The sequence below is a fragment of the Branchiostoma belcheri genome, unplaced genomic scaffold (genome assembly GCF_001625305.1).
Source record: "Branchiostoma belcheri isolate BF01 breed outbred unplaced genomic scaffold, Haploidv18h27 scaffold54, whole genome shotgun sequence".
Lineage (NCBI taxonomy): Eukaryota > Metazoa > Chordata > Leptocardii > Amphioxiformes > Branchiostomatidae > Branchiostoma > Branchiostoma belcheri.
The window spans coordinates 2,092,584-2,225,957 of record NW_017804176.1 but is presented as its reverse complement, the minus strand read 5'-3'; the positions used below and the strand labels follow the sequence as shown (position 1 = coordinate 2,225,957).

Below are 133,374 nucleotides of genomic sequence, written 5' to 3'. Positions count from 1 at the left end.
CCTGACATTGCGAGCTCACTTAACAACTTGGGTGTCACTTGGGATGACCTTGGTGATTACAGAAAGGCGATCAGCTACTATGAACAGTCACTACAGATGGAGAGGAGTATCTATGGTGAGGAACATCCTGGTATTGCCAATACACTCAGCAACCTGGGTACCGCCTGGAGCAACCTTGGTGATCACAGAAAGGCGATCAGCTACTTTGAACAGTCAAAACGGATGATGCAGTCTATCTATGGTGAGGACACTGCACATCCTGACATTGCCGATATGTATAACAACCTATGCGTTGCATGGAGAGAACTTGGCGATTATGGAAAAGCTATCATTTATTCTGAACTCGAAAATGAGATGAGGGAAAACCTGAGTAATTAGAACCAGGACCCACAATATTAGCTGTATGCGCCAGAGGAAATAATCTCTTTAGCTTAACACATCATTTGTGATATCTGATGACTGCATAGAGGCAATCAGCTACCATGAACGGTCACCAAATATGAAGCGAAGTATCTATGGTGAGGGTACAGCGCATTGTGACATTGTGACTCACGTAACAACTTGGGTACTGCATGGAGTGATCTTTATGACTACAGAAAGGAGATCACTTATATTTGTATTATGAACTATACTCACTACAGATGAAGCAGAGGTCCATAGTTTGGCTCTATATATAGAATATGGAATATACGTTTTTAGTTTTATTTCATTGGAACTTGCTTGCTGTACAGGATAATGCCATTGTAAGTGACCTGTGTTTATCTTCCAAGCTGGGCTATATGGACGATAATTTCGCTTCAAGGTTGCAGTATGTGTCTTTCATTTCTAAAATCAAATCAACACAATAACAAGTTATCATGTTATAAGTCAATAGCAAAGGTCCCAGTACTTTTGGACTAAGCTAAATTGTCATACACTTATTTAGTGATGGTTTGAAATTTTGTAGAAAGCAGTTGTAATACATGTATTTTGTAAACTACATCATTTATTTACATGACCTTCCATACCTCCAGTGAACAACAAAAAACTTTTTCAATAAAATAAACTGATTTCTTACTACTAATCTGAATGTAATCATTTCTTAACAATGTTATTAATACAACATGTTCAGTAAGTTTCATATATACACAGCAAAATTCATCTATACCATATTGGTGTAACGCTATGTGCAAAGAGCCTCTCAGTAACATTTGTGGTAGGCAGAATTGTTACCTATGTCAGCACACTTCTGTCCATTTCATGACTTTACATTAAAACCCACTATGTAATGTTTCTTTAAAAATGTGCTAGCCTTTAATTTGTGGACATATTCCAAAGAAATTCCTTACTTGTAAATTCATCATGGAATTAAATGTTAGCTTGTTATTAAAAATCTGCCTTGTATTTCATTTTACTATTCATTGTATAGCATTTCTGTCTACTCGTTCTTGAAGCTGTCTGACAACAGTGGGGTTAATGTCTGACAGGGCGATGACCTTAGGTTTGACCAGGGTGGGGCTGACCTCCACCTCCATCAGACAGGAGAGGTCAATCAACTTCCTCTGGCACCCTTCAAGACCCTGAAGGGAGAGGGGGTTAACAAAAGGTTAGCAAATAAGTTGATGATGTATGACAAAGATCATGAGGAGATTGGCTAGGAATGGACATGCATGAAACAATGATTTTTAAACATCTGTTCCTGGTGTTGAACGACATTCACACTTTTCATCCCTGTCCTTGGTGCTGAATGACATTCACCCTGATTTTTCATCCCTGTCCTTGGTGCTGAATGACATTCACCCTGATTTTTCATCCCTGTCCTTGGTGCTGAATGACATTCACCCTGATTTTTCATCCCTGTTCTTGGTGCTGAATGACATTCACCCTGATTTTGTCATCCCTTTTCCTGGTGCTGAATGACATTCAAACTGATTTTTACAACTAGGAAGTACAATCAAATCATTTGCTAATAACCTTATACAGCTTGCACTAGATCTGTTCTATACTGTATTAAAGACTTCACACAAAACTGGTTTTTAGTGCAAATATCCAGAGACAGTACCTCTTTGATCCTCTTCTTGATGGCTGGATCTGTCTTGGATCTGACAACTAAGTTCTGTCATCACAAAGAAATATTATGCAGATTAATTGACTGCAATTTTGAGAGAACAAGTTTACAGTGAGAGGTCATTGCACTCGAAATGCTAAATAGAATGCAAATATCTAAAAATCTACAGTAAAGAGAAGCATGGATACCATACCTTCAGCTCTGGTACTGTGAATCCAATCAACTTGGCCAGAACCTTAAGGCAAAAAGCAAATCCTGTGTCAAATACTATCTCTTACTTACACTAATGTTAAAGTGCTTATGCCACCAATGACAATAAAATACCACATTCAACCATAATAACTATAATTCAGAAGATATACCTTTGTACAAAATTTGTACCCTTCTTATGTTACCTTCCCACCTTACAAATCATACTTCTAGTCCTTAATTTCTGGTGGCGGTTAATCTAATTAAATTTGCTGAATTTGAACAACTGAAGTACTGTTAAATCATCATGGTAACCACCTCATCTCCCAAGTCCACTTCCACGCAGGTCGAGCCATCGTTGATCATGGCTGACATCTTCCACTCACTCGTTTTCTCCAGCTTGGACGTCAGGGTGAGGATGAAAGCCTAAGAGGGAACAAAAAGATCAACTAGAAAGCAAATGTTTACCTTCGCATATGGTCTGCTCTGTTATTTCTTACTCCAACACTTTAATATTATATGGTGACAGGAGTCTAAATCCCTCCTGCTCTGAAATTGCAACATGATGTAACCCAACACTAGTTGCTATGGCGACAGACGCCTGGTTTAGGTCATTGACCTTATTTGTTTGGAACAGAAGAAGAAGACAATATGTTTTCCTTTGGTAAACATAACAAGAAATCTTTTGCATCTGGGAACTGGGAAGTGTTTTTGGTTTTCATGAAGTTTACAAGAATATATCAGAACTCTACATGTGATAATAAATGGCATTTACCTTAACCGTGACCACAGTCCTGTTGCTGACAGGAAGAGTAGACAGCACCTTGGACAGGTAAGTAAAGGGCGGGGTGTCCAAGTCCACACCTGAGGGAGAAACAGCACACATGTAAGTATCACAACCTAACTAAAGGTCTTAATAGGATAAAAAGTAATTTGTCTAAAATTTTGGTCTTCACAAAAGGTGAATGTCAGCTATACATACAATGTACATGTACATGTCATCATCATCATATCTGGGCTTTGATAACGCTACAAATTGACAAGCTACAAATCAATTCTTCTTAAACTATTACATATGTTTAAATGCTGATCTTTATTTCACCTGTATCAAGCCTCCTTTTCTTCATCTCTGAGGGCTGTTCCCTGCTGAAAGGTGTTACTGTCTGCACAAGCTTCTGTGTGGACAAGCCCCCTCTTGCTCCTGGGAAAGGAACTGCAGCGTCACTCATACCGTGCAAGTTTGAAGCTTGGTTGATGTTAGGCTCTCTTTTTACCTTGATGTCTTGACTTTCGCTCTTCTGCTGGACAGTTGGAGGCCTCAAACTTGGCTTCACAGTTGGTAAAGAGATCTCTACAGACTGAACTGGTTTACTTCTGTCTTCAAAAGATGCTTTGTTTTCAAAGGGCCCTCTCTTTGGCACTGTGAAATCCCTCCTTTCTTCCACTTTTCCTGCATCTTTACTTGTCCCTTGTTGCACCATATGCTGATCTCCCTCCTCATCAAATGGATCATCCCATACATCATTGTCGATGGCGCTCATGTTGCCTGCCATCCCCTCCATCAGTAATGGATCGTCCCAGTCAGGTTCATCATCAATTTGGAACACGGCGGATCGGTTCAATGTACTAGAGGTGGAGTTCTCTTGTTTAACTTGTCTGGAACTGGTGTCAAGTCTTTCTTTTCTTTCTTCACTCTCTTCAACCCCCTCTATATCAAATGGTTCATCCCATTCTGGTTCATATTTGAACTCGTCTCTACCTCCCTGATGGTTGTGACCACTTTGTGCAGCAGGGGGGTTCCTGGTAGAAAAATTGTCACTGCTCCTCTGCATCACCCCTCTTTCAAAAGGATCGGTTTGCTCTGTTTTCACAGCTTTTGGAAAACTTATTGCATTGTTTTGTTGAAGACTTCTTGCATTGTTTTGTTGTTTATTCATATTTTGCCTCTGCTGCACGACTGGTGGATTCTGCAGTGTTTTTGGTGGTTTTGTTTCTTGCATTTCCTGATTTTCCAACATGTCCAGTTCCCCAAGGTCCATATTGTCCAAGAAGTCATCATCTTCAAAATCATCTGGATGATAAAAAAAAGTATCCTAATTTTCAAAGTAACCAGCAAACTTTATGCGACAAAGAGGAAAGTATACCAAGCTTTCTGGCACCTTGTGTGTAATTATGTGGTACACTTATATGTGTATTCCAGTAGAAATTATGTTTATTATTTCAAGACAGTAGCTGGAAGCTACAGGGAACAATAGACAACCTGGAATCTACCCAGGTTGTGCATTGGGCTGTAAAACTGCTTTATATAATCTTCTGTAGAGAACATGTTGCACAAAACTGACCTGTGAATGTCACTGGTGGCTGTGTGGTCTTCTTGTTAGCTTTTGTTTCTGTACTATTGCCCTGTCCAAAATCTGCATTTCCTGCAAATAACCAAGCCAGTCATATCAATCCATGTAGCATTCTTAAAACTCTGTTGGGAAAATACAGATATGAAACCTGCGTTATTAAACATACCCCTACCTTGCCATCCAGGCTGCCTGCCTTGGTTGTTCTGTTGCCTGCCTTGATTGTTCTGTTGCCTGCCTTGGTTGTTCTGTTGCCTGGTACTTGCTGTATTTCTAGTGTTGTTGGCTGTTGACTGTCTGTACTCCTGTTGTATCTGCTGCTGTTGCTGCACTAGTGTTGGGTCTGCAGCACCTTGTTCAGAACTAAAACAATATGATATTTGACATTTTCCTGCTGTGTCAGTTATTTCTTAATATTTAAAACTTGCAGTTTGAAATGAAGCTGCTAGGGGGTCATACCATCATTTCTTGCCTGTTGTTGACATTTTCTCATTTAGATATAGTTTGCATTCAGTGAAGAGTTTAATGATTTTTTTCTGGACTTACACAGCTTTGAGTAAGACATTCTCCATCCTATTCTCCTCGGCCAATTCCTCCACCTCTCCTCCCAAGACTTTTACATTCCTTCCATCCAGCAGCAGAACTCCCAGCCTGCACTGCACTGGACCAGACACTAATATCTGACATTAAAAAAAATCATACATGTATTTTGTATACTATACAGACATTTTGGGGTGTGAATGATGCTCTGGTGATCACTTTACAACCTGAAAATCTGATTGGTACCAATTAACTTTTATAATGGCTGCTGATTGGCTGATCTTGTCCAAAGTATTCTGATTGGCTGTCACATTTGCACAACAACACATGTCCACAGTCAGCTTCTTCATTGGCTGTTACTGGCTTGGTTCTATGCAAATTTCGAGGCACTGATTGGCTGGTACTGACCTTTGTGCCAGGTGCCATGTCCACTGCTAGATCTCTGATTGGCTGATACTCCATGCCCTGCAGGTTTTGCTGTCCATCAGTGAGCTGCAACATCAGCATACGGGTCGGCTTCTGCTCCCATGGCTGCAAAATCCAATTTTAAGAAATCACAAAACAGCAACTGTGTTAGGAAATACAGCTACAACAGGGCTTAAACAACCTACATGTGCATTGGATTGGCAATTAACACTCAAAGTAGCAAGATGACATGGAACTTTATGAAATATTTTGTGAAAAAAATTGACAACTTTCTCAGATAAATTGATTTCAATTTCATAGGATACAAAAGAAAAATCTGTGGAGAAGCAATTTTAATTCATTTTTAATTTAAAAATGAATAAAAGCAAGTGACATATGAGTTATTATGACAGAAGGGGCAATCCTTTATGTTTTGCCATTAAAATTTAGCCTTTTAACTAAGAATCTTATTCATCCCAAGTCTAACCTTACCTTTTGAGTTGCCTGTGTCTCTGCAGTTACAGCGTCGTTGGCGTTCTCCCTTCCTCTCAGCTTCTGTAACTGTGTGTAGGCTGGAACACTCACGTCTATCATGGAGTTTATCTAGCAGAGGAGGTATTAAAAGAAGGAAAATAAGTAGCTAAACTAAAGATTAATTGTTGGTCCCCAAAGGTTAAAATACATTTGTACATGTACTAAAAACAATGTAATAACAATACTGTTTGTTTCTTGTGCATTCTTGCTTGAGTTACTGGATCCCAGGAAGATCATATCCAGTTTGTGCTGCCTATCTTACTTACCTGCAGAGCAAATTTGCCATTCAGGACAGTTTTCTGCTCCTGTGCAATGCCTTGTGGGAGGCAGCCGGGGGCAACGACCTGTAGGTCAGCCTGAAGCCACTGTTCATACACCATCTGGTTCAGCTGGGCTCGGGGCAGGTTAGCGCCCTGGAAAATCATAATATTCACAAATTACGAAAAATACAACTTTCTGGTTTGGGATTTTTTGTTGCAAAGTTATAAGTATGACAACACTGACCATTCTTAAGGATTTAACAATATTTTCTATGAATGACTGTCACAAGACAGATGAATTTTGTACAACAGTTACAGCTGTCCCAAGAATGCAATTCTTATAATGACTGTAGTGTTACAGGGCCTCCTGGTATATAACAGATTCAGATGAGGAATACCTGGTTTTCCTGGTGTATCCAATCCAGACAGGCCTCCAGCCACTCCTGACTGACCAGCACATGTTGGGACTGGAGCCAGCTGTTCACCTGTCCAACCTCCTGCATCTAATAAATTTACATACATGTAAATTACATTGTAATTATGCCACACATCCAAGTAAGTCACAATTGCAAACACATATTCCACATATTCCATGACACTGATAATGTGCACGTATTTTTAAGTTCACGGTGCGTTTCCCATTGAATTACTTCTTTTGTTCCAACTGTTAACTCGAATTCTATGGCACCGCAAAGTTATTGAATCTACAATATAATTTTGACATTGCCCCCCTCCCCCTAAGTTATACTTCCATAATTTTGCACTCCACCAAAACTGCAAACAACGCCACAGATTATCAAATCCATACATGCAAGTACACATGTAACCTAAAGTATATCTAAGATGTACAGACGACCTACCTTGAGGTGCTGTCACGGCCGTCTAACGGATAAATGTCGTCTGATTCGAGCTGACCTAAAAATATAATTTTGAACCCTCGCGCGGGAACTTTAGCCGAACAACAAACAAAGGTCAACTATTTCTATCTCCGCCGAGAACAAGAAACGCCGAGGTCAGAGTCTAAAATGCAAACCAAAGAGTTAGTCTTACATAAAGCGGATACAAAAACGTTACAATAAAAAATTGTTATAAAATGCAACTGTTTATAGCTTCAATACTGATGTTTTAGAATGATACAATGACTGTTCGTGTACAAATCAATGCGCAATGTGAGTAGACATACTGCCAAGATGGCGGCGGCTGGAAATTTTTGTTTCCCTTTCCACAGACCTGTTTGAGAAAAAGACCTACTGAACGCTGACATTAGCCTGACGTGACAAGTACGATATTGTAAAAGGTATAGGATAGTATTCATATGCTTTGTGGTTTGTTTCTGTACGATTTAGTGATTCCAAGCGTTCACATTCTAAGTTGAAAGCGACGTATAATTTGTGGGAGGGGGGCAGTTGTTTCATGTGCATATGTGTGATGTGCGACTTGACGTAGTTGTCGAGATTTTTGTCAATGCAAAACGTGCTTAATTTACAAACATTGAAGAATATAATGAAACTATTCAATTTTCCGAAAAATCAATGATAATTGTTGCATACTGTATGGAATTTTAACTATCTTTCTCCTTGCTTTCATCAAGGAGGTTATATTTTATATGCCTCATAGTCATAACACTTCTGTACTTTCATTTTCCTTCAAGAGTTGTAACTTACCAATTCTATTCTCATTGCCTCCAGGATAGGCACATTTACTAGATAGCTCAACACTTGACATCACTGAAACATCATCATCATGCCATTCGGACAAGTGGTCATCGGTCCGCCTGGTTCGGGAAAGACAACCTACTGCCGGGCCATGCACGAGTTTCTGACCGGTCTCGGGCGCAAAGTCACCATCGTCAACCTGGACCCCGCCAACGACACTTTACCGTACGAATGCACCGTAAACATGCAGAGTCTCATAACCCTGGAAGACGTGATGGAAAAACTGAGACTAGGACCAAACGGCGGTTTGATATACTGTATGGAGTTTTTGGAGAAGAATTTGGACTGGCTGCAGGACTTGTTAGAGAAACAGAAGGATCGGTACTTCCTGTTTGACTGTCCAGGACAGGTGGAGCTGTACACACACCACAACTCTGTCAGGAACATTGTGGCACAACTACAGAAGTGGGACTTTAGGGTGGGTACTTAACTCAAACATGTACTTAACCTTTAGTAGAGATCCATGTACTAATTGTCCTAAGATCTCGTCATCATCATCATCACTGCATGTCAATGTAGAAAATGAAGGCCTAAGGCCCTTCAATTATAATCTTATACAAAATAACATTCGCCACTCAAAAACAGATTACTATGCAAATTGCAAAGGGATTTAGTATACTTTGCATTTACCGTTACTAGTAACTGTGAGTGCATCTACTAAGCTTTTCTGTTGTCTTCAAATTTTTAACAAAAAGATGTGTTTTCTCCCTCCCACAGTTAGTGTCTGTCCATCTGGTGGACTCTCACTACTGCAGTGACCCGTCCAAGTTTGTGTCCATCCTGCTGACCAGTCTGGCCACCATGGTCCAGATGGAGTTGCCACACGTCAATGTGCTGTCCAAAATTGACCTGGTGGAAAAGTTCGGCAAACTAGGTGAGAGCAGTGTTAAGTAATATATTCCATGGATCCAGTAAGACATCTGTATAGTCTGCAAAGAAATAGCTGTACATGTGTTTCACAAAACATGCTATAATGATACTGTTGAAATACAGTGGTTTGATTTTTGCAAGTTGTGCAGCGCCTCTCTACTGTGAAATCCTGACACTGGGAATAAATGTGCTTTTGTGCTACAGTTTTGTTTCGAACTCAAAACACTCAGAACCTCCTTTGCACTTCTACCAGGAAATTAAATCCACACCAAAAAAAAAAACAAATCTACAATATCTTCTCATGTGCTTGCTATGTCATTGTCATGGTATATAGAACATGTATTTCTTGATCTTGAATTTGTGTTTGTCTTTGTTCTGTAGATTTTAACCTTGACTTCTACACTGATGTTTTGGACCTGCAGTACCTGTTTGGACACCTAGAGGGTGATCCATTTCTGGCCAAATACAAGAAGTTGAATGAGGCTATTGTAGGTGTTGTAGAAGACTACAGCCTGGTGTCATTCGTTCCATTGAATGTTGAGGTGTGTATATAGTATGAAGCCCAGACAACACTGACATTGTTGAATAACATATAAAAAGCAATTTTTTCACACTTACTACATTTATACAATATACTACTAATTCTAACTTATTACCAATGTACAACATAGTCCTGTAGCTTGATTTCTTTGAAAGGTTAAGCACTGAATTGATTCGCAATACTTACTAAGTGGTGGATTATTTTTCTTATCCATGGACCATGTCAGTGGAATCTACCTTAACATCCCCCTTCTCCCTAAGCCTTCTCCCTGTGCCCAAAACTACCGTAGCAGGCTGAAGGTTAACACATGCTTTCTTCACACAGGATAAGGACAGTATGAGAGAAATGATGAAGGCAGCGGATCGTGCCATTGGCTACCACTGGGGGGAGGGGGAGGACCGCACCTTACAGGCCATGATGTCATCAGCTATGGGAGCAGACTATGAGTACTTCAAATATCCTTTTTTCTTGTTTCATTCTTTGTTTGGGCTTCGAACCCAGAACCTTTAGATTGTAAATCAAGAACCCAGACCATAAGACCACCTTGTCACCTGTTTGTGTGTACTTGCTGTGTTTTTAAGATGGTCCTTAACACTGCCACATCAGCTCAGGTACAGGAAAGATACATGAAGGAGGATGGACAAGAAGAGCAGGAGGAAGAAAAGATGGATATTTTCCCTGGCAAATTGTGACAGAACATCAAGATTGTGCATTTTTTTTTAACAATAGAAGACCAGGGTCTTTTCAGTCCACTGTACCATACTTGGTATTATAGGTTGTAATGCAACATGTTTAGAAAAAGTTGCTGTATATTTTTAGCATCCATCTATCAATATTTTTGTGGTTCAACATAATCTAAGACTTAAAATTCATTAGAACTGTGACTGTACAGTTCATATCATGCTTGATGTTATGATATATTATTATAATATTGGTACCATGTCTTTTATGGATATTGTCAATCTAGTAGGGAACTTTGAGTACTGTATATGACAATTCCAAGAAGAACAGTCTGTAATACGTTGTACATGAATCTATTTTGTTATGAGCATTGCTATCATATAAAAGGATCCTTATGTTTCCACATATACGTTACATGAATGATGAAATAAACATGTAATTCTGCATGTCTCTAGTGTCCATGATCAGTACATGTACATTAATGAGGAGTATTTATGGTATTTGCAAATAATTCACAGGTGCCATACTGGTTCCATCATCGGCCATATATTTATACAGTTATACATTATACATGGCATGTGTTAACAGAAACATTAAGAATTGTCAGGCAGTTTCCTGGTTTGGGTGTCAAACATGACGAAAGATAATCATATCATAGAGTGTGAAGAAAATACAGGGCGTTAGAATGAGCAGGTGAGTTGAAACTGTTTAAACGCACAAACGATATTACACGAAACCAGTCCAGACCGGGTTTTGGGATGGAACAGTTTCTATAACGTGTATGTCAGCATTTACGGTAATAAAAAAAACATTCCATCTCTGCCTAGACTGATTTTTGGGCATGAAGTTGAAGGTCTGTTTTTCCTCGGTTGAACAGTTACGTGCACTGTGGCACGTACGCTAATCAGAAAACCAATCCACAAAAGGTTCCAACACCTTTTACTCAGACTGATTTTGAGCGTCACGTTGAAGTTCGATGACGTCAAAGGTCGCTTTTCCAACGCACTATCCTCGTATAAGCGTCTGGGACATTGCCTCCTTCTAATTGAGTGAGTGAGTTTCAGCTGGAACAGTTATTGCATTGCAGCACGTACGGTAATCAGAAAAGCAATCCCCAAAGTTCTTGTTTTCTTCACTACTGCTCAGACTGATTTCCGTCTGATCTCATATTCATTCATGAGTTGGTATCAAAACGGCGACTTACAATGTATGTGAGTAGGTCGCGAAACTAACGTGCCATATTTTCACTTCAAACGATATTACACGAAACCAGTCCAGACCGGTTTTTGGGATGGAACAGTTTCTATAACGTGTATTTCAGCATTTACGGTAATAAAAAACCGATCCATCTCTGCCTAAAAAGATTTGTGAACATGAAATTGTTTTTTCTTCGGTTGAACAGTTAGGTGCACTGTGGCACGTACGCTAATCAGAAAACCAATCCACAAAAGGTTCCAACACCTTTTACTCAGACTGATTTTGAGCGTCACGCTGAAGTTCGATGACGTCAAAGGTCGCTTTTCCAACGTACTATCCTCGTATATGCGTCTGGGACATTGCCTCCTTCTAATGGACTGAACCTTAGTGTAAAACAAATGGGACAAGCTTAGCTTGCTTTCTTTTGATTTCCAGTGAAATTTAATTTTGAACATGTAGTATATTAGGATCGTGATAACAGAAGAATAGCATGGATGGTGAAATTCAATAGTCAAAACAAATAGTTATTCAACGGTAAATGTTATTGAAACCCCATGTCGTAGGTCTACGTTATAAGACATGTATCTGTGTTGCATATGTATTAATTCCACGTTTCTCGCGACAAGAGAAATGTATTTATGTATGAATCCTCTGTTGAATAAAAATACAACAACAGAGTTTATGTTTCAGAGCAGTCGGGGGATCGGCAGGAGCAGGGTCCACAGCTATAGTTGCATACCGTGGCACCACAGCGCTCCTGAGCCATAATACATGGGGTTTTGGTGGAAGGTTGGTTGGACATGGTTTATCAATAGTGTACGTACACTCGTGAACTTTCAGACACTGAAGACGGTTGTGGCATCGCGATTTCTCTTTCAATACCGCTTGCCAGAGAGGGATAAACATGAATGTAAGTGGACTGATTTTGCTTATTATCTTCGGATTTCATTGGCCAGTATCTTACGGCCTGCCATCCAATTGTTCAGTTAAAATCTTGACCAGCCTACGGTACAAGTCAGTATTTTGTCATTATATGGGTCTTACGGCGTTACCCACTGACATACCGTGGAACGCCGCGGGCCGACTCAGTTTTGCTTACAATTTCATCAGAAGCGTAAAGGACTTGCCTATGTTGCCCAAAGTGGAAGTCTTGGACCTGAGTAGGAACTCTATAAGTTCCATGTCCTGGATGTCTTTAAGAAATCTGCCGTCTTTAACAACGCTCCTTTTGTCGATGAATCGGATTCAACACGTGAAGCTGGACGCTGTGATCGACCATCTTCCTAAGCTGAAGTTCGTAGATTTGTCCTCTAACCCACTCACATCGTTTTCTCCATACGAAGTGGGGTGGCCACAGGTGACGAAGGTGCTCCTCTACGGACTTGCCTATCACTGTGACTGTGACATGTACTGGCTTATTGCCAAGATAAAGTGTTTAGAAGCGTGTGCGGGAGGGTGGGAGACTTGCTGTTCGTCGTGTTCTGCCTGCTTTCTCGTTGCCAACGAAGAAAGGTCAAAGCTCTATTGCACCACTCCAAATCTGCCGGGAATTCAAAATGCCTTCTTTTCAGAAGTGGCTAGCAAGCTGACGGATTGTGAAACTACAACTAGAGCTCCCAACCTTACAACAGCTGCTTCAATAACTACCGTGACAACGGATGACGCGAGAAACCAAGGCTCTGAAAATGACGTTTCTATTGTCACATATGGAATGAACGTAAACGCAGAGAATAAAAACAACCTAACAATGACGATAACCGGGACTATACAAACCAGCACAGACAATAGTACTCTTCCTTCCATCGAGATTAGAAGCCCACAAGTTTCAGCAGTCATCATCAGTGTAGTCAGCCTGCTCATAACTGTTGCGTTCATCGCCTTCCTGGTCCGACTCGAACTGAAGTACAAGTTGTGCCGAAACCGTTGCCTGGCCGACAGCATGGTCATGGATCATCACTGGGTTATTTCGCCGCCGACAGTGAACGCCGCATGTGGGAAACAACAAACTATCCATCCACTTACACCGCCCATAGTCAACACATTTTATCACAGCACCGCTTCAGGGGGTTTGGGTCATGAACAGCCAGCTGTCCATCAGTTTACACCGCCAATAGTGAACACGTCATATAACAGCACCGCTTCGGGGGGTTGGGTCATGAATAGCTGGCTGTCCGTCAATTTACACCACCGATAGTGAACACGTCATATAACAGCAGTAACAGCAGTACTTCAGGGGGTTTAGGTCATGAACAGCTGGCTGTCCGTCAGTTTACACCGCCAATAGTGAACACGTCATATAACAGCAGTAACAGCAGTACTTCAGGGGGGTTTAGGTCATGAACAGCCAGCTGTCCATTCACTTACACCACCAATAGTGAACACGTCATATAACAGCTCCATGTCAGGGGGTCGGGTCGCGAACAGCCAACTGTCGGTCAAGTCATACCACCAATGATAGTCAACACGTTTTATCACAGCTAGCACCTGACTTCAGGGGGGCCGAATCACGAATAGCCAGCTGCCCTTCAAATTGCACCACCACCACTAGGAACAGTCAGAATATAGCCCGTTGCACCACCATCATGAATAGTCAGCTACCCAATCATGAACAGCGAGCTATTCATCACAACTGCGGCACCACAGTTCATTTCACAGCACAGCGTGAGGAAGATTGAATCAGTCAGTTATCCAATCCGTGAACAGCAAACTATCCATAAATCCATGACATCAATAGTAAACAAACATGTCAGATTACATCACCACTTCTTTGATCACAAACAACGTAACTATGGCCACGAATGTATCTTCTTTGATAAATGTAATGAAGAACAATTATACTGGTGGTGTATATAAAGCCCAGCTACAATGTACATCTCTTTTCTAGCAGCTGTTCTTCCGGTCAGACCCCAGAAGCTTAGCTTGCCCTAAACAGGCATAGCTTACATTTGATGTGTCTTCAACATCAAATTATTACAAGTAAATGAAATACATCACAAAGATGGTAGAATCAACGAGGTTAGAATTTAACCTCCTTGGCAGAATGTAACAATATGATCTTGAAGAAATTCATCTTATTTCACTTGTAAATACTTTTAACAATGGGAATAAATGTAATTATCATTAACTACTGATGACACTTTTTGTTTTCCTTGCTATACTTGTATGTTGATTGTTTTACTGCCATATTTCTACTATTAATAGCTTGTAAACTGAAGTTTTCGCGGTGTTTTACAAGGTGGCCGTTGAAAAATTCTAATAGTACAGTAGTGCGTTGGAAACGCATATTTGAAGTGTCATGAGTCCGCGGAAGAATGAATAAAACCGAGAATAAAACCATGAAAATTTGAACATTTAGAAGGTCAGCTTTAACTTGTTATAGTTAAAACAAACACATTTTCTGGTCAGTGAAATGGGACATTCCATCCAAGAAAACAATTCTCTATTCTAATATCTACATGGTGGTTGGAGTAGTCAGAAAATGAGAAAATATTACGACTTTCTTCCCCAACATCTGATTTCATTGGAGATACGTGTTTGAATGGCCCGCGCTGAGAAGTGACGTCATACGTTGGGAAATTCCAAAGTACGGTTCAAAATTATAATCTTCTATCAAAATGAATGCAATCAAAATAGATTAAAAATTCAATTTCTTTGTAGTATAAAAGCCGTATTCTCGATTGTAGTTTGTTCCCTAATAGTAATACCGTGCAAAAACTATATTTATTATCAAATTGTGCCACCCCTATTTGTCGAGTGTAATATTCTGAGTTGAAAGGTCACACTAACAAGTAGAAACACGCCCGCGCGCCTTTTATCAAAAGTCGATTCTCGCTAGAAATATTACTCACTACGTCGTACAAGCTTGCAGGACAGTGGTGTTTAGCGGTGTACAGAACTCATGGACAGACTTCAGAGCAAGATCAACCGGCTGAATGACCAGGATACCGGGTTCACAGCCGTGACTGCGGTGGAGTTGGAAAATTCGGGACTCAAAGGTGAGAACTACCGGTATCATGAAAAGTTCAGAATCACACACTTGTTATGATGTTTATAAAACCAAGGCCCTAGCCGCTGCGACTGTTGCAAGGCTTCTCTTGCTTGCAGTCTTTTACATTAATGTAAAAGACTGCAAGCAAGAGAAGCCCTGCAACAGTCGCCGCGGCTACCAAGGGCCTTCAGATTGATAGTGGTGTCAGAAAGCAGGTTTAGAAATAGCCTGATCATTTCGAATCATCCGTACAGTCCAAAATGTGCACGATGATGAGTATCCTGCTTGGAATGACAGTGAGCATCTACATGGAACTTTTTTGCCATATGTGATCATATTTGATGATGGTGTTTTTTTCAGACATCACTCTCCGTCCATATCAGTTAGATGGGGTGAACTGGCTTATCGAGCGTTACCATAGAAACCATGGCTGTATCCTAGGAGACGAGATGGGCCTTGGGAAGACTTGTCAGGTGGGACCTTCTATCTCAGATAATCTCCAAGCAGATATTGGAAGGCAAAAATAGATAGTAGCAATGTTTTTTTGGACAGTCGAGTATTTCCTTACACCCTACTTCTCAGAAAAAACTCTAAACTGTTGAAAAATTTCTTAAAACCTCCCAACTTCTGCTTGGAGATTTTTTTATCCATTCTATTCATGTATCTGTGAGACATTGCATTGGAGATCTCTTTGGATGCATTTTCTTAGGATGGTGGATACAGATGTCTGTGACCTAGCAGAATATGTTTTCCCTTTTTATCTCCCCAGACCATTGCCTTCCTGACATTTCTCCATGGAAGTCTGGATGTGAGCGGTCCATTCCTGATCCTCTGTCCCCTCTCAGTTCTCAGGAACTGGCAAGAAGAACTCAAGAGGTACTGAAGTTATGTAGTTAAGTCTTTAAGAAGATATGTTTGAAAATTGCTATGAACAAGTACAGGCTTTATATTTGGAAATGGCATGTGTTGGTCCACTTCCTCTTTGCTTCCTGTGACTCTAGTGTGCACAAATAACTATGGACACACACACAAACATACTCAAGAACAAAATCCTTGTACATCCACTTTTATGGTCAGTAACTGATAATATGACTATATTTCTCAGGTTTTCTCCAGGTTTGGAAGTAGTAGTGTATGTGGGACACAAGGAAAAGAGAGAGGAGGTTCGACACTCTCTCCGTAGACACAGGGACTTCCATGTCATGCTGTCTACGTATGAGGTAAAATGAATGATTTGATGTTTTTGTTATGAATGGAATATGCATTTTTCTTAAGTTTATGTTGTTTTAGTTTGTCAAAGTTGTAAATCTAGGACCCAATTATAGATCAAGTGATTCAGAAACTTTTGGCTGTCTTTCCAAATTCCAGATTTGCCTGAAGGATGAATCATTTCTCAGAAGGTAAGTGCTCACCATACTGTACATTTTTTGTACTTGAAAAAAAGCTCATGTCTAAATCATTTGTGTGTGGTGTGTGTTTATGTGTGAGTGAGTGTGTGTTTGTGTGTGTGTGTATAAATTGTGTGTTATACTTAGTTTGTCATTAGAAATACTTGCAATGCATGTTGTGTGTCCAAAAGGCTTAGCTTCGTAAGGAAGTCAGAGTTAAAACAAATTGGCTGTGATGAAATATATAATTATGATGATATACCATGATGATTGTAGTGTCAGGAACATTCATCCCACCCATTCTTGTTGTTTTGTAGGTTTGAGTGGCAGGCTCTTGTAGTGGACGAGGCTCACAGACTGAAAAATCAGAACTCTCTTCTTCATCAGACTCTCAAGGAGGTAAGACAACACTTGGTTAACCATCTCTCTGCTAACTTAGAAAGTTTTTTCCACAACATTTGTATTAGTCATAGGATAATTGGCAGAGTGTTAATACTATAGAAAACATAGCAGATTATTCTGTCATGCAACTCGAAACAAACAACACATTTAGCAGATCACTGAAAATCACAGAAAAAAAAATTCTGCCGAAACTACATTATTTTCTGTAAAACAACAGCAGATTATTCAGTCCTATATCATAGATTAAGGCTTAGAAAACTTCTGTCAAGCAACATCATGTAAAAAAAATAGTTTAACAACATTTAACAAAATGCAGCAGATTATTCTCTCCAACAACATTAACGTTACACCCTGTCCAGTTCACCATCCACTACCATCTGTTGCTGACTGGAACTCCGGTTCAGAACAACATGGAGGAGCTCTTCTCACTTCTACATTTTGTGGCCCCCTCCCTCTTCAAGCAACATTACGGGGAAGACTTTGTAGACAGATACAGTGCAGTGGACAATGACAGCTCTAGTAAGTGGTCAAATGTTGTCTGAATTTTTCTCCACTTTTAGGTGTTAATTTCTTCCAAGTGTTTGTTACTGTATGTTACAATGGCTGTCTCTTACCAGAGTTTGATATTATGATCTGAAACACAGGTGTGAGACAGGAGCTCCATACACTGCTGCAGCCATTCTTACTGAGGAGGGTCAAGTCAGAGGTCATCAAGGACCTGCCAAAGAAGTCAGAGGTCAGTTCGTGTTAGCTTGACCTGTCATCCTTGTTGTGTCATAGATAAATATGTGTACATTATAAGTCTTTCCTTTAGAACTCTAGGCATTTTGCATGTCATCATGTACTTCTAGATATCAACTCTTCAAGTTTGTGAAAAAGTGTGTGTGCTATGTCCAGTCACTTGTCTGGTAGAGACAAGTCAATACATTTCCCTCCTCCTTCTCTTAAAAGTAGGAGCTAGGCTCATGAAGGATGTCTCATTGTTGTTGTCCTCAAAGGAAGGCAATGTTTCTTTGTGTCCTTCATGTTTTTATTTAGAATTCATTGCCAAAATGTTCATCTACAGTATTTTGCCCTGCTATTTTTCACAGGTGGTCCTGTACCATGGCCTGACAAGTCTGCAGAAGAAGTACTACAAGGCTATCCTAATGAAGGACTTAGGTACTGGAAATTTGATTATTTTTGTGGGGACTTAATTTTGTTGTAAATGGGGAAAGGAGGCTGTCACAGTGTAGTTTGTAGTGTCATGAATTTGTGGTGGAGCATTCACTAACAAAGTTGCAAAAGTAAGGCCCCTCAAACATTTCAATATTTAAAAAGTCTGACTCAATAAAATTGTTTTGTCTTGTGTGTAGAATCCAAAAGAGGGGCTATTATTTTTCTGATAAAAGCTTACAAATATCTACCATTGCATAATTGAATTTAAAACATTTACATGAATGTGTCTATTTGAAGCTTAAGTGTAATTTTTTTGTATTTCTTTTTTCAGACGCCTTTCAGACGGTTGGTCCAGGTCCTACCAAAACTCGCCTGATGAATATCTTGATGCAGTTAAGAAAGTGTGTCAACCACCCCTACCTGTTTGATGGTACGGTCTGCCATTTATGCACATTGTGTTCCTTATCTGTATTCCGAAATACATCAACTTACAGAAATGAGTTGATAACTTCAAAACAAAGAGTAATAACTTGATTTTAATTTAAGATAAGGTGGCCCATTTTACAAGCCTTCATCACTATTTTTTAATAACATCTAAATATGTTACATAAATGAGTTGACTTTTAGTGATTTTGCATTTCAGGTGTTGAACCAGAACCATATGTACTAGGAGAACACCTGATTGAAGCGAGTGGGAAACTCTTTCTGCTAGACCAGCTCCTCTCCTACCTCAAGAAAAAGTAAAGACACTGTTACTACCATAGTAAATGTTTTAGTACATGTAGTTAAATGTTCATTTGGTATGAAAAATATTGATTTTAAATGATGCTGAGGAGACAGAAAAACATTTTAGCTACATTATATTGTTTCTTGAAAGCAATTTATACATTACAACAGCATTGTTATTTGCCAGGATGGCATTTCAGCACTATGGACAACACCATCTGGACACTCTAGCATAAAACATGCGTGTATTTTCCTATTCCAGAAGCCACAAAGTGTTGGTGTTCTCCCAGATGACAAGAGTTCTGGACATCCTTCAGGACTATCTTGGCTTCAGAGGTAAAAATTACTTTAGTCCTCCTATATGTACATTCTGCCAAACCCCATAGCTAATAGAGAGTCGACCTGACTTCATGATTATGCAGAATTAACTTCTTTAGTAATCAGCAATATTTTGTTCCCACCACCAGGTTACAGCTATGAGAGACTGGATGGGTCTGTGAGAGGGGAGGAGAGATATCTCGCCATACAGAACTTCAACCAACAAGACGATGTGTTTGTATTTCTCCTCAGCACAAGGGCAGGTAGGAAGAGTGATGCTCATTCTTTACAATGCTTACAGAAATACATATACTTGGTAGATACTGGTCACCACAAAAACTGCAAGACCACCATGAACATTATTTCATCGACAAGATTTGTGGTATTTTTAGCCTTTGTAATGTATGTATTGTGACACTACTATGTACTCATAATGAATAAAAAAACTTTAAGTTTTTGTTTGTCAAGATGCAGCTTTTTTGAGGCTTTTATGTGTTACAACTGCCCTTCCTTAGGTGGACAGGGGTTAAACCTGGCCTCAGCCGACACTGTCATCTTCATGGACAGTGACTTCAACCCACAGAACGACTTACAGGCTGCTGCTAGGGCTCACAGGATTGGTCAGACCAGGTCAGGTGACAGTTGTCTTCTTTTTCAGAAGTACGTGACATTATATTTTGTAATTCATCATTAGTAAACCCAATTACACTCTTCTTATTCATGTTTTTGTTCAAACTATTGTTCTGTATTTCTTTGCAGGCCTGTGAAGATCATACGCCTGATTGGTGGCAGCACAGTAGAAGAGATCATTCTGAAGAGGGCAGAGGCCAAGTTGAAGTTGACAAACAGTGTGATCGAGGGAGGCCAGCTCTCCGGCTTGAACTCTATAGCAGACAGTGGTGCACAGGTAAACATCTTAGTGTACTACATAGATGTATTCAAATTTTCCTCCCTGCCCTCTGTTTTACAATGTCAGCTTGCTATACTTTCAACCAAGGATCCGAAATAAATGGGTGTGGCCTGATTATTGTTCTCCTGCTTCAGCTTTCTGACATCCTGAAGTTTGGACTGGATAAACTGTTTGAGACTGATGAGAGCCTGGAGAGTCTGGATAATGCAGACCTGGAGGCCATGCTGGGAGCCAGTCACCGTGGTAACTGGGTTGAGGAAGTCACTCCTGCATCACAGGACCAGGAGGAGGAGGGGGATCCAGAAGAGGAGGAAACTGGTAATTTATGACCAAACATTTTTTACCTCCTTTTTTTTTACCTCTGTGTATTTGTTTATTTTCTTAACTCAAAATTCAACAAGAATTCATCAATGAAAGGCAGTTTTAATGGCTTTTTGTGTGTTAGCTTGCTTGTGTGTTTGTAGTTATTTGAATGGCAATGAATGCAGTAGTATCACAGGAGGTGAGGGGAAACCACAGACTGACAGGAAGGACAATTGGAGGTCAAAATGGTCTGGTTGTGGGATATGCAGAGAATCAGTGAGAATTCTCAACTCAAAATACAACATGGAGGTCTGAAATCTTGATTCTGTTCCAAAAATTCCCCTGCCAATGCAGTGTTTGACAATGGCAGGGAGACAATCACTGACTGTTGGATGCTGTCAGTAGTGGAAACACAACTGCTTACCTTGTGTCAATTTTCTGCCCACAGCCAACAACATGTATGTGTTTGAAGGAAAGGACTACTCCAAGGAACCAAGTGCTGACGATCTAAAGGCGTTTGAGACTCTTATAGCAGGTATGATCATCGGCACTGTAACTTTTCTTTGCCCTTTCATTGTCAAAGTCCTCGAAATACTTCTATACTATTCAGTTTATCGTCTGTTGTTCCCATCTTGCAAGTGTTTAAGTTTTGTGTTGTTTCCTCAACAGTGGAGGCTTCTATAGAGGAGGACACACTGTCAGATGAAAGAAGGCTCAGAAAGAAAAAGGTAACTATAATTTGGTTGGATGATATTGTTCTTAAAATATTTACAACAGTTTTACTTTGTGGCGACCTTTCCACCACAACATCAGGTGTCTTTTAAAACTAATTTTCTTAAATCATATTAGTAGTTTTCAAATTTACATGTACTTGATGTGTTATTTCCTTGTAATATCCAGGCTCCCTTGGTCAGTCTGGCTGACCTCCCCACACGGAAGAGGAAACAGCTGACCCCAGAGGAGCTGGAGGAACGGAAGAAAAAGGTAGGACTGACAGGAAGGTCAAGTTGGAGGTCAAAATGGTCTCCCCTAGGTTGGGAGGAAGCAAGGTCAAATTTGAGGTCATATTGGTCTCCCTGCAGGCTGGGAGGAAGAGACACAGAAAATTGCTCAGAATCAGTGAGAAATTCTCAATAATTAATAAAACAAAAATTTCACAACAAGAGGTGTGAAATCTTTGATTTGTTGTTCTTGTTTTCCTTTGGAGATATATTTGATTTATTTCTGTATCATTTGGATGTCCTGTTCCCACCAGAGACAGGAAACAGCTGCCAAGAGAGCCAAGCTAAAGGAGGAAGAAGATGTGAGACGAGCACAAAAGCAGAAAGAGAGAAGGTGGGGCTACATTCAGTTTTGTACTTGGCATTACCATTGATTTGAAAAGGCAACTGCAGCTTTGATGGCTTTAGGTGTTACTGTTGACATTTCTTAACTGTTGACTCACTAGTACTCCCATTTATAACAGAGAAGCAAAGTGGAAGTCACATGGCTACACCACCTGCAATATCGCCATGGAAACAGACGAGGAGGAGAGTGATGATGAGGTTACCATGATAACAGATGATGATGATGAAGAGGAGGATGTTGACAGGAGGGCCATTAACTACGTGATGGGAGACGTCACCCATCCTCAGTGTACAGGGGACCAGGACGCCATCATTGTGCACTGTGTTGGTCAGTTTCTTCAGCTGAAATCTTACCAAATCAAGTCTTCATGTTCTTTTGCGAATAATACACATGCAGTTATTTACTTGGCATGTTGGGGACACTGACAGGAAGTTATGTCAAAGGTCCCAGAAAAGGTTATCTCACTTCCTGTCAGGAATTCAATTTCCTACTACACGTATATGCACGTCAGTTGCGTTATGAAAACAAGTGGGAAAATGCATAAGGATACAATGGAATCAGCGAGAAACAAACAAATCTACATATGTTAATTATGGAGTGAACTTAGGGCTTGATTTCTTGTTGTTGTTGATGTATCATGTTTGTTTACAGATGACTCCGGGTCGTGGGGCCAGGGCGGTCTGTTCTCTGCCCTGTCAGCCAGGTCCTCCCAGCCTGAGATGCAGTACCAGTTAGCTGGAAAAATGAAAGGTGTGTGAAACAACAACTACAGTTACTACAGATTCTGAAACGTTTATAGATTTCTTGTGGTTGGGGGATTATTCACTCGAAATCTAAAGGTTCTAGGTTCGAATCCCGAGCATACCCCAGTGTTGTGGCCTTGGGAAAGGCACTTACATTTGTACATCCACACTCAGCTCAGGTGAAAATGAGTTGTGCAAAGTATGGAATGTAACTGGCTATAAAGATAAAACAGTTTGTGACTTTCCTTCATGACAGATCTTGCTCTTGGAGATGCCCACCTGATTGCTGTGGATGACAGAGAAAGTAGAACCAAGGGCAGTGACATGGTAAGTTCTTCTTTTTCTGCAGTTTTGTCAACTTTTGAACTTGGTACAATGAAGAATTCAACACAATGCAAATATTGAAATATTTGCAGTGAGTGATTTCATTTTCATGATTTTCACAGTGACAGCAAAGTCACGATGACACCTCAGATATACCGGGGTACATTTTGTCTCCTGATTTCTGTACTTAACTGTTTTGTTTCTACTGCAAATTTAGGCACTGCAAAAACATAATTTTCCCTCCTGCGAAATTAAGTCCCCGCTAAAATGAATGATTTTTACTGTGACATTTTGATCTCTTCACTATTTTGTCTGTGTTTAAATGTGATCTAACGTGTGTGTGTTGTCCTTGTGTTTTGTTTGGGACACAGGTAGCCCTGATAGTGGCCCAGGACCGGGACAGAAACAACAAGCTCTCAGGGATCAAACTGTCAGCCCTGAATCAGGGACTGGTCAGGATCTGCACAGCAGCAAGGAGAATGAAAGGTCCGTCTCTTGAACAGTTAGAGGAAATCTTGCTTTCGTTGTGTCTGTCTCAGGCCTGACCAGCGACTTACAATGTACATGACCATCATCATAAACCACCTTGTTCACTTTGCATGGTCAGTAGTTTATGTTACCATGAACACCTCAAGGCAGGTAATCTAATTGCTACAGCACATTTTTTCAAAATTTAAATGTTGTAACTAAAATGAAGTCATAACTTTTATACAGTATGGATAGCCACAATAGCCACTCCTCTTAGAAGGTACAATGTGTTTCTTTGGGGGATTGAGTACATGCACATGGGGATACCTTAATCCAATCTTTCTTCTCATCCTAATCCTAGCCTGTGTTTCATTGTATAACAACATAGAGGCAAACTTTGTTTTTTCTCCGTGTATTTCCATGTAGCCAGTGTCCACCTGCCCAGAATAGGGTACAACACCCCTGGGTTCAACTGGTACGGCACAGAGAGACTGATCAGGAAACACCTCTCCTCCAGGGGGATACCCACATACATGTATCTTTTGTGTTCACCATATGAAGTAAAGGTGAATGTGAAGCCATTTTTAAGCTGTAGGGTTAGTGGGTTGTTAATCCACTATGTGTCTAGCCTGAACGTAAAAAGGCTAAGGGATAAGAGAAGGCACTTCACTACATTGACTGTAAGTGCCCTCTGACTGAACATGCAGAAAATGCAGGGCAGTACCAGATAGGTGGTTAGCAAAAATCTTTTCAATTTTTTGCTGTGAAAAGCTGAACAGATAAGTAACCCAAGGCTTGCACTGTGAAGGGACGGGCTTGTCTACGGGTAAAATGTTGTTTTTGTTTAGTTTTTATAACACTTGAGTAATACATGTATACCTGCCTGTACATTATAACCTTGACCTTGGTGTAGCTACTACTACCCTCGGAAGAACAAGAAGCAAGCTGTGGCCAAGACTACTGGAGCCAGTGCCTCCACCTCTCAACAGACTACAAGTACTCCTGTGTCCCATACCACTGCAGGGAACTCACTGCCAAATTTTATGCAGGGTGTGGTGGTGTTCTTACATGATGTCACCGATGAACAAAGGAAGAAGTACACAAGATACCTTGTGGCATATCCTTTTGTGTGAAATGTAAGAATTACATGTAACACTTCTGAACAGGGACATAAGAGGATGTCAACATGGGAGACAGTGGGTTCTTCTTCTCCACTCGTCCCATGTTTCTGAACCCAGCATCCCGCTTCAGGTTGTTCTTAACTACAATCATCACAAAAAGTTTGAAAATTCAAATTTGATGAGTCATCTCATTGGAAAGATTATCAAGTACCTGATACCCTTAAAAATGCCAAATTTCCCCTGCCATCAGTGTCTAACATTGGCCAAATTTTTGACAACCCACCCACAAAATGAGGATGTTTGAATTACAGTATAATAATAAAGAGCTAGTTCCCATTTTTGTATCCTTAACCATTGTCACTTATGACGGAGATGTTTGTGAGTACCCTACAGAAGAGACAACCCATGTGGTGGTAGGTTCATGGAGCAGTGATGATCAGGTGGGAACCTGTGCACTACATATATGTAAAACAATGCAGAATTTCAGTAATTTAAAAACTAGTAATTTAGACTTACTTTCAACCTTTAGTACTGACTGAAAAGTTGGGTTAGGATTAGGGACAGGACTATAAAGGAGGCCCATTACAGTTGAATGTCATGTGCAGTAATATCACATCAAAAATATAAGGACACAGCACCATACGATTTTCTTCAGCTTCCAACACACACATTTATTACTTGATGCCCAAACAATTCCTGCAGAGGCGTACATCTTTGAAAAATGTGGCTTCTTGATTTCAAGTTGTGTTCCTTATGTTTCACTGCTGCACCGTGTCTATTCTGACAGCTGCCGAATTCATTATCATCCCTAAACAGGTGCTGCAGCAGGTGGCGGCCGACTGTACAGAGGCAGCTGTTGTGAGCACCAGGTGGCTTGACGAGTGCCTGTCACGTGGACGGAAAGTTCCGGAAGACCCGCACAAAATAGCATTGAAATGAGACTCTTGCACATACTTGTATCGTGTCATTTGGGTATTTTTGCCCTGCAGTGGGATTTGGTATGTTTGGAAGTTACACATACATGTATGTGGATACTCTATTGTTGTGAAAGATTTTAACAAAGAAACCATTTAACAAAAATTCCAAGAGTGCTGTTGTCAGATGTATCATGCATACATGTATACATGTATAATCATGAGATTATAGTCAACATTATTATCAAGAAAACGTGGCAAACACAACAATAAAGGTAGAAAAAAATATATATATACAAATGTATACATGGCATTTGTACACACTTAAAGACTATCAGTCAAAAATAAAGAAAGGAACAGAAATTCAATATATTTGCTGTTTCATGTTGCACAACCAATCACCAATGAACACAAAAAAACATGATGCATACAGTCATAACTATGCATTGTTAAGTACATACACCCAGATTTCTGCCATTACTTATTTTACACACACCATTACCTTAAATTGCTATCGGTATTTCTAACCTAATGTTTTCATTTTTGAAGGCGAACACAAAGCAATCCTTAGAAATAGCAAGCTAGGAAATAGCAAGCGAGATCTGTTTTTTTGTCTTCTTTGTTCAATCTAAATGATGTGGGAATAAATCTCTATTCCATCATGTGCATACTTACATGGCTAACTCTGCAGAGAGGTTAGAACATGAACCCACACTGAAAAAAAATAGCATACACAGGATGTGCTACACTCAGGCACTTGGTGACATGTGGTCGAAACAAACCAAATCAATACCTATCTTTGGTGACAAAAACAAAGGTGGCAGAGCACACAGAAACTTAATTCTTGGAGAGGCAAATAAGCCAGTTCACAGTGTGAACTGTACATGCGCAGTGTGATGAACTTTGGGTAATATGTCAAAATTAAAGGCCCCTAAGACATAAACCATGTCTGGACATGTATCAAGCACAGTCCAGACAAAAACTGTTTACAAGTTAGGGGCCTGCTTATTATCAGTTAGCTTTGGAAGGGTGGGGTGCTGCAGTTCATGTAACTGTAACTATTATGAGAAGGGTTAAGGTAGTTTCGCTGCCTGTCGTCTTCTGACGTCCCAGTTGAAAACTCTGGCCATGTCTGGGTGGGTGGTTGGTTAAGGCACAAACCTAAATTGTTGGCAAGACAAAAACCATACACACGGCAGCAGACCAAAGTATTCTGAAACAAATAATATAAATAGTACATGTAATACAACAATTTCTGGTAATGCATGCTACATTTCCCAGTGACATACCTGTACCTTAAGCAAAATGCAAGCAGATCTTTTATCTTTTTCGTTAAAAGGATACTGACTTCTGTGGTAGTCAACTGGTTCCTTAAGAACTCCAAGTCTTTCTCCACTTGAGTCATACTTGAGGTGGCTGCGCTGTGGTTTTTGGCCAGCAGAGCAGCAGCATCATCCACGCTGTACTCCAACATGACATTGGCCTGTGGATGGTAACATCATACATTGTAGATTTGAATCTGCATCCATATAGTATATAATATAGCTGTAAGTTGTAACACACCAGCTTCACAGGTGTATGATGTGGCAGCAGATAGTTAAAATATATATTACACTTAACAACATGTTACCCCTACAAATGTATCAGCTGTGTGGAGTTGCAATTCATGTGTCCTTATAAGGTGATACCAAGATGACCAAATATGGTACGTACCCCCAGCCAAAGGCAGACCTTGTCTGTTGGAGGGACGGTTGCCTTTGCATACAGATTGTCTGACATCATAAAACTGGTCTCCATTGGCTCACTGGAACCCTGCACAGCACCATTGGATAAACATTTTCAAAATCAGTGAGACAAAGCAAAGTAACTAAAATTGACATTTATTGCATTTTTTTATACCATGTGTCTTCACTTTTTTCAGAAAGACATTGGTATGCCAAAAAGCAGTTACTCAAGCAACTGGATATGATTTTGAAAACGTCAGACTCTGAAACGTCAGAAACTCTGATAATCACATACCTTTCTGCTTTGCATGTGCTGAATTATATCTAATGTTGTCTTAATTTCTGGGATTTGCCCCTTCAACCTGCAAAAGAATGGTATAACAAAAATCAGGGAAAAACAATCTGGATGCCTAAAAAAGGAAAAGGACATTGTTATTTTTTCTCTTCTCTCTTCTTTTTTTTTCTATACGTCATTCCAAAAATATTTTTAATGTGTAATAATTTTTTTTTATAATTTTGAACTTGCATTAATTACCTGTTCTTCTTCTGCTGTAAGTTGAACTCCATGAACTTGTATTTCTGATACTGCTCATCCAGCTTACGGAGGACTTTCTCTGCATTTTCATGCTCCGGTTCCTTCATGTAAGCATCCACATCTTCCTGTATATACGGCAACAAGAATTGGAGATTTCAGACTTCTGCAAAGTGTTTGGGGTTTTCGTTAATGCATTGGAACTGTGGAGGGGATTGTATAATGTAATGTAATCATGTAACCACTTCCTGAATTCCTCCATATACTGCCCACTCTGGTGCATGATGGGTCATCTTCCTGTCAATCCACTGTCAAAAGCATCATGGTTCAAACAACCATATTTGTTATAACTTATAGTGTGATGTGTGTCACTGTGTGTTTGTGTACTGCACTATGTAAAAACTGCTGCCACAATCCACTGCAAGTTTTTTTTTTTACAATTTACAACTTTCAAACCCTCCACATTACCATGTTCATAATTTTTCTTCTACCCACAGTTGTAACGTTACAGATCCACTAAGTGTTCAGAATTCAATTCTGATAGAACATGTCATTTGTTTTAGTTGGAAGCTTCCACTTTTCCAACACGTACCAAAAGAGCTACAGAATCAACGTCATTTCAGTCTCTTGACACCAAACCAAAGCACAAGAGTGTATGATACAACATGTATACACGCTTTTACATGCATGTCACACATTGTCAGGCAGAAGTTGAGAGAGAGACAGGGGTGGGGTGCGAAAAGCTCACTTTAACTGCACGCAGCAACTTAACTAAGGCAAACAGTCCACAAAATCGTACATCAAAATTTTCCTAGAGTTTGTCCTGAGAATTCCAGACGCTACATTGTTGGAAGAAACGCGCAAACTCACCACAAATCGCATTTGAGGGATCCCTCCATGTGCTTTCTGGTCCTCTGCCGCCATTTTGGAAGGAAAATGTAGTGAAGGCACATGACCATATCCAAATCTCGTTGATCAAAAACATGAGTAAACTTCACCTAATATGTAGCTCATATGGTCTTAAATGTCACATATATTTCATTTGCTGCCATGTTTACTAAATCAATGATTAAAAGGTTGAAAATCGCAGAAAATGTTGAAAATGCTGTAATCTCGCAATTCACGAGACTTGCCGAGGCCACAAATTCAAGATGGCGGCGCCAATGTTGAAGGTAAATTTAGCACAGCTCAAATATTTCTGACATTTTTGTCTACTCACTGCTCGTTTCTTCTAAAGTTTTGTTAACTGATCAGCCACAATTTTCAGGAAAACGTATCGTTTCAGATGTTGTCCCTCTAGTTTTCTCTTACGACCAACGATTGCTGTTTTTCTGGTGAAAGTATCTTGGGGTACCGCATATGCTGTGATTTTTTCGAGTGATTTCCCCATACTTCATTTATGTCTGACGCAGATACTAGAGTGAAAAGTATATATAATGTAATGTAATCATATATAATCTCAAATCTTACAAAGCCACGGCAAAATTTATGAAATCATGTCATTTTGAAAGAAGATAACATAATTTTGCAGATAAAAAAGAACTGGCGATCGATCTTTCAATTTCTTCAGCCATGATAACGCAACTTGCTCGAAAGTATGAAATTGTTGTGTCGTAATAAAAACAGTCCAATCTCTTTCCCAAACTTTAAATTTTCAGTCATGTTTCACCAAAAGTGCTTCACTATGACAAATGATTATATTGTCATTTTTCTGCGCATTTTATGAAAGCCATTAATGCTAAATTATTTTTGTTCTCATAAAAAAGATAGGTAGATAACGTAATTACATACAAAACATTTAACGTTAACAATATTGAAATTGAATCAGTCCATCATATGTGTGTGACAAATACACTTACAATGTTATCTTGGAAATATGAACTAAATTATGTTTAGAACCTACCCATGTGAAGAAAAAGGTAGATGAACAAATTGTATACATTTTCTATTGGCCATGTGCCAGGTATGTGCTTCTAGTCTAGATGTTTGTAGTAGGAGATTGGCAAGCCTTGCCCTGTAAACTAAACACACTGTTACTCACAGCATTGTTTACAGTAACAGGAGAAGAGGGAATTCTAGACTCATGCTTAAGCTTTGAACCGTACATGGGAGTTTAAAAGTTGATCTTGTATCTGGAATGGAAACAATAACCATTTGTTTAGAAAAGGGAAATGATCAAAGAAACAAGGGAAAAAAATAGTTAAAAATTAAATATGTCCAACATGATGTTTTTAAAGCATAGTCACCATGAAAATGCATAAATTGTGCACTGTATCAACTGCAAAACAGAGACCACTGCGAAAATTTCAACATATATGGTGTAGCTCTGCCCATCCATAGCTATGGAACTGCAAGACAAAGACCTGGAAATGGATGAATATGATGGGCATGCAGCTACTCTCTTATTGGTTGAATTATTAATCATGATTGACAGCCAGGATCAGCTTCAACTGCCACTAACCAACCTTCTGCTCTGGAGAAGAAAATATATAAATCTAACATTGTCATCATGGTGTTCTTCAGGATAAAGGCAGCCTTCAGTTTGAAGACAAGTGGGACAGCATGCGGCCCACTGTGCTGAAGCTGTTACGTCAGGAGCCAGTCACCAGGGCTGAGTGGCAGGACTTGTTCTGGTGCAGACATCACTTTATATTAACCCTCAACTTAGTCTATACCTGTTTAACTGTTAGTGTATGGGTCATCTTTATTCTTTAGATTAATGTTTTGTGTTGGAAATAAGTGGCAGAACTCGTTTCTTAGCATGTAAAAGGTTGACATGATTGGTAACAAAAGATTTTTGAAAGTTCAGTCGTCAGTTGTAATGCCTTAACAACTTGGATTAGAGAACTGGAAGAATTACTGTATTGTTTTTAATCACTATAAATTGCTTGAGGAATGATGACATTATACATTAAAGAGGAACATATACATTTTTTGTGATGTTATGAGACGTGTTTGATTATTTGTTTGTTTGTTTTTGTTTGTCCAGGGATGTACACTCAGTGTGTCTGTGGGATGACAAGGGACCAGGGAAGGTTCACAAGGCCCTACAGGACGACATCCTGGAGTTCATCAAACAAGCGCAGCAGGTGGGCGTGGTAGGGGTGTGGCCGGGGTGTGGTCAGGGAGGGATACCATAGAATCGGGGTCCTGATCTTGGATATCTTGTTGTGGTGTTAAGAAAGACTAGAGAAAAATAACATTTGGTTAGACATAAATATTTCAAGACAATGTACAGTTTCAAAAGTTAAATCACAGCTCTAAATTTTCCCCTAAGAAACATGAATATTCTCTTTTTTTTTTGCAATATCATGGTAGATGGTTATATATAAGTAATGTGTTGAACACATTACAGTCTAATATGAACTTCATATTTACATTATAGCTAGACTGTTACCTTGAGAATTTGCTGGTGGTATTGTAAACAAGATCTGAAGGGATCATAACACACTTTACAAATACATGTACTTACATTTGTAGATATTTACCATTCTTCAAGACAACAAAAAGTGTTCATCTATTATATTAGTGTAATATTCTAGTCCCATTTTTCCAGTTGTTCAGAACTATAAGCCATGGTTTCATGAATTTTTGTTCTTTTTTTCCAGCGCACTTTGACCCATCAGGACGACACAGCCTTGCTGAAGGCGTACATAGCGGAGTGGAGGAAGTTCTTCACGCAGTGTTCGTACCTCCCCAAGCCGTTCGGCCAGCTGGAGACCTCCCTTGCTGGCAAGACCGTCAGTAGTGTGCAGAAAAAGAACAGCCCGGAGGACAGTATTGTTAGGAAGGTCTGTAAAACTAAACAAATTTATGACACTGCAAATACACATGTATATGTGAAATTTGTTAGTCAGTCCCACATCATATCCAATATGACTGTTTTACTTTTAGGACGTTCTTGTTACTTTCTGTGTCCATAGTTAGGCATTTTGTTTAGCGTTGCTTGAGTTTTCTTTTTTGTATGTAAGTTGATGTTTTTCTACATACAAGTGTACAAATCAGTGCAATTCAGCTTGTTGTATATGTATCTCATGCTGTGAGGCTGATTTTCTTAATAAAACCGTAAACTGTATCATGTAGTGTATATGTCAGTACCCATCTCTATTTCTATAGCCACACAGTTGTGCAAGCATTACAAAAAGCTACAGGATGCCAAATGTTTATTACCAGATACAAAATGACATACAAGTAGCAAAACTATCCACTTTGTTTTGTTTACTGGGGAAACATTGTTGACATGTTGTTGTTTACCACAGCTTATGTTGGACAGCTGGAATCAGAGCATCTTCTCGAACATCAAACAGCGACTCCAGGACAGCGCAATGAAGCTGGTACACTCGGAGAGGATGGGCGAGGCCTTCGACTCACAACTGGTCATCGGGGTTAGGGAATCATATGGTAGGTGCACGGGGAAAGGGGTTAGCAAAGGGGTGGGGTCCTTTTCACTGTAGAAATTACTGTACTGTGTATCTTGTAATATTTGTGGTAGTTTTACTTTTGCAGTGCTTCTTCACTGCGAAATCATAACACTAAAAATATCGCTTCTGCGTATGATAAGTTCCAAAATTTTTACCAAGACTTTACGATCTTTTGTTTTCTGTATTTTCAGTGAACCTATGCTCAGATCCTGAGGACAAGCTAAAGATATACAAGGAAAACTTCGAGGCAGCCTACATAGAGGCAACGGAGGCCTTCTACAAGGCACAGGCACCACAGTACCTGGCTGACAACGGGGTCCAGAACTACATGAAATATGTACGTTTCTTTCTTCTTTCTTTGTCCTGAACTTAAATCATACAATACTGATTTACTGATGATTTTATGAAAATTGTAGTTGATATTTGACAGAATTTCTGTTTTCATCCTTAAGGCTGATATGAAACTAAAGGAGGAAGAACAACGAGCCATGAGATACCTGGAAACCAGGAAAGGGTGTGACTCTGTGCAAAAGGTATGCAAATGCATAAATTAGCATAGCTAATGAATCCTTCTGAGCTGCATCTGGTTAGAAACCAGGTAAGATTTGTGGAAAAAAACTCCCTTTTTTTTGTTAACCTCTTCAAGAATTGTTGAAACAAATTGTTCACACCAATTTGGAAGTGTACAAATTAGTGACTAATGATACTAACAACTGATTAAGTAGTAACAGAGGTATGGTTGATCAAATTTAAGTTTCTGAAGTTTTTTGTTTTGTAGGTAGACTTGTCTAAATGTAAACATGTCTATATACATATACATGTAACATCCCAAATGCATTACCCTTACTAACCCTGTCACTTGTGTTCATTGTTGAATGTCTTAACAAGTTAAAACCCAACCTCTTTTTTACCTTCCCTCCCACCCCCACCAGCCTTGCAACATGGTACGACCTTCCATATGCATTTGCTTGTTGCTACACAGCCTAAATGTTTTAACAACTTGACGAGAAATGCTCGTCAATCAGATGAGCTTTCAGAGAAGCTGTCTTGTCTGCATGAAATGAAATTGCTGGCACAGTGCTTGAGTGAGAGCTTTTTCAGTTGCATGGTTTTATATTTCAGAAAAGCCTCCATATAGGACAGGTAGCAAGCCAGCAGTTTCAGGTCAGTTCTTTAGGGGCGAGTGGCTTAAACAGGGGATCCGTAAGGCCTTTTTGCATGTAGACGCTGTCTGACGCACATACATGTAGCTCACGTTTTGTTTTCACGCCCCTAATCGCAAACTCACCATAATAATCAATGCATCACGGAAATCTGTCCTTAAATGTTTGTGCCGTTACTTGACGTATGAAATATGTGATATGTCACTTTTCTGCAAAAACAAAACAACTGCTCCAGCATAAAGATAATTGCAATTTTTCCTTTACAATAATTTGTCCCATATGAATTATAAGGGACCCTGTCACAAATGACACCTACCACTTTCATTACAAACTGCAGGTGAGCAGGTCATAGCACTCAAGAAAAAAACGGAGAATGTTTATACTTGGAAATGTAGCTTTATCTGAAGCATAAGAACAGTTTCCTGTATTTTCAAAATTACTAGTATATCATTGGTGGAGTAAAGAATATGATACATTGTATTTCAGAAATGTCTGTTTGTATGCAACTTCATTTTTGATTACATTTTAAGGAGTAGTTGAGTGCTTTTGCAGTAAGGTGACCTATGGAATTCTAAATGCGTCATGACTGTTCATGTCTTGTTGTGTTCTCTCCCCCCCCCCCAGCTTACAGAGTGCTGTGTTCACGTACTAGTAACTGCCTTCAAGGAAACCATCCTTGCCGAGTGCTCAGTTATGATCAAGAGAAATGAAACAGACAGTGAGTACCAAAAAATATAGTAATCTTCAAATATTTGCAATGGTTTTATGTTGTGTACATGTCTGCATTGTTGATCATTATTTATCATTAGCTGAATGCATATTTTTAGTATCAATTCTTAAGTTAGAAAGAAAGCATCCAAAAGCAGTCACTAGTTGAGTATGTGATTGATGTTTCATTTCAAAATTTCAAAATGTACTGTTGACCAATCAGATTGGCTTATCTGACGATGACCTTTGCCCTGCCTGTGCAGAGCTGCTGCTAATGTTCCAGCTGTTAGACCGGGTGCCAGACGGCATCAACCCCATGTTGAGGGACCTGGAGGAGCATATCAAGAACCAGGGCCTGGCCGACATGGTGGCTGCTGCAGAGACTATCACTTCTGTAAGTACCAGGTAGAACTTGTAGGGACACATTTGGGAGCAAACGCAGCATATTTCACTCCATTCCCTTTCCCATGCAAATATGAACTGTTTCAATTATCACCTTGTTGAGAATTTTTATAAGATTATCTTTAAAAGTTTCTTTGTGTCTTTATTTTACAGGATTCTGAGAAGTATGTTGAACAGCTGCTGTCGCTGTTTAACATCTTTAGTATGCTAGTCAAGAAAGCCTTCAGCGACGACCCTAGATTCCTTACATCCAGGGACAAGGTGAGCAGATTTTACAGTAAAGAAATAGGGGTTACCTTTGGCTTTTTTTTTTGACGGGTCTGTTTGTATGTTTGCTTGTGATTCGGTCCATTTCCATATGCTGGGCACTTTAGGGAGTACATGTACTTGACAGGAAGTTAGGTCAAAGGTTCTAGAAAAGGTCATTTCATTTTCTGTCCTCAGTTTACTGCTACCAGTATATGCTTGTCAGTTTTCGTAGGAGAGCCAGAGATCAGCTAGGAATGTACGATATGCTTAATAGTTGATCTTTGAACAATTTTTTTGTTCCTGATCTGTATTTTGCAGGCTTACAAGCATGTAGTGAACGACACAACTGTATTTAGGTTAGAGCTTCCTTCTAAACAAAAGGGGTAAGTGGAATTCATTACAGATTAAACATAAAATGTTATAGTTAGCCTGGTATTTTTCTGATTCTGTTCGATCTACAGTCTGCAACTCCGATCACTTTCTTGCCAAATAATCTGGCATCTGTCGATAGAGCATGGATTGGCATTAAATTTGAATATTTGCTTAGAATATATAAAAGAAGTAAGATACTGAAATATCAACTTGCATGGTGTTCTGATCCCCACAGTGTAGCAAAGACTCAGCCAGAATCCAAATGTCCGGAGTTGTTAGCCAACTACTGCGACATGCTGCTGAGAAAGACTCCTCTCAGCAAGAAACTCACATCTGATGAAATAGATGCCAGACTTAAAGATGTGGTAAGTAATCTGGTATAATCAAGTTGTCTTTCATACAATTTATCTGTTCTGAAATATTAATTTTACTTCATAAGTGATGATTATTTGAGGAATGAGTGATGTACAGTATCTCATGCAGTTTTCCTATGAATTACTAGGTGGTGTACATATCCAAAAGAAAAGCATGATGGAAACCAACCTCAGTGAATTTTTCTCCCCAGAATTTAATCCATCAGTTCAGAAATCTTAATTATATCTTGATTACCGCTGTGGTATGATATGAATGTTTGATTGACATGATTTTGTTCGTGACGTTTTGTTTTGTTTGCATTGTAGTTACTAGTGCTGAAGTACGTGCAGAACAAGGATGTGTTTATGAGGTACCACAAGGCCCACCTGACCCGCAGGCTCATCCTAGACAGTTCCGCTGACAGCGAGAAGGAAGAAAACATGGTGGAGTGGCTCAGGGTGAGGCTCATTTACATATCGCTATGGCAACTGGGTGTGGCTATGTCTTAGTATTGAGTTTTGTTGTTTTTGCTGTTGATATTCCAAATCATTTAGTGTATTCTCAAGTCATATTAGGATTTAAAAAAGTCTCAGCATCACTGAATATTTTGTGTTTACCTGTTTACAGGAAGTAGGCATGCCGGCTGACTATGTCAACAAACTGGCCAGGATGTTCCAAGACATCAAAGTCAGCGAAGACCTGAACAGTCAGTTTAAGGAAGCCATTCGGGACAAGGGGCATGGTTCTATAGCAGGTATGTCGCATGATACATGGTAAACTGTTACTAATTTGGTGATGCCTCAGGGGCAGAGCTGACAATTGAAAGTGAAGTCTTTTGGTCACAACATTTAGGGAAGTTTTACATGTTGTTACTTGTATTTTGAATTTGAGCTCAAATTCAATTTGGAAAGGAACTATCCTATTTTGTGCACTTAATGTCATGGTCTTTTGAGACTGACAAAGAGAGAGATGTTGTCATCAGTCATGTTTTGTCGTTTCCTTCCCCAGATTGTGTAAATATCAAGGTACTAAACGCGGGTGCCTGGGCGCGTAGTTCGGAGCGAGTATTTGTGTCGCTGCCCATGGAGCTGGAGGACTACATCCCGGAGGTGGAGGAGTACTACAGGAAGACTCACAGCGGCAGGAAACTGCAGTGGCATCATCTCATGTCCAACGGCATTGTGGGTAACCTTTACTGTGATGCACACAAGTCGTAACCTCTGTTGTTCTCTCGTTTTTACTTGTACAAATTTTACACCTTTGCCATTCTTATTGATTAGCCAGCATGTATCCCTTGAATTGAGAAGCAGTGAAGGCTGTACAGTTTTCAAGGTTAAATAAAGGTTAAAAAAAGAAATACCCATGATGCTACATATTCCAATGCAGTGCTCTGTACTATTCAAATCATTCAGTTACTTTGACCTTTTTTTCCTCAGATAACCTTCAAAAACAAAGTGGGTCAGTACGACCTGGAGGTCACGACCTTCCAGATGGCGGTGTTGTTTTCGTGGAACCAGAGGCCTAACGAGAGAATACCGCTGGAGAACCTGAGGTTAGCCACGGAGCTTCCCGATACAGAGCTCAGGAGAACTCTATGGGTGAGTGCTAGAACCACCTTACATTCCTGTAGGTTTCGGACCACATTGTAGGTACTGTAACTGCGTATATACTTTAAGCCGGGACACCTGTGCTGTGCAATGTGAACCAGTTAGAATTGCACGGAGGAAGGTGACAGATGGTTACTGAAATGTCGGCTTGATAAAACACTTGGCATGCGTATAAAAGAGATTTCTATTCAGCAACTTTTAAGTACAAGTACCCTAAACCTCTGTACCAGTACTTGATGTTATGTTTAATGCATGTACATGTATGTCTGATGTTGAATACTTCATGAACTGTTTTCATTGTTTTTCCAGTCTTTAGTGGCCTTCCCCAAGATTAAGAGACAGGTCCTGGTGTATGAACCTGAGGCTCAGTCACCCAAGGACTTCCAGGAAGGGACAGTCTTCTGGGTCAACCAGGAGTTTGGCCTCATGTAAATATACATTTTCATAATGTACTACACTTTGTAGTTGCTAAGTTTGCTCTATTTACTTCTGGGTATGGAAGTACTGTTTTATAAGGGTTCATGTACATGTAGGTTTGTGTGTATGTTTATCTGGACAGTTTGGTTGAAAGCATGTGAGAGGAAGATTGACAGGCAGAATAACAGGTCAAAAGGTCAGACACTTTCGTAGTTTAACATATCTTTGTCTTGAGTCATGCACGTGTATGTACTTTTACATAATATTTTGTTTGATCACAGTAAAAATGGCAAACTCCAGAAGAGAGGAAAGATCAACCTGATTGGCAGACTGCAGCTGTCCACTGAGAGAACACGGGAGGAAGACAATGAAGGCATCATACAGCTCAGGATACTCAGGACACAGGTAAGGGGCACATGTGCACATACAGCTCTTCTCTGTAGCGGACACAGTGGTCTTGCTACCTCCGTGGATGGAGGTTTTGTTTCCAATGTGTCAGTGTGTTTGCCTGTGTTTCTGTAGTTATTTCCACATGCTTGAACATCAAGGACACTGACAGGAAGTTAGGTCAAAGGTCCCATAATAGGTTATCAAAGGTTATCCCCTTCCCTGTGCACAATTTCTACTTCCTCCCTTCCGTTGTTTTTGTTACATTCCTGAGCAGAAAGTTTTAGAAAAAAATTGGCTGACCTTCTTATCTGTGACTTTTTTTCTTCCACAGGAGGCTATAGTGAAGATCATGAAGATGAGAAAGCGTATCTCCAACGCCCAGCTGCAGACAGAGCTAGTGGAGATCCTTAAGAACATGTTCATCCCCTCCAAGAAGATGATTAAGGAACAGATTGAGTGGCTGATCGAACACAAATACATGAGGAGAGACGAAGACAACATCAACATGTTTATCTACATGGCATAGGCTGGGAAAGCTGCAACAACATATCTGGAAGTCATAGACTTCAGCCAACTCCCCTCCCCTGCAACATGGACCCTCCCAGAACCACAATCTAAGTATTCTTTATCTGCAGGTCATACCATTCAGATGAACTTCGGAGGTAGATCTGGTAAAAGCTAAAAGCTGCAAATTAGGAAGATGCTTATTTTTCCGTATGTTCCCATTTTCCTGGTTTCTTGGGACTCGCCAAAACAAGTTTTTATGGAAAAAAATTTATTTATGGCCACAATCATCAGATGTCATGCCAACTTTTTGTACATATGATTCAGTATTTGCAGATCACACAAACATGCGAATAGACATGTGTAGACAGTAAGAGCTGGACAATTTGCAGTACAAATTGCTTCTTAAGCTTTTGTATTTTGATGTCTATGTGTACATTTGTACTGTCCATGGTAAACAAATAGGAACCCATAGAAAGAAAAAAGGGTAATAATTTCTACATGCTAGGAAAATCTGTTATTAAATGGAGGTAAAAAAAAGCATTTTATGTTAGCCCCCACCACATTATATTGTGCAATGACTTATGTTTATTATTTGGCTCATGATAGGCTTCGGTTTGGTTGGCTCATGATAGGCTTCGGTTTGGTTGGTCCAAGGTTGGATAGTTTTCACCCACCTGTGCAAAATCTATTTTGATAGCAAATACTAGTATTCTGGTTAGTTCCACTAAAGTGCGGTGACACTATAAATGACTGAAAGACATGAGTGCCTTGGTGAAATGGTTTTTACTTGTTTTAAACACAAGTGAGTAGTAAGAGAGTGGGCTACTTGCGTTTCTATACACAATTTGAACCAGAATCAACCAATCAAATATTAGTACCTCTATAGTAGTGCAGTTATATGTATGCATAGGTGATGCATGTATCAATTGTAAACCTAGGGGGCAAGAGATGTGAGGGGTTTCTTTGTATGAAGAGTGCTTCAGTCAATGTAACACCTACCCATGCTTGCAGCAGTTAACATTCTTGGGTTTTATACTGATCGATGCATCATCATTCCAATGTCGTAATTTTTCTTCTGGAGATTTTTAGACAGTGTCATAATGTTACATGCATTTAACATATGTGCAGAATCCACTCAGCATAAAACAGTGTTATGAATATGTATTGTATGTATTGAATATGGGAGTGTTCATTGTGGTTTATAGCTGTTGTCAACCAAACAAAATGAATATAGTCCACAGCATATGCCATAAGTGTTTGTAAATATATTCTTTGATAATCTGTGGGAGGTTGCCAAGTTAAGTTGGGGAGGGGATGTGATACAAGTAGTCGTACGGCAAGTGAGAAATATTAAGTATAAGCTTCACATGTACATTACGTGCTTGCCAAGAATTTTGTATCTGTGTTTCCAAATCCCTGTAACAGCTGGCAAGAGAAAAGAAAAAAAGGTGTTTATATTAAACTAGATTTTCCATATCTCGGAATATGCAGAACAACTGAGCAAGAACAGCATCCAAGTAGAGCAATGGTAATAGAAACAAAGAACAGTAGATGTCACTTCAGCGCTCTGTTAGCTTAGTTCTTCCTCTTGCAAGCTGTTGCAGGGTGGTATGTAATAAGATGTCCTAGAGTAACAAAATTTACTGGAACAGCGCTATATTAATGTACAATGTAGATGTGTATACATGTATGAAAATGGTTGGGAAATTATGCGCCCCTGTACATGTACGTGTGTACATTTTGGAATTGCAAAAGTTGAAAATAAATAAATAAAGGATACCACAAATCTTGCATAGTGTGTTTGTTAAATACTGTGTAGCAAAGATCATTTTTGTTTAATGCTGGTGCTAGAATATAAGCCCACTTTCAAGAGGTATGAAAAATAATACCAATGGTAGTAATTCCTATTTTTCAACTACATTTTTCTGTTACTGTTTCCATTTTCAAGGCCAAGTCTGTATATAAGAACGATGTTGCCAGTCCCAATTCACTACCTGTCCTGTCCTTGGTGCTGAACACCACATTCCCTAGTTCTTAACGCCCTTTCAACAAACCCATGGTTTGCCGTGTCCATATTTAACTAAAACAATATATGAAACGGATCTACTAGTACGTAGATCCCCTGAAAATTATGCCCCCCCCCCATAAGGCATGTCTTCAGCTGGACAAAGGACTCCTTCGCTAGACTAATTCCATCTTTCATAAAGAACAGAATGAAATCAGCTAGTATCTTGTTCCTTTTTTTCCACACTGGTATAGTCTACAATTAACAGTGGTTGACATGAGATACCCCAGTATTACTGTCTGATATAGAACCGCCATTCAGTGCTGATAATATAAGATCATAGATAGAATTACCAGGTTTAGCATATCACCATTACGTCACCGACTCGTCACCCCCTCCTGAAGTGAATGGTTTAGTCTAACCCTTTCTCAATGCACAAAGGCTAGGTAGTGTACTACCAGTTGTGAGTCTTGTAGCTAGAGCACTAAGGGGAGTTCTTAAGCCATGGAAGATAATTTCATATGGCTGTTCATGAGATTTGTCATCATTTTGGTTTTCCTGGCGACAGTCACCAAGTCAGGTAAGTACACACGTTCATGTATTACAACATGTATGTGTCAGCATAGTTTGACTTACTACTTATAGCAGAAGTCTTTGTACGTGTTGTTTTCTGACGCGACTCATGCGTGTCTGTCAAGGTGACACTAAAGCCTTCTTAAATTTTGCATACAGAAAAGTTTTTAACGTTTGTCTTGCTGCAGGTAAGGAGGTTAACTATTAAATCTTCAACCTCTCCTTGCTACACACATTGCCTTTTCCACATTGATAACAGTGTTATGACAGTAGTAGCAGGTATAATAGTAGAAATGGTGGCATTGTATTGTATTGTTCAGTTTCCTTCTAGATTTAGCTGACTTAGCGTTAGGATATTTTTTGTTCAAATATACGACTGTATAAGGTGGATCTAAACGCAAACGTCCCTACTCCATTTGACACAATAGAACCCTATTTTTGCGGACGCGCATCATTGATTCAAATAGGACTTCACGGCGCATTTAAACAATCACGTACCGTGCTGTGTTACGGGGTAAGGTGTCAGGTTCTCTGCGGCTTTGTTTTGTCTGTTAGACCTTGTCACCAAGTCTGTGGCTCGAGTGACTCTCAGGACGACGCGCTTACTTTTTTCCACGAGGATAAGGGGGTTGAAAAAGAGGACGGTACATATGGGATACGTATTGTGTTGTGGCGACAGGATACAGAGCAGTGCTCCTTTGTTTTGTGTTTTTTTCCTGGCCTTCGCGGGCTTTTTTGGCCAACTACAACGTGACGTCACACTCTGGCGGAGCTTACCGAATACCGTGTCGTGTATTTTCGGCTTGCTAGGTAGTGATGGTGTGCCATGATATGATACGGTCAATGACGAAAAGTATTTTAGCACTGTTTATTTGTTTGGAAAGGTTTGAACTTTGAAGCTGACAGCAACGATGGATTAAAAGTTGATCTATATCTGATAAAGTTGATAAACATTTAACTCTTCTCATGTAAAATCATATCTTCTGCGACCTTAACATACCGTAGACGCGAGAAACCATACAAACAAAACAGTACAGGACAAGGTGTTCAAACGTTCACAGAAAATACACACGCAGTAAATGACGTTTTCAGTTTACTCAGTATTTTTAATGAGTTGGTTTAACCTCCTCGACATCTTTTGAACACCAAATTTTTTTCTCAAAGTCTTGCAAAGGATTAGTCCACAGACGTGTAACCAACACTTCGTCCTTGTCCTCGCTCTCCGGTAAGCCCAGTCAGCCCTGTCGGGTTTGTTGACATTTCAGCAGAGCGTTCACAACAGTACAACTCTTCAACCCTACTCTACTCACGCTTACACACACTCTCTCATAAGGACGTAACTAAAGAAGGGACAAGAGTGTAAGGAAGAGTGGAAACACGTATTTAGATATATTTTGAGAAAAATATGAAGTAAAAACAACAACTTGAAGATATTTCGTGTCCGTAAATATGGTTCATATGCGGGTATTTTGGTTTGAGGCGGGGTTGTATCAATTCTCTCCTTTAACATGTTTTTAAAGTTTATGCTCATCGTGTACGGACGACATTAAAACACGCGTCGTTCCCCCAAAATATGACTTTGTGTTTTGTCGATTTATCCTTCTCACATTAACCCTGCCCACATTAACCCTGCCTGTTTCCATGTTGCAGCTGTCATCCCCTGTAGAGTCCATGTTGAACCAGTGTCGTCTGCAGCCGTCAGACTAGACTGGACCCTGCCGGAAACACTAACACAGGAGGTAGGGACGATTACACTACATACACCATGTCCATGAGCATGTCATACTACTATTTACAAGTATTACTTGCCTGTGTGGAAGTATTGTTTTAATTGGGTGACTGAACTCTGGGTTTGGTTATCTGTTTGCCCAGATGTCGACAGTGTAGGTTGATAGCACGAGGGTGGGTGATAGATCGACGGGCAGGATGACGAATGAACAGAAGGCCAGACTCAGTAGATGGATAGAACGCAAAGGCCAACAGGAAATACACTGTAGTAAAATTGATATGGAGATATTTGAAGCCAAGGATTGCAACATATTCTTATGATTGCTATGGACTTTTGGTATGTAGTGAAGAAATCATATCTTTCTATATATTTTATCTTTTCATATAGGAAATACGATCCTACGTCATCTACTATAAGCCATCAAGTCTAGCGGGAGAAGAGACGAGAGTTGTGATTGGATCCCGGGAACAACAGTACACAGTGACCGGGCTGGAACCGTTCACAGAGTACACTTTCTGGGTGGCTGTTCTCAGCGATGTGCAGGAGTTCAACAGGAGCGACCCCGTGCGGACAAGAACAAGAGAAGCAGGTGAAATCAGTATACTAGCTATATATAGTATCTGATGTGAAACAAATGTAGTAAATCAAGTAAAAGAAAGGTATATGAGTATACTCAACTTGCAGCGCAACCCTTAACTTGACTTTCAATAAAAATATTTTGGGAAGGCATTGTGCTGGACCTGGGATTCCGTTGGAATATTTTATTTGACAAAAAGTTATGCTATCATCATTTATGGAGAATTGTTGCTAATTATAAAATCTTTTCAGACCCACTTCCTCCTACAAACGTCATAATATGGACGATGTCTTCCCGACAACTGCGCCTGACCTGGGAGGGGCCCGCTAGATGGAACGGCCCAGTGGGTGGTTACGTCATCACCTTGAAGCAAGTCGTCATCACAGGAGAGATGACGTCATTGGCTACCCTTAGGGTACCAAACCACGCCCACAACAGTCACGTGTTCGGAAACCTCCAACCAAATACAAGATACGAGATATATGTAAGTGATGAGTTTACAATATTGTTTGAATGGGGAATTCAACGTGCATTGTAGTAATTGTAATTAATGATATTTTTCTAGCACACCAAGACAACATAAATTTATACTTATATTTATCTATTCAAATAAAAAATCATACTTTAACGATGCTTTAACGCTATGCGATATTTCAGATCAGGTCTCATAACGGAGTTCACTACAGCAATGCTGTTAATGTCAGGGCGTCGACATTAAATTCAGGTGAGTGTTAAACATTATAACAATCTATTGTTTGATGTTATTTTGGTCATTTTCAGCCTTACTATAACTAGTGTTTTATGTGTCTACCAAAAAGATATACAACACTATAGGTAAAATGCCACATACTATTGTGACATAGTTTTCTATCACCTCTTACAGAAAATGCTGACATAAAAAGACTATATGGTCCAATGAGATACTCTCTATCGGAAGGGGACGGGTTTGGAGCAGATAAAGTCGCCATATTGGTTCTTCTGCCGACTGCAGCTTTGTTCACCCTCAGCATAGTATTCCTGGCATATTACAGGTATGGGGAGAGGGGAATAAAACAGCTGAATTTTCGAGGACACCGTAACTATTACAAGAATGCCCATATAGTTTACGATTATACAATATATGTGGCCGGACCCTTGGTGAGAAAACAGATTACAAATAATGTGCTTGCTAACGACAAAAGAAAATTATCAACGTTCGATACTTTTTCTTCTTGCCTTTGTCTGTATCACGTTTGTTACTTCTGTTGATCTTTGGATGACGTCATGCACTGTCTTCACTCGCAGGAACAAACAACAACAAGAGAACACAACTGAAGTGGCGTGCTGACAAGATGTAATACAAGGCACCAGTAGCTGATATAGAATTTTAAGAACTTTTCAATATCTGAAATGGAACCCTATTCTCAGGACAGTGTTTATTTTGGTAAAATTACTTTTCATGCGTTACACACTTTTACGTTAAAAACAAAAGGACATCTATCTTTTTATAGGATTTATAAACACTGTGAAAACAAAGCATGGTACAGATTATTTGTACTCGGAAGTGTGCACTAGTCCCTCGGGATGAATTTGACCTTGATGCCGTTGACTGCTCTGGTCACAAGCTCCACTACTGGAGCCACGTGGTGATCGGGAACGAGCTCGACCTTGAACCTGATGAGGTAGGTGGAGTGATAGAGAACAAATATTCATTGTTTCTCAGTCCAAAAAAGTGAATCAATCAAAATGTACAGCAGTCTCAAAAGGCAATAGTATGATGATGTATACCGACATACTTGTGTAATATCCTGGCAATCACCACTTTCTCTTCATTCAGGGCGAAGTTCTGGCCGATACAGTTCCTGTAAAATTCAGTAGAGGTGCCATGAAGAATGAAGCAATTATTGCATGTTTGAGTGTCGATTTTCTACAATAGAGCATTAAGCCAATTTTTGGAAGCATTTATGGAGTTAAAAATCAGAATCAATTACAAATTGTTTCATAAAGGCATAATCAAAGCTATTGTAACACCAATGACACTTGACTACATAACACGTTGTTGGGATCATAATCAATTTAAAGACTAACCTGGGTCCAGCTGAGAACGGTATGAAGGCATAGGGATCCATGTTCTTCATGTTCTCGGATAAAAACCTATCCGGTTTGTAGTCCTGCAACAAACAAGTGGGTGTGAAGCCGATTATCTTCAACACGTCAACACGTGTTTGACTAATACCGTTAGATAATATCATTTCTATTATATATATAAATTACTCTTTTCTTATTTCCAAGTGCGTGTAGTTCAGTGTTCCGCTTAGTACTTAGTACAAGTATTTAAATCGAGATAGGCCACAACCGGGCTCTGAAGTCAGGTATGGCTTGCTACAGTCAATTTCCCAACCAATGCCCTAATGGGGGGTTTACCGGCATTTTTGTTCAATTGGCCCCTGATTGGTTTTGATTCGAACTACCAATCGGCCTGGGTCTCGGATGTGAAGGAAACATAATCCCGTAAGCTACCCGGTATGCATTGAATTGCAACGTTTGAGGCATAAGGCTTACAGCAAAATTGGTTCTGTGAAACGTAGTTTCCGTGGTTTTACTTCTTGTAAAGCTTCAGTGTGCTGCTCTCACCATGAAGTCCTCGCCCCACACAGCCGGATTGTGGTGCAGACACCACACGTTCACGTTCAGTTCAGCTCCTGCCGGCAGCCGATGTCCCATGAACGCGAACTCTCGCGTGATCTTGCGTCCCACGATAGGAACAGGAGGGTACAGACGCATGGCTTCCTTGATGCACATCGTCAAGTACTTCAGTTTGGAGATGTCTTGCCTGGGGTCAAAGAATACGGCAGGACATCACATTTTTCTTATGTCTACACCAATAGAAAAATTTTAACTAGATTTTGCATATAAACTTTTTTCTAAAGTCCTTCCAGCAAATCCTAAACAATTGCTAACAAATACTACACCAGTAATTTCATTACCATGTCAGTTCGTCTTTTCCCGCCATAACCGCGTCCACCTCCTCTCTCACACGCTCTTGGTGTTCCGGATGTTTAGCCAGACAATACAGACTCCAAGAAATGCCGCTGGCTGTCGTGTCATGGCCTTCAAGGAAATAAATGTATCATAAATACACCATGCATGTCTGTGACACATTTCCGAAAGAAAGAAACCTGTGGGCTTAAAACAGCTAGCGGTAGTATAATATTGAAAGATCAATCAATTTATAATGACCCGCCTCTACGTGTTTACGGTGACATAACGCCTGGCTAGTGAACTATAGCCACGGAATAAGCCACCGAGTGAGCGAAGCGTTACCACCGTACACCGTAGGCCATTAACATTGGTATCATATAGCATTATAGTGTTTCAATGTACCATGTTTACCTTCGAACAGGAAAGTGTCCACCTCTGCCCTGATTTCGTCATCTGTCAGCCCTTCTCCATCCGGGTCCCGTGCAGTCAGTAGGATGTCCAAAAAATCCAGATAGCGAGACCCCCGACCTATCTTTTCTCTTCCCTCTTTGTCCTATGTACGTAAACAACAGTTGTACATCTTCTTTACCACAACATAAAGTGAGTGAAGTTAAGCGCTTTTATTGTACCTTTCTATTGTCTGCCTCTATAACTATCTCTCTACGAATCTGCCTCATATTCTTTCTCTGTCTCTCTCTGCCAAACTGTGTATCTGTTTCTCTCTTTAATCGTCTCTCTCTCTCTCTCTCTCTCTCCCTCTGTCTCCTTGTCTTTCCCTCTGTCTCGCTGAGTCTGTCTGTTTCTGTCATGGAAAATGATAAACATAAACCGTCACTTCTGCATATCACCTACCAGAACTTCTCTTCTTGCTTTGATGATGTCCCCAGCCTGTTGGTGGACAAGGTTGTACAGTTTAACGAACTCCCGACCTTCGGGTGTCAGTCGATACATCGGCCATAGGTGCATCCATGGGCTCCTATGAAATATAAAGACAATGAATTAATTTCACGATAGAATATTCAAGTAAATTTTAAGAAATTAATCGTTTCTGCAATGTTTACAAGTTCTAGTGGCCCTAACAGTGGAAGGGCTGCTATATTGAATGAGTCAGGCTACACCTTTGTGAAGTAAGTAAGCTTTATTACCTTGCACGTAACATGAGCAGTTGTGACATGGCGTACACTGCAGCGACGTACGGATTCTTGTCCCTGAAAAACATCCATTTGTTCAACACCTTTGGAAACACTGCTGAAGAGAGATGGAATACTTAAAAGAAGATGTAGACACACATAGAAAAGCAGATACACAGACAAGTCAACAACAATATTTCATTCCTTTGTAATGAGGCAGAAACAAGGTGATTTGTACCCAACACGCTGACACTCGATGTTGTGGGAGAACGCACACTGAAGGATGATGTCCAATGTCAGCAAACTCAGGTGTTTGGTGATCTCCACTGCTTCATCTTTCATGGCGAAACTTGACATCTTTTCCTAGGGGAGGAATGTACATGTATAATCATCAGTATATCATCCAACCTAGTATATTGGAAACATGACAAAATTCACATCAGTTCTAAATGGCTAGTGCATTGTACATAAAATAGCCACATGTTACCATGAACACATCCGTTGCTTGGTTATATATTTTGACGTAGGGCCGCAGGATTTCAAAGTGGAATGCCGGAGTCAGCAGTCGTCGGTTCCGCCTCCATTTCTCATCTCTACTGAGGAGCAGGCCGTCACCTGTCGTGGGGGAGGGGTGGGGGGAGGAGGACAATTATATTACATGTTATTTTGAGATGTATGTAGAACAAGCTATTGTTGTACATGTACAGTAGTGAGAATAATTTGGACGAGTCTTTAGACATATAATGCGTCCATACATTGCCGTGAACCATGGCCATTAACAAGTCACAATATCACGCGATCGTTCAATTTATGTAACTCAATCGCTAATGATCCTTACCCCGTCCAACGTAGGTATAGCACCTCGAAGAATGATTTGACCTCGTACCATAAGACTGATTGGCCAGAATACGTCACTTCCGGAAGTGTTCGTGATGTGAGCGCTAGTGGTTGGAAGTTGGTATCGCCACCCTTCAAATTAATTCAAATCCTTCTGACAATGTTATCTAGTAACGTCATTAACTGTGGCAACACAGATGAACCTCTTAGGTCTACTTACCTAGCCATGGTCGAAGGTACTCGTACACCCGGCCTTTCGGCTCTATTGTCTTCAGAACCTCTTTGGCAACTTCCGGATGGACTATCATCAGCACCCCCCGAAACGGTCCTATCCACTGTTGGAAACATTTCGGGAAGCGCTGAGTCTGTTCAGTCATGAACTCCAGGACGTACTCTGGATGCCTCGTGATCTGAGGGAGAGAAGAGGTCGGCTATTGTGAGTGGAGAAAATCAATAAGCAGCAATCTACATGCAACTTATTCGCGACTTTATCGAGGCCACGGGAGTACTCTGTTTGGTATGTCAAGCTGTCGGTGTTCAATACAGCAAAGGCGTACTAAATGTTGCGTACTAAATGTTGCAACAACACTAAAAAGGTGATCCATATCCTTACATTGCTTGAATGTTAGGTAACTATGTACGGACTGTGTACTTAACTTACCCTCTTTAAGTCCATTGTTCCCTGTAGCCAGTGTCTCTCCGGACACGGGAAGGGGGCCAAAGCCTTCTCCTGGAAGCGGGTTTCCTTCCAGAGATAAACCGCTGCTATAGCTAAAGTAATGAAAATAAGAAGGGCCATGGCAGCCAACAAATTTGTGAGGGTAAAACCCAGAACATTTTCAAAGACGTTTAACGCCGCCATTGCTGTTACAGGTTAATGTTCAAGCGAACTTTGACCGACATTCAGCCGAGGCACCTGTTCTAAAGCACGGCGTCATGGCTGACCTTTGACCACACTAAGTGTTTTTTGTTTGTTTGTTTCGCATATATAACCGGTAAACCGCCTTTAGGCGTAACACACCAGTTTTGTACATGTAAGTACAGGCTGTGAAAGACCGGACTGTAAGGTTTGAACCACTCACACCGGGAAGGTTCTCTAGTCTTTTCGATAAGTGCGGTGGGTTCTTTAACGTGCGTGTGGGTACGGTGGCTCTCCCCAAACACGGGACCTCCATTTAACGTCCTATCCGGGGGACGTCCCTAACGGAAGCTAGGTACTCATTTCCACCTGAGTGAACTGAGGAAAGTCGTGTTAAGTGCCTTTTCCAAGGGCACAAGATCGGTAACATGGGTAGGGTTCGAACCCGGGACCTCTTGGTCCTAAGCCGAACACGCTACCGCTACGCCACACGACCCCACTACTTTTGCTTTACGTTTGAATCTCGATCGCCGGCTGTAATTTGTGTCGGGCGTTGCACATACCAACATACCATGAATCTTTTTTTTTTATATAGTCTACCCTTTAAGCTCTTTCCTTATAACGTCGATGAAAATCGGCACACGCAGACTGATTTGAGGTTCTCATGAATAAAGAAAATGGTTCAAACAAAAATATGACTGACGTTTGCTAACGTGACGATAATGTGATGAATAAAATCATGTAATTTTAGATAAGGTACCACTCAGACAATTAGAGTGGGCGGAAGACTTTCGGAAGAAATATAGAAGCGAGGAATACGTTTCATTGGAAGACAAACCACTTGTCTTTAGTGCGAGTGAGAACAAAGACGGGAATTGTTGTCATGGCTGAAAATATATACAGCGAGGCCTGCCCGGTCACCCCCTTGGGATTAGCGGTTAGTAAGACCGCCTCGGTTCTGAACGGCGATACGGTACCGCCAACGGTGGTAAACCTGTCTGTAGAAAATACAGGACAAACAGGTAGGGTATATTTTACATGCTAAAAACAACTGAGAGATGATAGTAGCTTTGAGTCTGTCAGTCATTATCAAAAGACTATATCACACACACACACACACACACACACACACACACACACACACACACACACACACACACACACACACACACACACACACACACACACACACACACACACACACACACAGTGTCTACATGTTATACAGAAATGTCACGTAATTTGGTCTCAGGCACACCTAAGAAGAACAAAATCCTCACCATGAAAATAGTACCAGTATCTTTTTTAGTTCTGCATGTAACAACAAATCTAAGTTCTCTGTCTTCGCACCTGCATTGTCTACAGAAGCCTCTACCGATGACGCTACCACTGGTTACACTCCAGGGGTCGGCATGAGAAACCCCGGTCAGTCCCGAGTCTGGACCAGCGCCGTGAAGAAGACCATCCCCGTGCTGTCCCTAGTGCTGAACTGCTGTCTGCTCGGGGTGGTTATCTTTCTGGGTGAGCGCTGCGATTGTACTCTCCTAGGGTGATGCTCTCTTAGCAAGGAGATTGTATACAAATCTTCTTACTCCTTTGTAGTCTACGCTATATTGTAGACCTAAAGTTTCACCATCCTGTTTTTGTGGCGCCTCAGGAGCAGGGGCCAAATTCTGTTGCATCATTTATAATTTCGTTTTGTTATCTATAACATGATGTTGAATCGTTTTGATACAGTGGTGACAGTGTTGGGCCTGAAGCTGTCAGTCAGCCAGTTAGAGGAGAAGACAGCTCCTAACATGTCCGGCATAAAACTGTCAAGCGGCCAACTGAAGGACCTGAAGCTGGAGCCAAGCGACAAGAATCTACACGAGAAACCAGACGCCATACTTGCTGACGCTGCTTTAAAACGTAAGCATGTAATCATCGGGACAATCGTGATATCAGTATCTGTAGTCTGTAGCAGTAGTCAGTGCTTGAATATCGGGATCTGTCAATGTTTTACTTTTTTTTTCTCAAACAGCTCGTAAGAAGTGGCGCAATGATTTACAGTGTGGACTTGGCGTCCATGCGGAAGGCGCCTACCCGGCTGAATGCAACCCCGACAGCAGTCACCCATGCTGCTCGCCCCACAACTGGTGTGACAAGACCCCGGAACACTGTGACTGTCCGGGCTGTATTGACTACAGGAAACGCCCGTAAGGGTCTTGTCACAGATGTAGGGACGAATTCGATGTGGGGGCGAAATCTCTGTCCGCTGTCACAAAAACGGGGCCGCCGGTCAAAAAACGTGACGAGTTTCTCACCAAAGCTTTAATTATTGGCTGGACCAATAGAAATGCTTCATACACCAGTATGATTTGTCTCACGTATGTAGCCGTTAAAGAGTAAACCGGAAAAAAGATTGCACGTAGCCAGAACCGTTACCTCTGCTCTGATATGAATAATGTAAAACGTCTGCCAAAATGGTAGTCACGGTACAAAAATCATTATCATGTTTTGTGAATTTGTTGTAGCATGAAGTTCGATCTCTCTCTCTCGATCTCTCACATTGCACTGCACTTTGAACCGGTTTAGAATTGCCCTGGGGAAGGTGACAGGCGGTCACCGAAACGTCGGCTGAATAAAAGACTTGGTTGTGTAGAAAGAGTCTCTTAACTCATTGATCCAAATAGCTTATTCAAGGTAGCTCTACCTTTCTTGTATTACAGTCGTCCGTTTATGGCGCGTTTAGGAAACAGCCATTCAATGAACGTGTCCTCATATATATTTACATTTCACGCTGCCTGACTTCCCTCTTAGATCGCCAGACATAGGTTCTGAGTAATTTTTAACTAAGAAAACACAGTTGATGATACAGATGATAATACCCATGTGTATATTAAACTCTACTACTGGACAAAATGCAAAATTTACTTTCGGACGTTTCGCGATCGAGTGTGACATCTATCACTCTGCTTCAGCGGCACTGGAAGGAAGTTGCCAGAAGTAGTCAACATTATGTATACGGAATTGGAATAAAATATGGTTAAACATGACAAAGTCGCTGAGTCATAACATCGCTAAATCCGTTTTAGTTGACACAATACAATGTTTATTGGAAGTCTGGGAGTCTGAACGTTTAGAACGTTATGTGTTGTTAGTCTCCACCAGACTCATTTGCAGGCTGAATAGAAAGTAGAAAGCGGCCAGAAAGATTTTCCCAAGGGTTTCCAGGGATTTCATTAAGTATATAGCTATAGACTGTGGGCATAGATCGATGTGTGTCAGCAAGATCACAGAGCTGTGAGACATTCCTGTAGACATTCCATACCTGTGGATGAAATTCCTGTAGAATTCCTAGAATTCTCGCAAACTGCACACACTACTGTACCACTAGGCTCCCCCTGAGGTGTCGCCAAAATATTTAAGGCCCCCAGTAGCTGCTACAGGCTAATGTTCACGGTCTAGCGAGCTTTGACCGATATTCACCCGAGGCACGTGCTCTAAAACACGGCGTCATGGCTAACCTTTAACCACACTCAGTCTTTGGCTTTACGTTTGAAACTCGATCGCAGGCTGAAATATGTGTCGGGTGTGCACGCACATACAAGAAATCCGAGATTTGGTACCTCTTGGAAGTATGCAATCCTCGGCTATACCTGCCAGATACTGAGACGCTTGTGATGGTTTCTTAGAACGATGTACTTTGTTGTCATACTGAGAGCCAACTTCCTCTATAACCAACGTATTGAAAGTTACACTTTGTCCATATGCCATTGCTTCTCTCCCGTTTGAAAAGCTTTGAATTTCTTTATCAAATGTTTAAAATGTTTTCAAGCTAGAAATTTATCTTTTTCAATAGTTTGTCTGCCCTTTATCTCTTTCCTCATCATGTCAATGAAAAGCAGCACGCACAGACTGATTTGAGGTTCTCATGACGATAAAAAGAATAAAATAATGTTACCTCTCAGACAATTAAAGTGGACGTCAGAAAGAAAACATATAGAAACAGTCTATCAGCGAGGAATACGTTTCATTCGAAGACAAACCACCTTGGTGCGAGTGAGAACGAAGACGGGAATTGTTGTTATGGCTGAAAATACATACAGCGAGGCCTGCCCGGTCACCCCCTCGGGGTTAGCGGCCACTAAGACCGCCTCAGTTGCGAACAACGATACGGCAACACCGGGGGTGGTGAACTTGACTGTGGAAAATCCAGAACAAGCAGGTAGGGTACATTTTGCATGCTAAAAACAACTGAGAGATGATAGTAGCTTTGAATGACATTTCACTAACATACTAGTACTAGTATCACACTATATCATTCCGATAAAACCTATACAGAGATGTCACGTAATTTAGCCTCAGGCACACCTTAGAAGAACAAAATCCAGTTTAGCGTTTTCTCACCACGAAAAGAATACCAGTATCTGCATGTTATAGTTTTGCATGTAACAACAAATCTACGGTCTCTGGCTTCGCACCTGCATTGTCCACAGAAGCCTCTACCGATGACGCTGCCACAGGCTACATCCCAGGGGTCGGCATGAGAAACCCCGGTCAGTCCCGAGTCTGGACCAGCGCCGTGAAGAAGACCATCCCCGTGCTGTCCCTGGTGCTGAACTGCTGTCTGCTCGGGGTGGTTATCTTTCTGGGTGAGTGCTTCGATTCTGCCATAGATGAATTTCTTAGTATGCTCATCATCTTTTTTGGTGACGTTTCAGGTATAGAGTCAAAGACAAACCCAACTCAAGTACTGGATATCAGTTCTTCATTTAGTGACACTCGAAGCGTCTGGAAGTAATCTATCTGTATCGCTATGTCCAATCATCCAGTACTAGTAAGGCCACACCGATTTAATTTTATGGATGACATCCTCTGAAGACCCCCAAACTAGTGCGCGCGGGCGAAAAAATAAAAATCCGGCCAAAAATAAAAATGCTACAAAACCACAGGAATACAAACCTGGTATTGTGAATTTGGCGCATTACATAGCGACGTATACGACAGGCCGACACATGCTGGATTTTTGCGGAATATATGAATCGACACTGCTGTACGTATACGTATGTACATGAGTTCTTGAGTCTTGGAGCTTCGGTAGCCTGGCTGCCGTCAACCAGAGTTATCACCACCATGCACTACCCAGGCCTAAAGCCAGGCCAGAGCCTCGGAATACGTGATCTTTTTTTTTTTTTGAGATCGGGCGAAAATCAATGCGCGCGCGGATGTCATCCATAAAATTAAATCGGTGTGGCCTAATAGAGTTTGAAATGTTCGAATATTGTTGACTTTAATGTCTAACCTCCATTAACGCAGGACAGAGTCGTTTGTGTAGTCGTAGATTTTCTTTGTAAAGTATAAAATGATGGGATGTTGAATTGTTTTGATACAGTGGTGACAGTGTTGGGCCTGAAGCTGTCAGTCAACCAGTTAGAGGAGGAACCAGCTGCTAACATGTCCAGCATAAAGCTGTCAGTCAGCCAGTTGGAGGAGAAGACAGCTGCTAAGCTGTCCGACATAAAGCTGTCAGTCAGCCAGTTGGAGGAGAAGACAGCATCTAAGCTGTCCGACATAAAGCTGTCAGTCAGCCAGTCAGAGGAGAAGACAGCTGCTAAGCTGTCCGACATAAAGCTGTCAATCAGTCAACTGAATTCGGAGCACCTGAAGCTGGACTCAAGCGTCAAGATCCTGCAAGGCAAATCAGACGCCCTGTTTGCTGCTTTAAAACGTAAGGAAATACTAGTATATGATTCTTGGGACAATCGTTATATCAGTATCTGCATTCTGTAACTGTTATCAGTAGTCCGTGCTTGAATGTAGGGATCTGTCAATGTTTTACGTCTTTGTTTTTTCTCAAACAGCTCGTAAGAAGTGGCGCGATGACTTGCAGTGTGGACCTGGCTTCCTCACGAAGGATGGCAACCCGGCTGAATGCAACCCCGACAGCAGTCACCCATGCTGCTCGCCCCACAACTGGTGTGATAGGACCACAAATCACTGTGACTGTCGGGGCTGTATCGACTACAGGAAACGCCCGTGAGGGCCCGGTCACAGACGTAGGGACGAATTGGCTGTGGGGGCGAAATCTCTGTGTCAGAAAATTGGGACAGTCGGTCAAAAAAACATGACGAGTTTCTCTCCGAAGCTCCGATGAATGGTTTGGCCTCGTCCAATGGAATGCTTCATGCAACAACATAAATTGTCTCATGTATGACGTAGCCGTTAACGGGTTAACCGTTACATTAGAAAAAAAAAAAGATTGAACGTAGTCAGAACCTTTCTTGTATTACAGTCCGTATATGGCACCTTTTGTTGTTTACTGACTGGAGTTTTCCCATTTGAATGTCATGAATTGTCTCAAGAAGCTCCTTGGTGTCATGTAATGTTTATGACTTGTGATTTGTAATAATTTTCCGGAGGAAAACAGCCGCTCAATGTAATAGTGCCGTAATTTACATTGCACGCTGTCTTAGTACCTTCTTAGATTGCCAGGCATAGGAAGAAAACACACAGGATGCATAGACCCATGCATAGACAAAGTTTAATCTCTACTACTGGACAGAATACAAAGGCTATTTCTGGATGTTTCGTGATCGAGTGACATCTATCACTCTTCTTCAGCGAAATCAGCGGCATTAGAAAGAAGTTGCCAGAACTAGTCAAACTATGTAGAAGGAATTGGAATAAACGGTTAAACATGACAAAGCCACTGAGTCATAACATTGTTAAACACAATCAAGGACATTCTTTTTGAAGTCTGGGAGTATGAAAGTTTATAACCCTACGTCAAGGACATGGTTAACGTTATATGTGTTGTAAATAACGTTAATTTTCTTGTTTATGATATAACGTTACTACACATGTAGTTAACTGATCCACTTCACACAACACATACTAAGTATGAAGTGTTGCGCGACGTGTTATAAAAACATAAAGTGTTATAAAACAATTTGCCATGAAAAAAAACGTGTTGTCGTAACCCTTTTTTAAACGACACCACAGCACACAGGGTCCGCCACAGTTAGAATTTTCAAGGCCAAATGCAGGAACCACCTCTCATCAGATTACTAACTTTTAAACAACCTTTTAACTTTTCTGACTTTCCAACCGTTCCATCTTTCCTTTCCACTTTTGATTATAGATATTATTATGATTACTTTATTAATTTGATGATGTTGTGTCTTTGATATTGTATAATGCATTGATATGTTTTGCTATTTTGATATTCGTAACTTGTTGTTAGGTCCTGTATATTGTACTGACTTGTCCTGTGTTGTGTTGTATGTACCAGTGGCAGCCGCCACCAGCCTTTGGCTGCCTGGCTCCCACTTGTAATGCGTTGTTTGGCATCACCAATAAATGAAATGAAATGAAATGAACTTCTCAATAACATCCCAATTGCAACCCCGACTTTTCTGGGACGGTCCCCGGGGCCATATTTCACCTCTATAGAGCTAAATCAAATAGCCCCGCTCGGATTGGACAGGTGAATAGAGGACTAAATGGGGGTTCTCGTGTTACTTATTTAACATTTATACGAGACAAACTGACCCATTATATACACAATGAACAGTAATTGTTATATATCTCCTACTTGTCATCACTTCAGTTGCCTATTAATTACTTAAAATGGAAGATATCCAGTAGCAGTTGGCCATATAAGGTGTTTTAGAAACCTACAGTAGACCCCTTAGGGAGCCCCCGGTTGTTCATGACAACCCAAACAAAATGGCGGCCTCCTTCAAAGTTCTTGACGCGAAGATGTGAAGTTTAGACAAGTTTTCCCCTCCCTTCCCGCCCGTCCACCACAGATCACCATGGACGAGAGGCACTGGTGGATCGCTACGAAGATCCAGGAAAGTTTCCACATCGGTGGCTTCGACAATCCCACCCTACTGGAGGATTTTCTTTGCGAACCTCGAACTCTGGAACTCATCAACCAGTTCCTAAACCCAAATGGCCCGGCCAAGATATTCTGCTGTTGCGACAAACCACAACAAGGGACGCTGTCTACTCGCGATTTATTCATCACGACTTCTCTGGCTAATCTAAAGGTCAGTGTAGAAAACACCCTGATCTTGTACTTCCTTCGACTGAACACCAACAAAGAAGTTGACCCCGTACGGATGGAGAGAGATATTTTCTGCGGGGAGTTGAAGCAAAGCGCGGCGGAAAATTTGACTCTTCTGTTGTCCCACGTCTTCTTGCCGGTTTTGCGGGCTCAGAAAGACTGGGGACAGTGTAGCGACGAGCAGGCGTCACAGTGTGTCCACAACTTGGAGAAATATCTCGGGGTTTTGTCTGAATACGGAGCCTCAACTTCAGCGACGCAACAGGTAACGTTCTTTTTTTGTTGTTGGTTAGAATGCCCCCCTCCCCACGGTTTTACTGAAAAGAACAACAAAACAACAAGAGCGTGCCACAAAAATAAACACCTGTTACATTGCGGTTATTTATCAAGTTTAACTGTAACATCTTGGTATGCAAGGTTTGAATTATTGCTTTGTATTGACTTATATTTGATATTGCTGTGATTATTATTTTTTTGGAAAAAAAAAGAAAGAAAATAGGCTAAAAAAGTTTAAACTTTACTTTAATATTCATTTTATTTAGGCTCCACCTACATGTAGATAACATATATCACTGCACAACATAGGGAGCTGTAAATAACAGTCTTAAATTACTTTTCAGTTGTTGAAGAAACCTGAGATCTTGGTGAGCAGCGACTTCAAGCAGTATCGAGCCGCTGCGTTTGACGAGACGATCGTGGGAGAGTACGAGACCCTGGTGTCTGACTGGATCCTGACCATAGACAGTATCCTGGCAGACGGGACTGCTGAGGAGAGGTATGATACACTGATGTTAAAATGATGAACAGCAGATACAATATATTTTTATAATATATATATAATTAGTAAAAATTCAATGGTCCCCGGTAACGCTCAAAAACGCCCAATTTTGGACCACGTTTTGGTCAATATTTTTCCCAAATATTAACCAATTTTCAAAATTCTTTTTTTGTTGTGTTCCATCTTGCACCAGCTCTTTGGAAATAAAAGTCTAAAACAGTAATAAGTTATGTAGATTTTGCTATCCTCTGGTAACATGCTGGAAAAAAATGGGTACACCTGATTGTGAAATAGCCGATAAAAAAAATAATAACTGAAGATTTGGTTCAAACATTTCCACAGGGAATAATCATAAAGTTTGCAATTTATATTTCTGTTCCAAAATTTAATCCAACTACTGAAAAAGCCACAAAAGAGGCTTTAGACTAAATGTTCAATGATACATGTATTAGATATAGCAACATTCTGTGCATGTACAATGTAAGTGTCATCAAAGCTAAAAGAATTCAAAATTCAAGCATATATAAGCATATTTGGTTTGATATTGCTTGCGATAGTACCTAAGGACTAGTACTGTGCTGTATTTTCTTTGTAAGTTGATGGGTGGTGTACATGTACAAAGACATTTAATATTTTGGGTTTGTTGACAAATTTCTCTCTGTGGTCTGTTCCCACAGATTGATGGATATGAACGCAGGTCCACTGACGGAGTTGGAAAGATGGCGTAGGCGACAAAGGACGCTGAACAACATCACGGAACAACTCAAGAGCAAAGACTGCAAAAACGTCATCGGCATCCTTATCACAGCCAAGTCCAAGCTGCTCAAGAAGTGGAAGACCATCGACGCATGGTCAGTTTTAAGGATTACTGTTACAGTTACACATTCTATGGCAAATAGACCCTTTTATCCAGTACTTGTAAAAAAAAACCACTGTACATCTTTTGGTGTTTTAAAATTTGATATTTTAGCTAACTTGCTTACTTCATTTGTTGATTGACTTTTATCTATTAAACAATATCTAATATTTGTTTGTATCACAATAATCTTACAGTCCAATCTGCTTCTAAACTCTAGAAATGTATTCATTTACTAAATAGACTTTTTGCTTAATGGCTAAACAATGCATTAAACCAAACTCTTCTTGTCCCCAGTATCACTGACGCAGCGAATGAAACCAAAGACAAGGTGAAGTATCTGGAGTCTGTCCGTAAGCACCTGGAGCAGCTGTACCATGACAGCACACCTGTTACTGTCCTGAACGTGGCGCTGCCCGGGCTGACCAGCAGTGTGAGACAGATGGACTCCATCTCCAGGTTCTACGCACGCAGTGGGTACCTGGGACTGCTCTTCAGTAAGGTCAGTACAGACCTGTGATATTACGCTTCATTGGATTTTTCTTACTGTATTGGAATTGTGACATGTGGGACAGGCAGCTATTTAAAATTCTGGTGGCATATCACACATGAATCATTAAATAACATGTAATAAGACCTGTGTATTGTATAAACCTGGACCCTATTGTATAGACCCAAACACGTTCTTAACTTAGAAAGAGATTTCACTTCAGAGTAATACAATATAATATATATTTTGTATTCAATATATGCAGTCTGCTTACAGGTACATGTATATGCAATTTGCATGGAGTATATGCACTTTGCATTTACATATGCAAGCTCCATTCATTGTATACAATCTGCATTCAATACCTGCAACTTGCATTCAGTGTATGCAATCTGCATTTCCTATATGCAGTCTCCATATCTCTCTGTATATATATACACATAATTTCAGGGAATGAATATGGTTAGAGGCTAGTTTTCCTCCCAGCCCTGTATTTTCGTCGTGACCTCTTATTTCGTATTTACCTTAGTTTATGAATATTGTAACCTATGAAATAAATCATTGTGGCCTTACTATGTGTGAATTTATTCCTCAGGTGACAAACCAGCTGGTGCATGTGTGTAAGGATTACATCCGAGCAGAGGCCCAGCCACATGAACATGAGGACCTGTTGTGGGAGAAAGTACACACAGAAGTACAGGAGGGGCCAGGCCATATCACTTCTCCTCATGGTACGGTCTTAAAGTTAAACACCAAATCTCCAAGCTGTATCCAATACACCACTCTATATGATGTATTGGATACTCTCTGGCAAATGGATACTGCCTGGACAACTTGATACTGCTTTTGCAGCCACCAGAAGATCTGCTTTGAGATTATTGAACATCTGAATTCGATTTTGATTTGTGCCACTTTAGACCATATAGATTGACTTGAAACTCTTTCTAAATGGGAGACCATCCTATAGCTAACACATTCCTAGTCAGCATTCTGATCACAATCTTTGTCAATAGAGTTATCAGCATTTCTGCCAGATGGCAATATCTACCCTGACATACAAAATATTAAAACAACATCTGTCTGCTGTTGTTTTCAGGAGGTGCAAAGAAGAAGAAAGGAGCCAAAGACTCGGGGCTGATTGTACCTGATGATGAGAAGCTGTGTGAGAGACTGAACGTGTGTCTGACCCTGTACTCTCACTACAAGGACTCGCTCAGAAGTATCAGGTACAGATTGTTAGTTAGTTAGTTTTTTGCTTAATGCACAAGAAAATGATTTCTATGAGAAGAATGGCAAAAATCTGGTTACTAATCCAATTGTGTCACAATGGGGTCATTTCTACCTGATGAAGTTGATTGTAAACTTTGGTGTGAAACCTTTCTTTTACTAGAATTGCAAACGTTGGTGTGAAACCTTCTCTTTGCTGGATATAGGGATTTTCTTATGCACAATCAGGGATTCGGATCTTTCTATACTTTGCTCATGCTTTTTGTTTCTTTCCAAAATGCGGTTGGACACGGCAACAGACTGTATATTTAATAATACCAACTTCTTGTTTGTTCCTAACACAGAGATGGCCTGGGAGGAACCCACGCCCTGTCACACTTTCCGTCCATGAGTTCGCTGCACTCTCACCGCTCCCACTCCCAGGTGGGCCGCCGCTCCATCGGGGGTCCGTCTCGCAGCCGCATGTCCAACCTGCAGCCCAGCGTCTCCTCCAAGAAGGCACCATCAGTTACATCCAGCTCCGGTAAGGGCACATATCCCCAAATAACATAAATATTAGATACAGGAGTTTTCTTTTACACAACCAAGATAGTTTACCTTGCTGACGCTTCGGTGTCTATCAGACACCTTCCTCAGAGCTTCTGACTGAAGTTCTGCTTCTTGATGTTACAAATGTATATGTAGCCAATGGCAAATACATTATTATTAGGTCTTTAGACTTGGTCTCAGTTACTGATGGAAGATAGTGGAAGTTATCTGAAACATTTAACTCTTCGGAGAATTTTGCATCCAGTTACTTGATTTATTTTGTATTAAGTTAAATGTTCCTGAATGTCTAACCTTCTAAGCTACTACTATCTAGTCCAAAAAACACACAACACATAATAATTAGATCAACATGAAGTTTCTGTTTTACTTCTTCCCCTGTGTTTAGATGAGGGCCCCCATGGGATCTCCTTCACTGATGAAGACACCATCCTTCAGCACCTGGACACATTCTGCCAGAGGCTCAGACAGTTTCTGGAAGTCATCGATACTCTCAAACAGTTCCACAGGTCAGGCAACTGTGTCTGTTTGTAACCTTAGCATGATTTACCAGTACCAGTGTAGCAGGCAGGAATATACCCCTGGTCAGAATAGTACCTGGGTTTGCAAGAAACACGCTAAAAAACATATAATGGTTGAGGAAAGTAGTTTCTTTGAAATTATTTCACTGTTTGCGTCACAAGGTGCATTTATAACAACTCAGTGACAAAAACCTGTTTTGTTTGTATTTTCTTACAGTTGTCATGAGTTATGTTGTTTTTTTTTTAGTCTGAAGGAGAAGTGTCGTGGCCTGCCACGTCCAAGAAGAGAAGACCTGATAGGGGAAGATGAAGATGACAGAGAGAGCAATGCAGATGCTATATCAGTAGCAAAACCCCCTCCAGACCCCATGGGTGAGCCTAAGCTAGACACAAAAATGCAAAATAATAAGCTGGTGCATCTATGAAAAGTATCCATGAAAAGTATTTACTTTCAGTTCATTTGGGAATAATGTATCCTTTGATATGTGCAAGTCACAACACAGACCCTCCTTTGCAAATGAAAATAATTTGAATGTTGAAGCAGTTACAAACGTCTAAAAATCCATATCCTTACATCCCAGGACCCCCTGAGAACCCTCCATCCCCCATGAAGACCCTCATGGTGCCCAGCGCCCATGGGATGATGCCTGTGTTGGAGGAGGAAGAGCCAATGAGCATGCCCGGCTCCAGAATGGCGCTGAATAACGTGGACTCCCCCGGGCACGGACACGAGGCTAGTGAGGCCATGTCTCTCAACGCTGCTGACGAGATCCATGAACTAAACACACAGTCTAGAGCTGTGTCTAAACAAGCCGCTCATCATCTGGGTAAGAAATACTCCATACAGGAAAATATTATATAAAGTTTATTTGATTTGCATTTATACATTTAACATCTGTGTCAATAATATCACCAGGGTCCATAATATCGCCACGTTGAGAAACAGTGTGCTTAAAGATATTTTTACTGCAACATATTTTTGGTATGCACTCCTTCACACCTCAAATGTACATGCCTAGGGTATGTTGCAGTAAAAATATCTTTAAGCACACTTTTTCTCAAGGTGGCGATATTATGGACCCTGGTGATATTATGGACACAGATGTTATATTGTTTATTCATAAGATAATATCATTTAGTCTCCTTGAATAGTTCTGTATTTCTTTCATTCAAAATCATTCCTATTATTACCTACTATGCAGATCTTTTGTAATCTGCTAGGGGTACACACAATCATCTAAATTTACAGTAAATGCTTTGGTCTTGATGGAATACTGAACTACCCACACTTGTTATGTGACCAAACAGAAAATGACATTGGCAGTGACTACTTCTTTCGAAGTGTTTGTGTATACTGAGAAAATTTGAAACCTTTGTCAGGAATACTGACCCATGAACCTTTGTCACGTGACCAAACTGAAGACAATAGTCACTAGGACTTAATGTGCCTGTAGTTGCCAGGACTTATTTATGACCTTTCCGTGCAGCTCGTCTCTATGCTCGACACGAGGGAGAGGAGGATGGACCCAGCATCTCACACATCATACAGATGTACCTGGAGCAGATGACAGACAACTTCGCTCAGGTGGTCAGCACTGGAGTTCTACTGGACGTGGAGGGCAAAGACAAGGACAGGTGAGGTCAACCAACTGAGAGGGTCAGGGGAAATTGTATTTTCTGTAATATGTACACACAGTTATACTAGACGTCCACCTTTGCAAGTATGAGAAAAAGTGTCACAAAAGTAGTCTGAAGTGAAAAAATCAAAGCTAATATATAGTTCAAATATTGTATAGTATAATAATAGGTGCAGTTTATTAAATGAATACACGTTTTGAACATTAAAAACACAAGGGAAGCTCAGACATAGAGTGCATATCATAGACTGTTTGAAACCTATAGGTTTCAGGTTTTGAAATGGGTCATGATGATTTTTTATATGTTTCTGAAGTGTGAATGACTTGAATGGCTGTTTTAAGGAAAAATTGTTGTGGTCAGGTTTGAGGAGGCCCACCAACAGTTCCAGGAGACTGCCCAGCTGTTAGACTCCATGATGTGTGCGTACCTACAGGCCATCTTCCAGAGGAAGATGCAGACTAACGAATGTATCAACATCTTGCAGAGGTGTGTTACATATAGTCTTTGACAAACTTCTTGCTGAAAATATTGTCCTGTTTTTGTAAGCACAAGCAGACTGAAATATCACAAATGCTAGATTATGTTGCCTCAAAGGATTTGTAGAAATTTTGGAAAGTAAATATTACACAATGTCATGTACGTGTAGTTTTACCTTATTTGTTTCACGAATTCCATTTATCTGTTGCAGGTTTTCCCCAGTTGGAGCCCGTCAGGGAATCCGAGCCACCATAGCTGAGAAATACGTGGAGACTTTCCAGCACTACGAACTTGACCTGGAGCATGTTCAGCAGATGTACGAACGAGAAAAGGTTAGAATTTTGATTTTGTTGGGTTTGTTATTTATACATTACAGTTATTTAGGTCTAGACATCGATGTGCCAAACATTTAAAATTAAGTGTTCTGTTTTGTTGCTACATGCAAAATTATGATTACAATCATGTCTATTCCAGTGTTGAAAGAAAATCAGTAGCAGTCACGTTGCTTGCAGTCTTTCAGGCTTGAATCACAATTTTCAATCCTTCTTTTTTGTAGGAGGATCCCCCCATTCCCAGGAATGCTCCCCCTGTAGCAGGGTCCATTTTCTGGTGTCGGAAGTTACTGACGGCCATCGAGGATCCAATGAAAGTGTTCCGGGATACCAAGGCCATCACTCATCTCAAGGACTTCCAGAGAGTGGTCAAACTGTACAACAGGATCGCTACCACACTGGTCAGTCATATTCTTGCCATTTACTCTCTCTCTTTCTAATACTGTAAGTCTTAGAATATTTTTGTGGTTTTTGTGGTTACTTTTGCATAACAAACTCAAACCTGCACAAAGATATTATGCGCTAGTACTTGTTTTTCACCATTTTTAATAAAATTTGGGTGTTACATACTTAAAAAAATTTACATGACATTGTACTTGTTTAAATGTGTTTAAAAGTTTGGAAAAATAAAGTCTGGAGTTTTTCTAGTATCTTCAGCTTTCAGAAAGTTCCACCAGTTCTTCAGTTCATTTGTGACCTGCTAAGGGTGCACATGCTAAAGTTCCCACTGTTTCAGGTGACGTTTGAGACACTGTGGCTGCAGCAGTGGAAAGCCTACATTGACGGAGCCAAGAACGGACTGAAGGCCATGCTGCTGGTGCACCATCCACAGACAGGGGAGATCCTGGTTAACGCTGATGAAAGGTTAGTTAGTAACTTATCACCCGACCAACAATAGTTGAGGATCATCCATAATCACAAGCACACATTGAATGCTAGTAAAAGTTCTCATTTAGATACACAAGGTATAGGCCTCACACCATACCATAAAACAGATAAAATAATTTTTTATACATTTTGCCACTTTTCATGTTTCTTGAGGCATAAATTTTGAAAATTTCTGAATTTCTTAATTTAGGCTGGTTAAAGGATTCGAAGGTGAAAAATTGTCCGAACATTTATTTTGTAAATTTGAGACTTTTTCAAATATTTTGTCCCCAGAATTCTGCAGCTGATCCAGGAGTCCAGGTGGATGGTCAGGCTGGGCATCCCCATGCCTGAATCTGTGCAGGACATCGTAGCACAGGTAAAGGTCTTACTTTCTGCCATTTCACTATTCCTTGTATGCGTCACAACTCCACATACACACAAGCAACTGTGAGATGGCTTATTCATTTCCATATATTTGTAAAAATGGAAACTTGTACACAGTATGGTACCAAGTGCTACAACCCAGATGAAGAAAAGGCTTGCCCTGTTTTTAAAACAAAAAAGTCCATTAAAAACAAGTCAATTCATTTATCCATCTTTTTTTTTTACTAGGAACATCGGTTCAAGAGCTACAAGATGCACCTGGAGCAGTGTCTGCATGAGTACAGGGAGGTGTGTGCTAAGATCCCCCCACCCATGAAGCAGCTGTTCCTGGTCCACACAGAGGCAACTCTGCACTTCTTCCAGCCTGGCCTCACCACTCTGACCTGGAACAGTATGAACATCGATGCCTTCCTACACACTGTAAGTACATGGGAATACAAGAAATGGCAGAAGTATGTGAGTTTTTTGTGATCACAGCTCAGCCACCCAAAAATATATGTACAGCATTATCCTATCATGTTGTCATGTTGTAAAAAAACTGAGTTAGTAAATTAGCCCTTTTAAAATTGTCTACAATGTACATATTTTTTTTCATTTTTTTTATTTTATGCCCATTTGCAAACACAACAAACATATATACGCAGGGGTGTGGCTGTCCTTAGTGCTGAAGATATGGCTAGTGTTGTCATTCTGACATTGAAGTTCCAAACAAACTACCATCACCATTTGGTTGTACCTTATTTCTTTATCTGAAGAATAAAGTGTTTTTTGTGTTTTTCTTAATTATATTCTAGGTTCACTCTGCCATTGCTCGGTTGGACGGCATAGTCCAGCATGTCATCAACATTGTAGAGGAGAAGGTGCAGGGCACAGTCGACATTGTCAGCAGTATGGTGCTGTTTGACATGGAGCTAGCATTCAGCAAAGCCTGGGTGAGTCTACTTCAGCTTTAGATAATACTCTAAAGATACTCTCATGTTTCGTTGCACAATTTGTTTATTTCATCCTAAGACAATGGGTTAGCCCCTTCAGCTTATAAAAGTTGACTTCTGAGAGAGCCCAGTATATACAGAACAAAACATTTTACATTCAGTGTTGTGGATACTGTCTTATCCATTCCTTATTTTTTTATCAAAAGTGTTAAGAATCTAACCTTTTTGTCCTGCTATTTTTAAGCCCCCTGGTGAGTTTGGAGAAGCCATACTACAGAGTGTAGAAGAGAAGGGACAGGAACTGCTGGACTTTGTGAATGAAGTGGAGAGCGCCATCTTTGAGATTGTCTCCTTCCTCATGTCCAACAAGGTAAGACTACTTTTGAGAAGCATTTAGTTGGAAAGAGGGTGATATTTTGCAATACATACAGACTTTGACCTTTGCCATACGTGTTTTGTATAAAAAAAGTTATGTCATACATGGGCCATAATAACGTTCGATATGGGTGTTCCTGCCTATGTGATAACTAGCAGTATCACATGGGGTTGTATTTCGTTATCATATGGGCTTCCAAATGTTCAACATGACCTCACTATCCCATGTAGACCCTACCCATTCATTCCCTATACATGTACTACATAGTTCACTTCACGAGGGCATTGTACATTTTCCCCAGGTTGGCTCCCCTTCCCAGTCTCCCATAGAGTCGCGTGTGTCCACGGCACCTTCCCATCGCCCGGGGCGGGGCAGTAAGGCGGCCAGTCACCGTGACACGCCCATGACCCTGCAGACGCTGAGCGAGGTGACCGAGGATCTGGTGGTCAACGAACTACTAGGTAAGACATTTTTTTCTCATAGATCTGAATTTATATAATTCTGGATATTTGCAGTTTGAAGTATGTTTCTCTTGCTATACAGAAAGTAAGAAAAAAGTGAAAGTATCTTACTTTATAAAAGTAATACAATTTCAGGTAAAAATAACCACTGAAGTGAAATCAAAAAGCTTATCAGCAGATATTGCAGACTTCACCCCCTCAGCTATAGATTTACATGTATGTACGCCTGCATGCAAAGGATCTACATACTTTTAGCTTTTTTGCTAGTTTACACTGCAAGAACAAATCTTTATCTTTAGTAGTTACATGTACATGTAACTACTTAAGATGTACATGTACATGAATGAATTAGATTAGATTTAATTTGATTAGATTTATTCCTTTTCTGATGGCTTACCAAATGCTCCATTTGTTTATCCACAGAGCACTACTGTCAGAAGGTTTACGACGCTGTCCTGTCTGCCACATCGCGCTCGCTGGCAGCGCTGGCGGAGGCATCAGGCTGTGAGGGGGAGAGTCTGCAGCAGACCCTGGCCAGGGGAAGTCCCCGCAGCACGCCCAGCCGCACCAGCACAGGAGTTTCCTCACGATCAGGACTCTCCATGTCATGGACCAGTCCTGAGGCAGAGGAGGTCACCTTCCTCAGGTGAGAAAACCTTAAATCTTCATCATAATTCTAACATTTTCCAGCTATATCTTTCCATGCTTTTTTTTATTATTTCTGACTGTCTAAGACTGTCTAAGTAAAGTTTAAAGATAATGATTATGATTCATCATTTTTAGAGAAATTTCAATCATTTCATGTGCACTTTATAGGAGTTGCTACTTATTAAGGAAACAAGAAAGCTTCTGAATCATTTATTGTGTAATTATATAACATATACATCTAATATTTTATCATTTGATAAGCCATCAAAAGTGTAATATTCATTGCATTTATTACTGACAATATACTTGTGTTTTTGGAAGACAATCATGAGATTCATCTCAAGTTCTCAGTCATTTAATGTTGTTACTTTGCTATTTTTGACAGGTTTGAAGTGGTGGTGAAGTTCAACATCCCCAACACAGTCATCGAACCCCCGCTGGCAGCTGCACAGGAAGCTGTCAATCAAGTAGCCAGTGCCATCATGGACATCTCCAACGGTCAGGCCAAATGTTCAACTTTTTTAGGACGACTTAAACCTCAGACCTTTCTTTAAAATGGAATTTAGCAATTAAGCGTTTTCTTAGAGAACACATGGTACTCGTCAGTTGAAAATGTGTCTAACCAAACAAAATGCATGCTGCAGGTATAAACTGGTGGACCAGTGAAGGCAGTGAGACATTCCACGCCACCATCTCGGAAGAGCCATACCTCAATGACCTCATGCACCAACTCTTCTCTGTCATCGAAAGTAAGTAGACCTCATCATCACTGGCAGTAGCTCAAGTCTGAGCATTCAAGTTCATATCATAGAGGTCCCTCAGTCCTTGGGGTGCTGGTGCCATAGGTGGCTGCTCAACCTTAAAGTGGTTTACTGTTTACTGCCGTAGTCCATGTCGGCAATGCCTCAGGTGTTGGGGTATTTTTTAGAACTGAGGTAATCTTGAACTGTCTGTTGTATTTTGTGGCATTTCAACTTTTACATCTACCACACAGATCTGCAGAAGGCGGTGGACCGTCACATCTTCCACTTCAAGCTGTACGACTTCCTGTGGAAGGACGACATGCACACACAGTTCTACGAGTTCATCTCTGCTGACCCTGGAACCAGAGCTATCAAGAGAGAGGTAAGATTGTCACATATGACTTTTTCTTAAGTCAATAAAACTACAACTAGCTACTGTTAAAATATTAAGGTAAAATGATAACTATACTATCTTGGCAATTGCCCATTTTCATCTTTAGAAATTGGTGAAAATACTTAAATCCTTATTGGGAGGGGACAAAGAGTGTTTGAAACAGTCAGAGTGCTATGGTGTTGATGCTGTTACATTTTACCCCCTGTAGAAAACAGCATAATTTGTCTGTTGTATTGCAGCATGATGATTATTCTCAATTCTGCTAGAAGGAAATGATACCTTAACAGTTCTTGTTAAAAATGAATATATGATATTTCATATTTTTCAGGTTGAGAGGCTGTTGAACATAGAGCAGAAGGTACTGGACATCCCCCTAGTCCTGCCTGTTGGTCCCATCTGTTTGCTGACCTGCCCTATCAGAGATGCCCTGCATGGATTCAGTATAGCCTGGAAAACCAAGTATGCTCAAGTGCTGCATGAGGATGCAAAGGTGAACATTCTTTTATTCATTCATGGTACAAGATCAATTGATATCTTTAAGTTAGTGGTTTAACACTGTTATTTCTTTAATGTTTCTCCTTCTGCCTAACATTGTAACCGATAGAGATCTGGTAGCCAAACGGCTACTTTGATGTGCTTAAGGTTGAACAACGTTGCTGTATATGTACAGCATGTATATGCAGTGGGTTGTAAATCCAATGTGTCTAGGGCATCGTATTTGAAGGCAAACCCATCCTTCTACTTCTACCTTTTTACCTCCCCAACTGAAGCCAGGTACTCATTTTACACCTGGGTGGAGTGAGGAAAGTCCTGTACAGTGTATTTCACAAGGACAGGACACAAAGTTTAGCCAGGAATGCAAGGAATTTAGCCACTTTTCTGAAACAAATTATTCTATTACAGTAACAAAGTGATGAATCTTATCTTATGTCCTAACAACTTCATTATTTCCCCAGAAAATGCTAGACACCGCCATCCTGTACCGGTCCAATGTTCTGAACCGCCTGTCGCTGGACGTGAAGACCCTGGACCAGCTGAACTCTGCCCTGAACCTGCTACAGGAGCTACAGGACATGGAGAACAAGATAGACGACATCTACCTGCCCATAGAAACCATGTATGAAAACCTCAGGTAACAAAACACTGTCTCAATTCTTGACGTATGCTTTGGTTCATAAAACGATTATGACTATTGTCAAGATTAATATTTTTGTGTCTGAAATGATTTTTGGCTAATTCAGATACATGTAGTTCATTATCAGAATGTGATAACATTGTATGTCAATGGGAGGCTTACCTTGATTCCTGATGTTTCCTTACCAGGGAGTACAAGCTGAGGCTACCCAGGAATGAGGTACAGGAGGTGGAACAGTTGAGAGAGAAATGGCAGGAACTGATCGAGCTGTCTGAACAGGTAAAGTAAAATATAGTACACTGTAATTATGAGTAAAATTTACTTTACTACATGATTATTGAACTATTGTCGTGATAACTTCTTTTACAGTAAAGATAAACTAACTATTTTTGTTTCAGTACCAAGGACAAAACTACATCAGACAATATTATGAAAAAAACAACAACAGTGCTTCAATTTGCAAATACCTTCTGCCATTCTTACATCTCTATTTGTGATGAAAATGAATGTCTTGTTTTCCAGGTTCGATATAAGCTGCTGAAAGAACAAAGAGGAGCATTTGAGCAGGAGCTGGACAAACAAGTCAAGGTTAGTCTTCTCTAGTAAAACCCTTGTGGTAATGGCATAGTGTTCAATATACATTTTAAAAAATCTCCGTTGATCTCTTGCTTACAATACAGACTCAGCATAGCCTTTATTCATCAGACTTTGAAATGTTAAAGAAAACCTTGAGAATTTCTTTCTCTTCCCCAGAACTTTGTAGTTGAGGTGATCCAGTTCAGGAACAGTTTTGACGCCCAGGGTCCGGCCGTGCCCGGGGTACGGCCAGAAGAAGCCGTGATGCGACTGCGGGACTTCCAGGAGAGGTTTGCGCTGTACGACGCCAAACGCCGGACACTGGACTCCGTGTCCCGCCTGTTTGGTATCGTGCCCAAACCTTTCCCAGAGTTGGACAAAACAGGAGAGGTCAGTGATATGTTATTTTTGGGTGTCTGAGCTTTTCTATTAATCAAACTCTTCAACATTTGTTATGATTACCAGAAGTTCTGCTGTTACTTCAACAATGAAGTACGAGGCATCTTTTCAATAACAAGAAAATCTTGATCCATACTACCGGTAAGTGGATGACAATCAAAAGTTTTGGTCTAATGTTTGTGTACAGGAACTGGACCTGCTGGGTCTACTGTATGGACTGTTCCAGAAGTTCATTGCTTTTGACAACATCTTCAGAGAACGACTTTGGGCAGAAGTGGACCTGGAACAGGCTAACAAGGAGGTGCTACATATAATTAACTTTTTATAGAAAAAAATTCAATGATGCTAGTAAGATAATATACAATGAGCTAGATCTCTATGCTACACAATTAAGTTGTTATGTGTATTTTTGACAATGCCTTAGGTATGGCTCAAAAGGGGAAATGGGAAAAGATGGACATATTTCCAGTCTGACTAATCCCTATGTGTTTCTGTACAGGTGGAGGAGTATTGGGAGGAATGTTTGGCCCTACCAGACAAGCTGAAGGACTGGGAGGCTTATCAAGAGATGAAAAACTCCATCAAAATCTACCTGGATGTTTTCCCACTCCTGCACAGGCTGGCTACCAAGGTCAGTACCATAGATAGGGGATTATCTGGCTGTGTGTGTGTTGACTTCATAATCATTTTGGACTAGGATTTTTCAAAGTTGATTGTAGTTACACTTCTTAGTCACTGAGTGTGTCAAAATGATACAAATTTGGATTTTGAATTTCAATTTTTAATTTTTTCTACATTGTAAAATTTTTGGAAACACTGGTAAAACTTTCCATGATTATATGCTGTGAATTGCATGCTTGCATGTTAAGATCTAGAAGCTTGTATTTGCTTTAAGTATGATAATTTAACTTTAAAATTTGTGATCCTTTTTTGTAATAGTTTTAATTCTTTAATTCTACTTTTCTAATGATTTTCCATGTACTGCATGGTTACCCTTTTCTAGGGGCAATACAAAGATACTCTGGTGCCAGTAAGTAATTGTGTGGTGGTGGTTTCACTTGTAATTCCTCATAATCATTTTAATGGTGACGTGGAGTGATTTACTAACTTCAGGCTTATAAAAACACTTTTTCTTATAAAAAATACAGAGTGCCTTTTCTTGCCTATATGAATGATTTCTTACTGATAATAAAGCCTTACTCCTTGTGATAAGTAACCGAAGGGTTGAACAGTGAAATTGTTGACAATCACTGCATCTTAGCTCAGTACTTTCACTTTGCGCCTCCACAAGAAAATTTTAGTAATTAAGAGGTACAGTATAGGAGATACTGTACATTGCCTTCAACTTGTATTATATCAACTACTTAAATGTACATTAAATATATAATAATTTGCTGCAAAATTAATTTTGTAAGATTTGCATTATGTTAATATAATGTTACAGTACATTTTACCTCCAAATGTTTTTAAAACAACCAGCAAGCCAACTCATTTTTGTACAATATATACATGTATTTTGTAAATGCATGGTTATTATAGAAATCACAATTACGATGAACTCAGAGCTGCCAAATGTATGTAAAATAAGACATACTAAATCAAATGTACAAGTAAGTCTCAGTGCTGAGTAAAATATTTGACATTTCATTTTGATATGATACTTAGTAATTCAACAGATCATAATCGTAACCAAGAAGAAACATCCACATCATTCTGTAAGTCTATAAAAATGTCGATCAGTCAATCCCTTTCAGTTGTTATATTTTCTAACCCTGTTTCCCTCGTGTCCCCACCAGGAAATCCGTAACCGCCACTGGCTGCAGGTCATGTCTGTAACAGGTAGCTCCTTCCCACTGGAGGCACAGGCCTTCAAACTCTACCATCTGTTGGACATTGGGCTCATACAGTAAGTGTTTACTACACGTTTCTGTCTTTATGTGCCACAACTAATAATGAACATCATCATCATCTACTGTATTCTGCGTCTACAGTCGTATGGAGATGTCCTGTAGCCACATTCAGTCTTTCTTCATCTCTTTCCACCGTGTCCTCTGCCTTGCGAGCTCTACATAATGAGCATACACATAAAGAAACAGACTATTTTTGATGACACCTCATCGGTGTAGCCTATGGTTTAATTATATTGAGCTTGAGTTGAAATGACAACTTTGCTATGCATTAAAGGTGGACATTTTGTTGTGACTAAAGATGAGGTGTTAGCAAGAGGCAATGTAGTTCTTATATGTGCCAATTTCTCTCCATTGTTTCTCTGCAGGCATCATGATGAGATCCATGAAATCTGTAAGGCTGCCAGCATTGAACTAGAACTGGAGATCAAGATGAGGACTATCGAGGAAGAGTGGACTGAACAGGTCTGAAAATATCATGATTGACAATTTGTAACCTCCAATGTAGCTCTTATTTGACATTTCAAAATCAACACCTTTACATAAATACTGTGCATCTTCTTTGGTAAGGCTGAAGCATTGGTTGAAAATCTGGTGAGTATACACTACTTGTCATAGAAAGAAAGCTTAAACTATTACTTGGATGGTACGTTTGTACCTGTCCATGGTACTGAATATATTAAGCACCTCGACCTGTCTATCTAGTTGGTACCTGTCCATGGTACTGAATAGCAGCAATTCAATACTTGCCTATCTTGGTACCTGTCCTTGGTACTGAATAGCAGCACCTTGGTACCTGCCCACTGTGCTGAATAGCCTGTGATAAAATGAAAATCAAGTAGTACTGTTTTTTTACTGTCTGGTGTAGGTCCTGACCTTTGAACCCTATAAGAAGCGTGGAGCCATCTACCTGGCGAAGGACGAGTCGGAGCGACTGTTGGAGCAGCTGGAGGATGCCCAGGCCCTGCTGGCCACCATGCTCACATCCAAACACATCGGGCCGCTCAGGGAGGAGGCAGCCTCATGGGCCGAGAAACTCAAGGTACGCAAGAAAATCATCTTTAAAAGATGGCTGCATGCTTACTGCTTACGGTAAAACAGAATAGGTTTTAATTTGATATTCATGGACTAACTTGTAGGTAACACGGCTCCTGCTGCTGGTTTTTAAAAATTGTTAAATCTATTGTGTGGGAGAAACGACATCTGACAGAACCATTACCTGGTTGTAGGTTCAGCTTCTTTCCTTTGATCATTTCACACACTCTTGCTTCCTTCCCAGGGCGTGAGTGAGGTTCTTGAGACATGGCTGGAGGTGCAGGACCTGTGGCAGTATCTGGAGGCTGTGTTCAGTAACAGTGCCACTGCTTCATCTGTCCACTTACTCATTTCTTCCTCCCCTCTCCAGGGTGTGAGTGAGGTCCTTGAGACATGGCTGGAGGTGCAGGACCTGTGGCAGTACCTGGAGGCTGTGTTCAGTAACAGTGCCGCAGCCAAGGAACTCCCACAGGAGGCCAAGAGGTTCATCCGCATCGACAAGAGCTGGATCAAACTCATGAGGAAAACCTACGACACCAGAAATGTGCTACAGGTCAGGAATTAAGCCTTTTCCCTAAAGATTTTTAAGGTTTAGCCGTTTTACTTTCTTCATAACCAGCATATAATAATTACAGTGTTCAAATTGGGGGCAATTCATAGTATTACATACTATTATTATATTAGTTACTATTACTTCTTCAAAGTTTAGATTTCATTATATATTTTCTTTGTAAACAAATTGCAATGATATCTTAAATAGAGCCAACTAGAATACAAGGCTCTTAGAAATTAAGAATGTAGCATACAGAATTGTTGACCTGAAAAAGGATTTGACAAGATTGGCTACATTTTTTTTTATTCCCCTGAATAATTCCACAGTGTTGTTACGGAGGTGAGATTCCGAAGGGTGTCGTGCTGCGACACTTCCGTGAGGATCTGGAGGTGTGTTTCAAGTCTCTGACGTCGTACCTGGACAACAAGAGGAAGGCGTTCCCCCGGTTCTTCTTCCTGTCTGACCCTGTCCTGCTGTCCATGCTGAGCCGGCCGTACGACCTGGAGTCTGTCAGACCTCATTTGAAGTAAGTCTGATCACATAACCCTCTTTCCACTAACCTCCTCTACTAGTAACGGTACAAATTGGTGTTTACGCATCATTAGAAGGAAGAAAGTTAACTCATATACATGTATATATATACAAATGTAGTTACTTAGACCAGAAACATTCAATTTGATTTCTTCTGCATTAGCCATGATCACAGCTATAACTTATTTCACCAAAGTAAAAATGAACCAAACCACTGTAATTTTTGTATGGATCACTATGTTCAAGGCCTAGTTAACCATTGATTGTAAGTTTTTTCCATTGAATAATGAATTTTTACTTGGTGGTAAAAGTCTTCTTCTGGTCTGAATAAACGATCTCTTAGGTCACCTGGCCTTATTGGCACACTTGTTGAATCCCTTTATTACATGTATGCTTCTATTTCCCAGGTCTATATTCAGCTATGTAAGTGATGTAAAACTGGAGAAGACTGAAGACACGCTGAGTTCTATCGGAGAGAAGACTCCTGTCCCTTCCTTCGCGGACTACAGACGTCCCGGGGCTGCCCCGGTCCCCCGGGCAGGGGCCACCACCCCGCGGGGCCTTAACCTACCCCCCGTGGAGAGGTTTCCTGGACCCATGTCGTCTGAAGCCTTTAAAAGATCGGTAAGTCCAGCTTAAGTTTTTATCCCTCTCCGTGTTGCTTAACCCCATTCCAATATGAATTTGATGCTAAACAGCAACATATGCAGGCTAATGCTTAACATTAAAATGATGTCCTGTGGCATAGTGGTTAGTAACCCTTACTACTGCTTGGACCTTGTAGATTTCTTAAAGGACATTTTACTTCTGTCCACACATACTTAATGGTTTTATCAGCAGTTTGTCATTTCACAATTATAGCAAAGTTTAAAAGTCACTGTGAAAATTGTTATCTTATATTCAATTTGTAACATACATTTCAGCCATTTGCTGCCATTTGACAATATGCAACCATTGTATGTAAAGTGTAGTTAACTAGTAAATGACCTGAATATACTTCACGGTGCATGTCTGTGAAATGCACTGCAGTTTTACATGTATTACAATAACAATTTTTGTGTGCCCAGGAGCGCTCAGGCAGTATCCATCTATCTGAGAGTAACGTTGATGAGACCAGTGAGCTGTGGCAGGCCGCTACAGTCGTGTCTCCTGAGGGAGAACAGTTGGAGCTGGACGAAGAGGTGGGGAAAATAATTCCACTGCCCTGCAATTTCTCTATAGTATTCAAATGTTGTGCCAGAAAAGATATTGTCTGCAATGGGCAAAATTCTGTGAATGCAATGTTGACCAAAAATCCAACAAAAACCATAGATCCAGGTTTTGTGCAAGTGCAGTATGTTCAACAGTGTAGACTATGTGTACTTATTATAATAACACATACTGATAAGTGATATGAAATGTTTTGTTAGGTGACTCTGACAGATGGAGTGGAGACGTGGCTACAGAGCCTCCATCAGTCCATCCACAGAACCATCGCCAAAAGCATCTCACGGATTGTACGGGACATCGGGTTAGGAGTGGCCATGGAGGAGTGGGCATTCAAGGTGAGAGAAAGGATTTGTTATTTTGGGACTTATTTCATGAGGTACATAAACAAGAAGACATTACAGAAGACATTACTGTACAACAGAACTATGATAAATGAATAAGAACAATGATGCGTATAAAGCGTGCCAGTGGCTGCATCATGGAATTACATGACAGTTGCCAGGCAGCAGAGGTCTTGGTAGACCAAAGAAGATATGGATGGAGTGCATCCAAAATGACATTTAAATGTGTGGATTGTCCAACATTGACCCACTGGACAGGGTCACATGGAGACATGAAGTCAAGTCTAGCCAACTGCTGCCCACCCCTGAGACAGGGAAGCCGGCAGCAGAATAATCAAAGCCTGGATATGTATGATTGTATGTATGATAAGCTATCAATGTATGAATCTGATAAGTGATTGTCACAGTGATCTTCACCTAACATGAGACCTGACATTTTTTCCAGTACCCAGCCCAAGTAGCTCGCCTGGGTCTCCTGTACTACTGGACGAAGGAGTGCGAGCTCGCCGTGTCGGAGCTGAAGTATGAACGTAAGGCCATCCCCAACGCAAGCAAGAAGTTCAGCACAGTCATCAACCGTCTGCCCACCTGCCTGACCAGGGGAGCCTGGAAGGGCCTGGACGAACCTTTCCTACCCATACACAAACTCAGGCTGCAGAACATGATCACTGTAAGCATTACAACTTAAAGTTTCCATATTTGCAGACAGATGCTACATATCTCCTCCTCAATAGATGTTCATAGGACCAAACAATGATTGGCATCAGATCAGCTTTAGTGGAGTTGAATTAGCAAAATAAAATGCATTTTCTTCACATTTTCATGCAATCAGTGTTTGCTGATAGAGGGTATTTGCTGAGCACATGTTGGGTACATGTAAATGGACTGTGATAACTTTTGAAAACATTTGAAAAAAAAATTGGAAATGAGGAATTTTTAATGTTGACTTGAAGTTTGTCATTAAAGATGTCTTAGTTTGTGACCACTAATGTATACTTTGATGTATACTATTAGGAAATAAGTCTATGGAAAACTGAGTCATTTCCAAAGAATGGTGTTGATTCAGGACTTGTGTAATGACGTATCTGTATCCTACAGTACTCTCTGTACCTGAGGGACACCCTGGAGAGTCTGGGAAACAGAAAACTGAGAGATGTGACCGACTTTGAGTGGAGGAGGAACATCCGCTTCTACATGCACGAATCAGGAGGTAAAAAGATTATACTTTGTGTAATGTAATGTACTAGATGTTTAATAGAACAGGTAACATAGACACAAGATACACTACAGTACAGATCTCGGGATAAGCATCAAGTCCCGCGGGAGATCCCGCGGGAGTTTGCGGGATATCACGCGGGAGTTTGCGGGAGTTCCTGCGGGAGTTTGCGGGATCTCCTGCGGGAGTTTGCGGGATCTCCTGCGGGATTTATCGGGATATCCCGCGGTACGAAATTCTCTCCCGCAACTCCGATCTTCGGTGTGAGACCTTAGGTTTCCGAAGGGCCGGCGCCGCTGTTACTTGAAGTTGAACCGCGTTGACTACAGATTTTTACGCAGACGATGCGTGCATGTTTTAGTATGTTTTCAATGCATGCAAATAACAGTAGAGCAAATAGTATTTTTAACCAAACATTTCTTTTTTTTTATATCGGAAATCTGATGGCTTAATAAGGTACAGAACGATAACAAAGTAATACAACCTTCTTGAACAAGTTTTGTGTCCGGCCTTGCGACGTGGACGGCTTTATTTTGATGTCACCCGACCTGCGCTATTTCAGATATAATTTTTAAAAAATCTAACGCATCGACGTGCCAAATCGCCACTCGAGTTCTTTATTTTTCCCCTAGATAGGGGAGGTTGACGTATGGAGTTACGGAAGAGAGATTAAACATCGTGTAAAACAAGGGGGCGAAGCATAATTCAAGAGTTCTTTACGCCTCAAACTTTGATACATTTCGTGCGCCACGCAGTGTTCAGGGCCTGCATGAGGGTTACTGATTACGAATTACGCAAAATTTTCGCTATAAAGTTAAAGTTTCATAGCTGATTACGACTTTTACGCTTTGCGGCTAATGTACTGATTGCGAATTACGTTGATTTTTGGGAAGGTTGCCTTCGGTTCACGAAGACAATGAATAAAAAAAACGCCTGATTACGCCTTACGAAAAAGGGCATGCAGACCCCCAGTGTTGGGCCGGGCGTTCCCACGCCGCGTCGCCATAGAAACCGCACGTCGCCAGCAGCGGCGGCGGCGGCGCTGGCAGACTCCCTGGCGCCGACTGACCACTTGGCGTTCTGGCGCGCCAATCACAGCGCGCAGATGGGGACCCGCCCACCAGCCGGCCCGCGAATTCAAAGAGTTGAGTCAGATGCACCGCCCCACAGAAACACCGCCTGACGATTGTTATACGTACGTCGGATTGTGGCTTCTTTTTCCGCCTTGCACGGCCGGGATGCGACATTGTAATTTTCTTATAAGTTATATCCCAATTTCATCCCAAAACAACGTTTTTCACATGTGAGGAGGCTAGTTCCATAGAGTGTACCGAGTGAATTTCAAGTTTTATGGTCTGAGAACGAATTAATTTCCGTAAAATTTATCATAAACACGTTTAGTTCGGGTTCTCCCGTGTTTATTTATTTTTCGGGTTCTCCCGTGTCTTGGACGTGCGCTATCGACTCCGTCTTCATCTAGCTGGCTGACCCCGCAGCTGAAAGAAGTAGAATGTTTTCCTACCGAAAGAAACTTTGCCAGCCATGTGGGAGTACTTGCTCCTTGCTTTCAGGGTGATAGTAATCTATCGAAATTAATTATGGACATGGTCGTTGTTGATGCAAGAGTTTTTGGGGGAGGGGGGAGACGCCCGCCCCGGGATTTTGATGGGCAGACTTTTAATTGTCGCAATTCTTAATACTAATACGGAGACCTCTTGACGCAAGCTACCATGAGAAGACAACAGCTACAAGATTATGAAACAACCACAAACTACTGCCGGTACGCCTCATAATTTTTATTTCTTGGTAACAATCTTGCCGAATTTACCGGAGACGGAGGGATTACTACACGTTACATTGTATTCATTCACGGTAGTTTCTTAAAGTTTGCGCTGAACAATAGCTTTGAAAAAAAAGTAGCAGTTTTGTAATAACTATGACCGCGTGAGAAATACCTTATAGTTATACACATTATTTTCGTACATTCTTATGCTTCAACACCATTAAAATTGTAGCAAAATTGTAGCAAAGTTGACTGGCGTCAGACTCAATCGGCCCAGCACAGATCGCCTGGCAGGACGTAAAAATAAACATTTGGCACGCCGCCATCGCCGTTCCGAGCCGCGGTAGGCTTCGGGGTCTCGCACCAAGTTTTTTCGCTACACGGTACGCGGGACACGACAGGCCTCCCGAAAGAATACCGCGGGATATCCCGCAATCTCCCGCGTGACGTGATATCCCGCAAACTCCCGCGGGATATCCCGCAGTCTCCCGCGTGATATCCCGCAAACTCCCGCGGGATATCCCGCAAAATCCCGAATCCCGATGATGCTTATCCCGCGATCTGTACTGTATGCATTAAGTGTATGGCTGTATGACAATCTGTGGCAGTATTTTTACAGCTTGTTATGTCTCTTGCCAACAGAAGGTTCAGGGAACCACCAGCTGTGCATCCTGGATGGCCGTTATGAGTACGGGTGTGAGTTTCTGGGTGGACACCTGCCGCTGGCCATGACTGCACTGACTGAGAGATGCTTCCTCACTATGTCACAGGTAAGTACTGTAACAGAGATTCTGTTTAAACAATCAGCAGAGACAATTATTATAGATTCTAGTTATTTGAATAATCATTCAATGTAATGTCTTCATAGTAGTTATAGTAAATAAGAACCAAAATATAAAACCTAATTATGTTGATTTTGACTGTTAGGCCCTGACCCAGTTGAAAGGCAGTGCAGTGGTTGGTGGAACAGGAGTTGGCAAGACTGAGACAGTCAAGGTATGTGTTTTTTTGCCACTGTCTCCATTTCATTTAAATGTTTGGTCCTAACATCCCGAATTAGTTCAGGAATTGTATATAATATCAGAATCAGTGTATTACTAAATGCAAAAGCTTGTTTGAACACTAGTCCTGTTACCATGCCGTTACGATGACCTTGTGATTTAGAGAATTTAGTGTATTTAGTCCACAATGACATCTCTGATACATTCTTCTTTGCATTTCCAGGGTTTGGCGTACCTCCTGGGCAGGTACATGGCCGTGTTTGCCTGTCTGCCACAGATGGACACTGCTGCACTGGGCAAGATCATCCAGGGACTGGCAGCTGTAAGTCAACTTTAGAAAAAAAATCTGTTTTATGTGATATATATGGTTAATGTACATGTGGCATTGACTTTCTAAACAATTCTGAAACAAATTTGAATTCTAAACATTGTTATGACAGTTATGGAACACCTTTTCCCAGTGCTAAGAGCAAAATTGAGTAACATAGAGATTGAAGTTACATGATTGTATACTTCACAATCTGTGTTTTCAGGATGGCAGTTGGGGCCTGTTTGATAACTTCCATAACCTGAACCGCTCGGGTGTGGGAGTCCTGTTGGAGCATGCCCAGAGCATCTACACTGCACTCAGGGCCAATAAGAGCACCTGTCATCTGGCTGATGGACAAGAGGTACAGGACAGAAAATTATTCTTCTAATAGACATTTTAGGATGTTGTTGAGTTTAAAAGTTGAATACCTTAAATAAGTGAATGTGGTAAATTTTGAGTTGATTGATGGTTGCAGATGCATGGTCATGATCATGATCATACTCACCTCAATTTGTGTTGAGATTTAATGACTACAAAAAACTTTTAAAATTAAACACTCACTCACTATCCTGTTTATCTTCTGTTGTTCCCCAACTTCCAAGGGTTAGACGTGCTTGCACAGCAATACTGAGGCTTGATGGCAGCTCACCACTTGGCTGTGGTAAAAACAGTTATGTGAATTTTTCATTTACTTTGCCAACCCTACAGGTGCCAGTCGACCCATATGTTGCGACCTTCATCACCATCAACAAGGACGTGTCGCGTGGGTTCCAGCTGCCGCAGGAGATCCGTGCCCTGTACCGTAACGTCTCGCTGGTGCTGCCCGACCTGGGCCTCATCCTCCGCGGGAAAGTTGCAGGGCTGGGCTTCAAGTCTCCCAAGGTTCTGGCAGACAGACTCAAACTGATGGCTGACCTGTGCAGGGATCAACTGTAGGTTTTTATATTGTTATATGGTTTTTATAGGTCTTTTCCTTGTGCTTTTGGATGAACAAGAAGTTGTTGAAGATTTTTCATAACAGTTACTGTGAAATGGGAAGTTTTGATAGTGTTGCACTGGTAGTTTTGCTGAAAATTTTTCTAATGTCAATGCCTCATTTTAAGTGTAACATTAGAGTAATGCCTTTTAGCCCAATCAAACCAAAACATATTTCTATTTAATAACTTTAAGTTAAAACTATCTGCCACTATAGCTGGCAAGTCATGTTTTTTATTTTATTCTGAACATCTTTGAAGCATTTTTTTTTGCTTTCCAATTAATTTGCCTTTTTGGCAGTACCACAGGGGTGGAGAATTCATTGGCTCTGTCTTCTTTTTATACTTACATTTGTGTAGTATCTTGTAAAGCTCAGAGATGTTTGTTTGACATGTCTTTTAATACTATTTCCAGGCCTAAGGAACACCATCACCACTTCAGCCTGGCAGCTCTGACTGGTGTTATCAGCCATGCCTACAAGAAGAAGAAGAACCTGAAAGAGGAGAAACAGGCGGCCATGGAGACCATGTCACAAATCTCACGCTCCAACAGTGTCATCTCAGTGGCTATCGGATCCCAGGCTGGCTTCAGCCAGACAAGTAAGAAATCTGTGTGTGATTTAACAGCATAAATTGTGACGTCGTTGAATCAGATGTACTTTATTTACGATATCTGCTATGTGGGCATACATATACATTGTAGGTTTAGGCATACTAATATACAAGTAACCTAACATAAAGACAAACGTCAAGGTCTTTCTTGATACATTGATTTTGCTCAGAGCTATGTTACTCTTTTCAACAGTCAGGTTATATAGTATCACATATTCTATTCTGCTTGTGTACATCATAGCATCTACCACAGCTCCCTCTAAGACCACCAGGTCTATGAGCTTTGCAGGAGGAGCCTCCACTTTCCAGGCATTTGCAGGAACTCTGCAACAAGTTAGGGCCGCGGGAAAGCGACATTCATGTGTTGTCTGTAGGTTTGGCATAGAGAAGGAAGATGTACTAAATTCTGTTTTGTTTTGTAGCTTTGTTCTTTAAGCAGTTGACAACCTGAGTCTTTTCCGACTCACTAGTCAGAAATTGTTTTAATTTGCACTTGTTTTGCTAGTAACTGTTGTTGATTGAATTTTTCTTCATTCTGTTGCAGCTTTTGTTAAAACATGCTTGAAAGTTTGTTCCTACAATGTCACCATGCCCTAATGACAATATCCATGCTTATAAATATAGATCTGTTCAACTTGATTGAAAATTCTATGTTAAACTTTGTATTCCTTCATATTCTAAGGTTGTCTATAGCAGTCATACTGTTGCAGTTGAAGAAGCCCTTTTGCAGTTCAATACCTTATCAAATATAATGGTCATTCACATATCAACTTGACAAGTATTGTCATCTATTTGATATGCTCAACTGTAGATATATTGCATTTACTGGAAATCTATTTGTGCTACAAGGTCCAAAGGCCAATGTGCCAGTAGTAGTTGTCTCACAGAAGGAGAGTGAACCAGTGACATTCCAGAAAATGGCAAAAACAGTCCAACAGATGACATCAGCGCTGGCAAGCCCCTCCTGGGAGATCAGTAGGTTTCACTATGTGGTTAAAAAAATGTGTACTAACTCTGTTCATTCTAACAGGGTTACACTGTTACAATGTCTGTTTATGCCAAACTGTTACTGACGTTTTAGTCTTTTTGAACAGTCTTACATGTGCATGTACACACATGCACTGACAGGCACATTGCAGTGTTCTGGTACAATTTGTGAATTCTAGCCAAACCTGATAAAGCTATAATGTTACATGGTAACGAAGGGTTAAAGTTGTAAAAGTAGGAGAATAACATTCTATAAAACATCATTAAAGAAGACACACAATTTCTCCAGGCCCCATAGCTACCACCCCGCCCCAACGGCAGGCATCAGCAGGTCTCAGTGATCCCAGTCCCATGAGTAAGATTTGATACGTTCACTGCATGGCATCATTCAGACCTACAATATTCCAAACTCTTCACTCTCTTTGTATCAACTGAAGGTGGTGGGAAGAAAAGATGGTGATATTAAAGCATGTCAGCTTGCTTACTCACTCACACACTCACTGTCCAGTTTATTGTCTGTTGTTGTCACAAGGGTTGCTTGTACAAGGAACAAAATTTGATAATCTCTTCATGAAACTTAAGTTACAGTCAATGCATGAGGCATGACTACCCCAGTTCATACATAACTGCATGCCAGTGGCTATATACCTTTCCCTGTGAATGCATTTCAAAGAGCTTTTTTGACTATTTCCTCATCAAAAGAACACATTGTCTCTGTCACACCTTCTTCCAATGTTAAAGGCCTTTGAAGGGAATTATTCTAAGAGCCTTTTGTAGTTCTTTCATGACGTTTTACCACTCAAATTCACAGGTCCGTCTCCCAGTATCAACGTGAAGATTGGTGAACGCACCAGGAAGGCAGGGAACCCCAACATGCTCACCCCTGCTGCCAAAGTGGAACATTCCATGGTGTCAGATGCCCTTCAGGAATGCATTGCACCAAGGCTGAGGGGGCAGGTATGAGAGACAATGTTGTATTTATTAGTTCAGAAAGTACTGTCACTACATCTTGCATTGTACAGTACATATACAATATGCTCAGGTTATTGTTGGTCTATCTGCTATTCCTATACATAGTTACTGTAACTTTTTCTGATATGAAAGTTTTTAAGAATGTTATTCCTAACTGCTGTTTCTATATATAGTTATTATGAAAAAAATTATCTTTCAATTTTAAGGAAGTTACTGTAACTTTTGCTGATTTGAATGTTTTAAGAACGTTTGATATGATCTTCAGCACCAAGGACAGGTATCTTTGCTTTTTTTCTTCTCCAGGACTTGGTGACCTTCACCGGTATCCTGAAGGACACGTTTGCAGGCCTGCCTGACACGGAGCTGACCCGACAGTTCAGCCTGGGGGTGGAGCCTGCCATGGTACAGAAGGCCCAGGAGAAGGGACTGATACCGCACGTACCCTGGATCAGCAAGTGTATGAGTCTGTATGCACTGTCACAGGTCCACAAAGGTATGTTCTGTAGAACCACTAAAAAAAAGTGATTACCTAATTGTTACATGTGTAACAATGATGCCCAAGACGTATACAAAATGTAAGGCACTCAGCACCAGTTTTCAGTATTTTAGCATCCAATACCCAGATCTTAAAAGAGTTTTAAAAGAAATTAAGAGAAAGACAAAGTCTTCCTGGGACATATGACATGGAAAAATGTACTGTGCTATATACTATATAACTATAGCTAGCTTGAAAACAAATATTGTGCAAAGCGGTTTTTGTCAGCGCTTTTGTGTATTTAGGGTTTATGATAAGTATGTTGAGTTAACTTTATTTTATGTTTCCCCCATAGGTATCATAGTTGCTGGCTCGCCTGCCTCGGGCAAGTCGTCCTGTATCGCCACCCTAGTGGAGGCTCTGTCCTCCATCTCCGCCCCCACCCCCAGCACACACAGCCACGGGAAGTCTGCCATGGGCACGTCACACAAGCTGCTGCGCCTCAACCCGCTGGTCGTCGATGACTACGGGCTGGTGTTTGGCCACCTGAACCAGAATCATGACTGGGTGGACGGGATCTTCACACACGCATGGAAGAAGGCCTGCAGGGTAAGGCTAGGAGAGAGCCTCGCTTCTCAGCATAGTCAACTATAAGCCCATGTTTGTTTCTTAACACAGTGAAAGATAAACTCATGTTTGCTTCTTAGAACAGTGAACTATAAACCTTGGCTTCAAGACCTGTAGGGTAAGGCTAGGAGTCAGTCATACTCGCTTCTCAGCATAGTGGACTATGATTTCAACATGGTCCATTTCACTTCAATCAGACTGCTGAATGCTGCAAATTTGGTTGGTCTGTTGTAGAAAGATTGACTTTTTTGGCATTTTGACTTTTTTTTTTTCTCAGGGGTTAAGTATGATACTGCTGTGCTAAAGTTTGGGAGAAATCATTCAATGACATACATTCCCTGTAGGGAGTTTTTAAACTAATTTTCTGTGAACTAAAGATAGTGTGTACTCTCATGCAGTCATTAGCATACATGTCAACTTGAACTAATGACAAACATTTGACTGTCGACATGTATTCCATTCTTACAGAACAAGAGCACCACCTGGCTGTGTTTGGATGGACCACTCAATGCTGGCTGGGCTGACAACTTCAGCAGTGTTCTGGACAATGACAACGTCAGTTTTATAGTATTCAAAAATATTCTTTCCAAAATCCTTGATGTTTTCTTAAATGTCTAGTTATCTCTAGAAATCTTCAACAAACTTTTTACCTTACATTTTTAAAAAGGATCATTGAAAAAACCTTGAAGAGTCTTTCATAAGAAAATGAGAAGGGTGAAATAAAACAGGACAACCAACGATGCTCTCATGATTTTTCAGACCTTCCATCTTCCAAACGGAGACCGACTGCCTCTGTCAGATAATGTCCGACTTCTCTTTGAGACAACTGAGCTGAAGTTCGCGTCCCCTGCTACCATCTCCAGGGCTGTGAGTATAAGATTGATATTTCAATCTTTCTGGTGTGTCGATATCCTAATAATCTAATCTGACTAAAATGTTGGCCTTTCTAGTTTGTTAATGATTGTTATATGGTGTTTTGCAGGGTATCGTGTATATGGACAAGAATGTACTTGGCTGGAGACCCATTGCCCAGGCTTGGTTGGAGAGCAGACCACATCACGAAGTGATTGTATGTTGTGTTATGTTGCAAAATATGCCACAAATTCTAAACCATCCTTCAGGCCCTACACCTGTGCAATAAGTCTGAATAGGAATGAGAAGACGTGGATGTTTTTTTTTTTTAATCTGTGTGGAAGCATTCCAAGGATAGTTGTTAACACATGCTTCAGTGGTGTTCAGCACCAAGGACAGGTATGGTTACCATGAGTGTGGATGGTGTTCAGTACCAAGGACAGGTATAGTTACTATGAGTGTGGATGGTGTTCAGCACCAAGGACAGATGGTTACCATGAGTGTGGATGGTGTTCAGCACCAAGGACAGGTATGGTTACCATGAGTGTGGATGGTGTTCAGCACCAAGGACAGATGTGTTCAGTATACAATTCCACTGATAATATAGACAAACTCATTGCACAGGCTGTGGCCAGTATCTTGTAGCATATTGTGATGCAACATCTTGTAACACACACGCACTTATGCTGTGGTCAAGAAAAACTTGGTGGTTTGTATGGTGGTGGTACATTTCAATCTTTAATGTATTAGATATTTTTGCTTTAATGATAAACACTATTTATCATCATGTACTGTTTTTCTCTCCTTAGAACCTCCAGAGGGCTTTCAACAAGACATTGGATGCAGTTTCCAACTTTGTCATCAATGAAGCAAAGTATGTGTTGTGTCAGTGTTCCCTTATGCACGCCTTCTATGCCTTAATTTACCAACCTGGTACAAGCATGGCAACCATCTAACTTGCATGCAGCACTAATTGATGTAGGGAAAATCACAAAAATCATCACCATTCACATCATCATTTTTGTTAATTCAAACCGAGTGAAATTAAATACCTTGCACGACGCATGATATGCAATAATCAATGAAGAGAAAATCACAAAGATCATAACCATTCAGTATCATTTATCATTAGTCAAACTAAGAAAATTGAAAAGTAGAATTTTCATTCAATCTCTTGTATGATTTCTTTGTGCTGTATCACAGTGAGGTGCAGTATGGAACATTATTAAATCACACATTAGATTCAGTCTGTAAAAAATAATGAAATGATAAAAAATCAAACTTTTAATCATTTTTAATCAGTAACGACACCTTTTTGTAGGGAAAGCAAAACTTAGCATTCAAGATGCAGTGCAACATAAACTTCTGATTTCATAATTTTGATGAGTTCTGAATTCATATTGGCAGCAGAAAACATATCTTTATCAAATTCAATTGAAAAGTTGTTTGAAACAATTACAAAGTTTGTCAAATTGGTTAAAATCTCAGTCTTACAGTTGTTTGGTTTACCAAATTCTGCTGCATTTCTGAACCTGCGCTAATATTTCCTACTGTTTTACTAACTAAACCTAACACGGTGTAACGGTTTGGACTTGCTGTGTGTGCGGTGTAATAACAACCAACACGCCCACTCAGGGCTGTCTCCCTGAATGGTTCCTTTGTACGTAGGACCAAGGTGCCGGTGTGTGAGGTGGGGATGTTCCAGAACTGTCTGAACCTGCTGAAGGCCATGTTGGACGACAATGTTGAGATCGGCGGGGAGCTTCACGTGGAGAGGCTGTACCTGTTCTGCCTTATATGGACGTTTGGAGGGCTGCTGCAGGGAACTGACAGACAGGCCTTCAGTAACCTTCTCACCAGCCTCACATCAGCGTATGTTATATTCGTATTATCTTGGTGCAGTTTTATAAATTTGGCAAAAGTGGTCCCAGGATGGAGCCCTGCAGAAGACACTTATGATATAGGCATAATGAAATTATAGTACTCATAGGCTTTCAGTCATGTGTTTTCATTCCAGTCTCACATGTATCAACCACCAAGGTTTATAGATTTGACAATACAACATGGTTATTGTATTCTTGGATGTTGATAATAAACAGTATTATGACATGATCTTTCTAATTTTTTTCTTCCTAGGTTGCCAGACTATGACCATGAGATCTCTGTGTTTGACTACTATGTAGATGAGTCAGGAGAATGGGACCCATGGACATCAAGGTAATGTGTACATGATTCAATGAATGAACGAATCCTGCATATTTGTACGATGTACGTAATCATCTTTTATTAAGTCATCTGTAAAAAATAGCCATGTAGCTTAGATTTTTATGCGAAAATTTGCTGACATGATTCTTTCCCCCAGGGTACAAGAGGATACCTACCCCGACAATGCCAACATTTCTGGAGAGGTGTTTGTGGAGACCGTTGATACAGTAAGAGCTCCTCAAAGCCTTTTTCACATTGGACATTATCTGCCATTGCTGCTAGACTTCATCAAAATTGTACTGTGTTTACAATGAATATTGACTGTTTACTTTGAATGCTTTCCCCAGATCCGTTGCCAGGTGCTGATGGACTATGCCCTGTCCTCAGGACAGAATGTCCTCCTGGTGGGGCCACCAGGGTCGGGAAAGACTTCCCTCATTAACGACCTCATTGACACCCAAGGTACCTAAAAAATTCAAAATATTTTTAGATTGTTGTGTGATGTTGATACATGTGTTGAATTGTGTTTCATTAAAAAAATTTGAAGTATTTTCAGTGTTTGATAATGATGCAGAGTCTATATCATTTATAATATTAAATATTGTTCCATGTCCAGACCCTGCCACACACATAGTGAAGAGACTGGTGTGGTCGTCTGCCTCTCAAGCCTCACAACTGCAGACATTTGTGGAGGCCAACATCCATCACAGACAAGGTCAGATAATACTTAAGCATGATGTACAGTTCTTGTTTTTTCTTGGAAAGATATTACCGGTATGCCTTCAAACAATTAAACAAGCAAGCTTAAGTTGTCTTTTTGTATGAAAAACTTGTGGTCTCAAGCTGGAAAACTTTGTTTTGACTCTACCATGTGTTCTGCAGGGTTTGTCTATGGAGCAAAGGACTACAAAGGCTTCCAGATATTCATTGATGACATCAACATGCCTGCAAGGGATGAGTTTGGGGTGCAGAGGGTGAATGAGGTATGGTACCATCTTTACTATCATTTTAAACAATATGTTTTTTCATACCAGTCTTGGATTCTTCAAGAAGACACTTTTTGATATATACAGTGACATGTACCATTAGTCTTGTTGTGCAAACTATCAGAGTGAGAATTCCACAATATAATCAATGACCTTGCCGTAGTATGATGCCATAATTTACATAATCTCAGTTAAAGGCAGTAACTTAATTAAAGAGACACCCAATGAAAACAACAAAACAAACTTGATTTAAATGGAGTCTTAAGGTTGGATCACATTTGTGGTCTTACATGAATGTGACAAGAAGGCTCAATTTTGTGGTTCATTTTGCTCTGCAGAATCTAAGAGAACTCCTGGACCACCACATCTTACTGAAGCTGCAGAAGCCGTTTGAATGGCGGACTGTGGAGGGTCTGTCTGTGCTGGCTGCACTCACGCTGCACGAGTACCCTTCTACATCCACACAGCTGCTGTCTGAGAGACTCATCGTAAGTACAGATACAGCTGAACCAATGGTAGAAAAAAAGGAATAGAATGAACTGGAAAAAGCTAAAAATCTTGAAAGTAAAAAAAGAATAGAAATTGAAAGTCTTGGAATTATAGAGTAATATTGAATAAACTGAATACAAGGTTATTTTAAATCATTTAGACTAAAGCAAAACACTGTTGAGTTTTTTCTTCAGAGTAATGATACATGTAGGCTAAAGAAGAATTGCAATTTTCTCCCAACAGAGACACTTCTCTGTGATTCATCTACCAGCACCACAAGGACAGGACCTGGAGAGTGTGGTCAACTCCATGCTTGAGGTATAAGAATATTAGATTTTTCTACTGGTATCTACAATAATTATACAGTTTGAATAATGTTTAGACAGAAAGTTGAACCGTATTCAGCATAGAGCTGAGAAATGAGACAATGTCAAAATTTTTTCAATTGTCTACTGCCCAACTGCAAGCATTTTAAAGCTATTTATTGAAGTTACCACAGACTACTGTACTTTGTAACAAAACATTTCTGTTTGTCTCCTAGGCCAACATGAGTTTTGACGGCCAAGGTTTAGACACAGAGCTGCACACCAGTCTGACAGCAGCATCCTGTGAGTTACTGACAAGTGTTCAGGACGTCCTGAGGCCATCACCCATGCCTGGCAGACAGCACTACATGTTCACTCTCAGGAACATCGCCAAGGCCTTCCAGGTGGGTAGTCTTCATCTTTAATACCCTCTTTTTAGACTAGTTGGAAAGCATTGAAAGAGGAAAAGTAAGTTGAAGGTGGAAATGTTGATACTTGGCAATTGATATTTGAAAGTGCATTGAGTGCTTTAAAACTTCTGAATCAGCATTGCTGTCAACAGCAGATAGTTAAACCAAAAAATCTGGCCATTGTGGTTAAATCTGACCATTGTAACCGTTGGCCTAATCATCATCATCTGGTTGTGAGAGTTTCACGGATGCTCGTGATTCTTTTCTGCCAGCCCTCCCTATCCCCCATAGCCCTGGGCAGGTCTTCCGGTCTGCAGCCTGCATCCTCACACAGTTGTTGTATGTATGTTTTGCAAGGTCTGCCTACACTGGCATGCCCATGTTTGGGTGCCCAGAGGAGCACATCACTAACGATCTCTTCCTTGTTCCTCCATGAATGCCCAGCAAAACGGGCATTCATGGCATAAACAACTTTCTAAATAAGGGAATGTTGTGCATTTTATCTTGTGAAGTGTGAGAGACTTGGTGCCATTCTACATTATAAGTGCCTGGAAATTTTTTTTGAAATGCTGAAGGAAGAAATGTTTTGATTTTGTGTTTATCAAGACAAAAGGTTGCAATTAGAGATCAAAATCATTCACAAATTCTGACGACAGGCACAGATTTTTCTTGATACATAAAATTATGCATTGCATGTCAATTCCATTGGACTTGGTGTAAGAGTACCATGTTTTACTGTTGTTGTGTAGTGTATGAAGCGTCTGACGTCAGAGAGCCGTGCAGATGAGAAGATGGTGGTGGGACTGTGGAGACACGAGGTCTGGCACATCATGGAGAACTCCATCTGTAGGAAGTCTGACCAGAACTGGTTCAACCACAACCTCCAGGAAATACTCAAGAAGGTAACACTGACTTTTTTTAATCCTTTCAGAAGGAGAATTGTCTTCATATTGCAGTATAATCAAACATTGTAATATGCTTTTTTAATATACCAGTAACACAAATATCTAACACAATGTCTTTTTTTTATTTCAGCATTTTCCAGACATTGAAGAGGAGACCCTCCCTCCCCACTTTGTGACTTTCCCTATTGATGGCCGGGCCTACCAGCGACCTGTCACCACCATGTCTACAGACAAGAAAATAAGGGTGAGATTCTTTAGCAATGAATATATGTATCATATTCTATACCTATGTTACTGTAACTACAGTAAATATGAATGGGATAAGATTCTTACTTGTGAACCCTTGTGAAAATTAGCTTCACTGGAAAGCAAGTTCAAGAAGTGAAATTCTGAATTTTGTGTTTTGGAAACCTTTTTTTGTTTTAAAACAAAAATTCTGGCATTCTGGTTCAACACTGTACCAAAAGAGCTTGACTATAGTCCTGTACAGTTCATGACAAAAAAAAGGCTCTTTTCAACTTTATATAATTATTTATATATATTGCCAGTGACTACAATCATACAGGATGGCACCAGTACTGTCAGTAACTGTCATAATATACTCCTCCAACAGGTGGCGCTGCAGCCCATTGTCAGCATGAAGGAGGTACAGGAGACGCTAGCCTCCCATCTGGTGTCCTACAACGAGCGGTTCCGTAACGAGCAGCTGGACGTGCTGCTGTGTGAATACGTGTTCCAGCACATCGCTCGCGTGCACAGGGTCCTCAGCTTCCAGAATGGGTCAGTTCTGCTAATCGAATTTATATCCTACACTATAATGGGCCTTATACTGCAGGCATTTTGTACAATGAGTGATTGAATAAATGGATGTCTGAATGAATTATTCATGATTATCTCTTCTCTGTGTCACAAGTAACAAAACAGACTTTTTAATCTTGAAAATAAAAGGAAACGTTTTTACTTCTCAAAAGTTAGGCAATCTGAGATGGCAGACTTCAACTCCCAAATGTAATTGCTTTGCAACCTTTCTAGTCTGACAATCAACAAAATCAGAAACATACAGTCAGAATATACAAACTAACACAAACGTGCCAAAAACAAAACTTTACCCTCTGGCATGGAGTGTTTAAAAACTTACTAGTTGCAGCATTGTGAATTCAAAAGTTTATCACCAGTTAACACAACAGTCCCTTTTGTTCCATATTGCAGGGGTAACCTGCTGATGATTGGAGCCATTGGTAGCCATCTGGTTACCATGGTGAAGCTCGCCCTCCACATCGCTGACGTGGACATGTACCACGTGGACTGTTCGCGTGCAAACACGTTCTTTGACGGCCTGCGGTCAGCAGTCAGAATGACGGGCAGTGAGGGGAAGATGTTGACGCTTCTCTTTACAGTGAGTTTGTTGTATTTTGTCATATTTATCAAGTATCAAGTAAATGTTTTACAAAATCTAAAGTGCAGACTCTTCATTATCAAAAAGAAAAAAATACTAAAATTATGAATTCCAATCTATAAGTAGTACAATAATATGTCCAAAAAAATGTTTATGATAGGGTATGAATATGAATATCACTGAATGTTTTAGTATTAAATATACAAAACAAATTTATTTTATGACAAACAGACTTTGAATAGTAGGAATATTGCAAAACAGAAGAAATAAAAAATACCACTTGCATGTCATTGTTATAGAATCCGATTTTATTTTTTAGTCTTGAGTCTTTGAATTTTTTATTTTTCCTTTCCACAGGCCAAAGACCTTCATGATGAATCCTACCTGGATGCGATCAACAGTCTGCTGGTGTGTGGGGAGTACCCACCACTCTTCAGTAATGATGAACTGGAGGGGTTACTACAGGTCAGTTAGACAACCAGAATCATCAGGATGTTTTAGTTTTGTGTAAAGACTTTGATGCAAGTTGCAGCACCTTTATAGGATTGGTGTATTATGTATATTATTAACTACTGACTTGAGAAAAATCAATGCAACCAATCAAAAAGCAGGAATTGTAAGAATTATGAGTAACTTGACTTTTTCAAGGTCTTACATACTAGATACTGTGAAACATAATATAATGTAGATATCTCAACTGGCTACTAGTTAGATTATGCTGAAATTAGATTATATAAGATAGGTTAGTCACAGTGACCAATATTCAAAATGAAACTGTTTTTTCAGCCAACTATAAGTGCTGTCAAAGGTGCTGAAATCCAGGTTGTTGGGGTAAAAGCACCAAAATGAATACAAATACAATGCATGTGGGATAGGTCATATTTTTATGTTAAAACACATAACACGGTAATACATGTATGTTGTACTTTCAGGTATGAAGGTTGTTTTTGGTGGGTTTGTCCCAGGGTTTATGTGCATGCTTGTCTGACAGAGATGGTTGCCACAAGGAGGTTAAAAATTAAATTTAATTTTCTTGGTTGCAGGAACAGTGGGTGGATATTTGATTACTTGATAGACAGGGAGATTATACTTATTTACAGTGACCCTGCATGCACTGGGTGGGAGTAAGTTGGTAGTCAGGAAGTGGTTGACTGTTCGTAATACCCAAGTTTCAATACATTCATGAAACATTCCAGGAGGTCTGAAATCTGATGTTTTGTTCCAGGTGCTTGGTCCAGTCATGAAGAAGGCATACGCACACCTCATGTCCAACCCTATGAAGTTCTTTGTGTCTCGAGTCAAGTCCAACTTGAAGATCGTCATCTGTCTACCGCCCAAGCACTGGTTACTCCGGGTAGCTGCCAGGTATGTGTGTGTGTGTTGTGTGTGTGTGTGTGTGTGCATACTTTCATGATACAAAATGAATTGTAAAAAATGCACATGGAGAATGCCCTACGCATATTCAACTACTCAGCATACATAAGATTTACATACATCTTACTGAATATTGTACCTCAAAACCTGAGCACTGCAGCAGCTTTTTATATTACACTGAAGGACCTGTTGCACCTACGTTTTGCACATCTAGCTTCAAGCATTATTTGAAGCTACACAGCAAGTTCTACTCAATCTATGATTATCATAGTTCTTGGATACATACGTGTACCACATGTACAGCTGTAATATCAGTTTCTCATTTGTAATGGTTTAAAACCTTGTCCCACAGCCAGTACCCAGGCCTGCTGACCAGTTGCCAGGTGAACTGGGTGTGTGCCTGGACACAGGAGTGTCTGCTGGACAAGGCAAACTACTTCGTGGAGAAGTACAACCTGGTGGCTGATAATCCAGAGATGAGGTATTTTAAAAAAAAAGTGTTTTACATTAATTGTATTCCACCTTTAAAAGATATACCATCATTAATTTCTAGCCGTTGCATTTGCTTTAAGAAATTGTAGACACGAGAAAGGCTTTTATACAATCTTTAGGCTTTTAAAGACAGACAAAATGGAATACAAAATGGATAAGTACAGACTCCTACGCATCTATGACATACTCCTGATGTCATGTTTTTGAAATGGCAGTGGGTCAGGATACCTCATGAAGACCAAACTGTTGGTTGGGAATTTGTTTTAAATACGAAACTGACCTTAACTCTTATTCATTGTAGTTTACATGTATCTTCAAATTTTTAGATCAATAACTGTTGTTTTTTAAATTTGCTGTTGCAGGGACAAGCTGGTGACAGTGATGGCAAACATCCACAGCTACGTCCTGCAGGACTGTCGACAGATCCCCTGGGCAGGTAACGTGGAGGAGACAGTCAGTCTCACCATGTGTAAACGGGACAACAAGAAGGACCAGTACAAGACACAGATCATGGAGGTAAAATTGAGGCCTATGGTATAAAGCACATGAGCTACAAGTTTACTATGCAAGTAGACTAAGTGTATATTAAGTCAAAAACACAATGCAGCACTATTTCTGTGGTATATGTATTTCATTGTACCTGCAATTGTTTTGTTTTCTATACAGCTGCCCAACCTGCCATATTCCAAGTCCATCATGCATGAAAGGATCCTGCTGCAGCACAAGGGTGTTGGTAAGGTCAGCCACCGCAGTATCCCCATGGGTCCCACCCTCTACAGACGCTTCATGGAGTGTTTCCTTTACGTTCTATCCACCAAGACGGCACAGCAGAACGCTAACATCACAAGGCTCAAGTAAGTTTGTATCCTCTTTGTATAAGTATAAATGGCATTTGTCCTGATCACTAATCAGTACACATTAAACGTGTGATGCCAAGTTGGGGGAGGGGGTATTGCAGCAGACTGAGTGATATTTAAAGCTTCATGTTTAGGAACTGACTCTGTTGTGAGTATTAACCATACATTAGAATGTTGTAGAAAGAAAGAAGGAAAGAAAGAAAGATATCCCTCATAGACCTGTGTATCCGTCAATGCATGTACCACCTCCTTGCTGCCTAATCCCAGAACCAATACAAAAATAGTAGCCACTTGACTGTGCTTAAGATTAAAAGGCTGTATCACTTCTACTCATCCTAGGAAAGCCCTGTCCACCCTGTCCCAGACCAGGGAAGATGCCAAGCTGATGGAGGAGAAGATCAAGGTTGTGCAGGCTGACTATGAGGAGGCTCAGAAGAAGACTGCTGGGCTGCTCAGGCAGCTGACAGGAAAGGTAACGCACTCTTGTAGGTCTCATTTTGGCAACATCCCAAGGATGGAGCCATTTTAGAACTGATGCTGATGAAATCTATTTTTGCCACACCATCTTGATGACAACATGTCAGGTAATTGCAGTCTCTGGTTAAAACTACTATTTTGAGTGGAGCCATATAATTGGCAGAGGCAGTTTATAGGAAGTAAATGTTTTTTATTCAAAGAAAACTAGAAACTCCTCAAAACCAAAGACCAAATGAGAGACATGATCATGGCATCATGGTTTGGGGCCAGATCAAATCTCATCAATAATTACAAAAAATTTCATCGCTCAACTTTTCAAAACTTTCAATTTTTTCCAACTTTCTGCTCCCTACATATTGACGTGTGAAATGCATGTTTGTGTAACGTCATCTTGTACCCTGACCCCCAGGCCACCACCCTGGAGAAGCTGAAGGCCCAGCTGGGAGGAGAGGGGAGTCTGGGGGCTTACCTACAGCTGAACGAGGTGTCCAGTGAAGACGAGGAGGAAGATGATCTGCTCAAACAAGGTACTGTTAAGATTACACCAGTCTCATGCATATGTATGAGGTATCATATTGTGCATGCCAAAGCCCAGAATAAAGTAAAAAAAGCTGTAAGGAAAGACCCAGTAAAATGTGTACTGCAAAGATCTCATTTTTTCTTTGCTAAAAGATGACAATTGGATTCCTTAATTACAATATATGTCATATACACCTAAAATATGCTTGAGCCAGTATTCATAGTCTATAAACTTAATATGATTATGTAAAATCAAATTAAGCTTTTGGTTTGTTCAGAAATTTGATTAATATGAAAAACCATATGGCACAGAACTTTCAACATTAAAATCAGCTGCTTCTTAAATTGACATAATATTTTATCAAATATTCAATAACATTGAACCATTGATCTTTACCACAGTAAATTGTTACCACAAGAGTTTATAGCTAAACATGCCACCTACATGTACATGTAATGTCCAGATGACATAGGGGAGGACAGTGATGCTATAGAGATGCTGATGGCATCGTACATACGGTCCACTCGGGTTATGGAGGAGTACAGCACCATCAAGCACAGACAGTTCCGCGCCCACTGGAAGTCTCGTAAGCCAAAACAAACGAACAAACGTTTCACGCGCAAAATTGCATGTGGTGAAGGGCACTGCATGAAGCATGTTAACAATGATTATGGTGTTAAGAGAAATCATCATAAATGGTCATCTTACAGGGCTCAAAATACCGGTTAAGTGCAAATTGCGGGGAAAATCATCAACATTTTAAAGCAAAAAAAAAACACACAAAAATAGACAGCTTGCAACTTTGCTGGGTGAAAGAAAAATCAGGCTGCTGAAATTTATGAATCACACATTGCAGGTAACAAAAAAGAAAAAGTATTTAGAGCCCCATAATTTGCTTTGTTGGAATAAAAGGAATATTAAAGATAATCACTTTAAGCTGTAACTGCTTGTGGCAGGGACTCAAACTCATTTTTTTAACATTTAACAATTTTTAAAACTTATTTCAACAGACGACAGAGATGAGTATGATGATGAGTTTGATCGGATGCGGAAGGAGAACATGAAGTCCAGGAAACTGCAGGTTGTGGAGGAACTTGCTGCTGCCAAGAAGGCGGTGGAGGATGCTAAGAAAGCCTTGGAGGGGTCCAGGAAGAAGGTAAAGATTCCAAGACACTCTTTTTGCCTTATTAGATTCTTTACATCACTACATTGTACACACTGTGGAGGAACTCAAGAAGTCTTATTTCTTTGTCTTTGCTGTAAATACTACTAACAGAGATAAGTCTAAGTTCTTATACTCAAATTCTAAGCCCTTTCATTATGATTATGACATAGCACAATTCAAATCAAATGAAAATCTTTAAGTTATGAATGAATGAATGATGGAATCATTCAATGAATGAAATTTTATTATCGTGTCTTGCGACTTTTCTTTGTCGCCCAGCCCATATGGGCTTATAAGACACCAGAAATCACATATTAAACATATCAAGCGATTGTTTTGTTCAGTTTTTTAACTGCTGATTGTCTCTCATCCCAGGTGTTACAGTGGCGTGACAGCGTAAGCCGACAGTGCGTGGAACGGATCCGAGCCTTCCAGAACCCTCCCGTCCTCGTGGCACTGGTCATGGACATGATGATGACCCTGCTGGGTCGTCGGAAGATACCAAAACAAGACACGGGGGAGGAGAAGGAAGGGAAGAACTCACAGACTGACAGGACATCAAGTGCCTCTAGTCTGTCCTTCAAACCTCTAGTGAAGCGAGGTATTTTATCTTATAGTCTTGTTCACATTGATTGAAGTTTAACCTACTAAAACCTACAACCTAACTATTACTAACAATATTTAAGCAAGTTGATTATTTTACTTGTAAGTAAATTGTGCATTACGTAGTAGTAGCTGTTGATGTGTGTATTGAAAATGATCTAACTTGCCGCTTTGAGACTAATGTCAACTGACTTTTGTTTCCCAAAGAAACTAAGAGGCAGATGGATTCTTCACGACGTGGTTCCACTGGTAAATGATTAAATAAATGTTGTAGATGGTGGTTGGTCTCCTCAGCTGGTTCATGGTTTAAACTGCACATGCATAGTACTGCATTGTGGTGTCTTGTGGCAAATATGTCAAAGACGAAGGTCCTTGAAACATAAACAAATCTGGACATGTATAAAGCATTGAATGTCCAGATGATTGTTTACAAGTAAGGGGCCTTCACCTTTGATCTTGCACAGTTCAAACCATGAACTGACTTATAGGCACAGTCTGCACCCTGTATTTTTCCTGCACTTGCACGCGTGTCATGCATGTATCAAGCATGGTGTAGTTAACATTTTCCCTGGCCAAAATAGGAATCCCTGCATAGAAAACAAGGCTGGTGGTGGTGATTGTGTTTATGTACACTATTTGTTTTTTTACACTGCATGTTTTATTGTCACAATGTTTATAGTATTGCCTAATTCTCTTGTATCAACCAATGAAACATGTTATATCTAGCTGCATGTCTTTGTTGCATTTCTGCATCCAAATCATGGGTTGACCTTGAGTCTATAATCTAAATGACCTTGAATCCTCGACCTCTATCAGGTACCAAAGATGGTGATAAGGTCGACCGTAATGAGTGGAAGAAGCTCCAACATGCCATGAGTGACTCTGTCAAGTTTGTAGAGATGGTTCACCGCGTGCCGTGGCAAGATGGCCTTCACCCTGACGTACTAGCAGGTGGGATTCTCAACAGTGAATCAACCTTTAGCACACTGAAGTAGATGTTTGGTTACCAAGTCTCTATTGGTTACAAAGTTAGGCAGCAGGGAGAAGGTTAAATATCATAAAAGCTGTAGTTATGATTATAGATTATTGTTAGTAATACTATATTATGTGTATCAAGATTGGAGAACATATCTTTTAATATATACTGTATATTTAATTGTGATTCATTCATCTATATGATTCAGTCTTCATTGAGTCATTCATTTATTGACTTTCAATTAATCAGACAATTATTTAATCAATGTTTTCTTCCTGCTTTGCAGCTGTGCAGGGTTACCTTGCATCAGGGAAGAATGGAGATGCAGGTCCTACAGGAGAAGGCAGTCTGCTGGAGGCTGGTAGGTTTAATGTTGGCTTCCTATGTAGTAGAACAGGTTATTCTGACGCTGTCCTTGGTGCTGAATGCCTTCACTGTATAGTATTGCTGTCCTTAAGCTGATGCCTTTACTAACTAATATTGCTTCCTCTGTACTATTGGTAGTTCTAACATTGCTGTGCTAGGGCTGTCCTTGGGTCTGTCCTTTGTGCTGAATGCCTTCACTGCACAACATGCCTGTCCTCCTGCTGTCCTTGCTGCTGAGTGTCTTTACTTCACAATTCTGCTGTTTTTCTGATGCTGTTCTTAGTATTGATTGCTTTCACTGTACGGCATTGCTGTCCTTATGCTGTCCTTGGTGCTGAATGCCTTCACTTCACAACATTACTGTCATAAGTGACTCCTTGACTTATGCTGCACCATTTCTGTTATGTTATATGCCCCCCCCCCATATACCTCACACAAACTAGCCTTTAGACATAGATCTCCATAACAACTGACAGAGACTTTGTTGTAATTCTGTAATTCTTTCACAATGCTTGTCCCTACCCTCCACAGGTATGAGTGCCTCAACCTTAGTGTCCCCCCGTCGGTCCGGAGGTGCGTCTCCCCCAGGTCTTACCATCGCAGGTGTGCGGTACAGTTCTGAGGACGCAGCAGTCCTACTGCAGTACACAATTGGTGAGTATGCTGCAGCTCAAATTCTGCAGTTTGATAAGTTGGAAAATAGCATGCTCCCCCAACTGTAGTACTCCTTTAAGTTATGTCAATAATATTAAAACACACCAGGGTTGAAAAAAAATCTCAATGAATCACATTAGGCCGAATAAATATAGTTTGTATTTTGTTTTGTCTGGTTGTTTTGTTGCTTTATTGGGATCTCTGTTAGTGTAAATTACACTACTTTCTGGGGTCCACAATGAATCACCAGAAAGTAGTATTTGGACTATTGCACACCAGGGCATGCCCCTACTATTTTCCAAAAGGTATGGTGGGTCCTGGAATGTGTGTTACACCCTCCTTAACACACTGCTTGTGTCTGCAGCTATTGTGGAGTACACCCAGCTGTGTGGACCCCTGCAGATAGCCAAGGAACGGCTACAGAACCTGCAGGATGAGATAGAGGAGTCAGAGAGGCTGGAGAAGGAGCAGGAAGTAGAGGTTAGTCTAGTACTAAGTCAGCTAGATAAGTGATGGAAGGAGGCCATGTATATTACAGATATATTTTTTTACAAGGAACATCACAAAAGGTAGTCTTTTACTGAATATTTTGATGGGATGTTACATTTTGTCTTATTAATCTTTCATGCAAACAGCTAGAGGCATGGACTGGAAAGTTGAAGCTTCGAGTGAACAAGATTATGAGAGTGCAGGTTAGGTGGAAAGTTGACAGGTTTAGCGACAGATGTTAATTATGTTTTCATGTTACCATTATCAACAATGTTGATTCTGAACTTATGTTACCTTTTCTTTTCCACCCAAATAACCCAAGAGTTAATTTGCACACAAATACAGCCAATACGTTCATTGACCATGTTGCATTTATACACACACATGACATGTTTTTCATTATTTGTACTAGTTGTTTTCATGTTAAATTGTTGTACATGACTTTTTATTGTGCATAACGCACATAGCAAGTTTCACAGCAAATGTTAAGTCCAACATTGTTTATGATGTCTGTTGAAAACAGTCAAGATGTTTTCTTGATATCTTTTTTTGGGAGCACTGTCAAGCAAATGGCTTATACCATGTGGTACCATACATGTGTATGTTTGACTCTCCAATTGGTACTTATAACTGTCACTATAATTGTAGCTGAAACAGCAGTCAGTCAAAATTCTTTTAATTATTAACCTATGGAAGGAATTCGATATGTAGGCACACTAAGAAATTGTCATTGTCCAATACTTATTATAGGCAATCATAATTTGATTACTCTGACTAATCTGTACATCCCTGCCAGGAGCCTGAGGACCCCCAGATCAGCCTGTTGGACCATGTAGAGGAGGAGGAGGAAGAGTTAGGACCTAACGACCTGCCCATTGTCCAGGGGGAGGTGGACAGGCTGCAGGAGGAGTTTGATGAAGCAGTCATGGAGAAACACAGGCTGGAGAACGAGCTGCACAACTGTCATGAGAGACTCAGGGCTGCCACAGAGACTATCAAAAGGTTAGATTGATCAATGATTACATGTATTGTATTTGCCAGATTCATTGTTTTCTTTCAGGAGACAGCTTGTATATACTGTTGAACAGTTAGAAGCTAAGCTGAAATGTTTCAACTGAAGGTGGAATGTAGCCCTCTGTGAGAAAAAAGCTCTGTTCAATGAATGAATGAATGAATTAATGAAAAATAGATGGCTGCATAAAAATTGTGTGATTGTAGCTTCTTTAATGTAATGGTCTTCATTGGAGGAATAGAGATACATGTAAGAATAAATGATAGATTGATGGATGAATGGAATTCTGTCCCACAATTATGTGACTTAAACAGTTTTCTAAACGTTTCAATTATAGAAAACATTGTCACTATGTTGTTGTTGTGTAACATTGCATTTTGTACTTTCCTCAGCTTGCGTGAGCAGGAGTTGCTATGGCAACAGTCAGTAGAGGAGAACTCGTCCAATGACCTGCTCCTGTCCAACTGTATCGCAGCATCTGCCTTCCTGACATACTGTGGTCCCATGAGCCTGGATGGCAGGTAAGATCCAACTACACTTGTTGATATGACCATCTTGACATTTGTTAGTCAGCACTTTGAAAGCTGTGATATTACATATTCTACTCTTCACCTGACTACTATGAATAATTGTTAATATATATTAGGTGACAGTGTTTGTTGAAACTGTTATTTCGTTAAAAATTCCATTGAATTGTTGAATGGTCAGAAGTGTATGAACTGAGTAGTTAATGTTGTGTGTATATTGCTAAGCCTTTTCCATGTCTTTAATCAGGAACAGTATGTATGAGTTCTTCCTACATGTGTGTGAGCACTACGGCCTGCCCATTCCCAACAAGATGCTGTACAGGGACATCCCACTTGTCAACTTCCTCTACACTGATGTAAGCAAAAGCCTCAGAGGGAAAAAAACCCTTGACATCATGACTTGTTGCTCTATTGGCTCATGCTAAATTTTTTATCAAACAATGGAATAAGCTGAGCAGAAAGACATATTGTTCAAGACGATTATATCTGGATCTCTAGAATTTACAGTGTTTCATCATCTGCCTTTCTTTTGTAACTCACTACGGGTATGATTATGTGTGTGTCAGATATTTTAGATGAACACTGAATCTGAACCATCACAACATTCATTTTCATCTCCCACAGGTCCAAATCAAGCAGCTGGAACTGCAGGGCCTGCCCACCAACCCTGTGGCGTTGGACTCGTCTTGTTTTGTGACGGAGACCCTGAGTAACAACTCCTGGGTGCTGCTGTGTGACCCCACCAGTCGAGCCATCCCCTGGCTCATCGACTATCTGAAGGATGGATTCATCATTGCTAAATACCATGTAAGGATTCTTACCTCCATTGTATGGAGGTTTTGTTTTTGCTGGCTCTGTGTGTTTGTTAGAATGTGGATCTATAGTTATTTTGAATACAGAATAGTGACATGAAGTGAAGGGAGAATGTTGTAACCATGGACTGACAGGAAGGTCAAAATGGCATCCCTGCAAGCTGGGAGGAAGCATGGGTTACCTAATTTTATGTTTCTGCTACATTCATGTCTGTTTTCTTATGGTAGACAGTGGGAAAGTGCATAATTATACAGAATCAGTGAGAAATTTACAATACTGAATAAACTTCAGGGAGTAATTCTTGACTACTTAATATTTCATAGAAGTCTGAAATATTCAATTTCATGTTCAATGTATTGGTAGTTTTCAAATCTTCAGCAAAGATATACTTGCAAAAAATCTCATTTCATCTGTCTCTTTTTCCAGGACCTGAAGTCCCAGTTAGAGACCTGCCTGACGGAGGGCCTGTTCCTCATCCTGACTGACATTGACCTTCATCTGCTGGCCAAGGACAACCGCTTCAACCACGTGTTCCGCAGGCGCATGTCCTTCCTGACTGGAAAGGCTCCCTTCAAAATCATTGTAAGCTCAACTTACTTGTACATGTATGTTGTAGTTTTATGTGTTATGGCTACTTTGTTCTTTTTTGGCAATTCCTTAGGGATGTAACCTACTTTATGTGTATTGGGCTTGTTTTTTACTGTCCACTGGAACAACCAGTTGTCATACCCCTGTATGTGGATACAGCATAGAGAGTACTTTTTATTCATGAGGCTCTTCTTAATGTTGCAGTTGTAATTATACATGACAGATTAAATTTTCACACTAAAGCCTCAATTCTGCCTTTGAGTGTTCTAAAACCTGGTGTTCAGCACCAAGGACATCACCTAAAAATGAGTCAATGGAAAACAATGGTTTAATGATACTAATAGTGTTTTTTTAATGAAATTTTGCAACAATATTGACATTTCTGTGAATTTCTGTTAGATTAAGTGTAAATATGATATAAAAAAAGAAGATTGATGTAGGCATCATTACAATCTTGTACAAAGTTATTTCATTTTTGATGAGGAAAACTTGAATCTGACTATGTCCTCTCCCTGGAAATGTATGAGCTTGAGAAAAGACTTGCTGCTCTCATGTTAACATTCTACATTGTAGATCAGCATAATTTTTTTAAAAATCTAGGAACCAACAAATTGCATAGGAGAGGTCTAAGGTTGCTTCATCTCCCTGCAGGTTGGTAGCCATGAGGTGGAGTGCCGCCCCGGGTTCAGACTGTACATGCACACCACCTGCATGCCTCATGAGGTGCCAGACGAGGTTGCCGCCTACACCAGCATGGTCAACTTCTTCCAGGACCGGTCAGGCATCGAGGCCGAGCTGCTGGACAGGTTCATACGGCTGGAGAAGACCAGGGTCCAGGACGAGAGGACAAACCTGGCTCAGGTCAGGCTGACTTCCTGTATACTGGGTTTTTACTATGACAGGGCTCTCCCCAAGCAATGAAGTAAGGGTGCTCCACTCTCCCTAAACTTCTAGCACCTCTCCCAAAATGTTCAATTTTCGGGTTTTCTCGTTAGTATTTTCATGAAATTCGATGATTTTTCATAAATCAATTAGGAAGCACCTCTCCCCTAATAATTTTAAGGGAGACCTCTGTATGAATATAACCTCTCCATCATCATTAGGCAAGAAAATGCAAAATAAATCCTTGCAAAAGTTTTAAACTGTTCTACCTGTCATCACTTATATTTTGGTTCATGAAAAATTAAACCAGTAAAATGTTTCTAAAAAGACTTAGTCTAGTATTTATGAACAGTTCAGAATCTTCTGGAAGTTTCCTGTTAGAAAATTTTCAAAGAAAGAAGAAGAACAAACCTTGGAATAATTATATTTTTCATTTTCCCTCACTCCAGGAGAAGATAGCTAACATGGAGAGGTTGGCCCTGCTGGAAGACCAGATGTTAAACCTCCTGGCCAGTGACACACGGCTACTCAACAACCTGGCTGTCACCAAGAAACTGGCAGACATGAAGAAACAGTTTGATGAGACTCAAGACTCGTAAGTCATTTCATCATTGTAATTCTGATGATACTGATATTACATGCAAGGAACTCATTTCATTTCATTTCATTCTTTATTTCAGGTAAAAAACCCATATAACATGTACAATACATCATTAAAATAATACAAAAACACTACAGACATACAAGTAAAACAGGAAGAAACCTGTTTCAAACTGAGTTACAGCTAAATGTTATGACAATAATGAAGATAATCAGGAACTAATACATGTACTTCATAGACTTCATCATCTCCAAATATCAAATATCAGGAGATGAAGCCCCACCAATATATTTTCTTGGTTCTCAAATTTTTTGTGTGCAAAACTGGCCAAAGAGGTCACAATAAGAACATACGGGTTGGAGGAAAACTTGAACCCATGTTTACTCTCTAAAACTGTGCATGCCAATGTTAAGAATTTACCTTCAGACTCAGTTCTCATGTTGAGAATACAACAAATCTGATTCAGAATTATTCTTCTGATCCGAGAACCAACAAAATAAATTGGAGTGGCCTAGAGAAGTATGCACTGCAAAATAAGATTTTGACACAAAATGTAAACAAGTACTTATCATAGTTCATGTTGCAAACTTTCTCTTATAGTTAGATCTTGCAACAGCAACAAGTTATGAAACAAATAGCATGACTAGTTTTTTAACAGTTCTGTCCTAAGCAATCTTTGATTTTTTCCAATTTGTACTCAAAGGCAGCAGAAGATTGAGGTATCAGAAGCTGCGATCAGGAGGAACTGTGAACAGTTCCGTACCATCGCCACTAGAGCTGCTGTCCTGTTCGATGCCTCCCGACACATGAGGGAGGTCAACTCCTGCTACCAGATCAGCTTCGACCAGTTCCTCGCTGTGTTCGATGCTGCCATCAAGCATTCTGAAAGGTAGGGATGAAACAAACTTAGAATTCGATGTTTTTCAGTCTATTCATGATAGCTAAATTATCTGTCATTTTCCAACTCAAAGTGAAAATGCTGTATCCAAAACTTCCAAATGTACAATAATTTACATGGATTCAATTAGGTAGATACTAGACTACCTGAGTGTATATAATAATTATTTTATAGATACCTGTTCTTTTCACAGTTGTTACAGTTCTCTTCTCTTTGAAGTTGTTCTTGGTTGGTTGGTTGGTTGGTTGGTTGGTTGGTTGGTTGGACAAGCAGGTTGGTTGCATGATACCTGTTGCTTGGTTGGTTTGACAGGCTAACTCAAGAAATCTTTTTCAATGATTATGGTTACAGTAGTTTTTCTTACATCTTTTTCTAGAGGATTCCATTATGGACTGCTTACAATGTACTAGAAGCAGTTTTCTGTCTCTTCAATGTTATTTCTAATTCTTTTTCATCTGTCACTGAAAGGAGCCTTGTCAAATAAAATGCAATGGTTTCTCAACTGTCTATAGGTCTTGACATTGACAATGACTTTGCAAAGCCTACATTTAGCCTATCAGAAATACTATACATTATACATGAACAATGTTACACAGTATTTCTGCATAGCAAAGTAAAGTCTATACAATGTCATACACATTCATATTTTCAAACCTTACTACCTATCCTCAGTAACATACAATCAGTCATGCAGTGTTTAACATTGCATGATTGTACATAAAATTGGTGCAGTATGGTAGTATTTGTTAGATACAATATGAAAAACCTGCACGCCATCAACTAAAAATTGTCTTAAGTTTGTACTATGATTTCTTGTGATTAGTAACTTAACTTAACTTAATTAATAACTCCTAAGGACCTACATTGTAATCACACAATTTTTAAAATGTAACACAGGGATTTTCTGTTACAATGTATTCAATCTAGGCAGACATTGACAACAGTTTGTGAGGTAAAATTTGTAGCTGTCCCTTTATCCATGGGCATAATTCAAATTGATTCAAAGAACAATATGTACACAGTACATGTTAGTGGGCACATTGGGATTTTGTCAAGAGTGTGAGAGGCTGCAATGTATTTCATAGATGATTCGTGTGACCAAGGCTTGGTCTGTTCTCACTGTACATTTCTTGACAGAGGGTTGGGGCTGTTTTGTAACATGAGCTTGGAAATCTATATTGTGTAGTTAGATTGATCACTTTTCATTGAAAACACAAATAACTGTCAAAAAACTCAAATATAAAATGTGAACTGTAAAATGGGGCTTGTCATTGAAGAAGGAAAAAAAACACTTGAAACTGGGCTTGCTGATGAACCATGTAAAACTAAAAGACCCAGTCTGTTAAGCAGGGCAACATCTAGCATTGAACTACATATGAAGGAAAACGTTAAATTGAGTTTGCAATAACTGTCGCAAAAAGTAAAAGACATGCTAAACTGGTATTGGGGTTATATATAATTATACATGTCAAGGTAAAGGACCAATAAACTGGGATTAGGGTCGAACAAGATGAAAGACTGTTTAACTGGGATTGAAGTTGAACAAGGTAAAAAAAACTTAAACTGATAAAAGACTTTAACAACTTGATGGTACATTAAATAGAAGACTGTTAAACTGGGCTTATCGGTATGTTGAAAAAGATGTACAAAATATCTTTTTTGTGAGATGTAAAAAAAAACAAAACTTTTTTGTGACATTGAACATCTTTAACAGTTATAGTCTATTTCATGCTTTTGCTTCTGAGTCTTCAAAATGTCTCACTTATGCCAGGGCAGGCAGCTTGTGAACACTTTCTTTTTCGATTTTAGTCTTTTTGCTATCATCTTGTACAGCTTAGTGTCTTTGAAGGATTCACGGTTAATAGCTCTCCTTCGTGCTCTGTCTTCTATTTGTTCCTCTCTTAACGAATATCTGTATGTACGTCTAGCAGATTTTATCTGCTGAGGAGTACTTAATCTTACACGTCGATGTTGTTTAGCTGTCACTTGCTCTGTGGGTCCAGCTGGTCCTGCAGCTTGTTTTGGTCTGCAGTGTTCTTCTGGATGGGGAGATACATGTATGCCCCCTTCTTTGTCATCAGGATTATCGTTTTGCCCCCTTGGAGAACTGACTGTTTGGACCAAGGGAGGATTTTGAACTCCATCATCATCACTCTTTGGTACAGTTATCTCCTCTATGATTTTGTCTTTCTCCCTTTGACCCTCTTCAAATATTTCATGTGTAAAAGGATGTACAGCTATTCTATCTGTTATCAAGTTAACAAGTTTTGCAAGCTGCTGTCTTTTTAGGGTTTCATCCTTTGTTTTGTTGTCAAATAAGACATACTGCCCCTTGCATTCCTCCAACAATTTTTTGAAGTTTTTAGGAGCATCATCAATGTACTTCTGTACATCACCCATGAATTTAGGATCTTGGTCAACATCATCTTTATGTGTGAGCACTATTACAACATACTTCATGAATTCTTCACCAAATAGCTTTCTCAGCATTTCTATTGCATCAACCTCTTCTTGTGTGAACCTTGCAAGTGATACCACCAACAGGAGTGCATGGAGACCTTTTGAGAAGGTTGTTGCTATTTTACAGATTTCATTACAGACGTAATTATGATTGGTATCTGTATCACAGATCCCAGGTGTGTCAATCACAGCTATTTTGCGATCACCTTTGTCTCTGACCTCATAAGTGCTCACTTTGGTTTCTGAAGAAGCTGAGCAGGTCACTCCAAACTCGTCACTCCCCACTATCATGTTTGCTGTGCTGCTCTTGCCAGACCCTGTCTTTTCGATCACTGCTACCCTTAACTCATCACCCTGCTCAATCCGACATGTCGGATACAGATGTTTTTCAGTGTACCGTCCATGGTTCTTCTTGATGTCTTGTGCAGCTTTAATAAGTTGATGAATGGCATCTTGGTTGTCTTTGTACTTGTTGTTGAAGCCAAAGATGCCTTGACTGTTTTGTTGGATTGACTGCAATGATTCAGGAAGCTCTTGACAATACTCTTCAATTGAATTGTGCATGGTGCTGGTCACTGCAATCAAAAGACGCTTTTTCATTTTATCACCAAACATTCGATGTAGGGACTGAAATGCTTTATTTTCCACTTCAGCAATATCTTCAGACATCCTTTCAGGCCAGACTAGCACAATAGCATCAATGCCCCCAGGGTTCAAATGCACTGCTTTCTCCAGTTGATCAAATTCTGACTCAGTCATTTCTTTAGAAACTCCTGGTGTATCAGTCACTCCAATCTGTACCTCCAAGTCATCACACCATGGTGGTATGTAGGAAGTCATTTCCCTTTGACTTTCCGTTGTTCCACTCTTAGAAACAATCATTATGTTCTCTCCTAAGATTGTGTTGGCTGTGCTACTCTTCCCATTGCATTTGCATCCAATCAACAGGAGGTTTATATCTTCAACATTGCTCGTCTTCTTTTCATTATGATGCTTGATTTGTAGTCTTTGAGTTCTTGGCAATATTTTCATGGCTTGTAAGAGCTGTTCAGTTTTCTGGTTTAGTGCTTCCTTGTCTCTAGATTTGTTGTCAAAGGCTACTATTCTCTCTCCACACCCGTCGACCAACTTTTTCATAGCAGGAGGAAGTTCTTCTAGAAACAGTGGTAACTCTTCTTGCTCCATGTGTGTCACAATGATCACAAGATGCTTGTAGAGATCATCACCAAACATCTTATGGAGTGAATGAAACACTTCAATTTCTTTATTTGCATTTTCGTCTGATTGATCCCTCCAAACTAGCACAACAGCATCAACACCCTCAGTCATCATGTTGGCCCCTTTCTTGATCTCATCCAGCTCAGACTTTTTTGGCGTCTCTGAAAGTCCTGGAGTATCCACTACAGTTACTTTTCTTCTGATACCATCCAGACCATCTAAAGTGTGGGTACACTTCATAGATTCCTGTGTTCCACCTTTGCGGGTAACTTTGAAAGCCTTCGTGTTGAGCAAAGTATTTCCCGTTTCACTCTTTCCATTACACTTGCATCCCACAAGAAGTATGTTCACTGCACTATCTGATGGTACATGTGCATCATCAGATGTTTGACGCTCCTCTCTCACTGTCGCTTGCTTCACACAGGTATCTTTTGAGAATAGGTCTTGGCTGACATAGCCTGGAGAAGACATCCTAAGGCCTCCTCTTGCAAGTAATGGGGCGCTACTCTTAGTCCTGGTACCTGTGTCCATTGAAAAGCTGCCCCACAATTTATTACTACCGGTATTACTTTGTGTTAACTTGGTTGGCAAACTTGCGGCATGGTCAATATGGACATTATGTGCATGTACATTTGTTATGTGTTGTATGATAGTTGGTCTTTGTCCCTGTTTGTTGGAATCTGTATATGGGTCTGTTAGGGGCTTCAATGTGTCTTCTGTTAGAGATAACTGGTCAGGATCATCATGAAGTGAGCTCAATGGAGTGAATGAGTGACTGAGTTGACTCGAAGAACATGTTTCAGCCTCTTCCAGTTTCTTGACAAGATGAGGAAGTTTTGCATCTTTTAGAGCTTTTTTGAATGAGTTATAAGCACTTTGTCCAAGTGTGCAAAGATAGTCCACAAGTTCTGTTGCACCTCTTCGAGGTGTTAGTAGTTTGATATCTTCATACTTCCCATCTTCAATAACATTATCTTGGATCAGCTGATTCAATATGGGATGAAGTACTGGACCAATACTACTTATGATATCTTTTCTGCAGGACTTTAGAATGTCTTTTGGTGGTCTTTTCTGTTGCTGTTTGAGTCGAGTTTCTTCTGATTCCAGTTCTGGTAATTTTGACTCTGCCTCTGATGGTTTGGGTTGAGTCTCTTCTTTCTCCAGATTTGTGTCTGGTGGTTTGGGCTGCACATCTACACATAGTGGTTTGGGTAGAGTCTGTTCTGACTTAGGATCAAAGCCTGGTGCTTTGGGTTGTACATCTGATGGTGTGGGTTGAGTCTCTTCTGATTCTGGATGACAGTCTTGTGGTTTGAGCTCTACATGCTGTGGTTTGGGCTGAGTCTCTTCTGATCCCAGTTCAGAGTCTGGTGGTTTGGGTTGAGTCTCTTCTGATCCCAGTTCAGAGTCTGCTGGTTTGGGCAGAGTCTCTTCTGATCCCAGTTCAGAGTCTGCTGGTTTGGGTTGAGTCTCCTCTGATCCCAGTTCAGAGTCTGCTGGTTTGGGTTGAGTCTCCTCTGATCCCAGTTCAGAGTCTGGTGGTTTGGGCTGAGTCTCTTCTGACTCCAGTTTAGAGTCTGGTGGTTTGGGTTGAGTCTCTTCTGATTCCAGTTCAGAGTCTGGAGATTTGGGTTGAGTCTCTTCTGATTTCAGTTCAGAGTCTGGTGGTTTGGGTTGAGTCTCTTCTGTGTCCAGTTCAGATTTTGCTACAGCTGGTTTGGGTTGAGTCTCTTCAGATTCCAGTTCAGAGTCTGGTAGTTTGGGTTGAGTCTCCTCTGACTCCAGTTCAGAGTCTGGTGGTTTGGGTTGAGTCTCTTCTGTGTCCAGTTCAGATGTTGCTACAGCTGGTTTGGGTTGAGTCTCTTCAGATTCCGGTTCAGAGTCTGGTAGTTTGGGTTGAGTCTCTTCTGATTCCAGTTCAGACACATGAGTTTTTGGCTCTGTATTGGTCGGTTTGGGCTTAGCATTTGGTTGGTTGGGTTGAGTCGCTTCTGATTCAACAACAACAAGAAAAAACAGCTAACAAAATGAGCAAATAAGAAAAATCAATGACATATTAGGTATGACCCATAATAATCTTGTAGGCCTTTACTCTCTATGACTCAATGAATAAGACTTCTTGACGTGAGTAACAACAACATTCATTTATAATTTTCCATAATCATATACTTTAGGAATGTATTTTGCCTCTTACTTGAGGCATTCTTGTTACTGAAACTGTGTGTTGTCTGTGAGTCTGTTTGTGTGTTGTGTTTATGTTAAATTTGTGTTTTTGTTTTGTACTGTCTCCCAAATAATTACAGAATCCATACAATCATGATAATTGCACCAGTGATCAATTAAAATTCATTTAAAACATTGAGAAGGACCTACCACTCTCTGTACCCTGTATGTCCATGTCCTCTGGAGGTGTAGCATATCCTGTGTCACTTTCTACAGAGTTGTCAGAGTGACTTGATCCTTCTTCATCACTGCTAAACTGCATGTCGTCTGAGGCATTCCTTTCGTTCACATTTGACACTTTCATGCCTATATCAAAGGAATACACCAAATAGACAAAATTTAATGTACACTCTTACATATTGCCTGAATCTTAAATATGAAAAGAATGATTTCTACCATGATATCTTACTATCTTGTATCATCTCTGAATTTACTGACTACCTAGAGACATATCATATTGTTGGCAAATTTGAGCTATTAATTTAAAAGTATCTTTTATTACTAAGTAGCCAATACAAACAAGTTGTAATGTCCAAGTGAGGCTGAGTACTTAATTTTTAGGAACAGTAGAATATATTTACAAGTCATATATAGTAGAGAAGCATGTACATAACATTGTACGTGATTTCTATGACGGCCTTTATCTTGTATCTCCTTCATTGCGTGTTAAGGTGTCAAACTTGAAGATACTTACTAATAGCCTTCTACCTATTAAAGAAGCCCTTTGGCACCAGATTTTATTGTTTACAGCAAGGGTTAGGCAGTAAGGAGAAGGTAGATTGATTAAGTAAAACAACAGTTGTACATGATTGCACATTGTCATTTCTAACATGCTCTTGATATAATCTGCAAAACCAAATACTGGATATCAGAACTGTGCTTTATCACAATAATCATATTAATTAATTAATTTTACATACTTTTTACTTGGGAGATCTCAATTCGTCTCTTATTGTACAAAAGCCTCTGTCAGTATTCCTGATCAGCAAGAGCAACTTTCACCTCTCATAACATGAGATGTACATGAACTTACCCTCCTCCTTCTCCACATCTTCTGCTTCCTTTGAAAGCTTTCTTTTTCCAAGGACTTTCAGTAGTTGCTTCAGCAATCCAAGATCCCCCTTACCAATCTTGTGATCATCTTCCAACATGTTAAAGATTTCGTGCGGACTTGCATTCTGAACTCTTCCTCTAGCAATAAGCCCATCAGTAATCATCAACTCTCGCAAGCTTTCCACTTCAATTTCAGAAAAATTATCACTAATCCTTCTGTATAGCTTATTACGAGAGGAAAGTTCAACCGTAGTTGTTTTTGAGTCACCCTGGTCATCCATGTTCATCCATGGGACTGGGCACTGTTGAAAAGGATAGAAAAAAGTTCAGTAAGATAATTCTTTCAATCAGTGACTATTAAATCCTAAGGTACATACCTCCGAATTTTCGACGACTAGTCAGTTCGTCTTGGTCACGGAATGATCCTAGTCTCGCAAGATAACGCAGAGGGGGGCAGAAGATCCACGCAAGTCTCGTCCTAGTCTCGCGTTATCTTGCGAGACTAGGATCATTCCGTGACCAAGACGAACTGACTAGTCGTCGAAAATTCGGAGGTATGTACCTTAGGATTTAATAGTCACTGATTGAAAGAATTATCTTACTGAACTTGTACTATACGTGACTGATGAATCTCTTCAACGATATAGAAAAAAGTCACTTAAACTCAAAATTTGCTGTGAACCCTGTAAATCATTGGGCATAATTGTTACAGTATCTAGGGAATGTGATGTTTCTCCCTTTTTTTAGTTGACAGTCACATGTTTAATAGCCCTCTCAGTCATTATTTGCAAAATCATGCCCGAAGGCTAATTGCTTTTAACAGCAGTCAAAGATACTAACTGTAACCATACAATACAGTAATAGGGAACAGACAACTATATACTGACTGACTAATTTATGAACTTTCCTCATTAATTATGCAAATTCTCAGTGTTAACAGGTACAAAAATTCTACAATTAATATCATACATCGTAATATATAGTAATTTATACACTGCATAAGGTAGGTAAAATTATCATAAAACAAAGCTGTATGATTTTCAATTAAATTTCATCAGTAAAAGTTGTCAGCCCTACAAGGCTGGCATTTTTATCAAAGGTCCATTTTGTTTACCAAAGTATGGTCTTTTTTATGCTTGCTCATGAGTTTTGCTTGGAATTGTGGGAGGAAATAACTAACTCATGCAGTCACGTATATCTGGTCACGTACACACAATCCTTCAATATATCTTTGATACATTATTATTTACTTAGTATGTACATGTATCACTTAAAGAGGCAAAAGTTACTACTAGTAACAATCAAACTGAGTTAGCTGGGCGTTGGTCTTAAATTGAAGGAATACTTTACATGATTGTATGTCTCTAATCACATAAAAGAAAAAAATGAGTCAAACATGTGCATAACATTGGACTGCAAGAAAGATTTAACATATTGACTATGAATTTTCATATTTGACATCAACCTAAAATTCGGAATCATAACATAATCATTGCATATTTTGACTTGCTGAGAAAAGGATCTTTTACATATTAACCATTTTTCTTCTCTTACTATGTGTACCTCTAATTCCTAAAGTATAGCCGTATTTATCCAAGAAGGTTAAACTCTATGATTTATCCAAGGAAATCTCCCTGAATAAAACAGCAACCAATAGTCACATTTTATTTTAAATGTCCTCCAGTTTCTATCATATAATATTTTTCAAGAAAATGGACTTACCGTGTGCTTTAATGGAAGATGACTTAGCAGATGTTAAGCTTGTGCTGAATGTAGCAGTTGACTCAGACTACGGTGTGAACAATGTAACTGTTAGAACTGTTGTAACAGTTTTTGCTAGTCTCGTGACCTGGCCTTTGGTGTTCTGTTTGAACAATTTCAAATTTAACCAATCCTCTCCCTTTTGGCTTTGCACCTTTGCACAAGGTACTATGGACTTTGAGTTGTTTTTCAATCATAGTTGTAATAGTATAAGGAGTAAAGGTCAATTCCAATCAGATTAGAATGAACTGTTAGGTGGTAACGTAGAAAGCATGATGGTTGGCACAGTAACTGAAAATGTAAACTTTTCATAATCTCCAAGCAGCCACGTATTGGATCCTCTGAGACCAATGGCCTGTCTGAGAGGATCCAATACATGCCTGGCCAATTTGATACAGTAACTGTCTTTTGCCACCCTAAGACGTGCTTGGAGATTAAAGTTTTCATAAGTATCAAATAATTGTAGGTCGTTTTGAGGTATTAGCACTTACACCAATTAAGTCATCTGAACTGTTTACCAAGGTCATGCCACCCACACCACGAGTTGAAAGATGTTCCTCGGCCAGTCTTAAATTATTTAATTTCCTTTGTATACTAAATCATAAATGGATGAACAATATACAAAACAGTAATTAGTAAAAGTCTATTGTGACTGATTGTGACAGTTTGCCAGTTTTGCTATTTTTGAAAAGCTGCCTCCTACATACACAATGCACACGTAAATGTCAAAGCCTAAATTCATATCCAAAAGCTTAGGGGCATGCAGTACCTCTATTTAAACACAGTCAGGCTATGTTTAGACAGTTTTTAGGTTTAGATTGTTCCTGTGATGGTCACTCGAGGTACATTGTAGCTGGGCAGGTTTGTGAACATTGTTAATTGTTAATTAATATACAATTTTAAAACAGCTGTATTTTTCCTCATGACAGAGCCTCAACAGACACTGTGGTTGACCGGCTGACCTACTCTGCCTACATGACCACAGCACGCTCCCTGTTTGAGAGGGACAAGCTTCTGTTTGCACTGCTGGTGTCCATGGAGGTAAGGATATTGTATCAGACACATAAAAAGTCATGTGTCTTCTAGTATCAATATTATTACTCATTTTAGCCCCAGTAACATAATTCATCCAGGTCACATATACATCGTACATATATCAACCACAATGAAAAAAGGTCTGAAGATACATGTATCTTCAAAGCAACATTCCCATGTATAATGTCTAAACTGTGAAAAAAAATCAATACCCTGCCATGCGGAGGGGGGTTACTCAGGTCATAAACACACTGTTCTTAAAAATACAAAGTCATGTAGCAGAACCAGGCAGATTACATATATGTGTACCTGTTAATGGTTTTGGTGAAGACAATTAAAAACTTAATGCTGTTGACGGAAATTATAGAAAGCTCTAAATGATATATTATGTATCATTTATTTTGAAGTATAACACATCACTAATCAATCAATAAATTTCTTAAATAAAATTGTTACTCTATAGATCAATTGTCACATGTCTTCATTCAATGATATTTTTCACTTCTTCCCCAGCTTGAGGACTCAGAAGGCAGACTGGGGCCAGGTGAGAGGGAGTTCATCATCTCTCCGACCTTCGCTTCAACTGTCATGTCGACCATGGGGTACGGTGTTGGCTCTGATGCCCGCGCTAATGCCAGGAAGCCATTTGATTGGATGCTGGACGACCAATACCATAACCTTCAAGTACGTGAAGCACTCTTATAATAATCATTGTCTGCAATGTAATTGAGTACTTAGTAGCATCATATCTAATTTAAATAAGACTTTAGTGCATTGAAATACTATGTGGGAGGGGGATGACCTTGAAATTCAGTACATGTATGTCTACAGTGTGATTTCTTGCATTTTGCTTGTTTTTTGTAGATATTGTAAAATGTATTTTTTTCCTGAATGTAGGTCCTGGCAGTATACTACCAGTGGTTTCAAGACGCCTTTGACAAACTACCAAAAGACGGCCGTGAGATGCCGTGGAGGACACTCTGTGAGAACGACAAGCCAGAACTGGCCGCCCTGCCAGACAAGATGGATGACTACTACACACCCATGCAGCGCTACTGTGTCATTCGGGCCCTAAGAAGCGACCGCATCATGCATGCCAGCTCCAACTTTGTGTCCAAGGTTTTGGGTAAAAAGTGAGTACCGTATATCCAACATCTGCAAAAGGGATGAAACAACAGAAAATATGACTGTATAGCATCAACTCAACTTAACCCATTCCTGGGCCAATTCTTACTGCAGAAATTCATTTAAAATTCCATTCAGCTTTGACATGAAATAATATATTTTTTTACCCTAGACAGGAACTTTCAAACCTGTCCTGTCCTTGGTGCTGAATTCCTGGTTTCCTGCTGAATCTCTCACTCTCACCTCACTTCACTGTTCGGCTAATGGGTCCTCTTCCCTGAGAGCTTGTAGACAGATGCCCCTTACTCTAGAGAACCATTCCCATTCCTAGAACTAGCAATTGGAGCTCAACATTCTTAATTACAATGAACAACAATGAAAATCAGTCTTTCTCACAATGGAAACCAGTCATTACAATTTCATGACTTTCTAAACAACCTTTTTAAAACAGGTATTCAGGGGAGATCCCACTGGACCTGCCAGGTGTGCTGAGACAGTCCACCCCGCAGACTCCCATCATCCTCCTGTACACCTCGGAGAGTGACCTGGCGGAGACGTTGTTCACGGAGTTCGCCGCCAAGAAGCAGGAGGCGTGTCAGGTGGTGTACCTGAGCAGCGGCAGTCCGCAGGAGGAGAGGAGGGTCCGCAGGGCCATGGCAAAGGCTGCAGAAGAGGTACAAGCCTAATATCTAGTAGTGTGTACCATTTTTGGCAACACCTCAGGGGCGGAGCCTTCTCTGTCTGGTAGTTTTTTCTTCTCATTTCGTTTTGTTCTTACTTCACTGCCAAGGAAGAAAACTATGACAATTGTTTTAGATAAAACTCTGAAGTACTGTCTGAGCTTTATGTAAATACTGCCTTGAGCTAACGTCATAATTCATATTATCATATAGCAACGTCAACCTATGAGAAGCCTCCATTTCCCATTGGTTATCAGGCTGTAACATCATAAGTGGTGAATAATGTTAAAGTGGTCAGTTATTAGAATCACTTTTAATTAGAATAAGTGACCACCTGACCAGTGATTATCTCACCATATACACCTCGGGGTGGGGCATTAACCCTTTATTGGATTGTATGATTATTGTGAGACTCAGTGTAACATTTTTGTCACCTGTCTCCAGGGTCATTGGCTGCTGTTGCACAATGCCCACAATGCCCTGCACTTCCTGCAAACCCTGGACACCACCTTGCAGGAGAAGAAGCTGCCCTCTGACTCCAACTTCCGCCTGTGGGTGTCGGCCCAGCCCCACCCTAAACTCCCCATCCACCTGCTGCAACATGCCATCAAAGTGGTGGTGGACACTCCCATGGTGAGAACTGATTCTAGGTTATTTGTTACCTCAGTGTAAAGAGGTTGTGTTTTTGGTGTGTCTGTTTGTGCATTTGCTTTTTTTTTGTACTTCCACATGGTAGACACATTAGGGACATTCACAGAAAGTTAGGTCAAAGGTCCCAGAAAAAGTTATCTCTGAGTCGTTTCCAGTCTTCACTTTTCTGCAGTATGCATGTCTGTTTCAATCCTTATTGGAGCCAATGGGAAATGTTACTGTACAGTATTAAAATGCAAATAAAACAATGATTGTGGAGGAAGTCTTAAATGTATATTAAAGTAAAATATACTTAATGATCTTTTTGCTTCATCATTTCCACAGATGATGAGGGACCACATGGTGAGGTCCATGCAGTGGATCGAGCCAGAGACTCTGAAGACCAGCACACGCCCTGAGTGGCCTGCCGTCCTACATAACCTGTTCATGGTGCACGGAGCTCTGCGCCTCAGGGCCAGGTTTGGCAGGGGAGGTTGGAACAGGCCAGGGGACATGATCTTTGGCAACAATGAACTTCAGGTACATGTTGTCTTGTGTATTTTGATTGTAACAATTATGAAATAAATTTTCAGAATGCACATTTTCTAATCTTGCATACTTGTTCTTGTCATATTGAAGTTGTGTTGTATTGTATTGCAGGAGGGCCTGAGGCTGGTGTTAGATGAGTTCAGTGACACCACTTCTACTGACATGCCTGGTACACCTGGGAAAGGCATCGCATGGACTGCACTCAGATACATGCTGACAGAGGTACGGGCATCCTTTATGATGATCAATAATATGATTTTGCACTCATGAGTCACAAATATATGACACATTTGTATGTGCAGCACCATCGAAATACAATGAATTCTCAATATTTTAAAAGGCACTCTGACAATGTCATCCTTAAATGTCTTACTAGACGTTTTTTGCATTGAAATACCAATTGTCCAGTTCATCTACTAGTAGCAGAAAATGATAGATACTATTAGTTGCCAATCATCCCTGGATTGGTTTCCTGAATGTTTTCTTGTGTTTTCCCAGGTAATCTACGGCAGCTATGTGAGTGATGAGTATGACCAGCAGACCCTGTCAGCCATGGTGGACTACTGGATGGGACCCAACGCAATGAAGAAGGAGTTTGAAGTCCCCAGATGTGAGTTGTACACAAATCTTATCACAAGGATACAATAAACAAACAATATTTCATAGATCCTAAGACTGCAATACCTGAACAATCAATGGTTGTGTGTGTTAATTTGTTTCAAACAAAATAACTGACTGTGTATTCTACCCACAGTGAAACACAAGATCCCTGCTGCCTTCTTTGCCAACTACATCCGGTACAACTCCCTGGTGCAGGCTCTGGAACAGATCCCCAACTTCTTCCTGGACGTGCCTGAAGCCTGCAACATGCACTCATTCACTGAGGTATAGAATTGGGCTTTCAACACACAATCTTCCCTTCAGAGTATTATATTTTGCCCACAACAATATGACCTGACATGAAATATAACATATTGTAACCAGTGGAAAATAGAAAACTGCTACTGTAACAATATTTTTATTTAGAAAGTAGTGTATACACATCTTAGACTTACCTCATTTTACCTTAGTTTTTCATAATCAGATTTGGACAGTTTCATGTTGTGACATAATTTCTCTGTGTTTTGTACAGACCCTACTGGGGGATGACCAGTATATCTTCACCAGACTCAACAGTGTGTATGACATCATGCCATCCTCCCCCACCCTCAGTCATGTGGTATCTCCCAGACCCCCCACTCCATATGCAGGTATGTGGTACAGTCCAACATCTGCTAAAAAGAGTCTTATCTTTCTCAATTGTTATCATCATGATTATGTTGTAACATTTTGTTACACTTTTCACAATGCCAACAAAGTTTTAACCTAAATATATTGTGATCCCCCCCAACCCCCCTTTCTCCAGGTCCCCCCCTGACGACCATCAGTGCGACCAGTAGCCTCCCCCTGGTGGTGAATCGGGGGGTGTTTGCCACCCAGACTTACGCTGCACTGAAGAACAGGAAGGAGCAGGAGCTGTACGAACTCTCCACCACTCTGCTCACTAAAGTACCCAGGGCATGGGGAAAGGTCAGTGTGAAATCATTCTTTTCTGAAAAAATACTTCATATTGAAATTAAAATAAAACTCCCGTAAATTACTGTAACAGTCTCAGAAACGAAAATTGCATGGCACAAGCTGACTTTGGAATGCATTATTCATTCTATCATTAATTATTAAACTGGTACTAGTAACATTACATTATGGGCTCAAAGTATTTTTAAACTTTACAGCAGCATGGCTTGGCAACTACATGACTATTCTATGTGATAATGATTGGACTGTCTGTTTCAGGAGTACATTGCAGACCGTATCAAGAAACTGGGAGGAGCTACAGCCTTCAACGTGTTCATCCAAAGAGAGGTAGAAGCACTGATGAAGCTCATTGGTGAAGTTCGCAGGTCACTCAATGTAAGTAACTGTTACACTGATATTCAAATGAGACAATAGCCAAGTTGTGTCAACTTGTTCATGTTAGTTGTAGTTATAGTAATGTTGCCAATGTCAGATTTCATTTTAGATTCATGCCAGATTTAAGTTTACTGTGGATTTGTGCATAAAGCAGAAAAGACATTCAAGGAATTACATGTAGTTGGCAGGATAAACAAATTTCTGACAATTTCATACAATATTACCCCAGTTACAACCTGTTTGATAATTGTTGTGGCTGTTGTTTTTTCCCTTTCCTTCATGCTACAGGTCTTAACTGGTTGGTAAGTCTGTACGATGGTGTAAATTGTGTGACACATACTTTTTTGCACATCCTGCATTGACACCTACAGTGTTTCATTGACCAGAATTTCATTGATTGAGAGTGGCACACGTGAGTTTTCAATTCTTAGTGTTATAAGGTGCACTGATCATTTGCTCAACATCTCTGCCGCAAAATCTAGGCAGTGCAGGCAATCAAATATACTCAGAGTCTGTTTTTTCTGGTCAGCAATGCACTGCCTGTGTGAGCCCACTGTGAACTTTATAAGCCCCTGTCAGGCTTTAAACAGTGCATCATTGAATCACTCATGGGAGAAAATTTTGGTGTAAGCGAAGGATATTACTTTCAAATTTAAAACGGCATGTTTTACCTCATTTGAATCTTCAGGCCATCAAGTCAGCAGCTGACACGGTTGAAGGCCTCCCCCTGGGTGACCAGTTGTCGGAGGATTACCTGACGGTGGCGGATGACCTGTACCACTACCGTACGCCCGAGCTGTGGTGTCGTCTGGGCGGGGACGCCGTCCCACCGCCAACATGGAACCCTGCTCAATGGCTGACTGACCTCACCAACAGACACGCTCACTTTGAGAAGCTCTTGTCTCAAGTAAGATGGACAGATGTCAATCATTGATTTAAAACTTACACAATACATGTCTTTTAAGAATGTAGCCAAAGAGTGCTATCATATCACAATTTTTTGGGAGATGCTGAAACTTAACTACTAGAAAATTAGGTTGCAAAAGGTAGCTTTTGAGAATAATTAACATCGTTTTGATGGTTTTTACAAATTATAGCTACAGCAACTGCTACATAAGTCAGTTGTAAGATTTCAGACTTTTTTGGAGCTTCAGGTGCCAAGTAGGGCATACATGAACTTTCACATTATTACTGTTTTCTAAAGTATAATAATCATGGTTCCATATTGGAAATCTTAAACTCTCTTTGATTAATTTACAGGGGAGAGAGAAGTTCCCTGCCTACTGGCCAGGAGCGTTTTTCCAGCCCCGTGCCCTGTTTGGCCTGCTCAAGTCTGAGTCAGTCAAGAACTTCACAGACAAGTATGGATATGTGGAGCCTCTCATGTTCCAGACTGAGATCACTGCAAGGGACAAGGATCATGTGAGTAGTCATAACAATGAAACATGTCAGTGATTGTACTCTAATTACTTATAATAATGATAAATGATAATTATTATCAATAATATTGCAGTAAAAATGTCCGTATTGACCTTCAAATTTAGTTGGTGCTAAGGGTTTTGTAAACAATAGAAAGTACTGTGACAGTCATAGTTGCTCACAAATATCAACTGGTTCATTTGTACATATTTGGTTGTTCTGAATTACATTTGTAGGCTCAAAGAAGTGTTTCCATATTTCTTCCCCTAGCTGAGAGATCCCCCCAACGAGGGCATGTTTGTATTTGGGCTGTACCTGTGGGGCTGTACGTGGGAGAAGACCACCAGTGAGCTCCTGGACACGCCGCCCAAGTCCGGCCCCTCCACCCTCCCCGTCATCCACGTCACGTGCGTCCCGCAGTCCGACAAACTCACCGACCCCGTCAAGGCGGCGGAGACGTACCAGTGCCCGTGTTACATCTCCCGTACCAACTGCAGGGAGCCGGTTCTCACGCTGGACGTGCGTCATGATGGCATCACTGCTACTCGTTGGTCTCTGCGGGGGCTGGCGGGAACGCTCAGACCTTTCTAGCGCCCCCTATCTGTGGCTTTATGCTAATGCAGAGCAACATGGCAGTTTTGTCAATATAACGCACTTCCAGCATGGGAACGCAAAGATTTTAAACATTCTAAATTTACATTCAGTAATATCAGCCAAACTTTGTCCACATAACAACAATATAGAAATAAAGATAGTTAATAAACAAAATTGTTTGAAACAGTCTAGTAAGTTTTGTTTGAAGAGATTTTATTCCTAAGCTCTTACTATGCATATATGTTATGTATTACACATGTATACTACTGTAACATGTACCGTAAGTGTAAACTTTAAGCTAAATTTTGAAGGAACAATCTATTAGTCAAGAGTGTTTGGAAAACCTTGTGTCTGGTTAATATAGTTTTGTTGGAAGTTACAGCAAGATATGTGCTGCTTGTGTTGTACATTCAAAGACATTATTCAAATCTTGAATTATTAGATACTCTCTGACAATTCAACTGCCAAATGTTTGCAGAAAATATGTTTCCTGTAAGCCAAAGTTACAATAAAAGTTCTATGCACTGAGCTATATCCGTCCTGGTAAACGTACAATCATATTATAATATTACATGACTGTTCTTTTCCGTCCTCAAGTCAGAATGCCAACTGATACATGTGTGTACTTACTGTCAGATGTTTTTTGTACAAAATGTGCACTTTGTTAAAATTCAGATGACAATCATTTGCCAGGTTTAGCTAATCCGTCCTGTCCTTGACATACCGCTTTAAAATTCCATCCAAAGTTATTAGTAATTCAGCCGTCCTACTTGTATGAGATTTGTACCTTATTGCTTTCAGCCAAGATATGGTAGAAACTTTGTACAAGCTGTATCAACATTCAAGTGAAATGTGTATGATATGTATTATTGCATATTCGAGACTAATAAAAATTTGCATATTTGAAACTTTCAAGATTATAGTGATAACTGTTGAGTGTTATTGCCCATTGCATTTTGTATCCAACATTTCATTATTATAATGATTTTCGTGGTGTATTGACTATGCAATGGCAGTATGTTTAATGAGATTAATCTGTTCGTATTGCATGCATTTATGGGCTTTATAGTGTGTATAATATTGATTTGGAAGTTTGTATATGTTGGTGTTCAGAATTTCTTAGAAAGTTTTATATCAGGAATGCTTTGTTTTTGCAATGGGCTGCTAGAATACTACATTTTTGTAAAGGTAAATTTTGTTATAAGGCTTATGTTAATGTAACAGTTGAAATTAAAATGTATGAGGTTATTGAGAAACGTCCAGTTTATTTTCTTTTTTTAATACAATGATGTATTTCTTGCTCTATTACTCAGTTTTTCCTGTGATATTAACCTTCTTACTGCTGCCTAACTTGTTATGTTGAAATGTATTTTCTGCTTAGTACCAAACATTAGTTATCATTTTCTATCAACTATTATACTCAGTTGTACTTGTTAAGGTCTTCTCATCTTCTCATGAGTAGCCAGCGTCATTGAGTATATAGCAACCATTTACTATATATAATATTCCACTGTAAAACAGCATATTGTTGTATATACATGTACAGTACAGATCGCGGGATAAGCATCATCGGGATTCGGGATTTTGCGGGATATCCCGCGGGAGTTTGCGGGATATCACGCGGGAGACTGCGGGATATCCCGCGGGAGTTTGCGGGATATCACGCGGGAGATTGCGGGATATCCCGCGGTATTCTTTCGGGAGGCCTGTCGTGTCCCGCGTACCGCGTAGCGAAAAAACTTGGTGCGAGACCCCGAAGTCTACCGCGGCTCGGAACGGCGATGGCGGCGTGCCAAATGTTTATTTTTACGTCCTGCCGGGCGATCTGTGCTGGGCCGATGGAGTCTGACGCCAGTCAACTTTGCTACAATTTTGCTACAATTTTAATGGTGTTGAAGCATAAGAATGTACGAAAATAATGTGTATAAGGTATTTCTCACGCGGTCATAGTTATTATAAAACTGCTACTTTTTTTTCAAAGCTATTGTTCAGCTAAACTACCGTGAATGAATACAATGTAACGTGTAGTAATCCCTCCGTCTCCGGTAAATTCGGCAAGATTGTTACCAAGAAATAAAAATTATGAGGCGTACCGGCAGTAGTTTGTGGTTGTTGTGTTTCATAATCTTGTAGCTGTTGTCTTCTCATGGTAGCTTGCGTCAAGAGGTCTCCGTATTAGTATTAAGAATTGCGACAATTAAAAGTCTGCCCATCAAAATCCCGGGGCGTGCGTCTCCCCCCTCCCCAAAAACTCTTGCATCAACAACGACCATGTCCATAATTAATTTCGATAGATTACTATCACCCTGAAAGCAAGGAGCAAGTACTTCCACACGGCTGGCAAAGTTTCTTTCAGTAGGAAAACATTCTACTTCTGTCAGCTGCAGGGTCAGCCAACTAGATGAAAACGGAGTCGATAGCGCACGTCCAAGACACGGGAGAACCCGAAAAATAAATAAACACGGGAGAACCCGAACTAAACGTGTTTATGATAAATTTTACGGAAATTAATTCGTTCTCAGACCATAAAACTTGAAATTCACTCGGTACACTCTATGGAACTAGCCTCCTCACATGTGAAAAACGTTGTTTTGGGATGAAATTGGGATATAAGAAAATTACAATGCCGCATGCCGGCCGTGCAAGGCGGAAAAAGAAGCCACAATCCGACGTACGTATAACAATCGTCAGGCGGTGTTTCTGTGGGGCGGTGCATCTGACTCAACTCTTTGAATTCGCGGGCCGGCTGGTGGGCGGGTCCCCATCTGCGCGCTGTGATTGGCGCGCCAGAACGCCACGTGGTCAGTCGGCGCCGGGGAGTCTGCCAGCGCCGCCGCCGCTGCTGGCGACGTGCGGTTTCTATGGCGACACGGCGTGGGAACGCCCGGCCCAACACTGGGGGTCTGCATGCCCTTTTTCGTAAGGCGTAATCAGGCGTTTTTTTATTCATTGTCTTCGTAAACCGAAGGCAACCTTCCCAAAAACAACGTAATTCGTAATCAGTACATTAGCCGCAAAGCGTAAAAGTCATAATCAGCTATGGAACTTTAACTTTATAGCGAAAATTTTGCGTAATTCGTAATCAGTAACCCCCATGCAGGCCCTGAACACTGCGTGGCGCACGAAATGTATCAAAGTTTGAGGCGTAAAGAACTCTTGAATTATGCTTCGCCCCCTTGTTTTACACAATGTTTAATCTCTCTTCCGTAACTCCATACGTCAACCTCCCCTATCTAGGAGAAAAATAAAGAACTCGAGTGGCGATTTGGCACGTCGATGCGTTAGATTTTTTAAAAATTATATCTGAAATAGCGCAGGTCGGGTGACATCAAAATAAAGCCGTCCACGTCGCAAGGCCGGACACAAAACTTGTTCAAGAAGGTTGTATTACTTTGTTATCGTTCTGTACCTTATTAAGCCACCAGATTTCCGATATTAAAAAAAAAGAAATGTTTGGTTAAAAATACTATTTGCTCTACTGTTATTTGCATACATTGAAAACATACTAAAACATGCACGCATCGTCTGCGTAAAAATCTGTAGTCAACGTGGTTCAACTTCAAGTAACAGCGGCGCCGGCCCTTCGGAAACCTAAGTCTCACACCGAAGATCGGGGTTGCGGGAGAGGATTTCGTACCGCGGGATATCCCGATAAATCCCGCAGGAGATCCCGCAAACTCCCGCAGGAGATCCCGCAAACTCCCGCGGAAGATCCCGCAAACTCCCGCGTGATATCCCGCAAACTCCCGCGGGATCTCCCGCGGGACTTGATGCTTATCCCGAGATCTGTACTGTATCTCTGATTTTCTGTGAGCGCCATAGGATTCATGCAGACTTTTTACTGTTGGCACGATTTTGTTGTACCAGCTGTTTTGCAAATTCTTCTTTTAGGATGGGTTGTCCCTGCAACACGTGGCCCAAACGTCATTTTTGGTACGTACGCATACATGTACCTTCTGTGTATCACGCCCATAGGTAAATGTGAAATTTGAAGTCTTTAATAAACATTGGTAAAAAAAATCTATATAGTAAAGCTTAAGGTAAAGCTTATTTTAGTATTTTACAGTACGTTGAAGTTTTGTCTTGGATATTATGGCATAATTAAATTGTATTGGATTGATGATAATTTCTAAATTTGAATGGCAAAGACTATATCATGTTTCCACCATTCATATCCCGCTTTAAAGATTTTATTGGAACTTGGAAGAGACTAGAATTTATGATATTTTTTATTGCACCAATACAGCTGATGCTCTTGTACGAAGATAAAGGAAGACCATAGACTGGACGTTGGTATGAAATCTTTAAGCTTCTTTCATATTGGGTATGTTCATAAAATTGATATTTTCGACATTTTCTCGCCACAACGTTGCCCGCACTACAGTTTGGTCCAGTACATGCATATTTCCCATACGCACCATTACAGGCATTTTTCATCCCCAGTTACAACATGGTCACAGTGACACGTGTTTGAAACGTCGACGCGTCAGCTGCCACTTGTCATAAGTTGTGTGAAATATTAATTTTTTTTTCAACATATTGGTAGTTTTCAAACTGTCAGTTAAGATACATTGTATACTCAACACTTGAAAAAAATTTCATCTGTCTTTTTTCCCAGGACCTGAAGTCCCAGTTAAAGACCTGCCTGACAGAAGGCCTATTCCTCATCCTGACTGACATTGACCTTCATCTGCTGGCCAAGGACAACCGCTTCAACCACGTGTTCCGCAGGCGCATGTCCTTCCTGACTGGAAAGGCTCCCTTCAAAATCATTGTAAGCTAAACTTACTTGTACATGTATGTTGTGGCTTTATGTGTTATGGCTACTTTTTTTTTTAAATGCCTAGGGATGTAGCCTACTTTATATGAGTGTATTTGGCCTGTTTTTTTTATTACCATTCACTGCAACAACCAGTTTCACCATGTTAACCACCCTATATGTTGATACAAAACAGAGAACTTTTTATTTTATCAATGAATGTTCTTAAATCTGAGTTTCAGCATCAAGGACATTACCCACTAATTATGATTCAAGGAAAAATGTTCTATTTCTAGATTGATTCAGCATCTTTTGAAAGTTAAAAACTTTCTAGAATTTTTTTGAAGCCTGTAGATATTTCAGTTCAGCATTCAGAAATCATTTTTGATATGAGAACCAACAAATTGAGTAGGAGTGGCTTGAGATTTGTTCCTCTCTCCACAGGTTGGTAGCCATGAGGTGGAGTGTCGCCCCGGGTTCAGACTGTACATGCACACCACCTGCATGCCTCATGAGGTGCCAGATGAGGTCGCTGCCTACACCAGCATGGTCAACTTCTACCAGGACCGGTCAGGCATCGAGGCCGAGCTGCTGGACAGGTTCATACGGCTGGAGAAGACCAGGGTCCAGGACGAGAGGACAAACCTAGCTCAGGTCAGACTGGCTTCTTTGAGTTTACAAATAAACAAATGCCTATCTATTTTTGTTGCCATTACTTTTTGAGAGGATTTCTAGTGCCTCAACTTTAAGTCTATGAGACTTTGCTTCATTGCTATAATATTATTTTCAATGCTGAGTATGTTTTTCTTACCCCTGTCTTGATTCTGCTGACTACCGTAACTTCGTATTTGAAGCTTGCCAGGAATGAACAAAGAAACAAAGGCTCACAAACATAAAATGAACTTCTTGGTAAAGTTGATTGTTGAGTGATGTGTTTCTGACACTTGAAAAATCAACAACATAATTTGATTACAAATGAACAGTAATTTCAACAAAATACATTTTTTTTTTCACTCCAGGAGAAGATAGCTAACATGGAGAGGTTGGCCCTGCTGGAAGACCAGATGTTAAACCTCCTGGCCAGTGACACACGGCTACTCAACAACCTGGCTGTCACCAAGAAACTGGCAGACATGAAGAAACAGTTTGATGAGACACAAGACTCGTAAGTTGCATCATCTTAAAGTTTGTAATTTTGATATTGATATTACATACAAGGCACTGACTCAGAGTTACAGCTAAATGTTACAACAATGATTAAAGTCATCAGGAACTAATACATACAAGTCATGTATTTCATAGACCTCATCATCTCCAAATTTCAGGAGATGAGACCACATCAATTTATTTCCTTGGTTCCTGGATGTTTTGGGGTAAAAAAAAATGGTCAAAGAGGTCACAATGAAAACATAGGCTCATTAGTAAACCTAAATCTGACTATATTCACAGTCTCCCTGAAACTACAAATGTATGTCAAGGTACAGAGTTTACCCTTAGACACTGTTGTCATATTGATAATACAAATCTCATTCAACATCATTCTTTCGTACCCAAGAACCAACAAATAAATTGAAGTGGCCTAGGTAAGTATGCAATACAAAGGGACATTTTGACACAAAATGTAAAAGTGCATTTTTGTACTTGTCATGTTGCAAATTTTCTTTAATACATAGTTAGAACTTTGAAGAAGAAAAATATTATGAATTTAAAAATATTATAATTTCATAATAACAGTTCTAACAGTTCTTTTTTTCAATCTTATCTTGAAGGCAGCAGAAGATCGAGGTATCAGAAGCTGCCATCAGGAGGAACTGTGAACAGTTCCGTACCATCGCCACCAGAGCTGCTGTTCTGTTCGACGCCTCCCGACACATGAGGGAGATCAACTCCTGCTACCAGATCAGCTTCGACCAGTTCCTCGCTGTGTTTGATGCCGCCATCAAGCACTCTGAAAGGTAGGGGTGAGACAAGCTTTACAATTCAGTGTTTTTTTTAGTCTTCTGATAATAGTTAATTATAGCAAAGTAACACAGTGACAGCCATTTTCCTATTCAAAGAATGAGAATGCTGTATCCAAAAATTCCAACGTACAATAATTTACATGGATACAGTTAGGTACTAGATACTAAGACTACTTGACCTCTATGTAATAATTATTAATAGATACCTGAGTGTTCATTTACAGTTGTTGCAGTTCTTTCCTCTTGTTCTTTGGTTGGTTGGTTGGTTGGTTGGTTGGTTGGTTGGTTGGTTGGTTGGTTGGTTGGTTGGTTGGTTGGTTGCATGATACCTGTTGCTTGTTTGGTATGACAGGCTAACTCAAGAAGTCTTAACTTAAATACATTTTCAATAATTATTATGGTTACCAAAGTTTTTCCTAGGGGTTACATCATGTTCTAGAGGATTCAATTATTGACTGCTTATATAAGAAGCAGTTTGTCTCTCTCCTCTGTCACTAAAAGGGGCCTTGTCAAATAAAATGCAATAGTTTAAAAATTTTCAACTTTCTTTAGGTCTTCACATTGATTTTACAAAGCCTACATGTAGCATATCATAATATACTTTATACATGTACAGTCATGTATTCTGCATACAATGCAGCAAAGTAAAATCTATACATTGTATAGATTTCTAAACATTACTACCTACCCTCAGTAACATCATGTTGTGTTTAACATTATATGATTGTACATAATATTGGATCAGGTGTAGTAGTAATATTTGTTAGACACATTATGAAAAACCAGCTGTCCATCAACTGAAAAATTTCTTCTTAACTTTGTATTATGATTCTTGTGATTGATAATAACTCCTGAGGACCCAGTCACACAATTTTAAGGATTTTCTGCTACAATGTACTGAATCTAGGCAGAAGTTGACAAAAGTTGGTGAGGTAATAAGGTAGCTGTCCCTTTATCCATGGGCATAATAAAAGATTGCTAAACTGGTATTGGGGCTATACATGACCATTGAACTGGGCTTAGGGTTGAACAAGATGAAATACTATTCAACTGGGATTGAAGTTGAACAAGGTGAAAAAAACTAAACTGGGGAAAGAGTTGAACAAGGTACATGTACATCAGATTCTAAGACTGTTAAAGATGTGACATTGAATGCTACCTAATATGTTCTTTTAGGTTTCCCCTTATGCCAGGGCAGGCAGCTTGTAAACGTTTCTTTAATCCTTTTTAGTTTTTTTGATATCATCCTGTACAGCTTAGTGTCTTTGTAGGAACTTTTAATAGCTTTCCTTCGTGCTTTGTCTTCTATTATTTCCTCTCTTGACCAAGGTGCAACTTTCCGCCTCGTAACAGGGCCTGTGGCTTGGGAGTGGCTCTTTCGCTTTACCATCTTTTCACACTTCCCTTCATCTGTAGAATGCACAGTCTTGGCCATTTTGGACTCAAAACTGTCAGGTATGGCAGATTTTACCTTCTGCATTTGACCAGTCCCTTTACATGTAGCTGTCACTTGCTCTGTGGGTCCAGCTGGTTCTGCAGCTTGTTCTGGTCTGCAGGGTTCTTCTGGATGGGGAGGTACATGTACAGGTATGCCCCCTTTTTTGTCATCAGGATGATCGTTTTGCCCTCTTGGAGAACTGACTGTTTGGACCAAGGGAGGATTTTGAAGTTCATCATCACTCTTTGGAACATGTTCTGGTCTGCAGGGTTCTTCTGGATGGGGAGGTACATGTACATGTACATGTATGCCCCCTTTTTTGTGATCAGGATGATCGTTTTGCCCTCTTGGAGATCTGACTGTTTGGACCAAGGGAGGATTTTGAAGTTCATCATCACTCTTTGGAACATGTTCTGGTCTGCAGGGTTCTTCTGGATGGGGAGGTACATGTACATGTATGCCCCCTTTTTTGTGATCAGGATGATCGTTTTGCCCTCTTGGAGAACTGACATGTACATCTACCGGTATGTGCTTTTTGATTTTGTCTTTCTCCCTTTGACCCTCTTCAAATATTTCATGCTTAAAAGGATTTCCAGCTTTTCTATCTGTTATCTTGTGAACAAGTGTTGCAAGCTGTTGTCTTTTTAGGGTTTCATCCTTTGTTTTGTTGTCAAATAAGACATACTGCCCCTTGCATTCCTCCAACAATTCTTTGAAGTTTTTAGGAGCATCATTAATGTACTTCTGTACATCACCATTGAATTTAGGATCTTGGTCAACATCATCTTTATGTGTGAGCACTATCACAACAAATTTCATGAATTCTTCACCAAATAGGTATCTCAGCATATCTATCGCATTAGCCTCTTCTTTTGTGAACCTTGAGAGTGTTACCACCAACAGGAGTGCATGGAGACCTTCTGAGAAGGTTGTTGCTATTTTACAGATTTCATTACAGATGTAATCGTGATTGCTATCTGTATCACAGATCCCAGGTGTGTCAACCACAGCTATTTTGCGATCACCTTTGTTCCTGATCTCATAAGTGCTCACTTTGGTTTGTGAAGATGCTGAGCATGTCACTCCAAACTCATCACTCCCCACTATCATGTTTGCTGTGCTGCTCTTGCCAGACCCTGTCTTTCCGATCACTGCTACCCTTAACTCTTCTCCCTGCTCAATCCGACATGTCGGGTACAGATGTTCTTTGGTGTACCGTCCATGGTTTCTCTTGATATCTTGTGCAGCTATAATAAGTTTATGAATGGCATCTTGGTTGTCTTTGCACTTGTTGTCAAAGCCAAAAGTGCCCTGACTGTTTTGTTGGATTGACTTCAATGATTCAGGAAGCTCTTGACAAAACCCTTCAATTGAATTGTGCATGGTGTTGGTCACTGCAATCAAAAGACGCTTTTTCATTTCATCACCAAACATTCGATGTAGGGACTGAAATGCTTTATTTTCCAATTCAGCAATATCTTCAGACATCCTGTCAGACCAGACAAGCACAATAGCATCAATGCCTCCAGGGTTCAAATGCACTGCTTCCTCCAGTTGATCAAATTCTGACTCAGTCATTTCTTTAGAAACTCCTGGTGTGTCAGTCACTCGAATCTGTACCTCCAAGTCATCACACCGTGGTGGTATGTAGGAAGTCTGTTTCCTTTCACTTTCCTTTGTTCCACTCTTAGATACAAATATATCCTCTCCTAAGATTGTGTTGGCTGTGCTACTCTTCCCATTGCATTTGCATCCAATCAACAGGAGGTTTATATCTTCAACATTGGTGGTCTTCTTCTCATGCTTGATTTGTAGTCTTTGAGTTGGAAATCTTGTCATGGCTTGTAAGAGCTGTTCAGTTTTCTGGTTTAGTGCTTCCTTGTCTCTAGATTTGTTGTCAAAGGCTACTATTCTCTCTTCACACTTGTCGACCAAGTCTTTCATTTTAGGAGGAAGTTCTTCTAGAAACTGTGGTAACTCTTCTTGCTCCATTTGTGTCACAATGATCACAAGATGCTTGTAGAGATCATCACCAAACATCTTATGGAGTGAATGAAACACTTCATTTTCTTTATCTTCATTTTCGTCTGATTGATTGTTCCAAACTAGCACAACAGCATCAACACCCTCAGTCATCATGTTGGCCCCTTTCTTGACCTCATCCAGCTCAGATTTTTTTGGCATCTCTGAAAGTCCTGGAGTATCAACCACAGTTACTTTTATTTTCACACCATCCAGACCATCTAAAGTGTTGGTGCACTTCTCAGATTCCTGTGTTCCACCTTTGCGGGTAACTTTGAAAGCTTTTTGGTTGACCAAAGTATTGCCTGTTTCACTCTTTCCATTACGCT

The 133,374-nt window shown here is 40.3% G+C and overlaps 9 protein-coding genes across 10 annotated transcripts in view; 6 read left to right on the top strand and 3 right to left on the bottom strand.

The window, feature by feature from the left end:
• Window positions 1–387: 387 nt before the first annotated feature.
• On the bottom strand, window positions 388–7,308 carry LOC109481093 (recQ-mediated genome instability protein 1-like). The gene is made up of 14 exons (XM_019783564.1): window positions 7,184–7,308; window positions 6,722–6,826; window positions 6,330–6,476; window positions 6,022–6,132; window positions 5,533–5,655; window positions 5,131–5,264; window positions 4,760–4,947; window positions 4,579–4,659; window positions 3,339–4,307; window positions 3,012–3,100; window positions 2,555–2,662; window positions 2,241–2,282; window positions 2,042–2,095; window positions 388–1,559 (listed from the first exon to the last, which is right to left on the bottom strand). The coding sequence occupies exons 2-14, from the start codon at window positions 6,824–6,826 to the stop codon at window positions 1,398–1,400; spliced, it is 2,313 nt and encodes a 770-aa protein (XP_019639123.1). The 5' UTR covers window positions 7,184–7,308; the 3' UTR covers window positions 388–1,397.
• A 168-nt stretch (window positions 7,309–7,476) lies between these two features.
• LOC109481148 (GPN-loop GTPase 2-like) lies at window positions 7,477–10,576 on the top strand. Its single transcript, XM_019783649.1, has 6 exons — window positions 7,477–7,620; window positions 8,012–8,456; window positions 8,756–8,912; window positions 9,290–9,450; window positions 9,774–9,904; window positions 10,051–10,576. The coding sequence occupies exons 2-6, from the start codon at window positions 8,067–8,069 to the stop codon at window positions 10,139–10,141; spliced, it is 930 nt and encodes a 309-aa protein (XP_019639208.1). The 5' UTR covers window positions 7,477–7,620; window positions 8,012–8,066; the 3' UTR covers window positions 10,142–10,576.
• Window positions 10,577–15,011: 4,435 nt separating this feature from the next.
• On the top strand, window positions 15,012–24,535 carry LOC109481092 (chromodomain-helicase-DNA-binding protein 1-like). The gene is made up of 26 exons (XM_019783563.1): window positions 15,012–15,322; window positions 15,676–15,788; window positions 16,085–16,191; window positions 16,421–16,535; window positions 16,684–16,715; window positions 17,021–17,102; window positions 17,465–17,624; window positions 17,750–17,841; window positions 18,197–18,266; window positions 18,595–18,693; window positions 18,907–19,003; window positions 19,252–19,325; window positions 19,457–19,570; window positions 19,823–19,937; window positions 20,067–20,214; window positions 20,352–20,535; window positions 20,969–21,055; window positions 21,190–21,248; window positions 21,421–21,504; window positions 21,776–21,855; window positions 21,986–22,194; window positions 22,519–22,617; window positions 22,867–22,937; window positions 23,306–23,420; window positions 23,829–23,937; window positions 24,316–24,535. The coding sequence occupies exons 1-26, from the start codon at window positions 15,226–15,228 to the stop codon at window positions 24,533–24,535; spliced, it is 2,832 nt and encodes a 943-aa protein (XP_019639122.1). The 5' UTR covers window positions 15,012–15,225.
• Window positions 24,536–25,808: 1,273 nt separating this feature from the next.
• Window positions 25,809–28,684, bottom strand: LOC109481171 (prefoldin subunit 3-like). Its single transcript, XM_019783675.1, has 6 exons — window positions 28,564–28,684; window positions 27,697–27,821; window positions 27,457–27,523; window positions 27,151–27,249; window positions 26,782–26,920; window positions 25,809–26,569 (listed from the first exon to the last, which is right to left on the bottom strand). The coding sequence occupies exons 1-6, from the start codon at window positions 28,615–28,617 to the stop codon at window positions 26,511–26,513; spliced, it is 543 nt and encodes a 180-aa protein (XP_019639234.1). The 5' UTR covers window positions 28,618–28,684; the 3' UTR covers window positions 25,809–26,510.
• A 67-nt stretch (window positions 28,685–28,751) lies between these two features.
• On the top strand, window positions 28,752–38,849 carry LOC109481113 (cullin-5-like). 2 transcript variants are annotated; one of them, XM_019783593.1, is made up of 20 exons: window positions 28,752–28,865; window positions 30,217–30,326; window positions 30,683–30,782; window positions 31,302–31,484; window positions 31,953–32,094; window positions 32,306–32,451; window positions 32,567–32,647; window positions 33,237–33,278; window positions 33,902–33,995; window positions 34,249–34,379; window positions 34,541–34,648; window positions 34,955–35,019; window positions 35,244–35,373; window positions 35,689–35,820; window positions 35,990–36,116; window positions 36,371–36,543; window positions 36,799–36,960; window positions 37,279–37,397; window positions 37,668–37,791; window positions 38,108–38,849. In XM_019783593.1, the coding sequence occupies exons 1-20, from the start codon at window positions 28,845–28,847 to the stop codon at window positions 38,300–38,302; spliced, it is 2,385 nt and encodes a 794-aa protein (XP_019639152.1). In that variant the 5' UTR covers window positions 28,752–28,844; the 3' UTR covers window positions 38,303–38,849. The 2 variants fall into 2 exon arrangements, with proteins under 2 accessions (XP_019639152.1, XP_019639153.1); XM_019783594.1 differs by lacking the exon at window positions 33,237–33,278.
• A 4,242-nt stretch (window positions 38,850–43,091) lies between these two features.
• On the top strand, window positions 43,092–44,552 carry LOC109481174. Its single transcript, XM_019783677.1, has 5 exons — window positions 43,092–43,179; window positions 43,419–43,651; window positions 43,825–43,891; window positions 44,051–44,198; window positions 44,452–44,552. The coding sequence occupies exons 2-5, from the start codon at window positions 43,454–43,456 to the stop codon at window positions 44,492–44,494; spliced, it is 456 nt and encodes a 151-aa protein (XP_019639236.1). The 5' UTR covers window positions 43,092–43,179; window positions 43,419–43,453; the 3' UTR covers window positions 44,495–44,552.
• Window positions 44,553–44,688: 136 nt separating this feature from the next.
• Window positions 44,689–48,967, bottom strand: LOC109481123 (cytochrome P450 4A25-like). Its single transcript, XM_019783615.1, has 12 exons — window positions 48,757–48,967; window positions 48,316–48,505; window positions 47,746–47,873; window positions 47,497–47,621; window positions 47,274–47,336; window positions 46,981–47,104; window positions 46,540–46,681; window positions 46,134–46,257; window positions 45,781–45,979; window positions 45,235–45,317; window positions 44,943–45,008; window positions 44,689–44,820 (listed from the first exon to the last, which is right to left on the bottom strand). Exons 1-12 carry the CDS (start codon window positions 48,955–48,957, stop codon window positions 44,718–44,720), a joined length of 1,548 nt encoding a protein of 515 aa, XP_019639174.1. The 5' UTR covers window positions 48,958–48,967; the 3' UTR covers window positions 44,689–44,717.
• Window positions 48,968–56,705: 7,738 nt separating this feature from the next.
• LOC109481175 (dynein gamma chain, flagellar outer arm-like) lies at window positions 56,706–122,991 on the top strand. The gene is made up of 105 exons (XM_019783678.1): window positions 56,706–57,275; window positions 57,631–57,785; window positions 58,466–58,639; window positions 58,942–59,146; window positions 59,730–59,865; window positions 60,231–60,360; window positions 60,706–60,884; window positions 61,296–61,416; window positions 61,676–61,800; window positions 62,010–62,255; window positions 62,916–63,063; window positions 63,427–63,552; window positions 63,755–63,875; window positions 64,100–64,276; window positions 64,612–64,739; window positions 65,037–65,121; window positions 65,358–65,549; window positions 65,924–66,061; window positions 66,306–66,431; window positions 66,739–66,898; window positions 67,322–67,544; window positions 67,932–68,044; window positions 68,191–68,295; window positions 68,541–68,671; window positions 69,012–69,173; window positions 69,640–69,815; window positions 70,007–70,097; window positions 70,341–70,406; window positions 70,572–70,784; window positions 70,981–71,094; window positions 71,293–71,424; window positions 72,590–72,699; window positions 73,069–73,165; window positions 73,569–73,742; window positions 74,106–74,288; window positions 74,615–74,814; window positions 75,227–75,443; window positions 75,887–76,000; window positions 76,229–76,363; window positions 76,815–77,039; window positions 77,468–77,579; window positions 80,011–80,138; window positions 80,296–80,364; window positions 80,593–80,691; window positions 80,903–81,040; window positions 81,388–81,611; window positions 82,069–82,253; window positions 83,542–83,607; window positions 84,064–84,209; window positions 84,528–84,717; window positions 85,055–85,308; window positions 85,795–85,881; window positions 86,086–86,193; window positions 86,988–87,052; window positions 87,847–88,050; window positions 88,315–88,395; window positions 88,541–88,610; window positions 88,731–88,845; window positions 89,000–89,098; window positions 89,266–89,366; window positions 89,708–89,857; window positions 90,102–90,176; window positions 90,400–90,567; window positions 91,323–91,475; window positions 91,609–91,722; window positions 92,092–92,258; window positions 92,688–92,874; window positions 93,232–93,339; window positions 94,100–94,239; window positions 94,601–94,729; window positions 95,103–95,256; window positions 95,407–95,594; window positions 95,937–96,069; window positions 96,484–96,601; window positions 97,058–97,180; window positions 97,605–97,750; window positions 98,135–98,360; window positions 98,570–98,611; window positions 99,179–99,313; window positions 99,625–99,699; window positions 100,236–100,358; window positions 100,723–100,838; window positions 101,644–101,849; window positions 102,252–102,380; window positions 102,634–102,742; window positions 103,011–103,193; window positions 103,626–103,781; window positions 104,439–104,648; window positions 105,119–105,264; window positions 105,974–106,159; window positions 115,813–115,924; window positions 116,432–116,602; window positions 116,816–117,051; window positions 117,495–117,717; window positions 118,168–118,356; window positions 118,699–118,893; window positions 119,014–119,124; window positions 119,401–119,512; window positions 119,657–119,787; window positions 120,035–120,152; window positions 120,308–120,471; window positions 120,736–120,852; window positions 121,541–121,759; window positions 122,113–122,274; window positions 122,542–122,991. The coding sequence occupies exons 1-105, from the start codon at window positions 56,757–56,759 to the stop codon at window positions 122,860–122,862; spliced, it is 15,789 nt and encodes a 5,262-aa protein (XP_019639237.1). The 5' UTR covers window positions 56,706–56,756; the 3' UTR covers window positions 122,863–122,991.
• A 4,324-nt stretch (window positions 122,992–127,315) lies between these two features.
• The window catches only part of LOC109481091 (dynein heavy chain 5, axonemal-like), a 39,661-nt gene continuing 33,602 nt past the window's right edge, over window positions 127,316–133,374 (top strand). Inside the window, exons 1-5 of the mRNA XM_019783562.1 lie at window positions 127,316–127,324; window positions 127,484–127,639; window positions 128,069–128,278; window positions 128,644–128,789; window positions 129,394–129,579. Of these exons, the coding sequence (XP_019639121.1) occupies window positions 127,316–127,324; window positions 127,484–127,639; window positions 128,069–128,278; window positions 128,644–128,789; window positions 129,394–129,579 (707 nt within the window). The remainder of the gene's footprint in view (window positions 127,325–127,483; window positions 127,640–128,068; window positions 128,279–128,643; window positions 128,790–129,393; window positions 129,580–133,374) is intronic.

Coding starts and splice junctions, on each gene's coding strand:
- LOC109481093 (XM_019783564.1), bottom strand. CDS start 6,826: ATGCAGGAGGTTGGACAGGTGAACAGCTGGCTCCAGTCCCAACATGTG. Junction 5,656..6,021: donor AGACACAGGCAACTCAAAAG/GTAAGGTTAGAC, acceptor TGGATTTTGCAG/CCATGGGAGCAGAAGCCGAC. Junction 3,101..3,338: donor GAAAAGGAGGCTTGATACAG/GTGAAATAAAGA, acceptor TTTCTCCCTCAG/GTGTGGACTTGGACACCCCG.
- LOC109481148 (XM_019783649.1), top strand. CDS start 8,067: ATGCCATTCGGACAAGTGGTCATCGGTCCGCCTGGTTCGGGAAAGACA. Junction 8,457..8,755: donor TACAGAAGTGGGACTTTAGG/GTGGGTACTTAA, acceptor TCCCTCCCACAG/TTAGTGTCTGTCCATCTGGT. Junction 9,451..9,773: donor TCGTTCCATTGAATGTTGAG/GTGTGTATATAG, acceptor TTCTTCACACAG/GATAAGGACAGTATGAGAGA.
- LOC109481092 (XM_019783563.1), top strand. CDS start 15,226: ATGGACAGACTTCAGAGCAAGATCAACCGGCTGAATGACCAGGATACC. Junction 19,004..19,251: donor CTCTCCTACCTCAAGAAAAA/GTAAAGACACTG, acceptor TTCCTATTCCAG/AAGCCACAAAGTGTTGGTGT. Junction 22,618..22,866: donor GTTAGCTGGAAAAATGAAAG/GTGTGTGAAACA, acceptor CCTTCATGACAG/ATCTTGCTCTTGGAGATGCC.
- LOC109481171 (XM_019783675.1), bottom strand. CDS start 28,617: ATGGCGGCAGAGGACCAGAAAGCACATGGAGGGATCCCTCAAATGCGA. Junction 27,822..28,563: donor TCCCTCAAATGCGATTTGTG/GTGAGTTTGCGC, acceptor CCGTATATACAG/GAAGATGTGGATGCTTACAT. Junction 27,250..27,456: donor AGCACATGCAAAGCAGAAAG/GTATGTGATTAT, acceptor GGTGCTGTGCAG/GGTTCCAGTGAGCCAATGGA.
- LOC109481113 (XM_019783593.1), top strand. CDS start 28,845: ATGGCGGCGCCAATGTTGAAG. Junction 32,452..32,566: donor TCCAGAACTACATGAAATAT/GTACGTTTCTTT, acceptor TTCATCCTTAAG/GCTGATATGAAACTAAAGGA. Junction 33,279..33,901: donor TAGCAAGCCAGCAGTTTCAG/GTCAGTTCTTTA, acceptor CCCCCCCCCCAG/CTTACAGAGTGCTGTGTTCA.
- LOC109481174 (XM_019783677.1), top strand. CDS start 43,454: ATGTCTTCCCGACAACTGCGCCTGACCTGGGAGGGGCCCGCTAGATGG. Junction 43,652..43,824: donor ATACAAGATACGAGATATAT/GTAAGTGATGAG, acceptor GCGATATTTCAG/ATCAGGTCTCATAACGGAGT. Junction 43,892..44,050: donor GGCGTCGACATTAAATTCAG/GTGAGTGTTAAA, acceptor CACCTCTTACAG/AAAATGCTGACATAAAAAGA.
- LOC109481123 (XM_019783615.1), bottom strand. CDS start 48,957: ATGGCGGCGTTAAACGTCTTTGAAAATGTTCTGGGTTTTACCCTCACA. Junction 47,622..47,745: donor AAGCAACGGATGTGTTCATG/GTAACATGTGGC, acceptor TTCCTCCCCTAG/GAAAAGATGTCAAGTTTCGC. Junction 46,258..46,539: donor GGACACTTTCCTGTTCGAAG/GTAAACATGGTA, acceptor ATTTCCTTGAAG/GCCATGACACGACAGCCAGC.
- LOC109481175 (XM_019783678.1), top strand. CDS start 56,757: ATGGACGAGAGGCACTGGTGGATCGCTACGAAGATCCAGGAAAGTTTC. Junction 57,276..57,630: donor CAACTTCAGCGACGCAACAG/GTAACGTTCTTT, acceptor ATTACTTTTCAG/TTGTTGAAGAAACCTGAGAT. Junction 95,595..95,936: donor GCTAACATCACAAGGCTCAA/GTAAGTTTGTAT, acceptor TACTCATCCTAG/GAAAGCCCTGTCCACCCTGT.